At 40.7% G+C, this 139,971-nt stretch overlaps 12 protein-coding genes across 34 annotated transcripts; 6 read left to right on the top strand and 6 right to left on the bottom strand.

Moving 5' to 3' along the window:
- Window positions 1-1,967: 1,967 nt before the first annotated feature.
- On the top strand, window positions 1,968-9,868 carry synpo2b (synaptopodin 2b). The gene is made up of 3 exons (XM_035637992.2): window positions 1,968-2,673; window positions 3,493-5,549; window positions 8,190-9,868. The coding sequence occupies exons 1-3, from the start codon at window positions 1,983-1,985 to the stop codon at window positions 8,718-8,720; spliced, it is 3,279 nt and encodes a 1,092-aa protein (XP_035493885.2). The 5' UTR covers window positions 1,968-1,982; the 3' UTR covers window positions 8,721-9,868.
- A 742-nt stretch (window positions 9,869-10,610) lies between these two features.
- myoz2b (myozenin 2b) lies at window positions 10,611-15,103 on the top strand. Of its 2 annotated transcripts, XM_035638478.2 has the most exons (6): window positions 10,611-10,767; window positions 11,879-11,985; window positions 12,966-13,132; window positions 13,591-13,684; window positions 14,237-14,399; window positions 14,483-15,103. In XM_035638478.2, the coding sequence occupies exons 2-6, from the start codon at window positions 11,904-11,906 to the stop codon at window positions 14,706-14,708; spliced, it is 732 nt and encodes a 243-aa protein (XP_035494371.2). In that variant the 5' UTR covers window positions 10,611-10,767; window positions 11,879-11,903; the 3' UTR covers window positions 14,709-15,103. The 2 variants fall into 2 exon arrangements, with proteins under 2 accessions (XP_035494371.2, XP_035494372.2); XM_035638479.2 differs by lacking the exon at window positions 11,879-11,985 and having other exon boundaries at window positions 10,612-10,767.
- A 2,268-nt stretch (window positions 15,104-17,371) lies between these two features.
- On the top strand, window positions 17,372-32,226 carry usp53b (ubiquitin specific peptidase 53b). Of its 4 annotated transcripts, XM_035638101.2 has the most exons (18): window positions 17,372-17,567; window positions 17,693-17,812; window positions 18,989-19,205; window positions 19,489-19,649; window positions 20,527-20,619; window positions 20,749-20,883; window positions 21,424-21,537; window positions 21,924-22,006; window positions 22,330-22,435; window positions 23,646-23,792; window positions 24,145-24,294; window positions 24,400-24,568; window positions 27,004-27,126; window positions 27,232-27,961; window positions 28,180-28,241; window positions 29,838-29,916; window positions 30,047-30,873; window positions 31,240-32,226. In XM_035638101.2, exons 3-18 carry the CDS (start codon window positions 19,112-19,114, stop codon window positions 31,314-31,316), a joined length of 3,150 nt encoding a protein of 1,049 aa, XP_035493994.2. In that variant the 5' UTR covers window positions 17,372-17,567; window positions 17,693-17,812; window positions 18,989-19,111; the 3' UTR covers window positions 31,317-32,226. The 4 variants fall into 4 exon arrangements, with proteins under 4 accessions (XP_035493994.2, XP_035493996.2, XP_035493993.2 ...); XM_035638103.2 differs by having other exon boundaries at window positions 17,372-17,812; window positions 19,495-19,649; XM_035638100.2 differs by having other exon boundaries at window positions 17,372-17,812.
- A 2,661-nt stretch (window positions 32,227-34,887) lies between these two features.
- fabp2 (fatty acid binding protein 2, intestinal) lies at window positions 34,888-36,486 on the bottom strand. The gene is made up of 4 exons (XM_035638149.2): window positions 36,327-36,486; window positions 35,626-35,798; window positions 35,235-35,342; window positions 34,888-35,078 (listed from the first exon to the last, which is right to left on the bottom strand). The coding sequence occupies exons 1-4, from the start codon at window positions 36,391-36,393 to the stop codon at window positions 35,028-35,030; spliced, it is 399 nt and encodes a 132-aa protein (XP_035494042.1). The 5' UTR covers window positions 36,394-36,486; the 3' UTR covers window positions 34,888-35,027.
- A 1,993-nt stretch (window positions 36,487-38,479) lies between these two features.
- On the bottom strand, window positions 38,480-53,628 carry gucy1b1 (guanylate cyclase 1 soluble subunit beta 1). Of its 2 annotated transcripts, none has more exons than XM_035637579.1 (13): window positions 53,477-53,628; window positions 53,127-53,200; window positions 50,925-51,025; window positions 50,691-50,809; window positions 49,861-50,058; window positions 48,622-48,852; window positions 48,281-48,397; window positions 47,402-47,535; window positions 45,275-45,472; window positions 43,228-43,465; window positions 42,391-42,531; window positions 40,226-40,380; window positions 38,480-39,927 (listed from the first exon to the last, which is right to left on the bottom strand). In XM_035637579.1, exons 1-13 carry the CDS (start codon window positions 53,477-53,479, stop codon window positions 39,780-39,782), a joined length of 1,857 nt encoding a protein of 618 aa, XP_035493472.1. In that variant the 5' UTR covers window positions 53,480-53,628; the 3' UTR covers window positions 38,480-39,779. The 2 variants fall into 2 exon arrangements, with proteins under 2 accessions (XP_035493472.1, XP_035493473.1); XM_035637580.1 differs by having other exon boundaries at window positions 53,127-53,238; window positions 53,477-53,625.
- An 868-nt stretch (window positions 53,629-54,496) lies between these two features.
- On the bottom strand, window positions 54,497-64,149 carry gucy1a1 (guanylate cyclase 1 soluble subunit alpha 1). 2 transcript variants are annotated; one of them, XM_047333987.1, is made up of 9 exons: window positions 63,132-64,149; window positions 62,783-62,850; window positions 61,908-61,996; window positions 61,095-61,804; window positions 58,700-59,185; window positions 57,069-57,212; window positions 56,039-56,193; window positions 55,565-55,739; window positions 54,497-55,363 (listed from the first exon to the last, which is right to left on the bottom strand). In XM_047333987.1, the coding sequence occupies exons 1-8, from the start codon at window positions 63,369-63,371 to the stop codon at window positions 55,577-55,579; spliced, it is 2,055 nt and encodes a 684-aa protein (XP_047189943.1). In that variant the 5' UTR covers window positions 63,372-64,149; the 3' UTR covers window positions 54,497-55,363; window positions 55,565-55,576. The 2 variants fall into 2 exon arrangements, with proteins under 2 accessions (XP_047189943.1, XP_035493471.1); XM_035637578.2 differs by having other exon boundaries at window positions 54,497-55,739; window positions 63,132-64,145.
- Window positions 64,150-70,228: 6,079 nt separating this feature from the next.
- Window positions 70,229-74,702, top strand: ufsp2 (ufm1-specific peptidase 2). Its single transcript, XM_035636191.2, has 12 exons — window positions 70,229-70,341; window positions 70,539-70,623; window positions 71,153-71,336; window positions 71,457-71,523; window positions 71,743-71,897; window positions 72,041-72,233; window positions 72,499-72,645; window positions 72,764-72,928; window positions 73,002-73,126; window positions 73,225-73,301; window positions 73,882-74,006; window positions 74,110-74,702. The coding sequence occupies exons 1-12, from the start codon at window positions 70,339-70,341 to the stop codon at window positions 74,194-74,196; spliced, it is 1,413 nt and encodes a 470-aa protein (XP_035492084.2). The 5' UTR covers window positions 70,229-70,338; the 3' UTR covers window positions 74,197-74,702.
- Window positions 74,703-76,460: 1,758 nt separating this feature from the next.
- Window positions 76,461-102,916, top strand: cfap97 (cilia and flagella associated protein 97). 12 transcript variants are annotated; one of them, XR_007031337.1, is made up of 10 exons: window positions 76,463-76,662; window positions 77,509-78,449; window positions 79,206-79,489; window positions 82,040-82,193; window positions 82,710-82,895; window positions 87,511-87,669; window positions 92,006-92,265; window positions 93,222-93,346; window positions 98,758-98,853; window positions 101,062-101,166. XR_007031337.1 is itself a non-coding variant. In XM_047333951.1 (6 exons), exons 2-6 carry the CDS (start codon window positions 77,534-77,536, stop codon window positions 82,847-82,849), a joined length of 1,179 nt encoding a protein of 392 aa, XP_047189907.1. In that variant the 5' UTR covers window positions 76,462-76,662; window positions 77,509-77,533; the 3' UTR covers window positions 82,850-83,220. The 12 variants fall into 12 exon arrangements, 3 of the variants coding, with proteins under 3 accessions (XP_047189906.1, XP_047189907.1, XP_035492083.2); XR_007031338.1 differs by having other exon boundaries at window positions 93,219-93,346; XR_007031340.1 differs by lacking the exons at window positions 93,222-93,346; window positions 101,062-101,166 and adding an exon at window positions 102,219-102,916.
- On the bottom strand, window positions 83,665-86,029 carry slc25a4 (solute carrier family 25 member 4). The gene is made up of 4 exons (XM_035636192.2): window positions 85,817-86,029; window positions 84,610-85,096; window positions 84,373-84,513; window positions 83,665-84,251 (listed from the first exon to the last, which is right to left on the bottom strand). Exons 1-4 carry the CDS (start codon window positions 85,925-85,927, stop codon window positions 84,091-84,093), a joined length of 900 nt encoding a protein of 299 aa, XP_035492085.1. The 5' UTR covers window positions 85,928-86,029; the 3' UTR covers window positions 83,665-84,090.
- Window positions 102,917-105,964: 3,048 nt separating the features above from the next.
- helt (helt bHLH transcription factor) lies at window positions 105,965-113,185 on the bottom strand. Of its 2 annotated transcripts, none has more exons than XM_035636196.2 (4): window positions 113,064-113,185; window positions 107,043-107,147; window positions 106,779-106,875; window positions 105,965-106,525 (listed from the first exon to the last, which is right to left on the bottom strand). In XM_035636196.2, exons 2-4 carry the CDS (start codon window positions 107,058-107,060, stop codon window positions 106,050-106,052), a joined length of 591 nt encoding a protein of 196 aa, XP_035492089.2. In that variant the 5' UTR covers window positions 107,061-107,147; window positions 113,064-113,185; the 3' UTR covers window positions 105,965-106,049. The 2 variants fall into 2 exon arrangements, with proteins under 2 accessions (XP_035492089.2, XP_035492088.2); XM_035636195.2 differs by lacking the exon at window positions 113,064-113,185 and adding an exon at window positions 107,731-108,345.
- On the top strand, window positions 112,764-131,568 carry acsl1a (acyl-CoA synthetase long chain family member 1a). 4 transcript variants are annotated; one of them, XM_035636183.2, is made up of 21 exons: window positions 112,764-112,908; window positions 120,773-120,985; window positions 121,699-121,813; window positions 121,923-121,987; window positions 122,077-122,178; window positions 123,395-123,494; window positions 123,612-123,781; window positions 124,050-124,082; window positions 124,202-124,253; window positions 124,366-124,439; window positions 125,146-125,223; window positions 126,070-126,204; window positions 126,405-126,539; window positions 126,908-127,003; window positions 127,091-127,163; window positions 127,283-127,371; window positions 128,043-128,159; window positions 128,304-128,447; window positions 128,820-128,921; window positions 129,009-129,080; window positions 129,656-131,568. In XM_035636183.2, exons 2-21 carry the CDS (start codon window positions 120,791-120,793, stop codon window positions 129,794-129,796), a joined length of 2,088 nt encoding a protein of 695 aa, XP_035492076.1. In that variant the 5' UTR covers window positions 112,764-112,908; window positions 120,773-120,790; the 3' UTR covers window positions 129,797-131,568. The 4 variants fall into 4 exon arrangements, with proteins under 4 accessions (XP_035492076.1, XP_035492080.1, XP_035492079.1 ...); XM_035636187.2 differs by lacking the exon at window positions 125,146-125,223 and adding an exon at window positions 124,994-125,071; XM_035636186.2 differs by lacking the exon at window positions 112,764-112,908 and adding an exon at window positions 114,450-114,473.
- A 522-nt stretch (window positions 131,569-132,090) lies between these two features.
- primpol (primase and polymerase (DNA-directed)) lies at window positions 132,091-138,333 on the bottom strand. Of its 2 annotated transcripts, XM_035636189.2 has the most exons (14): window positions 138,195-138,333; window positions 135,975-136,276; window positions 135,759-135,853; window positions 135,494-135,632; window positions 134,803-134,950; window positions 134,602-134,704; window positions 134,356-134,504; window positions 134,033-134,195; window positions 133,840-133,937; window positions 133,643-133,729; window positions 133,027-133,135; window positions 132,863-132,939; window positions 132,695-132,741; window positions 132,091-132,586 (listed from the first exon to the last, which is right to left on the bottom strand). In XM_035636189.2, the coding sequence occupies exons 2-14, from the start codon at window positions 136,146-136,148 to the stop codon at window positions 132,362-132,364; spliced, it is 1,614 nt and encodes a 537-aa protein (XP_035492082.2). In that variant the 5' UTR covers window positions 136,149-136,276; window positions 138,195-138,333; the 3' UTR covers window positions 132,091-132,361. The 2 variants fall into 2 exon arrangements, with proteins under 2 accessions (XP_035492082.2, XP_035492081.2); XM_035636188.2 differs by having other exon boundaries at window positions 132,863-133,135.
- Between the last annotated feature and the right edge of the window lie 1,638 nt (window positions 138,334-139,971).

The following is a 139,971-nucleotide window of genomic DNA, read 5'->3' as shown; positions in this document are numbered from 1 at the left end:
CACCAGTTCTCCCTGGTGCACTTGCAAAGAGCTTTTCAAGGAACTTGGCAGGAATGTTGTTCCAAACACCTTGTAGAACTTGTCAAAGTTGCTGGATTTGGATTTAGTCTGTCTCAGTGTCTTCTGTCTCTTAATGTGATCCCAGACTGACTCCACGATGTTGAGATCATGGCTCTGTGTTGGACCACGCCATCTGTTTCAGGACTCTTTGTTCCACTTGTCACATCAAATTGTACGACTCATGCCTGTGAGTTTGTGTTTGTTCGTTCTCATGCTGCAGAATGAATTGAAGACCAATCAGATGCCTCCCACTAGGTCCTCCCACAGCTCACATCACTGTAAACAAAGTTGTTGGTGTTTTTTTAAAGTACACTTCAGCTGACCTCATACAGCTGATAATGTGTGCAATCAGCTGTAAAACCACAGAACAGACTTACTTTAATACTGCTGATCACATTCTATATTAGCAGCTGTCTTCACCAAATGTCATTTGACCTTTGCAATACAGTTTTTGGTATATTTCCTCAACAAATCTTTCAGGTCCTACAGAAATGTATTTTTTGTGTTTTGATTTCAACTGTATAAGAAAAGAGGAAAATAGTTATTTCAAGGACATTGGGTGCATTGTAGTGACACACTGTTGACCGGGATTATTCCCACATCAATTGAATGTTGTGTATGATGTATCTAAGTGGTTTTTAAAATGACATTTAGATGGCATTTGAAAATTGTCAATAGCCTATGTCTCTTATACTGCTAAACCTATACAGTGTGAAACTGCAAGATGTGAAGTTTTTGCAAATGTCCTTTTTTCTTTTAATCTGGTGAACAGGAGGAAGGTAGATTTGTTGTAATCCTGTAATTGTGTTGTGCCACAGTGTTGTAGCGCCATCTTCTGGTGGTCGGGAAGTATTGGGTCTGAGACTGAAGGACCTTAATATTCATAGGTGGGATTCCCTGCTATTTCCCAAAACTATAGACTTCCAAACTGTTCTTTGCTCAGTCCACTGCTGGTTTAGGATCATGTAGTTACTCATATGAACAATTTTAACAGACAGTCTGAAGTTTCACATTAGGTTATAAGACCTGTTTTGTGCACACGTTCACGTATTAACCTGGAAAAAGGTGTGAAGAGTGAAACTGTTTGAGTTTAATGTCAACGTTTGGCCAAAATCATTGATTTGATGGACTAACTGTGACAGCTTTTTTTGCCCAGGATAAGTTAATCGAATGAATCATTTTCCACCCTTCCACTTTGATAAAACAGTTGATTACCGAAATAACTCAATAGAACAAATTATTATATTTTGATCAACAACAACAAAAAACACTGTCTGGCTCTAAGTTCAGGAGAAGGGGAGTGGGGGGGGTTGGTATTTCTACTATGCACGAAATGAATAGTCTCTCAGATTTAGTTCTTAAATGGAAATGCTGACACCCATTGCAGTGCTGCTATTAGCTGCAGTGATAGATGTAGAACAGTGGAGGGAAAGAAAAGCCCGCTGTATAAACAAAAGTTCGGAAAACAGTCACCCAATTGTTTTGTTTATACTCTGGATGCGAATGCTGCTCACCCCTGGATGTTACATACCATTCCATTTAGAGCGATGGAAGCCCCGATGAAACTTCCAGCGCAAAGCTGCTTCACTTCCTATTGGGGACAGGAATGATCAAGAGAATCATAGCTAGACATGTTACAAAGTGCACTGATGCTGAAATCTCTTGATCTGAAAAAGTGAACACTTCATGGTCATAGTTGTTAAATTTTAATATTTCTGCAAGACGTCCATTCGTGTTTATACTTTGGCACTTTGGGCAATCATTGTCTTTAGACTTGTAGGATATAATTTTTATGGTTATTTTGTAAGATTATTTTATGATCCACCATTTGAGTGAGTGTCTCTATGGCCTAAAGTTTATTATCCTTGTTTTATTGAAGGTATCATCGGAAACACTGAGAACAACATGAAACAGCATTGAAAATGGAACCAGAGGCTGAAGACCCAGACAACAATCACAACTTGCCCCCTTGGTCGGGTTCAGATGGTTCCCAGGAACTTTGTGTCTCTGAGTCCCTGGCAGAGTCTTTTGATGAGGACGATATTAGTGATGAGGACCCTTTGGACCCACAACCTCCTGAGATCCCCACGTCTGACCCTCAGTCAGAATGCCTTCAGTCGCATGATTGGGAATCTGCAGGTGAGCAGCAGTCCCTGCCTGAACTAAGTGGAAGTGAATTAGAGGAGGATGTGTACCAAGAAGAGGATGATATCGTCCTTAGTGAATCAAGAGAGTCCATCATAGAGTCTCCTCACAACCAAACCTCACCAGAATCACTGTCCCCACACCAAGAGCGCCCCGAGTCCGAGCCGCACGCCGTCCAAATACCACGACTGCATTCCCCGTCATCTTCCTCCTCTCTTGGCTATGCCGCTGACATGACCCTGGCCTTGACCCTGACCACAGAGGAGCCACTGGGAGCCAGTAATAGGCAGGACCCAGGGACTGGGCACAGGAGGATTGAATCTTCAGAGGAAGGAGGGAGTAGTGAAGCACCTCCTGCTTCTGTCTTCTTTGAAATTTCAGACGAGGGTGCTGAGCACGCAGAGAAGTGGAACTCGGAGTCTGACACAGATCTGTGCAGACCGGACAGGCAGAGGGCAAGGTACACATGTGAGTATTTATCTTCTACCCTCCTTCAACATTTCATCTGATATATGAAGCTGGTAGTGCAAAGTGTGTAGCCTATAGGGATTTTTTAAAATTAATTTATATGATGTATGATTTTATTTATAGATTGTGTGTGGTTTAAAATGCAAATCCCAAGGAACAAATTTACTTAAGATAATGACCATGGATAATGTTTTCTACCTGTATTCATTACAGGTGTTATGCAAAAATACTTGATATAATCAATGAACAACTCGTGCAAAGCACTGTGGGTGCAGTTTATTTTCATGCTGGGTTCTATTTGAAGTGAACTTACAGGGAGAATTCCCATGGCTTTAAGCGTCAGAGCAGGACAAGAATAAAATATGACCATATGATGAGACTGACAGAAACTAATTTGACAGACACTAGCATGTGTCACCCTGGCCTGTCACCCGATCTCCTTCCAATCGTAAGGCTCGACTGCAATGGAAAGTGAGCTGCGCACTTTCCTTGCGTCATGGACCCCCCTTACCTAAGTTAGCTGTAAGTAAATATGATGCTTTTATTAGTGCACTTGCTTCAGCAGGGGGAACTTTAAAATTGGTCTTACAGTACTTGACCATAGTGTGCTTGCTTATATAAATAATAATAAAAGTGTATTGTATCTTAGTTATTTTACTATACTGGGCAAAGATAATTTACAAACAACACACTTAAATCTCTACTTACATCAACAAAATAAAATTATGTTTGCTTGTAGTTTATTTGGAGAAGTTTCCATAACTCTCTCTCCCCTGTCTCCTCTCTCTCGCTCTCTTTCCCTCTCTTCCATTGTCTCAGGGCTCAGTCACAGCGAGAGCGAATCAGAAAGGCATGTGAAGGAGACCAAGTCCAAATGTAAACGAATTGCTCGGCTTCTGACTGATGCGCCCAATCCCCAGAACAAGGGAGCTCTGCTGTTTAAGAAACGCCGCCAGAGGGTCAAAAAGTACACACTTGTGAGTTACGGGACTGGCGATAAGCTCCGCAGCGAAGACCAAATAGAGGAGGAAACCGAAGAAGTCAGATCAGCTGGGTATAACTTTGTGGCGACAAGTGATTCCGAGTTAGAGGAGGAGTATTCTGTTTATCACCAGCAGCATAATTTAAATCTGAATTGGGGAAGTGTTCAAGGAATGGAGGCACTCCCAGAGACAAAAGGGAAGGGAGTTCTGATGTTTGATCAACGTCGCAGAAGGATGGATGAAATTGTGTCTGAGCAAGAAGAAATGAGGAGTAAAGGATTACCTGTGGAGGCACTAACACAGCTTGAATGTATAGAAGCACAGAACATTTATGACACAAAGGAATTGTACTTGCATACTAATCAGGCCAACTACATGGATGCAAGTCACAAGCAGCATGAATATGAAGATAATATTCAACAGATGAATCACCTAGCCAATGTGCCAAGACCCTTGGTGCCAAACCGAACTGCAAAGCCCTTCTTTGGATTTCAAGATGGCACAACTGCTCCTGTCATGCCTGGTGGCGTTGCTCCAGTCACAAGGAAGAACGAACCGAGATTCAAAGTACCTGTACCTATAAACACTAACCCACTTGTTTGGTCCCCAACTGGAGACATCATAGCCTCAAGAGATGAGCGAATATCTGTCCCAGCAATCAAGACTGGCATCCTACCAGAGTCAAAAAGGAAAGGCACTATCAAACAGTCATCAGCACAGGCACAAGCATTACATCCCCATCTTCAAGGCAAAGGGGAAAGACGGTCGTATATCGAAACAGAGGAAGACTTTTTTAGTCTTGGAGCTGAAGCTTGTAACTTTATGCAACCAAGAACAATAAAACTTAAGAATCCCCCTCCAGTTGCCCCAAAACCAACTATCAATCCGACCTGTCCTCCTTGGATGAGGAGTCCTTCTGGTGAACCATATATTCAACCAAGAAGTCCGGTTTCACAGCCTTCCCACAGTTCCGGTGGGCCTCACAGTCAGCGTTACCTACAGCAGCAAGATTGGGCTCAGCCACAACAGATGGTCAACCGTTGGGCTCCAGATCAAACTCAGGCAGCACTTCCAACACCTGCCAATGCTTGGGCTCCAGTCAACTCCTCTTCTCAGCATCATCTTCAGCCAACCACAAATACCTGGAATCAACAGCTGCAACGATCCCCTGTGAGTATACAGGCCCACAGTCCCACTTACAGCCCACATCACCCAACTTCACCAGCAAGAAATAAGTCCAACAATGTTTCATACTCAGTTGCTTCTTGCCCACCACAAGCAGGAAAGTCATACGTCCATGCATCAAAAGCATCGCCGGCTTCTCCAAGGGGTCCAGTCTCAGGCAGAGGTATTGCTCGGTCTAGTGATGGTCCATCTATGGCGGGAAAAGGAGCAGAGTTGTTTGCCAAAAGACAGTCCCGTATGGAGAAGTTTGTTGTCGATGCGGAAACAGTTCATGCTAACAAAACGAGATCCCCCTCGCCGATCTCCTCCCTCCCCAACTCCTGGAGGTATTCTTCCAATGTTCGGGCACCTCCCCCTTTATCGTACAATCCCCTTCTTGCTCCTTTCTACCCTCCATCCGCAGCCAAGCAACCCCCTTCCACAAGCTCAAAATTCAAGCCTAAGACCAAAGAAAAACCTAAAGCCCCTCAAAAGCAACTAAATGCCTTAGATATTATGAAACATCAACCTTATCAGTTGGACTCATCACTGTTCAAGTATGGTGCAGTGCCTGAGGCCAAAAGCCCCAGCCCCAAACCAACTCCGGCGTCAAAGTTTGAGGCAAACAAAAGCCTCAAACTTAGATCTGCCTCTTCCCATTCTTCCCATAATGCCCCTGGGCTTGCTGTTCAGGCCAAGGCAGAAGCCCCTGCTAAGTCTCCCGGATCGGTAAGTTCCCAGAATTCTTCTGCCCGCCAAAGCACCAGATCAGCTGAGCCTCTCGCAACTGACAAGCACTCGGATGAAAAGCGCACTGTCACACCTGCCGCCCTTCACATAACCAACAAGCAAGCGCCACGCGCCCAGCCCGCGAGCACATCCCCCCGGCAGTCCTCTACCGCTGGCGGCGTAGCTTCAGCTTTTTCTCCTGCATCTCTCATTGCTCGAGGCGCACGTCAAATGGCTCCTCGCCCAAAGTTTTCTGCTAAGAAGCCAGTAGTGTCAAGCAAACAATGGAGGCCTGTTGCTATGATTCATTAGTCTCTAATACTGTATATGGCCATGGTATGGTGTAGTCAACACTTAGACGATCGAGCGCAATGCTAGAGTCTAATTAGTCCTACTTACCTGGTGGGAATGTATTGTCTTTTGCACTGTCTAAATATAAGATGATAGTTAGCTGGCAATGTAAGGTAAACATAAGAAGGCAGTTGAATGTACTAACAAAGATACTGTCAGAGTGTGTTGAATCATTTAAATACATACAACTAAACATAAAACTTTAATTAAAATAACTTCAGCACATTAGATCATCTTCTCATAACTTGGGAGGTTCATGTGTGCTTGAAAAGAGGAAATGCAAAACTAAATAATGTTGAGTGATTCTCAGGAAGTGCTGTTACATGTGCAATAATAAGTGTAGAGAGCCTTGTTCAACTGAGGTCTCTAGATTGTGTTTTTGATCTTTCTTTCTCTTTTTTATTTTAAGAAATTTGATTTCATGCATTATTTCGTAGCAGTAGTCACTACTGACCCAAAAAATAACTAGTAGCAATAACATTTATGAACACGTTTATTTATCAAATTTGAATTTAAGTCCAAACTTTTTTTATTTATAATTCTGTCATCTGGGATAAGAGTAACTTATTAAAAAAAATATTATTTACAGAATATTTTCGACTCATTCAGTGTGCTTGGGGAGAGACTGTCTATGCACTTCTTATCTTTTGGATGCGATCCCTTCAGTCTCATTCCAAACTTTGATGGTATCACAACAGCTCAAAGCATTATCATTTAGTCGTGAACATTAACCCTGATGACTTTGAACGTGTTTTTATGTGGATCGTCAGTTATGGCCAGTTATTTAAGTCTCTTCGTCCTTGAGCAGAATATCATTCTATCATATTGGATTTTTCATTTATAACAATTCAAAAAAAAAAAAGAATGAAACAACTGTCTTGCCTGTCTATATGTCTCTGTCAATGTGACACATCACTGTTTATGCACTTCTTGTACTCTGCGCAATCTTGCTATTAAATTTCTCTTTCCTTCCAACTGTGTACTTCCTGTGTCACGACCTTCTATTTTCTATTCCCCAACTGCTATGTCACTCATATTTCCTCCTGTATCTTCCTGACTACCTCACACTTGCACACAGAAGTTATTCATATTCATGGCACTTTCTGCAATATCCATTTCATAAGGCCCATCACATTATTTACTTTCTTTCAATGTTTGAGTGCCGAAGGTTACCACTATCTTTGACCTGCATGATTTATGTATGTTTGTTTTCACATTATGTATGTTTGTTTTCACATCCCGTCCATCAGTCCACCTTTATCTCTTAGTGTAAAAAGATTGGAACTATGATCTTAGCCTCCAAAAGACATCTGTAGGACGGTGCTGCGAGGAAATCCACACTGAAGCAGAGTTTACATTTTGAGTTTTGAGTGTATTGAATTGTTCTCACACACTGTGAACACCGCACCCCAACATGTAACACAACTAGCACAACAATCGTGGCTCTGAGTGACAAATATTCTAGCTGGCAACATTTGTGTGGCAGTATGGAAATACAGATGCTCTTTTATTGATCTATTAAAGAGGATTTCCCTTTATAGAGAGAAAACAAAGACAAGTTGGTAGAGAAATAGTTCCAAGCAAAAGTTTCATCATCTTTTAAATGTCTTACATGCAGTAACAGTGTCACTGTAAATATTTTTAGCTTCTTGGACCAACAGCAGGTAAGTTCTGAGACGTTTCTCATTTTATTTTCAATATTTGTTCATTATGTCAAATTATGCTACATGTGAGATCTTGTTTACACAATTTGTATCATCCAAACATTTTATGAGATTTAAAGGAAAACTCAGGCTTTTAATTACCCTTTGTTATTTTAGACAAAGACAGATCATGCTGCCTTTTTAAAAGATGGTATCAGGTGCACACACACAAAAAAGTAGAAGGACTTCTTAAGATGCAAAATCCATTCATTCAATGTACAAAAAGTGACATCATGAGATAAATTCTGACAAAATATTATATTTTTAGTCATTTGACCTGTTAAGCAAAACTTACAAAACATCCAACAAGAATTACCAATTGGGTAAAGTTACTACAAAAACTTTAACTTTGTCACATCGGTGTGTTATTTATCCCCCCAATGTGGAATGAACTGATTCTTTTGCATCACATCTCTTTCTACAAGTTATGAATTTGTTTGCACCCCTTTGTTTTCTAAAACCAGTCATTTTAACCTCAAGTGAACCATGAACAAAGCAGCCCTGGCTCCCTTGGAGCCAGAGGGTGGCAGCAAAGTCTGCAGCACTGCTTTCACACCAGACAACTAATATGTGCTCCTTCTTTCAGGGATTTGGTCGTAGCCGCTCCCTGAGCCTGCCCAGGCAACTGAATTCGATGCCCTCACCCAGACTTCTGTCCCCGATGAGCGCACCAGGAACCCGGGCCTCATTTCTACCTGCGCAGAGGCAAACATCCTTCCAAGAAAATGTCTACAAGCCACTGTCACCGTGGGAGGCAGCATCCAGGAACCTCCTAGGTTCAGTGGACGAGGCGTTTCGGAGCCTCCCGTCATCCGTTGCCTCTAATGTCAAAGTTGCAGGGCAACGCAGATCTCTGCCAGAGCCACCGGATGAATGGAAGCGCAGGGTGTCTCTTGATCCTGCAGCTGTCACTAAGAGTCATTATCATGCAGCTCCTGCTTTCCAGGCACCGTCTTTGAGCAGGACATTTTCACCTGAGAAACCAGCCTTGTATGGGCCTCCCTTCAGACCTGCCCAGCCTCTGTGGCCTGCCAGTAGGGCCAGTATTGGGTACATGGGTCAAGGCTCCAGTCCAACAAATTACTCTCCCCTCTATAGTGCTGTCCCAAGAAGTTAATACCACTCAGATAATGTCAGACACTCATCAGAGGAAGAGAAATATACAGGCACATGTATGTTAACGTAGAAGGTATACCGTGAAAAGAAGAACCTGATGGAAGATGGAATATGTTTGATCTATGAGATTGAAAAATTAGGTCGTGGTTGCAAAAACTTATTTTAGACCATTTAAGTTTTGTTTTTTTGTGACAAATATATATTTGATGGGAGTGGAAAAAGCAGTTGCTACCCTTGTGGTACGGATGATCACTTAATTGCTTTTGTATTGTGTCGCTGATGTGAAATAATCCTGCAAAGCTTTTTTGATCATTCAGACAGATTTAGGACAGAAGTGGACCACCGCAGTCATGATTTCAGACAAATGGTCACGAGGATGATGTTGAGCATGTGTCTTATATGAGGAACGTTGAACGTGTAGCAGTTGAAAGAAATCTGGTGTTACTTCTTTTTTTTCTTCTTTTTTTAAGTCGAGGGGCGTTTGCCCACTTAGATTGCTGGTAATTCAGATATTGTTGGTTATAGATATCTAGTGAGAAATAAGACACTTTAAGAAATATTTTGTGTGCATTTATCTTTAGATTTAAAACTCAATGGGAGTTTGTGATCACTTTTTCCAGGTTGATGTTATACCAATTATTTCACGTCTGAATATTTGATTGTGTGATCCTCATTACAGATGTTGCTCATCTGTTTTTAATCTGTTTTTGATTGCCTTAGTATTGCAGTGGCAATGGGTAATGTAGTAAAGGAGTGAACATCCTATTTAATCTGCAGCACTTTCTAGTGAATGCCAATTACAAATATGCTATTTCTGTATTTTTTTACATTGTCAGGAAAGAGCCGTGCAGTGCATCCTTTTCATTGACCTTAATCGAACTGACTCACAACTGCTTTATTCCCATTATTACATATCATTTTAGGTTAAGAAGAATTTAATGTTGCATGCATTCAAGTAATATCCCACATTTGATTCTACACAGTTGTCTTTGAGTGTCAGGGGTTTTAAAAATTTTGATTTTTTTTTTTAATCCATAAATTATGAATTGGGGGTTTGCCCCGTGTTTGACAGTAATCTTGCATAAAATGTTGTTGTTTTTTTCGCACCTTTTTACCACAAACTGAAACATTAAAAGACATGAAAATGTTTTACGTCTATAGAGTGTTGTTTTTTGGGGGGCTTCTATGCTATAATTCTATGCTATTAGAGTATATAAGAATACATTTTTAGTGCAGAGGAAAATGTTTTTCGATCCATTCTCTGATTATCTCATATTTATTTGTTTATTCTAGAGCATTGTATGCTCATATTTATAAGAAAACAAGAGTTAGAGGATGTCTGGAACGTATCTCACACTTTTTTTTTTAAATTAAAAAAAAATTAAATTGTATTTAATAAAAAATTGAAATATACAGTAAATCTGAGGTAGGACAAAACGTTTAGCTGCCAGAATAAATGATGTAGATTTTATGAAAATCTTTTCGGCTGACCACTTATCTCAGGCATGAGACGACGCTGCCCTTTAACCATCCCCAGTGATCTGTTTTTCATGATCCAAAGTCAGTAATCACACATGATGTCTGTAACACAACTCAGAATGAAGAGAGGAACACACAAGCAACAGCTGTGTCCAGTATAAAAGACCTCCTTGACTTGAGGACTTGAAGGCTACATCAACCCTCAGAGGAGAGTTGACCTTGAAGATTTAGCACAAGGAGAGGAATATGCCTCAGGAGGGGAGGCTTTGCCCCAAACAACATCCATCCTCCCCTCTCCTCTCCTCTCCTCTCCTCTCCTCCCCTCTCCCTGGTTGCTATCCCTGCCCCATGGTGTTTGAGAGTGGTTTTGAGTGTTTGGCAGGTTAAATTTAGCCTATTGATGTAAGCTGCATTCCATTCACAACAGACAGGGACACACTCACAGTTTGGCTTTAGTGTGCGGGACTGTGAAGATCAGGGAAGATCAAACTACCAACAGTAGGTTGACCCCTGAGTCTCCGTGTCTCCCCGTCAAGGATACAGGTCACACACCAGGGACACCATCACAGGTAGGGACAAGCCTCATCGGGGTGTATTTTGTGAATATGTGGTGTGTAAAAATTAAATTGGGGTTATGTTCGAATTTTGGAGAAAGTCACCGTATTGCCATTAAAGAGCTAACATTTAAATTTTCTGTAAATTTTCAAAAAAAAGAATTCTGTAAATTTTGGCATCAGTTTCTTATAGATATGTGACATTTGAGAGATTGACAGCAATTTAGACACTTTTTTAATCTTCAAAATTATATGGCTTTCATACATTTTGCATGGAAATTGTTTTTAAAATTCCAGAGAACATTTATAGAAGTATATTTATATTCTGACTCTCTGGTATCATGTCTTACATTTAGCAGGAAAGGAAACACTTTTGCACTGGCCACTGAAAATGTTACACTTTTCTATTGCAGGACATTTGTTGTATCCAGCTACGTACACAAACATATGCCACAATGTTCACTTTGACCTTTATACAGGGTCGTTTATTATGTGAAAACATTGACGGGCACAAACAGCAGCTCACATATTCAAAAAATTGTTGGTCCAGTGGCAAAGCCAGATTTAAGAATTACGTGTGCGCTACCAAAGCAAATACAATGGGGCTTCGGATTACGCAATAGACTGTAATCCTTTAAATGTAACATCTACGGAGATTATTACAACATGACAAACGCTGAAATGGCAGATTTATTTACCTTCCAAATCATTTTCGAATTCCAATACATGTGGAGAGGGAACCGAAGATAGACTTTAAAGACTAAAAGAAAAGAAAAATAATGTACAGCATTAGTGTGTTAAACAAGAGAGAAGAGTAGAGCAATAAATATGTCTAATCAAGAGTAGGTCTCTGTGTATCCTGAGAGTCTCGTTCTGTCCTTGTCAATTTTTCAACATTTCTTGTTGACAATAGCACAGGATTACAGATTCAAGTTTTTTTTTTTCTCCCCCTGACAGCTGGCGACAGGCGACCTAACACTTGCACTCACCAAACTGTGTTTAGCCGATCGCGGTCAACTGATGGGCACTGATGTTATGTGGGATCACAGTGTGTTGGGAGTAAGAGCTCCTTCTTTATGACTCGGGCAGAACAACTATACATCCTGTGTCCTGTATGTGTTTCCAGTTCTGCCAACCTTGCCAAAGCCACAATGTCACAATTCTGTACAATGCCAGCAGGAGAGAGGAAGAAGTGTGCAGCAGCTATTTGCCGAGAGGTCCATGGTGCCAATGGTATGATTTTAGAGTTGAGGCTCAGCGGGCAAAAACACACTGCTGCAAGGGAACATCCATTCTGATCTGGGTTCAAAATGTCAGGGCTACACTCTCCAGCACTTGCCATAAATAATCTAATGGGATGATTTATTATATGGTGAAAATCCCTTTGTCGCTGTCCTTTTCAGAAGTCTATTTCTGGGTGGGTGTGCGGGTGGGCGGGAGAGGGGAGGGGATCTGTTTGGATAATGTGAAGGTTCGTGACAGCTGGGGAGCATTCCGTCACTATTGGCGGACGAGGGAGCACCATGCAAAATAACCAAAACCAATTCTCGGCTACAACGATTGCTCGTTTTCCATGACAGCACTTATAAAATGCAAAATGTTACTTTTGTGAAACTTTGATGTAATTTGTGGACGCTCCCTTAAACCTGCTCAGCTCAACAACAAAAAATACCAGGGGATATTTCTGTGTGTTTATTTATATTGTTTATCCTGCACTTACCAACTCTAAAACCAGTGCAGGGTTTCACCACTACAGAGACCCTTCCCATGTTAGAATGTGACAATTTGATTTACACAAACAATTAGTTATTTTGATGGAGACTTATTTTTTTACCAACGTCTCAATAATATAAGCATATTATGAAAATATAAAATATTGAACTTTTTTTAAAAGTTTTTTTAGAGACGACCATTCGGTTAAAACATTATTCAAGGTTACCATGGGAACACCTGGGACTTTCAGGATCCCTGGGGCAGTTGCCCACTTTTACTTGTTACCATAAACATCAATAACATTAAAGCACATGGAAATATTAGTCTTTTCCTTGGTTATCCTTTTTTACAAACGTTACCTTAACTCAATCATACACATTGGCTCGAGTACATGTTGAAAGTTTTGAAAATGTTAGCTCAACACTGTATGACAATGCAGTGACCAGTATAGTGATGATCCTCAACATTATTATTTTTTTCTCACCTTTGTTGTCGGACAGCGGACATTATGGATCTCGGAAAGAAGCTCAGCACTCCTCAAGACATTATGTTGGAGGAGTTGTCGTTGCTTTCCAACAGAGGTTCTCGGCTTTTTAAGATGCGCCAGAGGAGATCCGACAAATACACATATGAAAGTATCCAAAATGAGGCAAATGCACAACTAAATGTAAGTAATTATGTGTTTCTGTATGTATATGTATGTTATTCAGTCATGTCATATGTTTAAAATGACTGGGCATAATGAAGTTTGATTTCTTTCCTGGTTGGAGTGCCATCTGCATGAAAAATTGTACAGTTTTTTCTGTGTTACTCATTCGTTACGCAAAATTTATCTGCAAATATGCTCTTGAAAAAAAAAAAGTGTCACAACACATGGATGATAAAAGAAACATGTGCCTCGTGCCGTCTCCATCCTCCGGCCAAATCTTCTGAGAGGCTGCTCAGGCACTTTGCTCCCACTTTATCGGCGCCTGGCTATGTGTGTGTGTGTGTGTGTGTGTGTGTGTGTCTGAGAACATGATAGTCGAGTGCAGCTATCGGTGTGCCAATTCTTGAGTTTTGTTGTTTGTTTTTTTTGTTTTATCCAAAACCCAAGACATGCGCTGCCTTTCCTCTGTTTTGCAGAATGACCTTTTAGCTGAGAATACACACACTGTGGAAATTAAAGTGGATGCACCCGGCCATGGAAATACCAGTACCGCAGAAAACTCAGTTTCAGGTAATAATGCTGCAGAATAGGTGTGATGCTGTTTATGTTGAATCCAATATTGAACAGTGGAATTTAAAACAGCTATTAGAAACTTTTTCAAAAGACTATTTGCTAAAATTAGCAGAGTGAATATTGTTGTTGGAAAAAAAAACTATAACTTCTTCTACATCTACAAATGATGCCGTCAACTGGTTTTGTTTTCTTAATTTTGAAAAGCCGACAGAGCACTGGGCTCTTTCTCAGGCGCTTCAGTCGGGTGTCGTCCCATATTGATACATTATATGATGAGTGCACACTTCAACTATGTGCTATTTTAAGGCCTCAGATCAAAATGATGGACAACTCAGTCTGCCTGTGTTCTCAAAGCACAGTCTCTGTTCTCTGTCCTATCCACTCTAAAGCCAAAACAGGCCGGAGAGAAAACGTCTCTGTGGTATCAACACCTAACGTCACATCAAACTGTCAGATTGTTCTGCTGCGATTTAAAAAAGAATCCTCCACAACAGGCTCGCATACTGACATTTCTCTTTTGCTTGTTGTTTTTTGTTCTCTCCTTCACAGATGTGACTGCAGAGAAGTTAAACGCCACAGCGACGCACAAGTGCTATCACTCTCCATGGGAGGAGGCAATCCTCAGTGACCCCGACCTCGCCGAGACTCTCAAGCTAAGAATGCCTGGACTGGACCCGAGGCCAGAGCTCGCCGACTTTAAGAGCTTCAACCGGTGAGAAAAACTGCACGCGGGCACATTTTCAGTGAAAATGAAGAAGAATTCAAGAAGAATTCACGCCTTGATCTGAATTGCAGGGTTGCCACTCCTTACGGAGGCTTCGACAAAGCCCCCAGAGCGATCACGTTCAAACTCCCAGAGGTCGACCTGAACCCGCTCAGATTCCCAGAGCTCCAGGAGCCAGGGATGAAGCGGCCCACCTTCAACAGGACAGCCCAGGGATGGATAACCGAGGGCACCCATCTGATCCTGCCCACTATCACCCTGGAGCCCATGGATGTCCCAGAGTCCGATGACCTGTAGATGGGAGGAACACAATGTCTGTGGCTGTGACATTGTGGCCTCGCCCTGTGATGACGACAAAACAGTCAATCAGTGGCGCAGTTGCAAAATCCTCCCCATGATTTTGGATTGAAATCCATGCAATGGACATAAAATGTTTCTAGCATTTGTGTTTTCATTTCAGTAGCATGTTTGACGTACACTAGGGAAAAAAACAGTTTTCAAAGATAATCATGTAAATAGCAAAATGAATGTGCTAAACATAATTCCAAAAATTCAGTTTCCACTCGGACTGAAATGCAAAACTGTAAATCTCATACATTTATGGAACAAAAGGAAAATTATGTAATGTAAATAAAGAACGCAACTTATTTATTGATGGCACACAATTAAAAACTGGAACATGCAGTAAGTTATATTTTGTTATTCTATTTCATTCATACTCTTTATTTATATGTCACTTTTATTTATATTTCACTATGTATGTATATATACACACATACATTCTGAGGGACAGCTGGGAAACAGAGAGGATCTACAGAGGAGTTCCGGCCCGGATTGAATTCAAGGCCAGTAGGAAAGGTCTCTCATAACTATCATTTCTGCAAAACCTTAGTACTCCAAAGTATTTGCATACCATCCGCACAGAGTGGTCACCGCAGACGGACACACTCAAGTCAGATGTGCAGGTTATTTTACTTTTTCAGTTGTTTTCAATACTGTTATGACCCAGAATTTCGATATAATAGTTAACTGATTTAGACAGTCAGCCGAGGGTAGACGTCGTCTCATCATCAGAGGGTTTTTTTGTTTTTTTCTGACCCACACTTCAAAACATGAGCTATTTGATGTATTGAGATATTACTGTAAGATAGTCTAGGGGTTTGGAAGTAGCAGTATCTGAAACTGACCTCAGTTCTGTTTGAGACAGAGAAAATAACAAGAAAACTTCTATATTTATCTGCCCTCACATCCACTGATTTTGGACTGGGAGAATCTAAATCAGCCTCCTTTTTTCAGGGAAGGACAAAGTGCTGTACTTCACACTGAAAACTGGATGAGAAGGAAAACGGATACAAGAGACAAACTCCAAAAATAACGTGAAGAGTTTGACAGCTCATATTCAGCAGGAGAAACACAGTTTGTTGAGCTGAGTTTTTATAAATACCAGCAAGAACTCTTCATGTGTCCCAAGGGAGGATTCAGTGCAACTGCTGTAGAGCCAAGACAGGATTACAGAAATGCCAAATGCAATTATACTTTAAATACACATGTCCATCTCATGGACTGCACATGGGCCACGCTTTTTTTTTGCAGTATCATATATAGAGCTGAATATAATAGATCATGTATGATAATAAGAGATTTGTCTGGTTTGAACTGCCAGTGACATGCTCAGAAAATGAAACAACACTGACCATGGTGTCATGTCTTACAGACAGGGTTACCTGTACAATAGGGCTGAAACCAATAATTATGTTCATCATCTATTTATGAGCTGGTTATTTATCTCAAAATTATCACAAATGAGTGAGAATAACTGAAATAATTACCCATAGAGAAAGGAGATGTCTACGTAGCTTTTTTGTATTAAATGCAAACCCAAAGATACTCAGTTTGGGAAAAATTGGAAAATTAATCTTAAAAACAGACATTGTCGAAGTAGTATTTCCTCCTCCGGTCGACTGTGATAGAAGAAGAAGTGTCTGTTATAGGAATCCAGTTTCATTCTTGGACTTAGAGCCTTGTTTTTTTGTTGGTGTAACAAGAGTGTTTCACACTGTTGTTCACAGGCTGGCTCACAGGCTGTGGACACACACACACACACACACACACACGACAGCTCTGTAAATAATCTACTAGGATCCATGGCACACACTGTATAATTTAAAGGAAGTGTGAATATGGCAGTAGCTGAAAAACATGAGACGTGATGACAGTAAACATTGTTGTTTTCTGTCATCGACAAAACACGTTTGAATCTTGAAATCTAACATTTGTAATGCATCGGTGAAAAAAACATCTCACCACTTCTTTTTGTCAGCATGGGACAGAGCCACTAAAAAACTGTCTGAGAAAGAGAGAGATTAGTAAGAGTAATTTTTGCTGACGCTGACTTTGCATATGCACCACCAGCCTCTTTTATTCGTCCCGTCTATACTCGTTAAAAAACCTGCAGGCTTTCCCCTGCCAGGCCCTCCATCTGCCTGGGTCTTTGTGATCACATGGCCTGTTGTCGCTCTGCAGCACCGGCTCCAGAGATGCCAATGGTAGATTTAGAATATCTGTGATTTCATGAGACGACATAATTGATACATTCATGCACAGGCTATTGTGCAAATAAGAAAGAATAACAGGCTCTCTTGCGCAGTGTGGCAGATGAGGGCACATTTACACATTTGGTATTTCCCTCCAAAAAAAAGGGCATCCAACACTTATCCTGTTCTATCGTTTGACATTTTCAAAAAAACAAAACAAAAGCAAAGCAGGCAGGGTGTAGTCCCCCCTCACCCACAGTGGATTATGAAACCAGTGCGGTCATGTGATGTCTTCTCTCATCACCATGACAAGTTGGAAGTCTGACCTTCCGCCGGCGTGCAGGGGCCTGCAGACTGCAGCACAGCAGCAGTTCACTCGAGGCGTCACTAGGGGCGGAGTTTGACCTCTCGAGTCTCAAAACATCACTAATCCGCGTCGGACATTGTGGCTCACAGGCCATCACCAGCAGACGCTTGCACACACACACACACACACACACACACTCACACACACACACACACACACACACACACACACACACACACAGAAGAAGAAAAAAATTTCCCCGACACAACATTGTGCCGACTGGGTCTGCGTGGCACCGGGGGGGCTGCAGCGCGTGTGCGTGTCGGAGGACGGGGAGCTCTGCACGACACTGGCAGATAGTGGCGTTCACATGCGCGCGGACACGTCTGCAGTCGTTTTCTAGACAGTTATTTTTTTAAAATTTTTTTTGTTATCCGCAGGTTTTCGGCGCGGAGTCGTTTGGATTTACGCGTTGACAGCTGGACCGGCGGCGGCGCCTTGCGCCGGGGGGGTTGAGGCGAGCGCGGCAGGGCAAGTCTCCTCGTCCCGTTTAAGAAGAGGTGAGTCTGCTGAACACTTGTTTTTTTTTTTCCTAGCATTGCAAGTTGCGGCATATGTGTGCATACTGTATCTGACCACCGTGGGGCTGCTGGCAGCGCGCCTGCCGCTGTGCGTGCGCGCGCGCGCCCGTCGAAGCTTTCTGTGGGTTGTTGTTGTTTTTTGGGGTGTTTTTTTTTTCCAGAACGGTCATAAAAAGGCCGTTCAATAAAGGATTTATGTCCCCTCCATGAACCCGACGGCAGAGATGGGTGTTTTTTTTATGCCAGACCGTCTATCAGGCCTGTATAGGAATCACATGGTGTCAGAGAGGTCGGTGCAGAAAACACATGGCACAAATGTTGGCATTTTAAAAATATGAAAATGATGATATGCAATGCTGTGATATAAAACCTTTACTAAGGCACATTAACATTTATGTTGGGTGGGGGGAAAAAAATCAAAATATTGTGTCTCTCTCATCTTATTATGAAGGAAAATACAGTTTTTCTGTCTGGACAGTAGAAATGTAAACAAACCGGAGCAGTGTGAGATGAAGAAAAACGTGGCTTGAGAGTTGGGTTGTTGTTCAGATGTTCTGGTGTTGAGCCTCTGTTGTTTCCACGTGGATTGAAGATTGTAGCTTAGAATTTGGATGCAGCAAAAGTCATTTCAAACAGGACAAGTACTGTTTGAGTATGAGCCCCCATCACTGTTTCTTATAGTGACACATTATAATATCTGTGAGAAAACTAGAGCAAAGACAAACTGTATACAAAAGGGGAATTAAGCAATTTAGCTTTTTTTATCAAAAATAAAATGTACACTTTTATATATTAAATCTAACAACTTTAGTATTTATTGTAACACTGCACTTTGTATTATTATTCAGTTCTGTGGTTTTTATTGTCTCAGTGTTGAAGCAGTGGCTTGGTCCCACATGGGAAGGTGTCTGAACTTCTACACGTTTTAAAAGTTACAAAGGGTGTGTCTTTGTTTGGCCTTGTGCAGGCTGCAGATTGTGGTGGTGGGTCAGGAGTCTTAAGCCGAGGTCTTAGATTTAGAATTTAGGGTGTTGAGAATGAGTGTGTTTGTGCTTCTTTTGTGTACGTTCGGATGCAGGAAATTACTTTTAAAGCAGGACTCTGCTCTTATGCTTCTGGCAGTATGATACCATTGTGTGGTTTACCTTTTTCCAGTCCTCCAAAACCACAGAATCCGGTCCAGTTGCCAGCCAATGCCCAGCAGCACATGGCTGAAGCTGCCCTGTGGCTGATCCCCCTGACGATGCTTTCCACCAACCACTCCGGAGGCGCGTGGGGATGAAATGGACGGAGCCCATGGCCAGACCAACACACCAGCTCCCACCTCCCAACATGTCCAGCTGCAGCAAGTCTCCCTCCAACTCTGGAGGAGGTAGGTGACACCGTTCATCCGTCATCTCACCGAATCAGTCGTTTGGATTGGTCATGTAATGGAAACAGGGTCCATCCCCTTTTTAAATCCAGGGCTGCTCATTATTAATAATACGTTTATTTTGTTATGTTTTCCTCCCTGTGACTTGGGACCAGGAAAACATCCACAACATTCGTTGTAGTTGAATGTTTTTAGCTCACACGTTGGATCGTATTTTCTAGTAGCCGCCTTCCGCGAAGAACTGAACATAAGACACAATAAGCTGAGGATTTTATTTCATCAGTTGCAGGCTCTAACTCCATGGCTTGGGTGAAGATGTTCAAAAAACCCGGAGGAGGCCTGAAGAAGTCCTACCAGCCCGGGAGCATGTTGTCTCTCGCGCTCACCAAAGGCCTGCTGAACGAGCCCGGGCAGAACAGCTGCTTCCTCAACAGCGCTGTTCAGGTAACAACCACTCACCACCATCTCTAAATCACTTTGCCACACTGAAACGATTACAAATTCACGGTACAAATAAGCAGCCCATATCAAAAAGGTTTGGGTGCCCACACATGCACAAACGGTTGTCCACGAAAAAAATAAGAGTTCAATTATTTAAACTGGTGTGAGCGAAGCGAATGATGTGAAATTCGCAACTCCGGGTTATTCGTGTCTAGTCACATCTTTGCTTTGGCTTGTGAAACCGTATGTATTCTACTTGCACAAATAATGTGCGTCGCGTATCTAGTGAACGCACAAATTGCGCCCTCTTGCCTTCCCTGCAACTTTAGTCTGAAAGACTTCACTGAGGAGCAGCACAAATCACCTCTAGAGGGCAGAAGTAGACGCCAATAAACAACAACTCATGACGCTTTGAAACTACCACACATAAACAAATATACCGTAAAACATATTAGAAATATAATCTTTAACTTTCTTTTTTAAGAAACAGCAATTTTGGAAGAATCCTATCAATGTTCGGTCGTGTGTTATTCATAATTCGGTCGGTCAACTCCGGATTAAAATGTCTCATGCTTGTTAGCTATAGTCATTCTATTGACACTGGCACTGTCTCAGTGACTTGTGTGAGCTGGGCTTAGTTTTGTATGTGTGGCTTATTTAAAAATAACAAAACAATGAGCTGAAAATGAACAAAAGCTGCTGAATCCAGTGTTAATTTTCCGTTGATTCGGAGCTACGAGCAGCCCCTTTTTAACTTACACGAGGTGTTTTAATTTCAACGTCAACATCAAAAATATTTTTCGTCCGTCTGCACTGTGCGAGCCTCTGAAACCGTCGACTCAAATTTGAATTCAGCCGCTGTCGACGATTTTATCCACAGGTGCTTTGGCAGCTAGACATCTTCAGGAGAAGTTTGAGGCAGCTCTCGGGCCACTTCTGTCTGGGCGACGCCTGCATTTTCTGCGCTTTAAAGGTTTGTAGCTAAATAAGTCATTGTATTGCTTCTGTTCGTATTTCAGTCAAATTCATGGTTGTCGGGGATAGTTTAAAAAGTGAGCATGAGCAGACTGAATCGTCGTTTTTCTTGTTTGTCTTTTCCCAGAGCATATTCAGCCAGTTCCAACAGAGCCGGGAGCGCGTGCTCCCCTCCGACAGCCTGCGCAACGCTCTGGCCGAAACCTTTAAGGATGAGCAGCGCTTTCAACTGGGCCTGATGGACGATGCTGCTGAGTGCTTTGTACGTTGACAATGAAAAGTAATAAGACCCCCACCGCAGTAACTGTGTGTTAAAATAATCCTGTGGTGCTTCCCCCTCTGTGACACTGAAGGTATGAGGAAGCAGAAGCCGCTGACAAAATGCCTCGGCTCTGTATGGAAAGGTGCATTTTGGCCTCTTGCTTTTTCTTTTTTTTTTGTTAGGATTTTCTTTATCGTGTTTGATCTCTTGTCTGCATTCGATCCTAGAGCGTACAAAAATTCCCTTATTAGTCTAGCTGTTTGCACTGTAGTGAAAAAAGGTGGAGACCTCGGTCGTAAGTCTGCCTCACATCGTATGTAGATATTTTTTTTATTGACTCAATTTGATCATTTACAATAGCTTTTGTTCGTTGTTATAGAATTAGACCATTAGATATTTGAGTGTTTTACAAGTGATGTCTGAGTGGGTGTGACTGAATTTTTAAGATGTACTTTATATTGAGACAACTCTTGTTTCACGTGTGATTGCGTGTTGGCAATTCTGCCACTGTGTCTGTTGTTCTTGCCTCTCATCTTTTAGGAGAACATCCTGGAGCGCATCCACTTACACATAGTGTCAGACACAGCGACTGACGCTTGTTCATCCAAATCCTGCATCACCCATCAGAAGTTCGCAATGATGCTTTATGAGCAGGTAACTGATATTTATTTTATTTATATATGTTTCTTATTTCATTAATAAGCAAAAATAGAAATACGAAACATATAGAATTTGAATTTAAACATAAATCCACATCTTTTATGCATTGTTTATTGTGTAAAATAAAAGTTTTTATATCGGCGCATATCGGCAAACATAAACGCCGATACCGGCTTCTAGTGCTAAGATAGTTATTAGTGTGAAGCACATGGAGATGATGATAACGTTTTTTCATAGTAGGATGACTAATAATGATAATAAAAATAATAATTTGTGATGACTCCCACAGCTTCTATAACAACAAACATTTAGAGTTGGTGTTCATGGTATTTGAAATATATTTTACTAACATGTAAATATGTTGTTGGTTTTTTTTGCAGTTTGTGTGTCGCTGCTGTGGTGCATCTTCAGATCCACACCCGTTCACAGAATTTGTACATTATGTCTCAACCACCTCTTTATGGTGAGTAAATGTATCTCTGATTTAAATGTCAAAAATATTAATTTAGGTAAATTAAGAATGATTTGATTGCAGTTTTAAGTATCATTAAAGATCAGTTACTTTCACTCACATAGCCACAGTTAGAGTCTCTTCATATTAAATGTTACCAACCTGAGATCTGTCTTTGATCAAAATGATCATTCAAATCTATTCCTAACTTTTAGATTAAACAAACAGATAAACCGAACCAATAACACAACCTCCTCGGTGGAGGTAATAAACTAAATATATTCAACTGTCTACTTTCCATCACCAGTCTCTGTTTTCACGCATTTGATGTGCAGCCAACAGGTCGATCGTATGTTGGGTAAGAACGAGCGGCTCAGGTCGGACATGTTTGGAGAGTTGCTGCAGGCGGCAAACAACACAGGGGACCTACGAAGCTGCCCGGTATGTGACCAACCATTGTTCATTTTAATATTGTCAAAGTGGTGCCTCGGAACCTTTCCCCGCTCTGCTGCTTCGTCAAAACATCCGTCTGAATCCGACCTGCAACTGCTGATTCAACACAGGCAGCTGTGAATGAACGAGATTCAGCCAGTCAGCTGGTCAGAGGGCATGTTAGCCTAAAAGGGACACACGCACGAATAAAATTACTCTTGCAACTGTGCAGAGTACACTCTGTGCTTTCTGCTGTGACTGTGACACTGCACTTGAAGCAGCCGGAAGGAGATGGTGCCAGACTAGTGTTGGGATAAAAATAGCAGTGAGGGCTTATCCACGTTTTTTCTCTCATCTGTATTTGCTGCCACTGTCTTCCTCTCTCGGCGTGCAGCAATGTGCCCGGTCTGAGTCGTCTGTTCACATGAGACAATCATCCCTCCAGAAATGTCCAGCTGCAGTGCTGACTTCATGATACGGATCTGCGGATAATAACTGGCCCCCTTTTCCGTCTTTGCAACAGTCGTGGTTTTGGAATTTCCAAGTGATGAGTCACATGAGGGCGAGAGAGGTGAAGTCGTAAATTAAAAGGACTACATGGGAATTTTTGCTCATTTATTTCTAACTAGGACTTAAGTAGGATTAAAACATTAATTCACTTTCATCTCGGTGTTTCCACTGGTGAGTTTGCTCAGCCTACAATACCTTCGGCACAGAAAACTGGAAGCAGGGGAACAGCCGAGCCGAACCCCAGCCAAACCAAAAGGGGGAAACAAAATAACAGTTGTATTCACATGCTGACATCCCATACCCTGCCGGGTTTTGTTCTGAGTTACCAACAAAAGCCCAAAATTTTGACTTGAACTTGGCGAGCAACAGATTTAAATACAGAAATACTGTTTACGCTTGTTGAAATGTCTAATTTTCTGACACTACGCATCTTAAATACACATGTAGGGTTTTGTAAATAAAACTGATTTTGAATTGTGGTAACACTGGTCAATTGTGTTTTCTCCTACTGTACATTGCAGTCTTTGTGCTAAGCTACATGTAGCCCAAGGAGCGTAATCTACCTTTTCTGCATCGTGAACACACGTTTAATTGGATCTTGGGTTATTCCATTTCAAAATATAGACCTGAAGGAATTAGATTAAATTAAATAATTATGCATGATGCTATTTTTATTATTCTTCCCATGTTTTCTCTTCACGTTGTGCAGAGTGACTGCGGTCAGAGTATCAAGATCCGCCGTGTACTCATGAACTGTCCAGAGATCGTGACTATAGGATTCGTGTGGGACGCTGAGCAGTCGGATCTTACGGACGATGTCATCCGGTCACTTGGCCCACGCTTGAACCTGTGTGGGGTAAGAGCTCAGTGACCTTTGGCCCTTACGTGCTGCTCTGTAAGCACCAGATGACAAACAGGAAAGTTTCTTGAAGGACACTTTGTACTGTACAGGACTCTTTGCTAGTTGTAGTTTTGAAAAGATTTGATCTATAAATCACATATCCACAAAATGACACTGATCACAGTTTTCAACTCTTTCACGACTCTTGGTCATGATAGATGAGAAATGAAGGTCAGTGTGCTGTAATCTTTTTTTCTTTCTTTTTTTATGCCTATCAAAACCACACACATAAATTGTATTCTCACAGGATTTAGCATCTGCCAGAGAGAAATATGCGGAGATCAAACTTCAGTTTGCTCTCTTTCAGCTTTTCAACCGCGTCACTGATGAAAATGCCAAACGGAGTGAGCTGCATCTGGTGGGGATGATCTGTTTTTCGAGCAAACATTACTCGGCTTTTGCCTATCACACCAAATCTTCAAAATGGATGTTTTTTGATGATGCTACTGTAAAGGAGGTTAGGAACTCTGCTATTAATCTGCTTTATCCCTGTTCAAACCGTCCACTACCTGTTACTGCTACTGTCACAGGCTCTTAAAAATCACTCTCTTCTACTCTGCAGATTGGATCCAAATGGAAGGACGTTGCCTCCAAATGCATCAAGGGACATTTCCAGCCGCTTCTCCTATTTTACACTAATCCCGAGGGAAGCCCAGTGTCCAGTGAAGATGCACCGAGACAAACCACAATGTGTCCCCGGTTCAAAGGCCAAGTGAATGGTGACGCGACAGGTGAAACAATCCTCCAGTTATCAGCACGTATAACCCTCCCGCTTCTCACAGACATTCGACATGATGGTCGGACGTCTTTGTTTATACATAGTGGCTTCTCAAACCCTTTCGGCTGATTTAAGCCTTTCACAGACATACTGGTATTGGCGTCTATGTTTGCCAATATAAGAGCTTTTATTTTGTACAGAATAAACAACGCAGGAAAGATGTGCATTTATATTCACATTTTACGTAATAAAAATGTCCTTTAATAACGACATCTTAGGAATCATTGCCAATTAAAAAAATATATATTTATATCAGCTAATAAATCAGTATCCTAAATCTTTTTTACTCCCTTGTTTCGGTATTGTCATCGGCCCCCAAAAGGTCCTTGACCCACTTGGAATAAATATTAACACACTTTGCTAAACGTTTGATGCACATTTCATGAATACTTTGACTTAAACTTCATTGTTATTCTATTTGAAGTGTCACCAGACTATCCTAGAATTGTATTTTTCTGGATTGTGCTTGAAGTAATTTCATAGCACTAATATTCATTATTCACAACATTTACTCAATGAAATAACGTGTGTGTGTCAATGCAACTTTTTCTCAATGTTGCACATTTGTGATGTGTTGACGAAATCCATATCTATTAGAAAATCTGATTGTTTATCTGAAAGTAGCATAAAGTGAAATTAAATGTGAAATAATGTCACAGATGACGTCTCACCACAATAAATTGTGGTCTGCGTTGAGATCGAGAGAGTGCGGTTAAACCGCGGGCAGAAAGATTGTCATGCCCTGTGTGCTGGCTTGATCTTGACATGGGGATGTTGCCTCTGTTGCACGCAGATTACCACCCACGCCTCCCTCCCTAATCCCTGCTCCTGGGGCCGAGCGCACTCATGCTCCTGCTCCACGGTTCTCACTCCTCCCCTAGACAGTTCCGACGTTTGCCTCCATTAATTTATCTGCTTGGGGTTTTTGGCAACGGTTGCCTTGGCCGTTTAGATGGATTGTTCTGCTTTAGTGTGGTGGCCAAACACTCTGACTGGCATGGGACAGGATTCTTGTTTTTATGAAAATAAGCGTAAGTAACTGATATTTTCTTGTTGTTCAGATTGAAGTATTATATATATATATATATATATATATATATATATATATATATATATATATATATATATATATATATATATATATATATATATATATAAACATTGCTTGCATTATTTACTATTATCTCAAATGTTAATTTATTCTAATTGAGGTTTAGGAAAAATACTGCTAATTCGTCCCACAGTACACAGTGGTAGGAGTTTTCATTTCTTACAGTTTCACATCCACATCTAACCAAGTCAACTTCCCTGCAGTATTACTACTCGCATTACTAAGCTTGAGAATCTCCGGTCGACTTCAGGCAGCGTCACGACGTGTGTACAAGTTAATTATGTGGTAGATGTGTGAAGTGTACTCCGGCGTACTCTAGTATCCTCTTTCAGCGGAACTACTTAAATGTCAGAGTTAGGCTCCGTAATCCATAATACTGCAGCTTACTCACTGCTGTTGTAACATCCAGCAGCCGTGTCCATGCTCACAGCATCGTGCCTCCTTTTTATATCTCAGGTTTCAGAAAGGCTTCACATTTTCCTTTAACTTCACTTGTTTTTTATTTGTTATATTGTATATTTTCCCTCTCTAGATCTTGACTAAAATACATTAGAAATTGCAAAAAAACAAGAAACAAAGGAGGTAACAATGTCGCACAAAGTGTTCTGACTAACGCGCAGAACGGAGGAGTTGAGATGTGAAACTGAAGGTGGCAGCTGCTTGGTAAACGGGCTGATTTGAAGGCAGATGTTCACAGTTCACTGTTTCTCACAGTGACTTGTCTGCTACAGAGGCAAGGACGCACACACACACACACACACACACACACTCACCCACACACACGCACACGTGAAAGCGGTAGTGTTTTCTTTAACACGCATGATGCACTTGCATCTGTTCTTTTGTCTCTTGCTGCATTTTGATACGAAGGTGTGAATTTTGCCAAAACATCTGTTAAAGCTGCTCTGGAATCTGTAACGAGGAAGCGTCGGTACTGATGAGCCCTGGTCCGAGAGTCAAACAAGTAATGAAGGTTTCTCAAGCTTCATGCTTGCAGTGCACCACACACTGGGAATTAGTTTGAACCCAGAATATAAGTTGCAAGGCAACACCTCAGGTAAACTTCATATGTGCAGAATTACATGTTATGATAAAATCATATCACACACTGACATGTTTATTTTTTTAAGTACTTTACACAGATTAAGGGAATTTTTGCCCTAAAACGTTACTACTTGGGACACTGATGTCAGCAGGTCTCCTCCCTGTGGTAACTTTTCTGACAGCTCCTCCTTAAAAGCCCAGAAGTCCATTTCATTCTTTTTTTCTATTCCTAGGGAAACATCCTGTTGGAAGTCCTAAAAAATTCCAGGAACCTTTCATGGAGAATTTGCAGAGGCCAGGTGAGACATCCAGGAAGGACAGAGGGCATCGGAGAACGGACCCGTCACAACACAAAGGTGAGAACAAAGACAAACAAGGCCAAGCCATTGTTGATAACTGCTTTTCGTCAGAACATGTTCGAAACTGTAACTCCACAAAATATCCGTGTTCACTTGGTTTAGAGATGGCACACGCAAGATCTTCGTCGCCTCCAGAGAACGGACTGAGGCCTTCTGCGGACCACAAGTTAAAAAGCTACCAACGCACCGAGAAGTCGTCCAACCATTCGAGCAGAGGATCTCAGGAGCCACGTGGACAATCCATGGGTACACAGGGTGGCGGGCATGGCCAGAGAAACAACACCTCCCCGAGTCGCTATGATCAGGAGAGCTGCCAGGAGCAATGGGAAAAAGGGGGAAGTGGAGGAGGCCGCAATAAATCCAAGTCCACCTGGAGACCCATTCGGGAGGTGTTAAACGTGGACACTGTACTGAGCGAACTGGAGCAGCGCCGTCAGCAGCAGCAGCAGCAGGACAGCCCGCGGCGCAGTAAGCCGTCCCAGGACAGGGTGCACGCCGAACAGAGTCGCGACCGCGACAGGGAATTTGTGCGAACGAGGGAAGATCGAAAGCAGAAGTGTTTAATGACGATCTACGAGGACGAGCAGAGGCACGAGACCGAGAGCCACAGCTCGGTGGAGTCCGAGAGCAGGGCCAGCCAACAGAGGGGCGGCAGGCTCAAAGGCGGCCCCAAGACGCTGCTGCGCAGTGACACCTGGACCATTCAGAGGACTGAGTCGGGCTACGAGAGCAGCGACCGACTCAGCAGCGGCTCCACCAACCCAGACTCACCTGGGGTGGATGGCTTTGCAGTGAAAGACCCGAGGTCAACACCAGAGGCACAGCTGCAAAGGTAAGAAACAACCGTGTAATTGTTCGAGGGGCATCTGTGCAAAGACGTTATACATTACTTTTACAAGTTTGAATACTCACCAGGTTATTAATATCAGTACTGGATTTCAATGCAGACTTCGTATACTTTCTTGTTGCTGTGCTGCCTGCTAATGAACTGATGATTTAAAATCAGCTTGAAGACATGCTTGGAGTCATTTCAGGTTTTTTTGTTTCCAGCCAGCTGCATCAAAAGGGAGGCGATGCAAAATCATGTGGAATGCCGTCGCCTTCACACAACGGTAAAGTTACAATATTGTGGAATAACCACAACCAGTTTTTTCAGCTTGCTTGAAAAATAAATGGTTTGTTTTTTTCATTGTACTAAGTTCAGTGATTTAGTAATATCATGTTGTAGCCTGACACTGTGTACTGGAATCTGTGATGTGAATAATTAACAGCTGGCAGCAAAGTTCACATCAAGTCAACAAAAAAAAAATACCACAAAAATAGATTTGGTCACAAGAGAAGTGGAAAGAAATACCGACGGCAAAAGTGTGATGCAATTGAAACAGGATTCAGAGCAATACGGAACACGTCACTGTTCATGGTCAGTTACGTCTCATCGTCTGATCTGCACAATCCCCGTACATCTACAAAGAAACATAATTTAGCTTTTGTAGATCCAGTATGGAATATTGGGTTGCACACAGTGTGTTGGGTATTGATGCATGACTCTCGTGTCCCACATAATTCAGTTTAATGTTGTTGTTGTTTTTGTTGTTGTTTCCCCCCATTTTTTTTTTCTGTTTTCCATATATTTCTGTTGGTATCTGTTGTTTGTTGGTCTTTCAAACCGAGCCGATGAAGCGTGATCTGCCTCCTCTACTGACAATGTGAGAGTAATTAAAGATTTGATTGTCGGGGTTCTGAGCTCGGACTGGCTTGTTCAACCTCTTCACCCGGCCGACGCCGTAATCCCACAGAAGCTCATGCGGATAGCACAGCTGGACGTGGCTGCCGGCATTGTCATAAATATCCTTTCTGTTTCACGCAGTACTCTAAAGTCTGCTGCACTTGATACTTAGTCGGGGCCGTGTGTGCGCACAGAGCCAGTGTTTCCAACCAGCAGCGAAGCGTTTTACCCTTGCATGGACCTCTCCGGGGCAACAGCAAAGAAAAAAATAACACATCTATTTTTAAAGGGAAGGAATTCAGCACCACACTGCCTCTCGCTGTGCCGGTGCACGGGGGTGAGCGCGTTGACTGGCTCATCCAGCTGTGACGAAGTCCAGCGAGATTAACTCTCTGCTGCTGCCACCTTGTGTCCTGAGAGGACCACGGCTTCTCAGTCCGACGTCCAGGCTCCTTTGTTCTGGTCTTAGGTTCTGCTTTTAATTAGAAGTGTGTGTGTGTGTGTGTGTGTGTGTGTGTGTGTGTGTCTGTGCGTGTAAGTGAAAGTGGGAAAAAAAAGAAGTGATATTAATCTCTGAATTCAGAGAAACATAAATCTGAATTATGAGATTAAAGGCTAAAATCAGTGATTCAGCAGAAATCTGATTCTCAGGATCCTGAATCAAATCACAAAATTGTAAGAAAAGATTTCGAGTTTAATCTCTGTTTTTCAATCTACTCCTGTTCCTCAATTTGTTTTTATGGCAGATGTCTGTCCCTTTGTTAACATTATTAGGAATTTGTATCTTCTGTCAGCATACGCTGCATAATTTCATTCTAAACAATTTAATAAAGGTTAGAAAAAATAACATATTAATGTCTCCAGTAATTACAGGAAGTAAAGGTACTTGCCGTGATAAAGCAGACCATTTCAAAAGGAGGACGGCTACAGTAATTTGATTTGTACATACTCTTTTTAAATATATATTCTATTATATTTTTAGGTAAACATCAACCCAAACCTCAGGGAAAGAGCCATGACCAAGTTTCACATCCTCATCTAAAGTCCAGTCCAAGTTCAAGGTACTGTCCTTTTTTTCAGAAATATAGAATTGTCCTAGTATGTACAGTAGAGTTAAGATTAAATCATAAACTGTACATTGTATTTTAGGTATTTAATTATTCTTGACTAATCACTTTACATTATTCGTAGACGGAAATCAAAGTACACTTCTAGCACCTCCAGGAAGGTGGTGTGTTCGGAGCGGGACTCCACCGGGTGTGAGAGCAGGCAGAGTGATCAGCAGGAGCTGACCAACTGCAGAGAAGGTTCGGCACCGAGGCACTTCACAAAAACCAGCAGCTCCGAGTGGAACAGCTCCGATGATCTCGCTCTCTCGGAGCCTGACGACAGGGAAAGCACTTACCGCTCCAGTAACAGCGAGGCCGTTGCCTCTGATCCCCCGTGTCCTCTCATAACCCTGCCATACCAGACCCCGTGCAGTGTGACCGCAGAGCCTCTTCAACTCAACCATCAGCGTCAGCTCAGCGCCACAGGGTCCCCGCACCTCCGGCCCGCCCAGCGAGCCCCTCCCCACCAGGGCGAAACGAGCCACACCGCGTTTCGCCCGAGGGTGCTTCAAGAGCCCCTTCCGTCGAGTCCTCGCCTTTCGCCCGCGGCCTACGTCAGTCCTCACAGGAAGCCCGACATGTCGGGCCTCCGGACCTTCTCGGACGCGAGCTCCAGGTCGGGCTCCGACCCGGAGAGGAGCACTCCGTCGTCTTGTGAGAGTGAGGAGAGACTAACTGCGTGCAGAGTGGAACAGGCGGCGTCGGCTCAGGAGGTTTCCCTGACAACATACTTCAACGTGGATAACTGCATGACGGAAACATACCGACTCAAGTACCACAACCAGAGGCCTCTGGTCCTCTCTGCCACGGTGCCCCGGACAGTGGCTGCGGCTGAGCGCAGAGATGCCGGCCACACGCTCCCTGCCGACACACACTCGCAAGATGTGCCAAAAATCAGACCTGAGACAAGTGAGCCTCCCTCTCTCTGCTCGCAAACCTAAATGTACAGTAGAGCTGGCCAGTGTGAATGTATATATATGTAAATACATATACATTAAAATCAGCCGTCAGTGATTGTGTTTTACTGTTTTCACTGTGGCAGCTATTCCTCTAATTTGGTTGTTCAAATTTAGAGTATGCGTTCTCTTTTGAATGCATTAACAGTTTTCCAATTCCAAGACTTAACTCTTTCACCATGTGCAGTGAAGTTTATATGAAATTGCACCGACCCTGATAGAAGGTTGAAAGATAACGACAAAAACAAAACGTCAGTATTCTTCTGTTGTGGTGTGAACGAGGGAATCTCCGTGAAACATCTTTCTTTTTTCTCTACAGGCCATAATAGCAATAAACCCACTGCAAAATGGAACCCAGTGACAGCCAAAGGACTGGATGAACGTGGTTTTTTATGAATGTCTGAACTCGGTAAGTGTTGTTTACAAGGACGGCCCGTGGTCAGTAGAGAACGAAGTGGATGCCAAAGAGTGAAGAGAGAATGGAAGGACCTTCTGAAGCCTGACATCTCTAAATTGAGTAGAATTGATTTATGCAAGCTTGTCCACTTGAGGAAAACCTATTTCTAAAAGCTGTTGAATATTTTTCTGATGGATTATTAACTATTACATATGATGTCTTCTGTCCTCCTGCAGTATTGCTGCGACAAGATTTAGTTTGAACCAAAATCTAGACTGTTTCCAGTTTGCACAGAGGCGTTTTGACTCTTTTTGGTCACCTTATCTCAAGTTTATTTATTTATTTTTATTAAGCGGTTCTGCACAAAGGCGCCGCAGACTACAAGGTATACCGATAAAGTATATATAAAGTCAGGCAAGTGAGATAACAAATCACGGCATGATGACATTAAAAAACGGTGTGCTCAAGTTACTTCATTAGAATACAATGTCATTCTACACAACACGTTAAAACCTACAGGCCGAGGTTTGGATCTTCAGCAGCAGGTTTGAGGTTTGAGACTGAAAATGTTTTCAATAACGTGTCAGCAGTTTGCTGACTTTATGCACATTTCTGGGCTTTGCAGTCCGTCAGTTTGTTTGAGCTGTTATCAATTATCAGTTCTTTCACAACATTCATGCGTTAATGAATGACTGAAGGCGGATCCGTAACAGTGTGTTGAGAAAGAGTGACCCAAGTGATTCTTCAGGTGATTTGTTCAATTTCCTGGACAATTGTCATATAGATTTCATTTCATTTCATCCATCACTCAGTGGGGCTGCACGGTGGTGTCTCACAGCAAGAAGGTTCTGGGTTCGAGTCCCGGTTCAAACCAACCAGGGCCTTTCTGTGTTGAGTTTCCATGTTCTCCCCGTGTATGCATGGGTTCTCTCCGGGTTCTCCGGCTTCCTCCCACAGTCCAAAGACATGCAGAATGGGGTTAGGTTCATTGGAGATTCTAAATTGACCATATGAGTGAATTGTTGTACGTCTCTGTATGTGGCCCTGCGATAGGCTGGCGACCTGTCCAGGATGTACCCCGCCTCTCGCCCAATGTTAGCTGGGATTGGCTCCAGCCCCCCCGCGACCCTTAAATCAATAAAGCGGTAGACGATGGATGGATGGATGGATGGATGGATGGATGGATGGATGGATGGATGCCATCACTCATAAACATGTAGAGATCTCTGAGAGACGTCTTTGACAGTTCCTCAGACTCGTGGCTTGACTCAGTTGGCACAGCCCTCAGGTTATTCGTCACTAGACACCATCGTGTAACCTTGTGCTGGTTCCTCTAATCCTTTTTTTGATGTCTTCCTTGTTCAAGTAGTGTAATTGCAGGTATTTTCATAAAGATGCCAATATGATTAACTTGCCTCCCCAATATTGTTATTATTATTGACCATACAACACAACACACAAATATTCCTGTGGGTAGGATTGATGTTCTGAAACCTGCATGTGGCCTTTACGAAAGTCTTAATAGCTTTGTGTACAGCATAAGCATGAGCATGAAAATACTGGACTGTGAGTCCAACAAACATAAATCCTATTCGATTTTACTCAATTGTTATAAAATCAATGCATTCAATGTCATTTTGTTGACTATGGTTGATTTGGAAACTTTTTAATGCTTGAATTCTGTTTATGCATCCCTTGTAAATATAAACATATGATGCAAGACTGTCCAAGAGAAACTATGCATCCACTAACAGTTTAAGGCAAATTTAAAAGCAGATTTTAGTATTTTTAAATCTTTATATTCTGTACATCAGACATTCCAGAGAACACGTAAATAATCAGTGTTGCTCTATTTAAAAAAATACTTTTCTTTTGTGCTCACTGAATTGCCAAGTCTTCTCCTGGACATCCTGCCATTAATACACACGTGTTTTATTTGCTCTGCATTGTTTTCTCTCCACAATAACCTTTGTCCAGGGATTTCTCGACTATCGTCACGGCACATAAATGAGTCACTGCAGTTGCTGTTTGTGTCTGACGCTAAAGGACGGTGGTCAGAGACTCATGTCGGTGTGTTGTCACACCTGAACTTGTAATGTGAGCATCTTCTTGCATTTTTCATGGTGAAATTGTTGAGACTGTTATAAAATGTAACTGAGCCATTCATTTTTTTTTTTATAAATTATAATCTTTCACCTTTACCCAGTGACACATGCCTTTGAATAATTTGATTGTGCTGTGGTCATTATAATTCTATTTCTACTGTTATCTGTTATCAATTATTGGATAAGATGCTGATTTTAATATATTAACCCGGTTTTCTCAATGTTGTCTCACCTGAAAAGTGTTAGTTTTTTTTGTAATTTGTTATGTGACTAATAGTTTTATCATTTATTTACAGTATGTTTCCTGTTATTAAATTATTTTGTGTATTATTATTGGAGATAAAAAAGAAAGAGGATTTCTATTGTTTTCACTAACGTTTTATTTTAAATTCTGAACTTTGTGTCTTCCGTTTTATCAAGAGTGCCTTGACATTTATGTTGGGTTATTATTATTGTTTCTCTTTTTTTGTGCGTGTGTGAATGAAAATACACACTCATGTTACGAAGGAGGCGACTCAGAGTGATTGGAGGATGCCATGCAAAACTTTTTGAATATGCAATTCTAATGGTGACATATTTTGATGACACTCCTGTGTGCACTGTTGTACTGTATCTGTGTGCGAAGGATTGCCAGAGGGGAAGGACTTGTGCCAGGTTTAATATTTCTAAAAACCCCTTTCAGGCGTGGAAGCAGGAAGCAGCAAACTCAGCGGTCTGCTGCTTCATCCATCTTCAACTGGCAAGGTCGACATTTTCATTTTGTCATTAAGTGTGTCCCAGCTCCTGGGTGGCAAAGCTTGGTGCTTCTACGTTTGAAGGAGCCTTAATGTATGAAAACAATATTTTTTTCCCCCAGTGCTTATCTTGCCAAGCACTTGTTATTTGATGTACAGTGTTGTGTGTGCGTCTGTACACTTGGAAAAGCAAGTTGTTTATCAGTTTTCCTCTTACAACAGGTCTTTTTGTCCCATGTCACACAACGTCACGGTTGGCGTTGCATCGATCCATATCTTTTAAACTTTGTGCTAAATATACAGGGACAGAAGCTAATTACACTGTACTCCATCGACGCTCAAGGACAAAAGAGAACTTTCGAATTTATGTCATTGATTTTATCTGATAAGTTTCTGGCCTGATGTGAATCCTCTTGCCATGCCTCTGTGTGTGCGCGGAGAATTGGGCCCTGGCGTTACTGCTGAATGAAGTCGTCGGTGCTTCGGTGAATGACTTGGTGACTTGCGGGAGTGAAGAGGCCGACTTAAGGAAACAAATCTGTCTACACTTTATATATTTTTGTAGATAATACATATTTATTTTTATTCATTGTTGAATAAAGTTTAAATTATTGTACCACTCTAAAATGAGTCATTCTCATGTGTCTTTTTTAAAATCCGCACAAACCTCCTGTGAAACTCGGAGAAAATTATCATTTTGACAAACGGCAAAAAAAGAAAAGAAAACAGACTGATTCAGTATGGCTTTATTAGTGCAAGTATCAAAATCCGGTGCAATTCAAAACAATTTCATATACTGTAGAGGTAATTGGAGCAGTGCACCTTTTACAGGTTATGTTGGAAAAAATGTCAGCACAATACTGTCTGTGGTCTAAACCCTCTTGAAAATCCTCTTTGCGTCCACGCCTTCGTAGTTGTAGCTCTGTTGGAGAAAGATGATGTCACATAAAGTTAATTATTGATTGTGTCCGGTGCATGTGTATTTTTAGAGCATATCACAGTATCTTGGGTGACTCAGTTACAGAAAGCATCTTGACAGTTGGAGTATCTAATTTGAATAGATGTAAATCCATCCTACCTGTATGAGTTCGTCTCCCTGGACAATTCTGGTTGTTGTCAGCTGTTTTCCATTGTCCTTCCTCATGAAAATCCCCTTCAGCATGTCTCCCTCCATGGTCCACGAGCCCTGCAGGGTGGAACATGAAACTTGACATGAATACTGGGTGGTGGTGGGCTGAAATCAACAAGGTGCAAGGGGGCTACGCATATCAAGGTCAACCCTTGATGTGTATGAACTGATTTCTCAACTGACAAATGAACTTGTTCTCTAAGCTCAAAGATAAAGTGAGTGAAATATGCAGCGTATAACGAGGTGAGAGAATGATCACACAAGATAACAACAAAAGTGTGACGACTGGGGACAGATTTGAATCTGAAGGTGCCCCCACTTCAAAACTGCTCTTGCTTACTGAAAGTTCGGTTCCATCTGCAAGGCTGTACTCAAAAGTGACCCCCAGGGTGAAGTCCAACTCCAGGGTGCGGAAATTGCTGCCCTCCTTCACGTGGAACTTGTCTCCGGTCTGCTCGATGACCACCTTGAGGTTGTCGTGAGCAGCCAGCTTCCTCTTCATCACGTTAATCCCTGTCCAGAGAGAATTGCAATATTTGTTCAATAGGCATTGGAAACAATCACAGGAAGTTTGTCAGGATTTAATCACTTCTCAAGCACATGCTTGACAAAGGCATTTCCTTGGTTTGTGTATTCGTCGAGGTTAAGTAGGTACAAAAGCCAAATCACAAACATGTGCAGTAGGTCATGGAGTGGTGTTTTTCGGTGTAGACCTTAGCTCCAGTATTTCCCGCAGTTGTCTATTTAAGTGTTGAAATATCAATTTATTTGCACAGATTAAAACAATAAACCCACATTTAAACAAATAAAAAAATGCACGATCATCATTTTGCTGCATAGATGATAGTCTGACTTAAAAACCGTTGTCTTTAGAACAGTTGTCTAGCTGCACTTGTGCACAGTGCTCTATCAGCTGCCTTATCAGGTCTTGATAACACCATAGTCACCTTTTCACACAAGGAGTAAACATAGTGATCCAACACTGTCACACTCGAGCGCCAAAAACATATTGCAGATTGTCAGCGGTTAGACACCACTCACCCATTTGCTCCATGAATTTCTCATAGTTGTCGTTGCGGTCAATTTTCCAGGTGCCGTTGAAGGTCATGGTGGCTGGACTCTGTAGCAAAGGAGTGTCTCGCTGAAAGGACTCCTCGCGCTGCTTATAAACCACACACACACACGAAGCTCTTATCCTGTCATCTCTCCGAATGCTGATGTGGCCGTTTAAAGCTCAGTTTTTTTTTTTTTCTCTCAAGGCAACCATCCAGAGCTGCAGGCGATTGGGCAACGCCATGGATCTGAACAGAAAAGGCCGGTGCCATACCCAATAAACCAATGAATGCTTGTTGAATAGCACAATGCTAAACATCCTGTTATACCTGTATGTCAGTTTGCCGAGGGCGGTGGTCCCCGCTCACACAGATTAACAGTATTCAGTGCAGAACTTGCAGCAGCAGCATTTGGGCCAAAATGAGAAATATAACTAGAACATGTTCTTAAATTCAACTTAAAACATGATCAGTTTTATTAGGTTAAATCAGTTTTTTGAGTTTTCCCCTGTATTGTACCCTGAGCAGAAACAAAAACAAAATCAATTAAACAGAACTGATGAAACATATGTATGTTTTTGCACCTCTTGCACCATCTGACTGTCACTCAGACAAGTCACCACTGCACTTGACGTAATTGCTTTGTACGAATACAGTGTTGATCATTTTAGTTGATAATGTGTTACCAGTGAAACCTTTGACCTTTATCTGGCAATTGACCTTTGATATTTACAAGTTAATAATAAACCAATATCATTCGCCATCAATGAAACAGAATATGATGTCTCTAATAGTCTCTCGGGGTTAACTAATAGCTAATGCAAGGTTTTTTGTTTGAGTTTGGCTGTTGGGTATTTCAGGTCTATTTGGGACAGAATGATGAAAACTTTGATTTAATAACACCAAAGTAAGTGAAGCGAAACAAAATCATTAAATATCCCTGCCAAGTCTGACAAAGGGATGAATCAAACATGCACAACGTGTTAATCCTCTCTTATCTGAGTGTCTTCTCATTTTACCATGTGGCACGAGCGACCTTTGCCTGACCTTCATTTCTTATTACATTTATTACTTCTCTTATTACACAACCAGACGTTTCTACTATGACTGCAGTGATTAAATCTGCAGGTGAGCTTTACACTTCCTTGACTATTTAATCTTTCAAACACTTTATATCACACAATCATCCAGGTTGTAGCATCAGCTGCAACACTACAGGCGAAATGATACCATGGTGCATAAAAGCAGAGGCTTGTTGTCGCTGCAGCGATCAAACTCTGTTGTAAGTCGTACAACTGTCGTACTCAAATGGGGATTTCAACATAAGAATGTTAGACGTTAGAATTAAGTGAGACACAAATAATGCCATGAATATATCAGTTATCAGTTATAAACTTCAAACAAAATGCAGTAGATCAGATCATGGTGTGCCCCCCCCCCCTTGCAGCACCAGGTTTCCTTGGCAGACTAGTGCAGTTTTTTTTTTTATAGCACTTGGCAGGTACAGTACAGCAGGTTGTTCCAAAACATGTTGGAGCAACACTTCCTCTCTGGATTTAGTCTGTCTCAGTGTCTTCTGTCTCTCCATGTGATCCCACAGCGACTCCATGATTCAGAGATCAGGGCTCTGTGGGACAGACCAGACTTTTCCGTGCTCATATTGCGAAGGATAAGAATCTAAAAAATAATAAACGCCCAAACTTAAACTCACTCACATTCATCCACTTGTATAAAAGCAGTATGAAATCTAAAATAAACTGTTGCAGGGCCTCATAAGGGTTCAAAGCCTGACTTTTTAAATAAATGAATTATTGCATGTATACTGTAATATTTGAAGCAAGTTTTCAAACACTTTGTAGTGAGCCTACAATATATTTTGTGTACTTTATTAACTACAACATCAGCAGATACTGTATGTCAGACATGCTTGGTGCCATGGTGGTAGTCCTCTGATTGGCCACTAGAGAGAGCCCTTTACAAAATGATCTACATTCTAATCTACGTTATTGCTGCTCTGTATCTAATAAATGACTTGTAATGGTAATGATCATGGATTTTTCTTTTCTTCATGTTCATCTATTTTTGTTAGAGCCACAATATGCTGGCCACAAATGTAATAATCAAAGGAAAATATTAACCAACACTTGTCAAGACTATTTTTATTAGTTAACCTCCAAAACAGAAACAATAATAAAACAATCGTGTTTTACAACCACACAAAATGCACTTGTACAGTACATGAGGCACCGGTTTGATTCTTGCACAAAAAGCTGGATTTCTAGGAGAGGACATTATGTGCAGTGTACTTAAAATGAATTATCAAAAATTTCGGAAAAGTACAGCACATACGCACATGAAATTAATCAAACACAGAAAGCACAAAGTTTTACTTATACAGTAGTGTCATCCCTACTGTGATAAAATGTACTACGTTTTGTTTTCTAAAGGTGATCAGTACATTAAAACTAGTTCTTAAGTAAATAAAAGAATAAATACAAAGTAACATGATGTTAAAAATAAATAAGTCAATCACTGAGTATAGTATTTCAACAACAGAAGAGTTGAATGGAAAAAATACTCAATATTATTTCATAGAATCAGACAAAAAGTGAATGTGCAATAAGTAGAGAGGTCCAATAAATATATTATATAAACTAGTGTATACTGCACATTTTTATTTATGGGACTACATTATGATTCAGTGATGATACATGATGATAGTGGTTCAATAACGGCTCCACACTGCATCAGGTTTTTTTTTAAGAACTAAACTAAATGAAATCTTTGAATTTCAACATATGAATCAAATTAGAACATGAAATCTATATAAAAACAATAGTTATAATATTGTGTTTATCTTAATGGTTTTGATGCCTCTGTAATATATTTAGTGTAAAACCTTATATATCTTAAATAGCAGCAGTAATGTAATGGCACTGTCATTTTATTATTCATTGTTATTTATTCTTTTTACTGAAAAGCAGTAAAAAGTGTTTTATTATGATTGTTAGCATCTGTATTAAACTTCTTAAATAAAGATTTTCTCATTGTCATTGAATTATGAATTTAAATGCATTTAGTTATTGTGAATGACTTTTTTTGGCACACTTCAGACTTCAGAACAAACAAAATTAATTACTAAAAATATTTAAGATAATTGAAAACTGTTTGCTAATCAAAACCTTAATGGTATGTATCAAACTTGAATGTACCATGTTACTGTATGAATAACCTTTACTATTAATGAAAATGTACCGCAAAAACATATCATCATTTCACGTCCACTTCAAAAAAATAAAAACTGTGGCTCATTTTCCTAAAAATATCTGTGGATACATTATCACTCTTCATCAATCTCATCCCGGCCTCATCATTTCCCTGGACGGTACCTCGACTGAAGTCTTCATCAGACGACACTCACGATGTTTTAAGAGTTGAACCGTTAAGCCCTCACTGTGGTGGACTCTGTGTCAGTGGACTTCCTGGACAGAAACCACACCTTCATCGGCTCCTTCTTTCCTTTCATGGTGATGGGTCCTCGATACTCCAAGTGAAACTGAGGGTCGGCGTTCTCGGCAGACTGCAAACACCTGGAATACGAACGTCAACACCGTCGCAAATCAATCGCGCTGTGCGGGCCCCGGGAGATTTCTCATCTCTGGTACTACATTAAATATTATTCTGTCAAACAAAGGTCGTCAAATATAAAATATGGCTGGCCGTGTATAAACCTGGTGGTGTGGTTAAAAAATGGTTTTCAGCTTCTTCATGTTTATAACTGGCACTGAATGAATTTGTAAAGCTCAGTTCTATACAAACATAAGTTCACGTGAATGAAGCAGGTAACAATGTGCCACTGGTGTGAAACAAGCAGAATCCTTGACTTACCGATAAGTATATTCTGAGACATTTATTTTTCCCTTTTCACCAGTAGTTTCGGTACGACTCGTGAGGTTGACCGTATTTCCAAAAAGGCAATATCTGGGCATCCTCTGGCCGATCACCCCCGTCACCACCTCTCCGGTGTGGATTCCGATAGTAATCTGGGAAGACAGAAAAATTAAAAAAGGAGAATCTTCCTGAAAACCCATTGTTATTGTTCTGTGTGTTGGTTATAATTCAACCTAAGCAAAAAAATATGTCAAAGATATTCATGCGTCTGATCAAATACTGTCAAAATCAGGCTTAAATATTTACTTAAACATATCTTCAATATTATCATTAGTGGTAAATTCATTCCTGAAAGCAGCATATTACTCTGATTTATCTATTTCAAAAAGGACACCGAAAAAAAATGCACAGTTTGAGTTTGACCATAACCATCACAGCATTCAAATATACCTTTGGAAATGTTGAACTGAAACTTGAAATGTGGTGGGCGGATATAAGGTTAACTCTGCCAGAAATCTCTCCGTGCACAAAATAAGATTTTTTGTGTGAGTTGCTTTTAAGGTTTTGGGTTGGCAATAAACTACCTATACCGAAAGTAGCTCAGGCAATGTACAGACTAGTATTTACACTTGAGCCTTTAGGCACTTCAGCGCTTATTGTCTTCAGACCATGAAGACGCTGTAAGTGTCTGGGACAAATGAGTTTCTATTTTTAGCCACAGGATCGTGAGATGATTTGAGTCTGTTTTCGCTTCCAAACCGGACTCCTCTTCAGCCAGTGCCATGTCCCAAAATAAACAACCTTTTGTTAAGCAGACACGATTTTCCAAAGATAGGTCTCAACAGTCATTGATACAATAACAATCTCGAACAGTCCGTTAAACAAATGTCTGCTGTTTTTTCTCCAACTTTTCACTGCTTATGACTTCACTGTGGAAATATGTCCAGATGCACAGATGCAGTTATTCTAAAATCAATCAGCAAGATTTTGGTCAAATTAAGTCGAAGCGGTAATGTCAGCTCCAGAAGACATCTGAAAAACTCATCAAGTTGTTATGTTAGATAACAGATGCATTGCTTAAAAAAAACAGCAAAATAATTAAAATACGTGATAGAAAGCAGACTGAAAATAATGATAACGTGCCAAACGCAGCAAAGCACCATAGAGAAACTGTCCACTATGGAGACTTAAAGCATAAACATGCACTATGTACTAGCTAGACCAATTTATCGGGTTGGCTATGAAATATGAGCTTTTCGCAGATATACCAGTATCAGCGTTTATGTTTGCCGATATGCACCGATATGAAAACATTTTTTTTACAATCTGCATTTATGTTTACATTTTACATGAAAAAAGTATGCTTATTTTCTTGATTCAATTTATTTACAGTTATTTAAAATAAAGTTAATGGTTGAATTGTAAAATATCATAATGCCCAAATTACATTTCCTTGTCATAAGGGTTCAATAATGACATCTTGAAATCTGAATCATTGCCATTTTTTTTCAATAAACACATATCGGCTGATATTTCGGTATGAGAAATTTTGATACTCCCTAGTGTCGGCATCGACCGCCAAAGATCCAAATCGGTTGAGTTTTTTAAGGGTAAAATTACGAAATCTTATGATACTAAATAGAAAGTTAATAAAATTACTTTTTATTTATTTTTTCTTATCTAAATGTATCTTTTTTGTGTGAATTTTCTTGTTTTTATCCTTTTTTTTTTTCTATTTCTTCCCAGTTTGCCAAACCGTCCAGCTCCCTGCCTGATGTGCCATCTCCTATATGAGCTTCACCTGGAGGAGCTGGTGCAATGGACGCCTTCCAACACCATCAGCGCCTTCTTTAAAACCGAGACATAAAACATTAACATTGATTCACTGCATAAATTTAATAAACGGGAAAAGGTCTGTTTCTGCACTTTTCACCATGATAACTTTTTTCCTGGCAGCTACACTCATTCCAGAGCCTGAAGCGCTCACGTGTACAGCCAAAATATATTAAAAACCATATTATATACAAAACTAATTTAGTGTGTGCTCAGGGTAGCTTAGTTGGTGTAAAATATGCCTAACCTACAAATGGCACCGTGTTTGATTTATAGACATATTTTAAGTTTTCTGAATAATTTTTTCAAGCCAGAGGCTCATATCACACCTGTACTGGTACATCATCCACTTTGACTTGTCCAGCAATCTCCATCATATCGAGAGCGAGGTGGCAGATCGACTTGGCGTGGTGTGTGCACGGCTCTGGCAGGCCGCTCACTGTCATGTACTTATCACCCACTGTTTCCACCTGTAGGGAAGAAAAGCATTTTGCCATTCGTCACGAGTGATGCCATAACCTGTTTTATTTTACCGTACTATCATGTCATGTCAAAAATCATCTGTTCCCACTGCGCTGCTGCAACGGGGAGTTTTCTTGAATGCACCCGTGCTGCTAAAAATAAACTGAAACACCCTGAGATATACACCTAAACACTTACATCAGCTTTAAGACATCCAGGGCCTCTGTGAGCCCCGCTAAAACCCCAGGACCACCAAGCCATTCAGCTCGAAGAGTAAATATTACTTCTTTTGGTGACCCAGTGCCTGTAGCCGATCCCTTGGAAGTGCCGAGGTCTGTTTGACTTCTTAAAGTGCATTCTTGTCTGAAAGCCTGGAGTGTAAATCTGCTGCACGAGGCCCATAAAACGCTGCAGTCCCTCTGTAAAACTACAGCGTGTTTGGGAGTTGGTGCTACTCTTCTTATGGGGAAAAACTCAAGTCAGTTGATATAAATCCTCTCTGACTTTGTGTGTGCATTATTGCATAACATTATTCACCAGAGAGTCAGGGAGCTTCTCTTTATGCAGCAAAGCTGGAGAACCTGCTTAGAACAGGGTAGTTAAAAGTACTTGAAAATGAATTTCTGATAATAGATTTCTAGTCTCCACTTTGATCGTTATCACTTTATATTTACAACTATCATGGTACAGTTCTTTCCTCCAACCTTGTATACGTAGGGGTTCTTGCGAGAGTCCGTCAAGATGTCAAAACGTGTGTAAACATCGTTGAGCAGGTTGACTATCTTGATGGCTCCCTCGGCCGAGGCGTGCTTGCTGCAGAAGGCGTTAAATCCCACAATGCCACTGAAGAGGACTGTCAGGTTGTCGTAGCGTTTCGCCGGGACGGGCCGCTTGTGTCGCAGCTCGTTGGCAACAGATGGCGGCAGGACGGAGTAGAGCAATCTAAAAAGGGTTGGGAGAGAAATAAACACGTTTTGAGTCAAAGCGTAGTTGTGGTTAACTCGAGCAGCAGAGCTAACGGGACCGGGGTCGCCAGACTGAAGTCCATCCATTGGACCGGCATTTTAAAAGCTCACCCACCACCTTTTGGTCATTTTGCTATGTAAGCTTCTCTCAGATGGGAGGGTGGTGGTGTTTCTATGGTAACAGGTTAGATCATGGCTGCCTGTTAAAAGCAAAAATTCCTTCCATGATGCATCATAATTTGAAGACACACGAAACATACAGAAATCTATATATGTTTATATAGAGTATGTTGTTTACCCAGGAGAAAGGGCTAAACGTGTTCATCTGTCACGTCTTTAACAACTCATACATAAAGAGTAATTCCTCTTGTGAGGTAAACAGCGGCAATAACAGCATAAATATACGTTTTCATGATCAGGCAACATATTGTCATGAAGCTCTGAAAAGGCAACGACAGACCAGCAACAGTTCTCTTAAATATTTAGAGAGAAACCCTGAATTCTATTCAACGTTCGGTGCCCGAAGCACTCGGAGACCAGAGGTGAGAGTGATAATAATATAGGGATCTATTAAGAGAGTGGAAGATAGGGCTGCTACTGTACAGCAGTCTTCATAAAAACCACGGTCTACCTCCGTGCTCCTCTCCAGCTGTTACCCACTGCTCTGCCAAATTACTATGACAGGACGTTTTTTTAGTCAAAGCTAACTGAGCGTCTTCTCCGTAACAGGGACTGAAGAGTCGTTTGACTAATAAACGGATAATTAAAGTCATAATTAGTTATACGTAATTATGTCACTTATTAAAATACGGCAAAATTAGAATGTAAAAAATCTAGATTACAGAGAGTCATGTTTCCTAATCGGGGGATCAGGAACAGAAATCACAACAGAAATCTAAGGGGTCACAGGTTAATTACAACTTAAGCACAAAAAAAAGAAAACATACATATTTTTTGCTACATAGCAGTTTGCCATTTCTCTCATCTACATCTTTTACCTCTTAAACCTTAGATGCTTTTTCCTCTTCCGGTCTCTTCAAAATGTAAAACCATCTGAGAAGCCAACTAGAATTACCGCCTAACGGTTGTATGTCTCATCCGCAAGGCTTCAACATTCTTATCAAATTTTTATGGCTCTCATTTGTGGTTCTAAACTTTGTGCTCCGGACGATGTTTGATTATAAGATTTACTGCTCAGGAAGATGTGTTTGTTTGAATTAAATCCACAATACAAAGCATCACTTCCTCTCTAGTGGCAGAAGTTCCCTTGGGATTCTTCTGGCAGCTCTGGTGACATCTTTAATGTTGACTTTCAATTCAATCTCTCAGGACATTATGAAGTCACCGTGAATATGACCTTTGACAAATTCCTATTAGAAATATTTGTCTGAAAGTTAGTCTGAATTATTGTGCATTCATGGGTGAGGGCCAAAAGTGTGTTTTGTGAGGTCACAGTGACCTTGACTTTTGACCACCAAAATTCAATCAGTTCATCCTCGACTCCAAGTGATGCCAGTGTTTGTGCCTAATGTACGAAAATTCGTTTCTGGGCGTTCCTGAGATATCACATTCACCCGAATACATTAAAAACATTCTTCCTCACAGGTCACAAATATGAAATGCCACAGTTTGAGTGGGTCAAAAAAAATGTTCCTTAATGTTTGTTTACAGCTTACATTTCTAAGATTGGGTCAAATAAATATCTTGCAGGTTTCAGGGTAATTTCTTGAGGCCAAGTTAAAAACCAAAAAGAAAGCATACTGTATCTATAAAAAAACAGTCAAACCTGTCTGTCTTCTTCTTCTCGTCCTCCAGGGCCCGGAGTGTGTGCTGCAGACGATCCGTCAAGATTTCCAGCTCTTGGGTCAGTTTGTACTCCTCGCGAAACTGCTCGCCCAGCAGCACCAGGTCCCGCGTGGCGTCGTGCAACGGGATGTCGCTCAGGTACAGACCCCTTCGTGTAAGATCATCCAGGTTCATGACACTAACCACAAGGATAAGAGGACAGATGAACAAAGAGTGGGACAAAAAAAGTGAAATGCCCTTATAATTTTCAAATGTCTTATTTGTGTCTGTGGAAGCAGGAAAAAACTGCAGACGTGTTTCTTTTTCTTGCTCATTTTAAAAGGGAGCAGTAATTAAACAGAGCATATTGTATGAACCACTGGCAGTGAGATCATCGTCTTGCTCTCAGGGTTGATCTGACTGGCTCTAGATAAATGTTCCTCTTGTGGGGTGAGGTCAGACACTGTCCTGTACGAGACCTGTCTTGCTTCTCTGTTTCAGCGGCAACCTTTTTTGAAAACACTGATCTTCTCCTCAGTGAAGTGTTTTCGATCTACGAGGACGAGATCTCTTAAACCCTGCTCTCCTGCATCCGATGTTTCACTAGAAATCTCTGTTTGGTTACATTCAGGCCACAGAGGCTAATGGGGGTCAGCGCAGAAGAACCAATGTTATTACCAGCTCACAGGTCTCTCTGTTTCTAGGTCAGGTTGTATTCTCTCGCCATGTACACACACATATGTTTGTTTATTAAAGCAAAATTTAAAAAAAGAACACGGGAGCTTAATTGCTTACATGAATCAAATAAATAACCTCCTTGCCCTACAGTTTATCAATAATTTTCTTTTCTGTACATGAGCAGAATACGGTGAACAATTTATTTTGAAAGACACTTTCATTACAAAAAGTATTATAAATAACTATAAATAAAAGAAAAAACACAAATACAACTTATTGTATAGAACTTGAATAAATAAAATATTTTTTAGTTGGTTTTTTTTTACGTAAAATGTGGAGATTTCGTTTATGCATTGTACATATTTTGTTTTTATCGGTGCATATTTGCAAACATGAACAGGCTCAAATATTTATTATCTTATTCCTCTGTCCAATAGACCTTTATTTCTGTCAAAATACTTTTAATGGGACATGCCACCAATTTTTTAACACAGCTCAGTTCACTCTGTCACTACAACACCTTATTCCGTGACAACAGTTGGATAATTTGTTCCGCTGCTCAGTGATTCGTTTCTTCACTACAATGAACATGAGCACTACTGTTCACTTTGAGTCAATCCCACCTAAAACCACCCTGCTGCTGTAAACGTGTGTGTGTGTGTGTGTGTCTGTGTGTGTGTGTGTGATATTAGTTTTTAATTTCTAATTAGGTTTTCATAGTGTTAAGCGGTGGAAAACATTTGACACTGTGTTAAAGGGAGTAGTCTGAATAATTAGATGTAAAAATTGAGAAAATAAATTGCTCTTATATTAATGGGTTGAGATGGAAAAAAAAGTGTGTTGGAGAAGATTGAAATGTTAATGTTATGTGTCTATGGGATAGATTAGATTTCTTGTTATTTTTGTACAAATTAAGGGCAAAAATATATTGTGAATAGTATTTAAAAAAAATAACATACTATGTGATGTTATGGTGACATATGAGTCACATTTATTTTGAAGGACTTTATAGCTCGCACTGTTCTGTACCTCAAATGTGTAAACATGTTCAAGAAATTGAGTAATTTTCCCCCAAAAAAAGAAAACTACAGTGTCCAGATAAATACCTGACTTTTTTTAAAAATGCAAGTACATATTTGTGACCCTTTTTTAAAGACTGTCGTCTTCAGTAGTGCTGAGATAAAGACTTCAGTGGTAATGACATAAAATTGGACAAAAGCAAACTGTTGAGGCATTTGAGCAGGTGTAGAAAAGTGGTCTATAACTATACTATCACTAGAGTCTTGGTCTCCTAAACATAGAAGAGCAATGGCTTTACTCAACAATTTAAGTAAAGCCATTGGATTTTACAACTTTTATCTTTATCATACATTTTGATTTTCCTCTTTCAGTTCTGGTTTGTGTGTTCACTTCTTTGCTTCTGTCAGGACACGGGGCACCGTGGGTTTACCTGGGTGAGCAAAGGAAAAGGATGTTCTCTGCCTCTGGCAAGTAAATCATCTGTCCTTTCAATCTCAGACAGCTGATCTCCACCCCCGTCAGCTCGTCCTCGTTCTCTACTGTCTCCACGTTCAGCAGGCCCTCCTGCCGGGATTAGATCACAGTTATGAATAATTCATTAAAAGTTCTCCTCTAAATCTGGGCACCAGTTCAGCTCACCCTTTATTTTTTGTACTTTTTTTTTTTTAATGCTTTAAGAGTTATATGCATCAGTCACCACAAGGGAGCATTGGTTCAGAATTTATGTGTAACTTTTTGTGGTAGTGCTCGGAGACAAATCTCCTTTACGAGTACGAGCTACATTTTCACAGCATTGCAGTCAATATGTTAAAACAGACACATTCGCGGTCCCATGAGCACACACAAGTACACAAGTTCAACTGTTTTCTATTCTTCATGTATTTCTCCCAGCAGAGTTTCTGTCTAATTTCTCCCTGAGCTCTGTGAGCCACATGACTAAAATTCGGATCCTGGCACTCTTTGTTCCGTGCAGAAATGTCAACATGAAATTGTACTTTGTTAATTAATTTCTTTGATTAATTTTTCACATGCTCAGCAATCTCCTCATGCAAACAATTTCATCCTCGTTAACAGCATTGATGAAAGCCACAGAATCAAAATATTATGCTGCTTCTAAAAATATCAGTGAGCTCATCAATATTAATAAATAAGAATATAAAAACATTCTGTCATATGCAATGAGGCCATGTTTTTGATCATTTTTGACTTGGGATTGTTTTAGGGATTTTTGCCTCCTAGCAAACTATTGAAAACATAACTTAAAGACTGATGTGATGTGATCGACACTATAGGACATGTCACACTGTACCTTGCTTCGCAGAACGAACACAGTGTTGATGTGGGAAAGGATGCCATGAAAACTGAAGTCGATGTGAGGACGGACCAAAGAGAAGACTGAAGGAAGGATACACGATCCCGGGTGAAGCTGGGAAATGCAATAAAAACATGCAAATTATATTAGAATTAATCTTAATGTTTGTTTTCTGTGTAATTATTTCTTGCAACACTGCGCAGGTAAAATGTGCAGTCGATTCCTCAGTTTGAGACAAACGCAGGTCTTACAGAGACATAATCAAGAGCTGACTTTATCAATTAATATTTGCTGCATGTAGAACAGACTTCATGTGTGACTGAATTGGGAATGTGCACCTGTGGTAGGACTCGATAAATGGCATTCCCGCACTGCGTGAGCATCAGGTCCTTGTCGAACATGAGGTGGAACGGGAAGGCTTTGCAGAACGTGTACGGACTGATCCGAGTCTCCTGCGTGCCGTTCTCCTCGAAGCCGTCCAGATCCTCGTAGAACGCCTCCTCCTCGGAATCCTTCTCCTCAATGAGGAATTTGATGTGGTCGCACTCCTCACTTTTCGGTTGGATCATCTGCGTAACACAAAGTTAAATCATTGATTGAATTGTGATGTCGCAATAATTAAGTTCAAATTAAGTGAAACTTGCCTGCAGTATATTATTGTGGCAGTATATATTTCACCTTTGCAAAATTGGTGTCATTGGTATTATCATATAAATATTATTATGAATCTGTAGTCTCTGATACTTAAATTTGGAGGGTAAAAAAAAAATTATTCTGTGGGTTTATGGGCATAAGGCATGCTGACGTCAAGCTGCTGTCTCTGCACCCTGTTGCCACAGCAACAGTGGCTAATACTGCCAGAAATTGGGTGTCACATTTGGAGCGTCTGCCATTTTCTGTTCTTTCATTACACAAACAATTGCTGAAAAATATTAGCCTGTCTGCACAATATGATTAGGTTTGGGAGAGAAAACCCCAAAGTACAATACACGTCTGAGGAGAATAACAAACCGCAGTTATTAGAGTCGATTAGACCGTTTTTGGGGGGCTGAATGTGAACATACAAATAATAATACCAGTGACAGGTCATGGTCTTGCTGTTACAATATTTTTTAGTTTAGATAAAAATAAGATTAGTGTGGTCAGGTAGTAAACAAAATGAAAAAATGGCCTTATCTCATAAACATGTTGTTTATGACCAATGAAAATTGAGTTTAAATAAAACCACAAAATAAAAATACTCCCCGACATCTTAAAGCTAGAGAGTCTATAACTTAGATCTAAAAATATCCTCTGACTCATGGAGGATATGCCAAAAACTCGCTGCCGACCTGCAGCGCTGCTCTGTTCCCGATTTAGATATTTTGAAACTTTCTGTTGTTTAATCTGCACATTATAACCATTTCAATCATATTCCGAGACACAGATTTACACACACAGGCCTCATTGGATGTTGAAACACAAGTTGAAGAGGAACTTGACGGGAAGTCATCTTCATTCATCACCCGCAGCAGAAGGAGCAATTAGAGCTGTGAGCTCACTGTGCACAAAAAGGGAATGAAAACAGCAAAGCGGACCTTCATCTCTATCTCTGTTCCGTGGATTTGTTGAGCGACGGTTTTAATGATGCCAATCACAATGTCTTGCAGGCCCTCTCTCTCCGAGTAGTAGTGCAGAATCAGATTGGTTCCCTTCTCGGCGTCGGTGCAGCGAAACGAGGGAGCTCTCATGCCGGGATAAATGGTACCCAGGTGGTCATGTAGAGCATCCAAATTCTGAAAATTCAGTTTGAAGATTAAAAAATGCAACATTTTTAAATTGCAGCACATTCAATTAATGTTTTTTTATGTTCAAAATGGAAGCAGTAGAGGGTGAAATATCCGGACTTTTAGTTCCTTGTATAAAACCCTGAAACCTACAATTCCCATAAACCAACACCTTTAATTTGACCCTCCTGGCCAGTTAATTCTTACTTGTTTGAAACACCACACCTCTAGTTTAATAACACAGGCTTCTGTCACATTTCGATGACCCTGATGACATCACTATGACATCATCACAGGTCATTTTGCTCCTCCAGAGCCAAATTACACAACAACAAAAAATCTGGTGTATGGAGTTATAAAAGATCTCAGTAGCCCACTCATGGCAACTGAAGCATAACACAACGCAGATCTCCAACCCAATTATCATCCCTTGCATTGTGGGTAGTGTACTCTCCAGGTTTCGTCAGAGGTATTATGATGCATAAAATAAAAAGGGACAATATCTCTGCTTCTGCTGCATCCATTTTGATCTTTTTCTAAAATGTCCATTGTGAGTCTGAGTGGTGAAAAGTGCAGTTTACAAATGATTACAGTTATTTTTACCATCCTGCTCTCCTACAGGCAAAGATGAGAGAGCCTACCTGCAGGAATTCACGAACATTTGATCCTAACACTCGCAAGATGGTGTCATATCCCGACTCTTGGCAAAATTCAAAAAACATCTTCCCAAACATCTGCAGGATGTCTCCCGCATCGATCTCTGAAACAAAACAGAGCTTGTTAATATCTCAGCCTGTAATCGTGTCTTCACCTTTCGTAGCATTATATCATACACAGTACAATGTTGTCCATTTAAAGTAGTTGAAATCACTTACTGAGAACTTTACTCGCAGCGGCTACGAGATCGTACGTTTTGGCATCTTCATATATAATCCTAACAAGGAACTGCCCCTCGATATCGAGCTGAGCCTCCCTCCTGAAAACAAAGTGAACCTGTTACTCAACTACGGCAAATGTTACAGCACAAGTAAACAGTGACTGTCATTGTGATGGCAAATCGTTCTGGCAAACCAACTCCTGACTTGGTGCATAATTTACAGAGGCACTGTCAGTAACAATTGTTGAGTATGTGTGGCCAGTCAGATATGTTGTTTCAAAACTACACTGTAAAACAGGTATAGACAATCAGGTTTAGATCTCCCACAGATCCGCTGGTGAGCGCTGCGAGCACAGAGCAAACTGTGCTATTTATACATTTGACAATCCAATAAAAAGGGGAAGAAAGAAATGTCAGAAATCTTAATGAGGGTCTGATTACTACTGTTTAACTGAGAAAACAGAAATGATTTACAGGCCTGACCGGCATGCGCCGTTTTATAAGAAAACCTGTAACAGCTGGAAAAACATGCCAGGCCTTGAAAGGTTTTGGAAAGAAAATAAGAATTCATGTTCAAATCACTCGGGCCATAAAGTCTGAAAAAGACCAAACATGATCAATTGCGCGTTAAATAACAACGAGTTACATTTGGAGATGCTGCACAGCAGTGTAGTTTTTTGTGGTGGTGGCCGGAGAATGACCACATTGAAAACATTTACACAAGGCAGCTGCTGCTGTGTTTTCCTCCTTTCTTTTCTGGGCAGGGTCGAGTTGGGGGCAGTTGTAAGACTACAGATGAAAAATAAACTTACACAGAGCCAAATGTTTTAACATTTTAACTGTAGATGCTCCATCAGGGTAATTTCTTTTAAATATTTGACCTTATAATTAGCTGAAAACCACAAAAATATCTCCAAAAGTAAACTTTTCATGAGCTAAGAAAAGCTTTGTGACAAATGCATTGCTATATAACAATATGATGCTAATTTAACCTTTTAAACTAATGTATCAACCCATGAGGGAACACATAGAGTAGTCTGAGAGTTTATAAGAACAAACATGGTTTTCACTGAACAGCTGCACAGTGGTAGAAAGCAATTTAGTGAATTTACTCAAGTACTCCTACAACTTTGAAGTACTTTACTTGAGTAATTTTATTCATGTTATTTTGTACCTGTGCTATATTTCAAAAGGAAATATTCAACTTTTTCATTCCACTACATTTATTTGACAACAGTCTAAAAACACTGGTTGATACTCTTTTTTTTTTACATACAATGCAAGTATATCATATGTTGTATAATATGATATACTGTTATTCATGAAACCAGACATGATATAAAGCCATGGAAGTTATTTCCAACACGGCCAGCTAAACTCTTAATGCATGAGTAACAATAATCAAATAATGAAAATACACACAGGGCCCTGTTTCCTATACGAGGACTTATACTAAAAATATTCTAAAGCATATTTCACTGATCATTAGGGCTGCAACTAACGATTATTTTAATTATGGATTAATCTGGAGATTATTTTCTCTATGAATTGATTAGTTGTTTGGTCCATAAAGTGTCATAAAATGGTGAACAATGTCCATTGTGTTCTTCAGACCCCCAAGATGATGTTTTGTTTTGTCCACACACCAAAGATATTCAGGTTTACTGTCACAGAGGAGCAAAGAAACCAGAAAATATTAATATTTAAGAAGCTGAAATCAGAGAATTTTGACTTTTTTTCCTTGAACCGGTGAATCTATTATCAAAATAGCTGCCGATTAATTTAGTTATAGTCGATTACCTGTTGCAGCTCTACTGATCCTAATTGCATATTATTCATTTGAATACAGGAGGACTTCTCTTTTCAAATTGTTACACCTCAAGGGATCTGAATGTGTCTGTTACCAATGCAGCCTCATGATCAGCATCAGATAAATGTATCTTTCTACAACCGTTGGGAGGGATTGACTCAAAGTGATGTCATTTGACATGTCCTTTGTCAATCTGGGTGTCAGTGTGAGCCTGCAGAGAAGGAAGGTGAATCAGTACAGTGAGTTGACAGTGAGCTACAGTAGCTGTACAGTAGGCCTGTCTCACATCCCGGTTGTGGTCTGGTTTGTTGTGGCCACAGTCTCTTTAACCTCTCATACCAACCGACGGCACCGGGCCGTTCAAAGAAACACATTGATGCACAAACTCACTTGATGTCTTCCCACACTTCCGGCCCATAATTCCTCAGGACGAGCAGCTCCAAGGCGTGATTCACAAACCCATACTGTGAACAAACACGAGCAAGCGTGGATGTGTTTAATGCTGACGCACACACACACACACACACACACACACACATTCGGTATTTACAAATGCTTATAATAAATCCGCCTGCAGATGTATTTCACCTGTTAATACGCAGCACGCTGACAGTATACAAAATATTGTGTAACACCAACATAGTGGTCCACTAACAGGAAATGTCAGATGCATCGCGTCGCGCATCAAACAGGCAGGATACAAATTACAAATATATACAGTACACAAACTAGTTACGCACCATGACGACAGCTGCTCCGCTTGTCTCCTTATTTTCAAGCAAACACCGTTGGATCTGACACAACCTTCATCGTTTGGTACAGATGCTGTGAGTGTTTCTTCTGCGTCCACTCCTCCTGCTGCTGCTGCTGCTGCCGCTGCTTCCTCAGCTGGTGACCGACAGCGAGTCTGGCCAATGGGAGATCAGGGAAGGTGTTACGTAAGTCCCCCTTCACCAATGAGGACGGAGTTGCCGTTGTCAAACTCACGCTGGTGAACCTGAGATTTCTGCAGGCACATAACTGTGACTATGAGAAGAAGAAGCAGATCCAACACCGTTGGATCTGCTTCTTCTCATTTTTAAAAAATGTTGCAGTCATTTTTTTTTTTAAAGTGACTGGAGAGTAGACTTTTTTTTAAAAGGCACAATTATATGTTCCCATCATTTGAGGGATTAAATCAATAAAACAATGTAAAACTACCCCCCCCCCCTATTTTTAAATAAATAAAACTCCCGCTTGCAATTTTTAAATTTTATTTATTTATTTATATTTATATTTTTACAAAGTGAAATTATCTGATAAAAGTGAAAGTATGTACTTAAAGTATCAAAAGTTCAAAAGACAATTATATTATAATAAAATATAAATGCCTACTTTATTTTTGTATTATTATTGTTATTGATGCTATATGGTCTAGCAATTTGGTGTCATAGTGAATAAAGGGAGCTAATCCAATTTTATATTTAACTAATTTATACGCTTGATGTTTAGTTCAATCATTAACTTTGCTTCGTAGCCCATTTGTTTTATTTTTAACGTAAACACTCTAGTCACCAGTAACTACTGTAAAAATAATGAATAGAATTTTTTACTCTGTAAAAGTATAAATTGTAAATTCATGGGTATGCACATAACTTGGTAGCATACTTGGTTACTTTCCACCATTGCATATTTTATCATAACATGTGTAAATAGCATTTACACAATATCATTTTTTTTGTAGAATATTCTAATCTATTCACTGTAGAGCCAGTCACTTATGTCTGTTAATGTCAATATTTATTGCGCTTTGATTACATGACACAGTATTGATTAAAGCACATCATTATGAGTGATAGAACATTCATTGTATTTTTCTTGTGTCGTATTTCCTCTATATGGGAAAGGAGTGATTTGAAGCTCACGTAATAAATAGTATAAATATGTGTACAGTGGAAAAAAAGTAAAAATACCTTACTAAAATTGGATCGTGGAATGCTTCACTGTATGTCTAACAAATGGAAGATTAAAAATATATACTGAGTTATACCTCTGGAAGAAGTTATTGTCACGTAAATTCATAGTGAACCATATCACATAAAAAGAAAGCTGGTAAAATGAACCCCAAAAAAGACAGCTTGACACTGTTAAAATCTCTGATCCTGCCCATATAGTTCCCATAAGGCACCTCAATTTACTCTGCATTACTTCATTTGATACTAAATCTTTAAATAATGGTAATATTTGCTTCAGCTCTTCCAATCTTTTCTACTGAAGCACACAAAGCCAGTTTAGTTTTAATCGTGATTTCTCCTGCCGTCCCAGCAGGCCACGGAGCCTTTCGCTGGACAGAAGTGAATGGACTAGTCAGATACTGACAGACAACAATCTTGAAAAAAATAAACACTCTGTTTAACATCACATTGAGAATCAACATCCAGAAAGTATTTCTGAATCATAACTACATTATGCAAGATGATATATTCACATTTCTTCACAGATCTCCAAATCAAAGAAAGCCGACTCAATCTAAATGTAGTATGCCATTTTATACCACTAAAACTGTTTTTGTTTTTCTTATCATCTCATAAACTTTTATTGATCGTCTGTGGTAGGTGCCTTGGAAACAATTGGAGAGATGACTCATTCTGGAAGAAAAATTGAGGAAGTGAGCGATTCTCTCCACTACTTCACAGACAGGTAATTTTACACAGACAAGACTCAGGTTTGAAGGCAAACTGATATCTCTGTAATCAAGCAGCTGTATGGGTTTGACTAATAGACAATATCATTAATATCTAAACAACCAAAAACATGGTGTTTGCACTGTGTTCACAAAACGCGCTTACATATAGCGATATCTAATATTTCTGGGCTGTGCTGCAGCTTGACGTCACTTCAGAGTCAGTTTCGAAGGAGGCCTCCAAAAAGTAACAAACACCAGGGATGTCCTCTGGGAAGTCGTCCGGAAGCTCCTGTCGGCTCCTTGGAACAAAGACAAACTCTGGACGATCCTTCAGCAATCTGGGACAAAGAGCACACAAAAGAAACATGAATTTTAAAAAAAAACGAGGCAAATCATTTCAAACAAGAAGAAACGAAGTCGTATTATCATTATTACTATTATTCTCTCACCCATCATCACCTTTGGAACCAAATGAAAATCAGTCATCTGTTTATATCATGTGGTTGACATTGACTTGTCTTTGAGTCTGACAGTCAGACCATGTGTTTTGAGAGAGCAATGTAGAAGCATTCCAACTTTGATGATGATAATAATTATAAAACTGCAACAATAACTTGTATTTGCAGAGTAAATTCACCTGTGGGTTGTAGGGCTGATATTGATTTTTCTAGGTTGGCTGCAGGATTCAAACTTGTTGGCCAACGTAACATTGTTGCCAAAAAGGCAGTAGCGTGGCATCCTCACCCCAACTACACCAGCCAGAATTGAACCGGTGTGAAGACCAATACGCATCTGGAAAAAAAAACATTCATCACTAATCTGGCTTCTGCTTGTCCTTTAATAATCAACAGAAATGGATCAAAGTCTCTTGTGGTGTATGTGTGTTCCGTTGGTATTGGTGTCAATTATCCTGTTTTACATATTTTTTAAAAATGAATTTAAATGATGGCCATGTCCCATATTGTTCTCAGTGCCAACCAATCTCGTAAATAGTCAAAATTCAACAATGAATTGATCCTTCAAACAAGACAAACACATAAACACTGCCTTGCTGCGGAAAATACTCACCAGCATGCCAAATCTGCAGTTGAAAATAGTCCTCCACTAATACATAATTTACTCCTGGTTAAAGGTATCCTGCAGAGCTTTTGACCGCTAGTAGCAGGGCTTTTATGACTGGGTCCCCATTTTATTTGTATTGTGCATGTGGACACACTCACACTTTGGTTTTTTTTTACAATTTATGACAGTGCCTCGTAAATACATTCATTTCTATAGTATATGCCATAACATTTAGCCAGACACTGCATCGAATGGAACATTCCAGGTCTCTTCTGCACAATTCTGTATATATTTCAGATTTCTAAATAATTCACACTGGACACTGGAAATTGTAAAACAAATCAACCAATGCTTCAAAATAAGAAATACCATCCATCAAAAACATAACTACTTCATAAGGAAGGATCTGGGGATGTCTTTAAACTTTAAAAACACTTAATTGACTTGCATTCATACAAATTAGTATAAAAAATATTGTCATTTCAGATGAGACATTTCTTTTTTGAATAAAAGGTCTAAATATCAAACTCTATTTGATCGTTGAGGTTAGACAGGCTTGTTGAATGAGGAGTATTAGTGTATGTACTGCAGTACTTGACCCTCACCTGTATTGGGTCTCCTGTTGGTGTCATAACCTCATCTGAAAGCTCCATCATCATTAAGGCCATGAGTGCAATTTGGACAGCGTGAGTCTCACTCTCCCTGTGTAAGCCACCGGCCACACAATACGCATCACCAATGGTCTCCACCTAAACACAGTGGATGAATAATTAAAATAACCTTTAACCTTGCAACTGAGACAGAATAAAGAAGCTATTTTTGCCACCCTCCACCCAAAGTCACATTAATCTGAGATCATATTGAGCTAATCTTATTTACACAAGGAGTTAAAACTGTTTAAAATATGTACCATACCATGAAGACAGTGAAACTTTAACAGAATAATAAATCGGAGGTGTATAATCATCAAATTCTCTTTGGCTAAGAACCTGACTTGCTCTTCATTTTGCAGATAAGACAGGGGGCAAGAAGAAAAGGAATAATAAAACTTCATATTCTAATTCTAATAGTACTTGATCCCTGGCCTTATTAAAAAGTCCAGAAACGTATTGTGTTCCTCTTCTTCGTCTTTGCACATGTAAATCTGGACTGCGGAGCACTCTGGAGCTATGTGGCAGAGACAGCTACGAGACAAAGTGAAACTATTTTTAGGTTCGTACACGTGGAGTGGAAACAGGGTCCTGAAGGAACCCCTGACTTCCTAGTGTTTTACGAGATATTTGTCAAACATGTTGCTCTGTCTGTTATGCCTCTGTGACACTTTGATTACATTATCCAACCTCCCTGTAGATTAACAACCTCTGGCAGACACTATGGAAGGTGACTGATTTAGAGTCGGCCCTTTCAGCTCTTTCAAATTTCTATTGTTTGCTTGAAAGAAATTGCTTAAAAAATTCTACTCTGTGAAAGCTATTTGACCTAACCTTATGCTAGTCCCTGACATTGTAAATACTCTTTCAGTCAAAAGAAAGAATCTGTCACTCTAGTTTAAAGGTTTTATGCCAGGCGGCAATTGGCACCTAACTGGACACAACACACAAACACTGTACACACACCCTCAAAAATGCCCTGATTTGTTAAATGAAGTGAAACCGTCTGCTGCCCACAGTGGAGCTGTCAAACCCGAAACTTAATTTTTCTATAGACTATGGGCCACACACAGCACAATACATCATGGCTATGTTAACAATACTAGACGTGCTAACTCACCGAGCATACAGTAGCACACTCTTTGAAGGCCTGCAGGTGGCTATAGCGGAGGCTCAAGAGTAAGTGCGGCCCTGAAATAAGTTTTAAAATCACACAGAGGCTCTAACGGTTGACCAGTCTGCATACCAGCTAAATTCATTTCTCGGTTCAATCCCCTGTACACAGGTTAACTTTACAGAGCCATAGCTACCATTGAGGATACTGAGGTCATGTAATCTGTAAGAGTTTGGCTAATATATTTTACCTAAATATCTCAAAATGGGACTTCCTTAGGCAAAATGTAGGGAGATAAATTGTGCATAACACACAATGGAACCAATAAAATAATGTATAAAATGTGAAATGTTGCCTTTTTAAATACATTGTTCTTCAAGATCTTAAGAACTGACTGTCAAAGAACTCTGCATTTTTCAACCTAAATTGTTAAAAATCCAATATGCACTTAGAGTATGTTCCATTAACCTACCTTATAAACATCAAGCTCTCCACACTGGTGGTCAAACCTGGTGTACAACTCATTAAGCATGGTGATCACTTGCATCGGGGTACAACGAGAGCAAACAGCTGTGAAGCCCACAATGTCAGAGAAGAGCATGGTAACCCTGTCAAACTTCTTGGCCTGGACCGTTTGTCCCTGCCACAGCTGCTGCGCCACAGTGCCGGGGAAGATGGAGAAGAGGAGGTCCACTGTCTTCCGCTTCTCCTCTTCCAGTGCTTGGTGAGCATACTCCAAGGCCGCCTTGGCTTTCCCCAGACGCTTCTTCAGACCGTCCTGGGCTTTGGCCTGTTCGCCCACCAGAACTACATCACGCAGTGCGTTATGGATGGGGATGTCTGACAGGTACAGGCCGCGGCCTGTTAGCTCCTCCAGCTTGTCCACACATGGTGAGCCCAGGAACAAGATGACATTGGACTCTGAAACGTAGATCATCTGACCTTTAAGGTCCATGAGCTGAAAGGAAAAGATCATATGATGAGAAAAGTCCATTCACTGGAATAAGGGCCTCACTGTCTGACTTTGTTTTGTTTTTTTAAAGAAGATAGATTAGGATTACTGCAGTTTATAACCACGTTCTGCAGCCTTGTTATTTTAACTAGACATTTCCCATATAACTAATGTTTTTTCTTTCTGTGGCATCTGTGCATTTCAAAATAAGCAATGTATACATACATAAACTCCCTCGAGACTTACAGAATAGAAATCTAAACAGAGAAAAGTAAAGCAAACGTTCCATTTTCATGTAATTTGTGAAGCAGCAGCTGTATGCAGCTGTGTGTCATCCACAGTAAACATAACCAATGGTTTATTTGTGTTCCAGTGAACACAAATTCAAAAAACAAATCAAAACAGAAAAGTCCCATCCAACTCAAGATTAGTATTAGTCACAGTAATAGTGTGGCTCTCTAGCAATGTTGGTTGGTCAGGGTCACAATTTTCAATAGTTATTGGATGGATTGCCAGGACATTTAAAACTGATATTCATGGTTCTCAGAGGATGTATCCTGGTGACATTTTTTTCTGATCAGCTGACAGTTCATCTAGCAGCATCTGCAGATCAAGCATTTTTTACCTTCTGAGATATATGCCATTGTTTGATATTTTAGTCCATTTCTCAGGAAATGATTTATGAATCTTTTTGTAAGAAACAGACTGTATACAAAAATGGACATAGTCACTGGGTTTAAAATTATGCCAATCACCAGCAGAGGGCCAATCCCTGGTGGCAAAAAGAAGTCAGTTTCTACAGAAGTTAATGAGAAAATGACTCTACTATACAATTGATGTATAGCGTCAGTAAACATTTTCCTGAGTTCATAGTCTCAATCACAAGTTTCACTAGTCTTCTTCAATACAGAATTATGTTCATTTTTGGAAATTGTGGTCTCATTTAGAGTAAAATACACAACAAAGCACCATAGTGTGGATACAAATTGATTGACAGCTGGTTCATCTAATCGGTACATGGTTGCAGGTGTAGGTGGGCGCGCAGTGGATGAGCTCTCAGTCAGACCCATCCCCAATCCAACATCCAGTTTCAAAAGAACCAGCATGGAAATTGTTAAAAATTAGAAACTCAGCTTCAAAATGGCAAACCAACGTGTGATGTCTCGGTGCAAAAGCATTTAAAGTTATTTTGTTTGTTTGTTTTTTACTCTCACTGCCATTATTATATCCACTTGATCAATATGTTTAAGAGTTTGTTCATATCGACGCCTGACAAAGCCGAAACCAGACCCTTACTTTTTAACAGTAGGTACAGTACATGGGGAAAAAATACATATACATCTACAGACGCAGTTTTCAAATTCTAACATAAATAATGTGGAATGTACCACGTTGCCATTTAACTCATGTTTGTGCATAGTGGACTTGCTAACAGAATAATGCATCATCAAGCGCAGATGGAAGAGACACTTGCTTTCGCCTCACCCACTTCCTGATTTGTACCTGTTTTAACTGGACTCTGTAAAGGTACTCCAGGTACTGTGTTATAACAAGTGGCAGCATCTCTGACTGAATGTCATTGGTCATTACTCCACTTTCATGTTTACTCACTAGTACGTTTTTTTCTTTTCTTGTCATGGTGACCAATTGCAGTGCACCCTTATATAAATAGCACAAGCTTGGCTGTGCCTTTGATGAGTAAAATGGTTTGACATTTGCTTCTGATCTCTGCTGGGGGTATAATGTTGATCTCTACCTCAGGCCAAGTACACCCCTAATAAGCCAGACTCCTTATAATCAGACTGATCCCCCCGTCTTATTTGATTTAATATTAAGACATTGACTGAAGACCTTTTGTGCCTCATTATTCAGGGACGTCACTTTTGAATCTCACAGATACTGTATGTCGACATACCTTCCCTGTGTTATCTGTGGTTCCATGCTTGATCCGAATGATAAACTGGGTGTTTAGCATGGTCAGAATACCCTGGAAGGTACATTTGATCTGGGGAGAGACAATACAGAAATGTTCCTGGAAAGTAGCAGACCGCCTCAGTCCATCCTTTCTGCTCAGTCTCTTCCTGAGCCCGTGTCCTATTTGAACCAGGACCAAGTCCTGGTCCAGGATCAGATGGAACGGGAAAATGGTGGAGAACAGCGTGGTAGGAAGAGTCCCAGCTGAGGTAGCCCGCAGCGGACTGGGGCTCAGATTTTTAGCATCCTTGACAACAACTGTGTACAGAAGGCTGGGCTGCGGGCTGGACTGCAAGATGCTGTCTTTAGCACTGGGGGGGTCCATCAACACATCCACAGTGGTGTGATACAGCAGGCGGGCAGCAGCTTTGATGACTCCAGGGAAAAAAAGGCGAGTGGTTGGGCGGGGGTTGAAGAAATAGACAGTAAGCAGACCCGGATCCTTGTCTAAGCACAGCACTGAAGGTTCGTTTACACAATCCTCTCTGTCCGGGTTGGGCAACGTGCTGCTCTGTTTCAACAGGACATTGAAGCTGTTGAGGAAGTCATGGAGAGCTCCCCCCACCACCCTCAAAATGTGTCCGTCTTCCTCATAACACATGTTGAAGAGCTCCTCTCCAAGAGAGACTTTCAGTGCTTCCACCGGGATTGCTGTCAGATAAGAGAAGGGGAAACAGGTGAAGATGGGAAGCCCACAAAATGAATTAAGTATTAATTAAGTATTTTGTGCAATGACCTCCAAATTTGACATTACCTGTTTTAGTTGAGTGAATGTTTATCATCTCCTCTAAATGCTCTGGTTCATCACTGCAACTCTGATTGCCTGTGCAGCAAATTGTTGGACTGGAGAGACAATAAATATCAAAATCAGACAAAAAAAAAACAGTGCTTGCTGGACCGTATATAATCACTGTTCAGTTACTGGAAAACATCAGACTACAGAGCTGCAGCTACCTATTATTTTCACGATCTATTAATCTGCAATATGTTTACCCAATTAATCATTCAAGTTGTTTTCTCAGGAGAAAAGAAGGACTAAATACAATTTTAGAATTTTAAATCCCATCTGGCCAAAACCTATATGCAGTTTGTTTCATAAACCCCCCAATTAAACTGTCACATTAGAAGCTGCAACCGACACATATTTTTCGTTTTAGCTTACAAATTAAGATGAAACATTTATCAATAATTAAAATAATTGCTAATTACTTTTTCAGTTCATTGACTAAGCTCTATGTCAGACTGGGACGACCTTGATAAAATTATAGGGAGTGCTTCTAATGTCTGCTTGCTGTTTCCTATCTTAATGTGTTTTTTCAGCAGATTTGTAAGGGATTGCTCTATCTCCAGGTATCCATGACAGCCCAAGTCTGCAGCACAACCTGTTGTTGTTGTTGTCCTCAATCTAGTAGTGTGAGCGGCAGGAGAAATGTGTAAGGAATCTTGAGCTGTCGCTAAACAGAGGGTCACGTGAAGCCGTAACATCTCAGCATCATTACTGATGTTATGGGAGATACATTTGGTACAAGCCTATAATTTACAGTAGCAATTGTGGTAACGCTGGCAGTCTGGGAGGAGGAGTGCGGCTGTTATTGATGTCTCAGTGTCATGTATATTTAAAAAACCTACCTTTCACTGTCCCTGGTGTGATCTGACAGTCTCATCAATCGATGGAGGGCAGTGTGCAGCCTTTGAAACTGTATGGCAAAGTGTTCACCAAGTTTAAGGTCATCATTTGGCAAGATTTTCATCACGGCAGCTTTAATCACAGCAGCATCATTATAATAAAGAAATTGCCTCATCTTTATATCGAGTGTATATACAGGCATGGTGGTGTCTATGCGCTAAGGGAGACATGCGACAAACCCAAATTGCTGAGTCAAATTAATGTAATTCATGTTCCGCAATAAACATAGAGGCATATTTGCATTAACTTAATATATAGTGTATATATATATATCTGTCTTGTTTTAGTCACCTCGGGTCCTATCAATTTTCGGATGCTCTCTCCAAGTGTGTGCAGGTTAACTTTGGCTCTGGCCGTCTTCTGTCGAGGCACGTCCTCGCCCGGTTTTCCATGCACGTCCTTAGAAATAGGCAATAAATCCGCCGCGTCAGTTGCGCGCTCCTCGAAGTCTCCGAGCTCATTCTGTTTGGCGCTGCTGGAGAACGGGCACTCTCCGGATATCTTCAGTTCTTTCAGCTTCGCGCAGAACATCTTCCCCCCGCTGCTGTAAGCCCCTTGGGTGTCGTCTCTTATCTAATTTCGGAGGGAGACTGTGCGGATCTCGCGGCTGCGGTCTCGGGGAGAAATGCCATCATCTGGTGCGTGCGCTCATCCAGGACACCTCGCCTCCTCGCATGCAGCCCGCGGATTCAAACGATTTGCATCAAAGCCGGAGACCACATACAATATTCATTGGAAACTGCATGGGCAAATGACTGCCGAGAAGTATCATTACCAAAAGCCAATGAGAAACTGGAGGGGGGGGGGGAGCACCAGGCCAATCCATGCGCAAGTGGGGCTGGTGTAGCTGAGCAACCTATCAGCAGTGAGAAATTATTTCCAGGCGACTCCTCGCGTGCAGCGGACTTTTTATTATTTAGACCAGCCTTTGGACTGGGTCCCATCATATGGAGCTGGTGGGCGAATAGACTTCGTTTTTATACGTGCCTGTAGTGCACAATGGTGTGGGTAGTCTTTACATGGTGTTAGGGACTCTCACATATTCCCTACACAATTCTAACGATGCGTTCAAAACGGAAGCGACGCGAAGTTTTTTGCATCGCGTTACTCGCGCAAGTTTACATTTGTGCCTATGTGTGTCATTCGCGCGAAAGTTTTCCCGTCCAATACTTCCACTTTCTCCGACAAACCTCATCTGAACACATACACAGGTAAACATGAACTGTTGAAGGAAAAAAAGTCAGACGTCGCTGGGGAAGCTACACTAAGTGGTCGTGCTAACTGGGGCTAACTAGCTAGTGTCCAACTTCCTCGTTCACTTCCTGTCGAGCCTTCTCCTTCACCCGCTCATTGGCTGTCGCGTCAATCCGTCGCGCGAATATATCGCCCGAGTTCAAATATTTCAACTCGAGCGATGGACGCGACGCCGATTTCGCCTGAAAAATTCGGGTCGCGTCCGGTATGAACGCACTATAATGGTTAATGTTTTTTTTGAATTATCATTATTCAATTGGCTGTTTCATTTCAATTTCATCCACACACACACACACACACACACACAAAGATAATGACAGAAGGAGACTAAAATCCCCCATGCATCAGCTCCATCTTGCTTTTCTGCTCAAGAGCTTCTCAAACAAAAACAGTTTTCACCTGGCTTCCGAGAAGTCTTAAAAAATATTGACACTCCTAAGCCTCCATTTGCCATTCATTTTTTTTATATTTCATCTATACTCGATTAAATGTTTGATAAGTAAAATATCATGAACCTTTGAAAAATGACAATCCCAAGTTACCAGAGCCCAAGGTGATTTCTTGATGTGACGAAGTGGGTGAGATCTCTTTACTCACCACTCGTCCCTTTCTACAAGTCATCTTGCACATCATCATATTATTTTCTACGTGTTCATTTCTGCTATAATTTAGCATTGCTAAGGTAACATTGCTTCGATCGCTATCCTGCATTTGTTTGTGTTAGCATTATGTTACAGTTCACATCAAAGCATATGTAAGTTAAAGCAAACACAGACATAAGTTACTTTCAGTTATCTTTATTAAGTTGTAGGTTTGGAAATTGATTAATCAAATTGACTTACTATTGTTTGCTCCTTTGTTCAGAGCTACCATGCAGGTCTGTTGTTTCCTGGTTTTTATGGTGTTGGTGATGTCATGGGTTAAACCAACTAGTGGGGGTTTCTTTGTATTCGAAATGCTAAGTTTGATAGCTTATTGTTTGTTAGTAAAATGTGTTGAGATGCAAACCTTTCAGATGGTCATTTTGAAATGTAATGAGCTTGGGAAGGGAACTAAATGATCATTTATATTTCCTGGTGTTACAGTCACTGCAGGAGTGGAGGTGTGGATTGAACACCCCATTTATTCGTTTGCATTTATTTTTTTTCGCTTCTTGAGGAGGAAAAAACAAGGTGAGGCCGTGCTGCCGTGAACATGTGTGAGTTCATTTCAGATTTTTTTTTCTTTGATTTTGACAAGTTACATGTGTAATGGAGAGCACTGTTAATAAGAGTCAACATGTCTGCTGAGTCTGCCTACCAACCACCTTCCTTTGACATTTGAGCCAAACTATCTTACAGACTATACTTATATAAAGAAAAGTAGAAAATGAATTATCATCATTTTCCTTTGAAAACAAATCGGGAATTCCACAGTGAAGTGTCTACTGACCCAGAGGACTGAAAAGGTTGTGTGAAGACGGTTGTGTGAAGCTTTTGCTGGCTCCAGAGGGAGCTGATAAATTGCCTTTCATCAGGTGTTTATTGTGTCATACTACCATTTTCTTGACTTCCAAACTACTTCCACTAGTTCTTTACTCAGTTAAATGTTTACTATATAGCTTTATACTTATGGCTAATGTGTAAAATGTGGTTGTTAAAAGTTTTGCTTAATTGTGCTGTTGCTTTTTATCTCTTTGCATTGTTGCTAATTCTAAATATTGAATATTTCATCATATTATTGCATCAATGTTTTACTTCCAGAGCTTATGCACAAGCATAAAAATGTGGATTCAGATTTGTTTAATTAAAGACTGTTCAGGAAATGGTTCAGCATGTTGGTTGATCATTTATAACAATTGTGTCAAAAACAGCTTTTATTGGCCACGATTAGGCTACAGTGCTGCCTGTTGGCCTTGTTTGGGCTGAAAAGAACATTTTCATTGTTTGACATAATAAATCTATTTCAGAGCTTAAATAATGAACAGCTTTGTCGCTTGAGAGTTGGAGTCATTTCTTGCAGGATAACTCTGGGCCAGAACGATGCTTACGTTGGCTGTCCTTTAACAACAAGGTCCAGGATGCTGCTGCCACTTAGAAAACAAAGTGTTTATGGGATAGAGATTCAAGCGAGGATTCAATTATTTCATTTGGCAACATGTGCGTCATTAAACTGTTGTTCTCCGTAAGTTAATTTATCTGACACTTTTATGGTGCATTCAGTCTTGTCTGTGTTTAAAAGCTGAATTAGAAAGGTTTGGGTTATTAGATTCATTCAAGAAATTAAATAATATATGTTCTGACCTGAGCCCTCTGGATACTAACTACAATTCAGAGCAAGGAGTAATGATATTGGGTCATATAGCTTTTTTTGTGTGCATATAAATGGTCTTCTAAATTAGAAAATCACAAATGAGTGGGCCAGCAGACCAATCAGAGCAGACTAGGCCCTTGGGCCAAGAGCTAAAACAGACCATTGAAAAAGACGCGCTGCCACAATATATGGTATGAGATAAGTGATGTATATTTTGAGCCTTACGGCATGAAAAAAATATTCTAGTAGACATTAACATTTCGAAAATATGTGCACTTTAATGTCCATGTTTTATCAGAGGGTGGATTATTCCTCTGATTCCTTCAGGACAAACCAAAATAATAGAATTACTATACTGAACATCAGCAACTTCCAGGTGCCACCAGACAGTTAAGACCAGAGCCACATGACTTTTTTGTCGTTGTTGAGAAATGTACCTGAAACAAGATCAGTAATGATGAGGTTGAATTCAATGTAGAAATTGATCACAAACATGTTTCCATTTGACAAGAAGCAATTACAGACTATTTTGGAGATATTGCACGCCATCCTCAGGTCTTAGCTAGCGACCCATCTTTAACTACAGATGTTACAGCTGTTTTTGTTGCCTCTCACCAGGACCCAGAGGAGATGGCACCAGCTGCACTGGCATGAACAAGCCTCTTGGTCAAGATTATTTACGACATGGAACAAAATGCTCGCAGGGAATCAATGCTCCCCGCCATCTTTCTGCTACTGTTTACTTCTGTTGTACATCCTCCCATTGTGTCCCCCTGTGGGGAACCTGTCCTCCAACTTGTATACGACTGTCATTTTTGAAACAGCGCTTTAACGACATATGTGGTCGACCATCTATCGGCAATTACTGTATGTATGCGGCCACTACATGTCAGCTTTGGTGACACACAACATTATAATGGTTCTGCTCATAACTGGTGGAAAAGCAGGCCAGTTCACAAGATGACAACAAAGTTTAAATAACTCTGAACAGAACCAGTTCCCTGTATGTGGGGAAGGTGAAGGGCGCTCTCACACAATCAAAAATAGATCCTATACTTGGTTTCAATCCACCAGTGGAAAGAAAGATAAGCCTGTTTATTTCTGTTTCCTTCATCTGCTGTATTTGTCTCTCAGAAGTTGTCCCCTGGGGTGAGTCTATTATCAGCTGGAAACACTGAGGACCAAGATCCAGAGCTCATGCCTCAGTAGGAGACCAGTAATGACGCGAAGGTCATTTCATGTCCAGAGGCAAAACATGTTGATGTTACATCATGGACAAGGCCAACATACAGAGAGAAACTCACATTCACACTTACTGTCAAATGAGAGACACCAACTAACCTAATCTCAACTGTGGGAGGAACCCGGAGAGAACCCATGCATAACAGTGAGAACACGCAAACTCCACACAGAAACGCCGTGGTCAGTTTGAACTGGGATTTGAACCCAGAACCTTCTTGCTGTGAGGCAGCAGCGCCAACCACCACAGCCCCGTGCAGCCCCACTGTGAGACAGAGATGAAGTGAGTTATCTCTTAAAATAGTCTGCTTCAACATTGCCATCACACTAATTCAATCTACTCTCATTTGCATCCTTACATCCTGCCATCGATCATACTGTCACATATGAATTACACAACCAAATGAATCCAAGGATAAACTTTGTGTATGTGCTTATGATGAATGTGCATTTCTAATGTGAGTTTCCATACAGTCTGCCATATATTCAGTCCCTGCACACACACTCCCCCAAAGACCCTCACACTCTGTTGATGATACGCAGGGAGATAGCAAACCTCATCACAAATCAAGCCCAGCACACTAAGTCTACATGAACTTAACAGCCATGACCTCAGACAGTTAAAATGTACACAGTTTAACTAGAAGAAACGTTTTTTTTTGGGGGGGGGGGGGGGGCAGATTTCCACATTCAGGCTCATGCACTCTTGTAAAAAGTTGCCCAAAAAGCTACTTGGCGCATCAGATAAACTTTTTCAAATCTCAACCGAACGCTACGTTTACATTCGACCTACTAAGTGTAACAATTTTACAATCTTCACAAAATTGATTTTGAATTCTTAAATGACACAAACCACCTCATCTCTTTTCCCCAAAAATCTGGGAAAACCCTTTGTGATTTTGTGTCATGAAAGAATGTTAGAATGATCTAAAACGGAAATCATTTTTAAATTTGCTTCCTGACATTTGCCTTATTTGGCCAGTCAATATGTTTTAACTCATTAAGGTGTAAAAGTACTTCAATGTCAATATGTTTCACATGTCCTTCCATTTACAGATGTTTGTCTTCTACTCTTAACTGATGTATTTTTTTTTTTTTTTTACGACTGCATCTTTTGATGATCATTTCCATTTTTCTGAGGTTACTGAGTTCAAAGCGTTTTTTTGGTGATGTTTGCTAGAAGCAACAATGGTTCGAAAGCGTCCTCCTCTATGTGCATGAAAACCACATAGAGTACAGTGTTTGTAACTGTGCATCCACTCATCCTGCCTGGCCTGGCATGCATGGCTGCCATGTAATAGCCTGAGGCAAATACAAATTGCACCAAGAAACTGCTTTCAGTGTGTTGTTCCTATGTATTAATTGTGACTATTTGAACTCCCCTTGAATTATTTATCCCTGTACAAAAGGGAATAAATATTTATCAAAAATAAATAGCTTGACAAAAAAAAAAAAAAAAAAGAATACTAATGCTTCTTTCCAAATGTTGCATAAGACGTGAGACTTGGGCACTGATGCTGGAATAATTAGATAAAGTATGCTTCACTAAAGCTGAGCACACTACTGTACAGACAGCACCACCACAGGAAATATGCGCTACGCTCACTAGCACTGAGCAGTAAGACAGGAGAATTTAATTTATACAGCCTATAGTTGTTTATTATTATTATTATTTTGCCCCAAACGTACGCCAAACATTTTCCTCTTTCAATTGCATAACATTTTGGCATATTTTATTTCTGAGTCTGAGTCTTCAAAATCTAATTATAGTAGCAAACAATCACAGAAGAAGAGCAATTCCTATGTAGGAGTTTGTGCTGAAATTCACAGACTGACAGTTTGAGGATAAACCATAGATTATTTTTTTAACATGTATTTAGTTATTTAATGACTCAGTTATGTGAACAGCACACATTTGGTTCCTAAGGTAAAGAAGTGAAACCAATGAGAACTCTCACCTCCTCAGACCATTCTACTGACACAGGAAGGAAAAAAATACTCATATTTCTTGTCGCACCATGACCATAACTTGTTTTTGGGGTCCATGGAGTGGTAATGGGGGGGGGGGCAAATCATGAAATTGTCAATGTAAAATTATTTTCGTGTGTTTTATTCTTGTATAAATATTTCATAAAACTTGAATCCAGTAAAATCAAATTATGTCGTCAGTAACACAATACAAAGTGTAGGGTCACCTTTGCTTCATGCTCTACACTGAAGACCTAAAGAAAAACTCTTATATTCTATAATGTTATGAAACCTGCTTCACACACTTCGCCACTGGTTAGTAACCTTTATAACCTCAACAGATGCATGTGTTTACTGTACTTGTTGATTACGTTATTGGTACAGGCTGGATTATGGATGTTTGTTTCAAAAAGGAAGCAGACATTTTGATGATTGTGATTTTTAAATTGGATGTTCCTGAAAACATGAACGATGAGCCCCAGCAATGTTTTTAATTATTCACAACTGTGCTTTTCCTTCTGTGACATGTCACTTAGTCCTCAGTGAAAAGAGAACAGTTGTGGAAATGTATGTTATCCAACAAAAATAATTTTTTAAAATTACGAGTTACCGTAAACGCAACATCAGTGGGTGGGGTCAGTGTTGTCCAATAGGATGAAGCGGACAGAGACACGTCGGTCGTTTCCGGAAACAGACATGTCCGCCTCCGATTCGTAGACATTAGATTTTTTACAAGAACTCCACGATGGTAAGTTAACTGATGAATGAGCTCGTTTGAATAAATATTACTTAGTGTAATGTTCAGCCTGATGTTGACTGGGTTGCATGAACAGAGTTGCTAAAGTTCTTCTTGAGCACGTGACAACAGTAATACTGTCGGTGCATGTTGTTAGCTCTGTCAGCTGGTTCTCTCCCAGGATGCTAACTTGTGCTGTGGTACCTCAGGTGTTACTTCTTCCCTCCTACACCGGGACCATCCTCCGTGTCAGGGGGCAGCTGGAGCTCAAATGTCCGCTGCACAGCACAGACGGTACTGTATTTATTTATGGACTTTAATTTTTATCAGTGGTGGAAGAAGAACTACCACCAAAACACAGCAATCTAAATATACTACATCTAAGTTTTCTACGTGAAAACTTGTATATAGGTACAGAAATATTACCAGAAAGTATACTTAAAGTGTCATGGTGAAAGTATTAAATTTGTCCATGTAACTGATATCTGGTTCTACCTGACATGCACATACAGCTATTAATAAGCAACATTTTACTGTTGAAGTGGCTAATTTTAAAAACTTACAATATAGTCGGGTAGTTTGTTTCTGTGGCTCAAATTTAGGTAAATTTTTTCATACTTTCCTTAAGTCTTTGCTTTTTCATGACATGTAGATTGGACCTCCTAATACATTTATTTAAATGAAACCATGAGGACTGTTGTTAATTTGTTATGTTAGCAGCTGTTATTGTTCACCGGCTCATTTAAAAGCCATACAAGTTAATGCCTAATCAGCCTTTAAATAGTAAAATGACTCATACCGTCTGTTTCTCTTTCCCTCTCAGTGTTGCCGATGCACAAGGCGATCTCAGAAACATTTGAGATCCTTCGCACCCAGGTCAAATCTGAATCCTGTGTTCTGGCAGTCTGTGACAGTCCTGTTGTCATTTGGCCAAACAAAGGCGCTAATGCAACACCTCAAGAAATAACACCAGACACACTGTGTGAAGATATACATCAGTGGATACAGTAAGTTGGCCAAATCTTTTGTTGATTTTGTGGACTAGTCTGTAGTTTTTTTTGTAGATTGTTTTTTTTTTTTTTCTCTTAAATCGCAGGGAAATAATAAATGTTTTTTATGTTCTTCAGGTCAGATGAACAGGAGAGCTTCGGCAAGAAATCTGGAAAAAAGAAAAATAAAAAAAGTTTAGCATCGGTAAGCTTCTAATAGTTACATGGATGTGGGCATTCAGAGACAGAAATATGCATATTTGCAAAGTCTAACCCAGGAGATCAGAAATGCTTCTGTAACACTGCAAATACTACTATCCATAACAATTTACTAGTTTTCCACACTGCAGATACAGGATAATTTAGGATATTTGGAATTTTAATTTTCTGTGTTTATGCCACTGTATTTGTATCTGTCATTTAGAGTGTCATAAGCCTTCACCTGATGATGGAGGTGACAAATATTGGCCCACTCTCAGCTCCCATCCTTAGCAGAACAGTTCAGAAATCCCACTTCATTTCTACGACTCTTCCCATGGACTGTGCTGTCCGTACAAGCGGCAACGACACAATCAAAGAGTACGTCTTATCTTGAAAGAAAGGAAAAATCTGTATTCCTGCAACTGATAAATCTCTGTAAAGTCTTAGTAAACTTTCCTTGACTCACCGCCAAACATAGTACTTGTTTCTCACTTTGAATGTGTTCTGTTCTGGTGTTGCAGTGCCTGCGAACGCCTAGTGGAAGCACTAACTCGTCAGCTCTGTGAGATGGAGAAAGTGACCTTGCAACACATGAAAGGGACGACACTGCTGGTCCCTGAACCGCTCCACTTTCTTCTTCCAGAGCCTAAAGGACTAGTGACTGTGGTTTACCCAGCAGGGCTGCCTGACGACCAACTGGAGACGCAGCGTAAGGTTAGAACCACACACTGAGCTTCTTTAAAATCCAAAATAAACTGGCAAGAAACATGTTAATTCTCCTGATATTAAAGTTTGAACTGTGGTAGAATCTTGGTAGAGAAAATTCAACACTTTTATCCTACCGTTTTATCCAGCAGGCACTGGATCCAGCTTAAGCTCCAGCATGCATTTACATTTACACTGCCTTTCTTAACACTTGATGCACATTCTTTCTTACATTTTTCTCAAAATTAATTTTGCTCAAAATCTCTGTCTGTAGGAACTGCATCAACAGTTTGAGCTACCAGAGGACAGGCCTTATTTTAGAAGAGCCAATGTGTTCCACTTTCCCAGTGAGCCCTACAGAGACGGTTACCTCCGAAACCCTCACCTGGTCCTCACACACCCCACCATGAATGATGGAAAGGTACGGCTATTTACCATCGTACACTCTGTCTCCTCTTTCAAAGATGGATACTTAAGGACTGTGCAAGGCATATTAACCTTAATACATCTGTTTTTTCTGTTTTGTTTGTTTTTTGAAGCCCTACTTGGTCCAGGGGATCTACAGTTATCACCACTACATGCAGGATCGTGTGGACGACAATGGCTGGGGCTGCGCTTATCGCTCCCTGCAGACCATCTGCTCCTGGTTCCAGCAGCAGGGCTATGTCGAGCAGGCTGTCCCCACTCACAAAGAGATCCAACAGGTAGGATTTCTGTTAGTATGATTGCAACACAATAGAAAATGTGCCTGTATTAGCGTTTGTCACTGTTATCCAGGCTTTGGTGGACGCTGGAGACAAGCAGGCCTCCTTTGTGGGATCCCGCCAGTGGATCGGATCCATAGAGGTTCAGGTTGTTCTGAACCAGCTGCTTGGGGTCACTTCAAAGATCATGTTTGTGAGGTGTGATTAAATGCCTGATAGCAACGTGTGTATGATCATGTTTATGTGAACAACATAACATTATCATTTATCCGACTGTTATTTCATGTACTTTTCAGTCAGGGGTCTGAGTTGGCATCCAAAGGCAGAGAACTGGCCAACCACTTCCTTACAGAAGGAACTCCTATCATGATTGGTGAGCTGAATGTCTCATAATAACTATTACTATTTTTATTATTATTATTATTTGTATTTTGTCTTCTCATTAACCTTTAAAAACTGTAACAGTTGGTGTGTATATCTTTTTTTAAGATTATAAAAATGTTTTACTGAAAACTATAATCACAGCTTAGGTTTACAGCAGCACTTTAACAGATATTAGACACATAATCTATGATCCAGATGTTGAGTGAAGGGCCAGGCCAGCTTGAGAATTCAAAACACAAAACTGCACCTCACTGTGCGCAATGTTAAGAATTTTGTCTGATGCTACATTTTTTTTGTAAACACAGGGCTAATCATCCTCATATTCACAATTATCGTATGAGAAACAGTAATGCTTCCTTTATCAATTTTATTTATATACTTATTGTATTAATAGAATGTAAACTCCTAAAAAAATTACCAATTGCCTCTTAAATGCAACACTATATTGCTGATTTAGTGAAAAAGTTCAGTATTTTCAAAAGCAGACATTAATTGTGGTTAACAAGGTCAAAATAGAATGATTGCCAATCAGAGTTACAGTTTTGTTAAAACCTAGTCCTGTGTTGCAGGAGGGGGAGTTTTAGCTCACACAATTCTTGGTGTGGCCTGGAGTGAGACCACCGGGCAGATCCGATATCTCATCCTGGATCCACATTACACAGGAGCAGAAGACTTACAGGTCATCACAGACAAGGTACATGTTGTACACGATCCATATATGGGCTGTATTTCTTTTTGTAAAGCAGAAGACATTTCATGCACAGTACTGACTGTTGTGTGAATCTTGTCTCTCCCAGGGCTGGTGTGGATGGAAAGGACCAGATTTTTGGGATCAAACTGCGTATTATAATCTCTGTCTGCCTCTGAGGCCAAAGATCGTCTGAGCTCTCACAGTCTGTCAGATGGACATTGTTCGGCATTGGTAAAGCATATGGAAAACTTATGGAGCGTCATTTCTGTAACAGTGTTAAATTCTTTTAAATAATTCACCTTTATGTTTTTGGCAACTAAGGCACAAGGCACTATCTATCTATCTATATATATATATATATATATATGTATATATATATTTATATATATATTAATTTTTTTTATCAAAAAATAAATTAATCATCAGTGTTCTTGAATTACTTTCTATTATTTAATATAAAAAAGGCTTATGAATTGCTTAAACTAAACAGGCTCATTTTATTTTGACAGGAAGTACAATACATCAAGTTTTGCTGTTGCTTTATGTTAATGGTAAACAATCTAAAAGTCAATGGTTTTGACTCCCGTAAGCGAACTCCCCTCTGTGTCTGCTTGATGGGAACACCAGCTGATCAGAAGGTATATTCTACTGTACTAAATGGTTGATTATACAAATTATTAAACCGTACTGTGTATTTTATTATGTCCGCAATTTCCTTTTCTTATTTCTTTAAATGATTGGTCAGCTCATTAGATAATTAATCTGAAATTACTAATTGTAAGAGTGTCAAGATTTTATAATTTTTTGTGACATGTTAGCCTGGGACCCAGACGAATTCTGGGAGCTACGCCAGGCTAGTGCCATGTATGATGGTGGATTGAATGTCTTTGGATTTTCCACTGTTGATCGGAGGAAATAATCCGAACAAACCACTTCGTGTTGCGGGAAATTAAAGTAGGCTTATTTTCACTATTTTCTGACTTAACAAAGGTAAATTTATTGTTAGATATAGTCATATCACAGAAAACTTGTGTCACAAAGAATCCGCTTCTCAAACTTTCTGAGCCTTATCTGAGCTGATCCCTCTGATAGTCCATGATTGGAAAACAAACACTCAGTAATTGAGTTTTCACAACCAGTCAGTTGTTGAAGTCAGATGGGTTATTTTCTCTCTTCACCAGCAGAGATAAAGAAATGTGAATTTTTTAGATTTTTTAAATCTTTAAATCTTAAACATTTATCGTTCTTTGTGATTTCTTATCCATGTGTTGATTGTGTTAGAGACTCACAGTAATATCCCCATTCAAACTCCATCTCTCCCCATCCTGCATTGGCATGTAAATTCGATGACACTGACCAGACACAGGTTTATACGATAGATTCCCCCTCGGACTATTGTCCTAGGACATCGGCATTTCATTAGTGTGTCACTTTTAGGTCTAACTATGTTATTAAAAGAAAACCATGACAAATTGAGATTTCAGGGGACGCGCCTCCAGATAATCCCCTTTCTTGTTAATGGAGATGCACTAGGGGGAGCAGTTACTTTGGCATAATAGATCCCCATGGAAAAAATAAATGACCTCCCCTCTGTTCCTCTACTGCTTCTGTCCCTTTATATATTTAAATAGTTTTATATTGGTACTTTTGACTGCAGGGGCAAATCAGATTTCATTTTGTTTCTCTTTTAAATAGCTTCTTAGAACCCAGTTTGTGTTAATATGTTGATACGTGTCATTTGAGAATTCTCGTAATATCAAAATACATAAACACAAAAAGAAATTCACAGGATGAAAATAAATACACATAATTGTTCAGCCGATTCACCAAATGGATCCACTGATATTGTCATGTATGTTGGCTCTTTTTTACTTATTGTGAATTTCAACCAAGAAACCATTCAGAACATTTTTTTATGGTTTACAATGAAAGATCAAGGATTATTTGTCCAATAAAAATTTGTTTCAATTCATAAATTAATTTAATGTTAACCCCATCTTTTGAAGACATATATCTCCAAATAGTGCTAAAGTGAACATTTTATTTAGGCTCAATATTAAAAAATATGGATACAACATATAAATGTTTTTCTTTTTGAGATTTAAATCTGAAATAGGTTACAATCAACCTTGGCATTTTATTTTTTGCCTTGGAAATAGTAATTTGACAAAAAAACCCAAAAAACTTTGCAGCTCCAGCTCGCTCCAGCTTGATTTTGAAAATGACGGGAAACATGGAATGAATATATATAGTATATATATATATATATACTATTCTCTTTCAATCGCATTTTTTGTTTTATCCTCGTGAGATTTGGTAAATTATTATGAAACGATATAATTAAATAACTAACACGTAACCATGGATGTTTTATAATAAGTGATCCTACTTGAAATTACATTTCTTAAATCCCGTCTGCACTTTTACGGCATAGCGCTGCCGCACAACAACCGTTGCCAGGAAGTGACGTCGCGGTTGTAACTAGGCGCCATGTCACACGCCCCGCGTCCACACCGGCTGCAGTAGCCGTCAACGAGGATGGTTTTGATGCAGGTTCGCGGTTCGTTTGTTTGTCGGTTCGTCTTCTCAGCGGAACACAGCGACTGTAAAGAGGCGAGTGCAACTGTAACGTGAAACACCGTCTGTCCTCCGACGTCAGGTAGGAAGTCGCTGTCATACCTTTGAAGTTAGCTAACGCAGTGCAGTGAGCTAGTTAAGCTAGGTTGCTATCGACCTCGGTGGTAGGTTTAAAAGCCTGTTGTTTTTCTCCATGGTGTTTTTTTTTAAAGAATTAACAGCTGTGTCTTTATTGACCTTACTTTATCACTGTCATGCCTGGTCTGTCTCAGAATCTATTGCTAAATACGTTTGTTATACTTTATCTATATATTTGCATGGCATAGTATATGACTAGTATGGATTTATCTGTTTGTTATTTTGTTCATAATTCTAATTAGATGCACCTCGAATGACTGATACCAGTTTTGGCGATTTTTAGCTCCTCAATTACAAATCAATGATAGTATTGCTCAGTTTCCTAGAGCTCAAGGTGACGTCTCCATGTCTTCATTTTGTTTAATCTATGGTCCCAGACCTAGAGATATTCAATTTACAACTATGTTAAAACAGATGAAATGAAATGAGCAAATCTTCATATTTATTGAGCTGGAATCGGTAAATGCTTGGTTCTTCTGCCTGTAAAGTAAATAAAAAGATTGTTTGTCTCAAACCATTGAATAAAAGTGGACTTTTGTATTGTTGATAAGCTACAAAACTAAAGTAAGTTTAATGAGTTTGCTATCTGATTTTAATGTTGTATGGAAGTGATGAAACCTCCAATGAATACAGTGGAGTGGTAGAAAAAGAAATGCTTTCAATCTCTTAAACAGAGCAGCATGGTTAGCTGTTATAAGAAGTATGTGTATTTTTTTAGCAAATGGGCCAAAGCATGGGAAACTATTGTTGTTTAACCTTTGAATTTTCTCATCTTTACACCACCCGACAGGTTCAGTGGACTAGAGCAGACTGCCATGTTCAACTCCAGTGAACTAGAGGGTGAAGTGGATCATTCGTTTTTCGATAGTGATGGTGATGATGTTAACGTCAGCCGAGGTAGAGGGGAAAAGATGGACAGCCCACCAGCAGACGAGAGGCTTCGAGGGAAACGGACTGAAAAAAAAAAAGAGGATTTGTCCCCGAGGATGGATGGGACAAAAAAACACCTGGAGCAAGTGAACAACAGAAGCAGGGAGGAGAGGAAAGAGAGATGCTATCATTCAAAGCAAGAAGAGAGGAGAAGGGCATCCAACAGAACTTCTATCTCCTCTACGTCAGATAAAGGCATCAGTAGCAGCAGTGATAGTGAGGAAGATTATCATTTGCGCTCTAAAAGGCCGGATAAGACATTCATGGCTTTGTTGGTGGAGACCAGGGACGTACATGAGGAAGATGAGTACAGCCTGAGTCCTAATGAGACTGAAGAAGAAGCATTGCCGTCCACTGCCAAACACACGAAAATGAGAAATAAACAATCTCCTAAAAAACTGACAAGAAATTGGCGCACCCGAAGTCCTTCCCCCACTTCAACAGAGGCAGACTCGGATAAATGTTCCAGCAGTGGCGGTTTGGTGTCCCCCACCCTTCCCAAACCCACAAAGTCCTCTTTATTCCCCACAGAGAGACGGGCCAGACTGGGCTCAGCGGGATCGAGGGATTCGCCTACCAGCCGGACAGAGGAGTCAGACGATACAGTGACAGATGTGAGCCCCCTCTCCTCTCCTGACATCAGCCCTCTGCAGTCATTGGACCTGAACCACACACAGGCTGATGAGGGAAGCTTTAAAGAGCAGCAGCAGCAGCAGGAGCAGCAGGAGCAGGAGAGTGTGCCCTCCAGTGGCCTCAGCTATATACATCCAGATGAGAACTCAGATCAGGAAGTGGATGAGTGTGAGTTAAGAAAACTAAGCCGTGTCATTTTTTTTGAGAATCCTTTGTTTATATTTCTTTATGCATTTTGCTTACAGGTATATTTAACAGGGATAATGTACAACAATAAACATAAAAGAAAATGTATCAGTCTTGACAAATGTCCCTGGACAAATGTTAAGAAATAAAAGTAAATTAATAAATGTATAAAATATAATATGATAGTACAATTCAACATACGGTTTTCAAACTATTACATTTACGAAAAAGTGCAATGGGACATAACTCAACACAACATGGAATATACAAGTCTTAGAGAAGGGCAAAATAATTGACAGCAAGGTATACCTTCAGTTCTTTAACTTAAAGTGGCAGTAAGCGATTCTAAAGCAATACGCGTTTTGTATAAAAATCTGCAAATATTTCCTCAACCTCCTTTAGCTGTCAGTTTTGTGTGCGCGGGTTTTCGGCTCAGCTCTGGCTCTGTAAATCGAAAACAGAGAAATGGTGCTAACCGCACCCCACAACACTGCAGGTGCATTTTGTAAACATCACTCATAGACACCTTAAGAGACATCCTGGCGGGTTCCACGGTTTTGACCTAGTGGTTTGCGCATCCGTCTCTCAGCACAGCCTGAGCAGTAAAACCAGAGACAAGCTCTCTCCAAAATCGCCTACTGCCCCTTTAATGTTGACAAAGCTGACTACTGATGAAAAAATCCTCAAGTTGACTTTAATTGAAGTGTTTTTTATTTTTGTGTCCTTATCACCGATCAGCTTCTCTCGGTTCAGAGAGTCAGTTTGGATTCAAACAGGTTGTCAACTTTCCCGGACGGAAGAACCGGAAGAACTTCTCATTCAGCAACAACGAGGTCCGACGGATAGACCTCGAGAACCAGCGGCTGCTTCGGTCGCTGTCACGCCTTTCTGCAGAGTCCATACCGGAAAGTGCAGTGAAAAAGAAAAACAACAAGGAAACCGGAAACTCGTCTGCCATTCGCCTCACTCACAGCGCAGTCAACAGGCAGCGGGAACAGAAACGCATCGAGAGGGAGAATCTGGTGAGTTCTGCTGCTTGGATGATACTTCACATCACCATGACCGTATTAACATTCATGGCAACATTTGTTGGAAAAAAAATCACTGTTTGATTCGATTTGTGGTTTAGTAGGAACTGCTAGGCATTATTTTTTATTTATTACCTATTTTTTAGAATTAGGTTACCTGGGATCATCTGCACCATCAAAGTTAAGTCCAGGTCAAATTTTCAGAATGGCCCTTTGAACCTTTGTCTCTCTCTAATACAACCTATTGTGAACTCATCCCTGTCTGCTGTATGAAAAAAATTGGGCTGGTCCTCATTCGCAACAAGAAGAAAAGTAAATTCCATCGTTCTTATTCATGAAAGTCTCCTGTAAACACAAAGGAAGACTTTGCACCTTGTAAATTGCAGAGGGTTTTTAATGTTTCATGTTTGCCCAGTTTTAAAGTTTTCCCTTCACATCTGCAGCAGTTAGTAATGACTTGTGATTGTCTCTACGCTCTCTATTACTTTCTCGATAAATCGATTAGTTATTTGGTCCATAAAATGGTGAAAAATGTGGATCACTTTTCCCAAAACCCCAAGATGATGTTTTTGATTTGTCCATACACCAAAGATATTTAGTTTACAGTCATAGAGGAGCAAAGAAACCATAACACAGTCACATTGAAGGAGCTGAAATCAGAGAATTTTGACTTTTTTTTTTTTCATAAAAACTACTTGAACCGATTAATCGATTATCAAAATAGTTGTTGATTAATTAAGTAGTCGATTCAAAATCAATTAACTGTGCAGGTCTAACTGCAGCCATCTACAGAAGAATCATCTTGTCACTCATTTTCATAAATTAGTCAAAGATGCATTTAGTTGACTTGATCCACTACACTATCAAAATCAGAAATACTTGATTGATCCAAGGGGGAAATTTGGTCACGATGTTACTGCATCAGTAATTTTCCTGTCTGCCTGACAATGTATCACCAACTGGTGCAGTTTTAATGAAATGTCCTCGTAATTGGTTTAAATTAACCTAGAGAATCTGTAGTTTAGGCACCTTAAGTGATTACTGTCATACTTTTCATATAATAAATACAGATTTTTGTAGCTCTAGTCTGTGTGCAAACACTAAATGATTTTGTGCCCTTATATAAACTTTTATTTTGAATGTTATAAACTGTATGTTTGAGAATACTAGTCAGACAGCTACTGGTGGTTTGGGTTGAGTTAGTGTCAGTCCGAGAGCGTCAGCCCCTGAAAGCAGACACGGATGGACTTGGACAGATGGCAGCAGGTGGCAGGCGAGCAGCGTTGCCACAGAGTGACATTAAAAAGCCAGTTCAGCTGTAGCCTCTCGCCTCATATATTCACTCTGCTTGACCAAATAGTTATAAAAAAAAAAAACACAGGTTCAGACGAGCAGCAGTGTTTAAATATGATTCTTGAAGTTAACGATGAACCACTTGCAGCCGACAGTGAGAAAAACTGTTACTGATCAGACAATTGTTACTGATCAGACAACTGTCATTCATTAATCATTATTGCTGTCATTATTATTACTATTATTACTACGAGGGAATACGTTTCAGTCATTTTCAGGACAAACTGTTCTCCCTCTTGATTCCATCTTTCTGCTCCTTGCCTTCTCTATTCTTGGAGGGGAGTAACTGAATCTGCTGTGTGATCAGTGCATCCACCCCACTCCCCATGTGAGACACCTCGTGTGTCAGGCACAAGTAGAAATTGTTTTACCATCAGTACTTTCAATATTGGTCAGTTAAATGTTATACTTGATTTTCCACTGTGGAGGGGAGATGTTTTAGATTATTCACACTGGAAACAGCACTAGGTGACCAGTCTGTCTGCAGTTGATGTAGGAATCATGGGTGCCTTTTTTATGATCTCTGGAGAAATTGTGTGAACTCCAGTAGTTCAGTGTCTGGAATGTTGAGATTGTTTCGGTTGGCATTACTGTTTGCTTACTGGTGGATTTCTGCACAGCATGCAGGTGGGAGTGTGACTGCATGTATGACATTCAGCCACTTGCCTACACTGTTTTGCTTCATGCTGTTTTGTTGTGTGTGCTGTGAAACACCAGATATATTTAATTAAAAAAAAATAATAATAATTTTTACATGGGGCAATTTTGTGCTTCATTTCTCTCAACTGCTTCTTTGTTTTATAAATGATTCAAACACTTTTTTTATTTTATTATGTGTTCTGTATTGTGGGTCAGTAAAAACATAAACAGTACTTTGCTAGAAAACTTCCATCATTCGTATAATACTCCTGCTTGTGAGCCTCACTGCATATTTAGGCTTTACGGCAGATGTCAGGCATAACACACAGTCACAAAACTGTGCAAATGTTTCGGCCTCAAACTGACAAGAGTCCTTTAAGTTTGTGGACGACATAATGGCTTCAACAGTTTGTCAAAAGTCACAATTTCTGGACATTTGTTTTGGTTGTTAAACTCCAAATTTACAAATTGAATGTTTTTTCTTGAGGGGGGGGGGGGGCGTTGAGAAATTGTGAATTAGAAACATGTGAGATGTGTGCGTGTTCCTTACAGGCTTTCCTGAAGAGACTGGAGTCTGTCAAACCTTCAAATGGGATGAGGCGCTCAGAGCAACTGGCGGACTACCACCGCCGAGCAACACATTTTGGAGCTCCTATATACCCTGTCAGTCAGTCGACCTCAAAGAAAGTCAGATGGACGGACTCAAGTAAGTCATTTTTTCTTTCTTTTTTATAATGCATATATGGTATACATGATAATCAAATACCTGCTCATACAAGTTTTTCAGCCGGACGTATGAGACAATATGAGACTAAACCATGGGGAACAGGAATTGATTGATGTGGATTATCAGTTAGACAAACCCACTGAATTTTTTTATTTTTTTCATCATTCATCATCCATCTATTATCTATATGGCTTTATCCATTAAGCGCCATGGGGGGGCTGGAGCCAATCCCAGCTGACATTGGGTAAGAGGCGGGTTTCACCCTGGACAGTTCGCCAACACACATCTCACATTCACACACATCAATTTAGAGTCTTTGGACTGCTGGAGGAAGCAGGAGTACCCGACGAGAACCCACGCATACACAGGGAGAAGATGCCAACTGGCTTCCAATCGCTTACCACTACACCCCTGGCAGCCTCATTCCTCATATTTTGAACATGTGATGATGAGTGACTGTGTAATCGGAAAACGAATCTCTGTTGTCCACACCAGCAGGCTCCAGGTCCGTCAGTTCCACCCACCACAGCTCCAGAGCAGCGTCCACCACCACCACAGAGTCCAGCAGTTCACCTGGACCCAGGTCAAAACAACTGGGTGCAGCTGCTAAGAAGCACGTTGCTGGTTACCTGTAGTTGTATCTATCGGTATCCATTCATCAGAGCAGATCAGGAATGAAAGGTACAATGTTCAAAGGACTTTTTTTTTCCCCACCCAGCATACCTTTAATTAAATGTGTCAACTATTCAGTGATTCAGTGTTGTCATGTTTGTCCATTGTAATGAAGATGGACTTTTTTTTATCTGCTCCTTGCTGCTGAAATATAGAAAAGGATGCTCTGGGCTCAAAGTCACTGTTATACTCTTGAATAGATCAATGGTGTCTTCTCAATACTTCACGTTAACAGCTGCTAAACATTTATTCAAAATGAAAACATTATTTGAAAGATAATATCTGCTGTTCTGTCTATATTGTTTCTTCTAAAATAAAGCTGCTACTTCCAATAGTTAGCAGTGTGCTATTTATATCCAGGGGAATGGTGGACAGGGAAATATATCTTAATTCGTTTCTACTAAAAGATGCTTGTGACCAACTGGCCGAAAAATAATCTTTGCATTTCTGTGGACACAATTATTTAGAGGAGGATCTTTAGGAAAACCTGAAGTGCTCCCATTTTCAACGGCGCAGGTGTCGGAGCAAAACAGGTAAAATATCATGTATGGACAAATTTTTTTTTGCCAACAATCTACTACAGGTGAAAATCGGGGAGCAGAAGTCGTCTTTTAGTTTAAAGATTGTGGATATTTTCATGAATGAAATTATGGATTAATTCTATTTAGCTGCTTCAGTGTCATGGTCCTGGTACTGTCTGCTGTGAAAAATACCTGTCCAACTACAGTTGGCAGGTTGCCGTGACAACAGAAAGATGCGTCAGAAAAAGGGACTGGACTATTAGACTAATAAATCTTTATTGTTAATAAAATAATGTATGAGGTGGGATACATGGGTCAGAGTGGTCAAAACATAACAACAAATGGCCTCAGCAACTGCTTCACAAACTGACTCTAACGTGACCAGCGTGTGGCGCGTAGTGACGTTCTCCTTTTGTTGTCACGTCTCCAACTGAACCACCCGGCTTGACTTTGTGTCACACAGGAGTTTATTTGTGCCCTTTGGCGCGTGGTAGCTGGGATATATACAGATGTCTGATGAGGCACGTTAACCCAGGTCAGGTATACCTTTCTTCTCCGGGCGGCTGCAGGGGAGCACATGCCCACATTGTAATTCACCACAAGCTGTTCCTCACTCTATCACATGAATTAAGACTTAAAACACAGCAGAGGGTTTCCTTTGGGACTGGGAGATTAGAAACGTTTTAGACTGTGTATTTCTTGATCTCGTCGTACAGCACCAGCACAAAGGCACCGCCCATGCCTCTGATTACGTTGGACCAGGCTCCCTTGAAGAAGGCCTTTGATCCCTCGTCCTTGAGGATCTTCTTCCAGCAGTCCATTGTGCCCTTGTACATGATGTCAGCTGTTGAAATAGAGACATAAGACACGTGGGGCGGGATTCCAGTGGAGTCGTGCGTAAAAAATGTGCCAATTGCGCCAAACTAATACAAATTCATCACTTCAAGGACATGGCTGACGCTCACCTCCTTTGCGCCCGGACTGCATCATCATACGACGTCTGACGGTGTCGAAGGGGTACGAAATGATACCGGCCGCAGCAGTGACAGTCTGTGCAATCATCCAGGTGATGACGATGTGCGTGTTCTTGGGATCTGGCAACATGCCTGCATGAGGAAGGAAGAGGAATCAAGTCAGTCGCATGTCACGAGAAAAATACAAATACACAGATGTGCAAGGTCGGGTCGAACTGGTGTGCGCACCTTTAGCTGTGTCGAAGCATCCGAAGTAGGCCGCTCTGTAGATGATGATGCCCTGAACGGACACGTTGAACCCGAGGTAGAGACCCTTGAGCCCATCGGTTTTGTAGATCTTGCTGATGCAGTTACCAAGGCCGGTGAACTCCCTCTCGGCTGTGCCCTTACCAATGTCGGCGGCGAGTCGTGTTCTGGCGAAGTCGAGCGGGTAGACGAAGCAGAGCGAGGTCGCGCCGGCGGCACCGCCGGATGCCAGGTTGCCGGCGAAGTAGCGCCAGAACTGTGTCTTTTGATCCACTCCACCGAGGAAGACCTTCTTGTACTTGTCTTTGAAGGCGAAGTTCAGGGCTTGGGTGGGGAAGTAGCGGATCACGTTGGCCAGGTTGCCTCTCCAGAAGGAAATGAAGCCCTGCTCCTTCGGGATCCTGACCACGCAGTCCATGATGCCTTTGTACTGCATCTCCACGGTGATCTGTCTGCTGGCATGCTGGACCTGCAAGCAGAGACAATTAGGTAATTAAGTGTATTTAGAAATCAAAAGGGGCGTATATAGCCCATAGTGTGACGAGTTCTCAAGTAAAACTAGATGCAAATAAACTGTCACGCCTTTATTTCATATTAACAACACAATATATTGTTTTGTATTTCACTTTTGATAATTAATTGTAGTTTTATTTACATGAGTAAAGTTGGTGAATAAGTTGGTGTTACATAGTCTCCGCTCAGGCATCATGCACTGTAGTTAGCAGCAGCCCACATGCTCTCCTGTCACTTGAGAATCGGCTGTGTATTAGATTACATTCTCCGAGATAAATTTAGCAATTCACTTTCACGGAATATTACTGCAGTTATCTGATGAAGCGGGGTGACAATTAACTTAATAAACGCACGGATATAGCATCACAAAACTTTATTATAGGTATTTTATTGAAACATATTGTGGACTCATCCCCATCATAGCAGCAACGTTGCAAAGTCCAGTGCGTAAAACCATCTCCACACTGACGCAGACCTCTCACGTTAACATTGACATTACGCACCGGACCAAATTAACCTAAAAGGCAGCAAAATTAGACTTTCCTTCCATTCAAACAAATTCCCAGTTTTGCATTTTGTTGTTCGCCGGTTCGCCAACATTTACGCACACTTTACGCGCAAAAAAAAATCAACGCCAGGCCATGCTGTGCGCAACAGTTGGTTCAATTAATATTACCTGCAGCAACAACTTGACTCTCTCAATAGGAGCAACGGCTGTTTTGGAGATGGCTGCGGCGATGCCACCGGCCAAAAAGTCCTTCATGAAACTGACCACCGCGTCCGACATGGTTGGATGTGTCTTGTGCAAATTTGAGACCCTTGACTGTTCCAAACCTCACCAAGGTCCTCTAGGAAACCCAACGCCGCTCCAAGTGGACGAGGCTCCTCCATCGGTCCTATTATACCGGCGCCATTTATCGCGAGAATTTTGAGTGACTGATTTGCGTCTTGTCGAACAGATAAACGAGGTTGGATAAATATCCGAGGTTGAAGGTGAAGACGTGCGCCATGTTTACGCTCCTTGCCGTGTTCCAAGCCGGGGACGTTTAAAGGACAAGTGATTAGTGTAAAAGAAAATATTTATTTTTAACCTAATCTTCCTGGAAGTTATACATTATATAGTATTATTACAGTATATCCTGCTGGTGAACAGCCTCGTCCTCCACATTCCAAATAAACACTTTGGGACAATTGGGTTTGCAAAATCCTTACAATCAAATAAGGAATAATGGAAGTGAATCTGAAAAAGAGAACCAGACGAGGCTTTTACATCTTTGCTGTCGTAGTAAGGACCATTTTAAAATGTCACGTTAAAAGTGTAATATGACCCACAAATACACAGACTCACGCGGTGTGATTTCATTCATATGATTATTTCTTACTTGATTTTATTCTCATCTATTTTATTTTAGGCTGGCCCTTTTCCTCTTCGTAAAAAAAACTATTTTTCTGCACAGTCACTTTCTGCACCTGTAGAAAAAACCTGCGTCGAACCAGCAGGAGACCAGAGAGAGGGAAAACGGAAAAGAGTATTTTTGTCTTTCCAAGTACGCATGCCACCCGAGAGCGAAAATGATGCGCATCGCCATGACCCAAACCTGTCAATCCTTAGCGTGTTGCAGCTTAAATGCAACATATATACATTAAAAAGAAAAAAACCAGTTAAACAATATTTAAAAGACCGAATGAATGAAACTATTATGGAAATGCTATCAAAGTTATGTTGTCATGGTTTCGAGATTTCATCCTCTCGGTCGTCTCCTCTGCACTTGAACCACCACCTCATGACCGCTAGGTGACACTCTTTGACTGCGAGGATTCGTGTTCAAATATACAGAGTTCTTTACAGGATTCTATCAAACTATTTATTGGATAGATATCCACACTAATAGTATTAGTTATAATACTACTAACTAATATTATGTTTGCTGCCATACACAAACTAGTATTTGAAGGCACCAAATCTAAATTACAGAGTGGTCCTCTGATGTTTATTCAACTGATGCTGCTTAATTTGAGTTTTTTAGAGATTCATTTCACTCCCTTTACATATTATACTGAGGGAATTATAAAACAAACAACTTTGAGATAATCCATCTTAATCCTATGTGGACTGAATTGGGGGTAATTGAGTCGAGTATTTGCTGTAGTTCTAGTTTTGCTATCTTGAAATCTCCTCACAGCTGTGTTGTGCTGTCTGCACCGCTCAGTGGGTGGCACTAGAGAGCTGGGTTGCATTCAAGATCATCACTAACCTCCCGGAAGAGCAAAATGTGGTACTCTGTGAAACAGGTGCTTTTTCATCCCCCCTGGTTTACTCCACACACAATAGAAAATAGCCTGATGCATCACTTTACTTGTTCCCTACAGGGAAACACTCCTAAGTATTCCTCGCCACCAGCCAGGTCAGAGGTCAGGCTCAGCTGCAGGGCTACAACTGGTTGGGGGGATTCAGCATCTTGTTCATGTTGTTGCCTTCAGTAAAGCAGGTGTTAGCTGGCGCATGGGCTTGCACCTGCTTTTTGACAAGTAAGTAAAACTTTTAATGTAAAGTAATACATTTACCCAATAATAATTACCCAATTGTTTGCCAAGTGAGCGTCCTCTAATTCACAGAGCGTCTTCATTCTGAGCCGTCTTTAAAACCATTGTGTTAACTCGTGGTTCAAAACAGGCAATTCTTTTTTTTCTAATAATATGATCAATCCTGTTTCGTCAATGTGACGTTGAACTTCTCAAATTCTCTGGTCTGATCGCAAAGTTACAGTAATTATGATTGTCATATGTCAACTGACTCAGCATTTTGTTGTTAAGCCCATCTAGAATGAGGACGTGTTGTTTCTGCAAATTTACTATTATTTCAAAGGAGAAGTTATTATTTATTTATTCTGTTTATTTTATTTTAACAGTTGCTCATGTATAAGTATTACATTTACAGAGTCTGTTGGTCAACAAATTATCGGGATCAGAAAATAAGCTTTCCCGATTATTTCCAGAAATAGTTTAATTCCGTGTTTGGTGCCGTTGAAGCTCTTTTTCTACTGTTATTTAAATTTGATCTAGATTTACGAAAGTCGTTGCTCAGTAACCTTGGATCTTGGAGGTTGAGGGAGGGGTCATGGAGGGGGTGTGGGCTCGGATTTGCATTTTGAGTATGAAGAGCTGCAGGTGTCAGACAGTTAGACCCCCCCCCCCCCCCCCCACTACCACCACACACATAAACACGCACACAAGCATACACAAAGCCGTTACGCACAGCTCCTAACGCCAATACAGTCACTGATTTCGTATGTTAAGAAGCAACTGTGAAAACCGTCTTGTTTGTCCTCTGATCCCCTACTGTCTATCTCAGCGCAGCAGCAGAGACTCGAAGATAATAGAGATTATGAATGTCAGACAGGGTTAAAACCACAGATATTAGGGTCAAAACTCACCAGCATGGAGCCACTGGTGGCTTCTGACTCCTGACTGGTGGCTTCTGACTGGTTGGGATATTATGTTTTACTTAAATCAAATGAAAGAAATGATAACGGAGTTGAAACACTGAGATTAACTTTAGATTTAGTTTGTATTGATTGCATCATATGTCTATAGTATATATATATAGAAATATGATGAGAACTATTTTTTTCTGCATGTAGATTGCTATACATTTGTTTTTTCTTAACACCATGGCTCATTGAAAATATATATTTTTTTTTACTACAATTGGATTAATCAGTTGCTGCTTTTGGTCTTCATGAGATTTGCTGACTATAAGGAAAATGTAGAATTATACTAAGTCATGGGTTTCGGATATAAATCATAGTACGAGCAGTATTATCCCACAGGTTTTACACAATTATACACATCAAGAAAAGGCTCAGCTCCTTCCTAAGAGAAGATCATGTTGGCTGTTTATTTCCCTCACTTTGCTCGATCCCACGAGTGTCCTGCTTAAAGTCACAATCCTCTCGCATCAAATCCAAGAGGCCAGGATGCACACTGAGTCGTCCTGAGCTGACGGAGAGACTGAGCTCAGGGGAAAGGAGATTATTTTAGTGTTTCTCCTCTCTTCTCTTTGGTGTCATTATTGGCTGTTGGCCTGTTTTCATTAACGCTGGCTGAGGACAATGTGAGTCAGAGGCACATGTGTGCCTGTGTGGGTCTAAAAAAAAGAGAGAGAGAGACAGCATCATGCAGCTGACATTTCTCACCCGCAGTCAGGGCAGTGCCCATTGCAGAGCTGCCAAGGTGGACAAACGCACACACACATGAACACACACACACGCACACACACTGCTGTGGAGAAGGAGGAGAAATCCCCATGACCAATCAGGAAGACCTGGAGACACACAGTCAGTGGGGGACGGAGGGATGGACATGGTGGGAGTGGGGGGTGGAGGGTGAGAGACACTGGGGCCAAGGGAGAGAGACAGAGGGGGAAAAAAGAGGTTCATGGGAAACAGGGGTGGGGTGACATCTAAAAATGGCAAAGAGGGAAATATGTGAGGAGAACTGGGAGAGAGAGGATGAACGTTGAGATTAGAAAGTCTTAAAGCTTATTGTGTTTTGCTGTTTGTCTGTGATAATGTCTGAGTGACAGTCGTCCATGTGTAGTTATCATCCACAAGAATCTAAGCAGAGACTTGGCAGAATATTGGTCTCAAAATCATCTCATATAATGTAAATATACATTTCAGTACATCCCAAAAAAATGCTTGTTTCCCATCATAAATCACTCGTCCTTGACTTAATTTACCAGTCAACACAGTGTTACAACTTGACTTAAGACCTAAAACGGAAAATCATACGTATTGTACACAATTACATAGGCTTAGACATTTGCTGCTTTTATGGTTAAGATTTGGGGAGTGTCCACGGGTTTATGGTCCATGGTCGTACTGTTCACAGTTCAGCTCTGACGCCGGGACTTGGAGACGGCAGAGCAGCCAGGAGCTTCGCAGATTAAGTTCCCTAAATTGGATGAATTAGACAAAGTAAACTTTGCTCCCAGTTCATTTCCAGGGTTTAGAGAGGCTGTAAGAGGAGAATAATTCGGACCAGTCCAAATAGAGGAGAAGACCTTTTGTGTGCATGTTCACTCACTTAAATTTGTGTTTTTGTTCGGCTTTTAGGCTCCCCTGTTAGTTGAATAAATAAAAAAGTCCACTGAGGTTAGATTAATCTTAAACCTGAACCTAAAGAAGTATCACTGTTCCATAAAACATCTTTGCTTTGCCATCTTTCTTTAACTTGTATTCAGAAGTCCCTGTTCACACACCTTGTTTTGTAAATATAGATAAAAATCATTGATACTGATTGTGTCAATCCATGCAATGTACGTTATATGGATAAAGTTAAGGTTTCAAAGAGAAAGGACATCAAAATATCATTCAGTTCCATGAATACATTATGTCCCCCACCAGATGCACATATGTAAATGCAGCAGGGGATTTTTGCCACGACACAATATAAAGCCACTACAATTCCAATGGGCGGATTTCTTGACACCAAAGTGTAGACATTTTTTGAAAAGCAGCACTCATCTCTCACTCATGATAAAAGAATTCCACTTGGACTTCCGTTCGCTGAAAAAAAACAAAAAACCTAATCAATCCAGAGGAGTAATATACCTGTAGCACCATCGAGCTGATGGTTCGTCACACACGAGTGTGTGAACTTCATTCAGCCATTGTTCCGTCTTCTCGGAGAGATAACAGCCTCTTCAAACCTCAAGACCATTTAAGACGGATCCTGAGCCCCTCGTCACGGCCCTCAGGCCCAAATTGTGTGTCGTCGTTTTTAGCCGTGAAATAATCTCGTCCGAAATTAGAGTTTGTAATGAAGAACACTCATTCACTCGGTTTGTCAAGAGTTTGACCAGTGGCACTATTGTGCGATAGTGCATAATGTTGTCGAGAGGTTCTGCACCATTCTCCTCGTGGAGAGAACATCTTTTATGTCCATCTTGTATTCAGAGAGAAAACCTTTGAACAGTAAAGAGGGATGACTTCACCCAGTTATAAACAGTGGGACTAGAAAACGAAGACGTCTTGCCACAGCTTTTTCTTTTCTTAATCACAAACATATTACTCTGAGAATATCAGTCACGTACGTCATCACTTTTGGATTGATTTACAATAGGCATGAAGTGCAGAAACACCAGCACCTGCATGGCTTCTACAAGTATATGAGGGACATATAGTATCAATTAATCTATTGACCTTTTTTTTTTTAAATTAATTGATTCATATTTTTGCCTGTAGAAAGTTATGAAATATATGACGCAAAGACATTCAGTTTACTTACACAAAGAAAAAAAGCACATCTTCACATTTCAGAAGATGCAAACAACTGACTTACTGAAAACAAACATCAATTACCGAAAATGTTTTGCCAGAAACTAAATGTAATTAATATTAAAATAAGTTTCATTTAGTTTTTATTTTTATCATACATTTTATCGTGGATAAAAAACTTCAGTTGGCTTATACATTTGTGTTTTGATCCATTCTTCACCCTTCTCCATTATGTTTCATTTCAATTGAAAAACACCCACTGAACATCACAAAAGTTCAGCCAGACGTAAACGTCTTCATGCTTTTCTGCTCTTTATTGAAAGATTGAAAGAGCCTAACCCTAAAAGTTGTTTCTTTTTAAAAGTCTTAACACCTTTGATAAATCAATTTGTGTGTGTGTGTGTGTGTGTGTGTGTGTGTGTGTGTGTGTGTGTGTGTGTGTGTGTGTGTGTGTGTGTGTGTGTGTGTGTGTGTGTGTGTGTGTGTGTGTGTGTGTGTGTGTGTGTGTGTGTGTGTGTGTGTGTGTGTGTGTGTGTGTGTGTGTGTGTGTGTGTGTTTCACTGACCCTTTGATTGGGGGATAAGTCGCTGCTTGTGCGTCCATTTCGATTCGATGGCCAGAGAGAGGGCTGATTGACCCCGTGACCCTTCCTGTGTGAGGCGACGCTCGTCGGTGTCCGGAGCTCCTGTCAGCGGGTTAATGAGCGACGGCTGCTCGGGGCACGCTGGGCCTTGGCTAAGTGACCGGGCCGGATGACCACCCTCTGCTCTGAGCCTTTCGGCCATCAGTTAAACAGCCCCTCCACCACCACCACCTCCATCCGACACCCGTCACTTAAGCTCAGGTTTGTACAGCTGCTCTGCGCAAGCTTTCACTCAGTGACAACAAGTTTTCACGACTGCCCATTTGTAAGGGCAGTTTAGAATTACAGCGATACTTTAATTTAATCAAAAAATAACATTGACAGCAGACATCTATTCATACACTTTTAAAAAGCTACTGAATAATCACAAGTACGATCTGTGGTTTTTTTTAACTACAAGAAATGAATGACTTCTGGTCATAACCCTTAATGTTGAACCATTGATTTATGCCTTTAATATAAACTGCATATAATCGCCTGATTAATGAATTATAACCAAATACAATGTAGTTATATGCATATATTAAAGCACCCTTAACTTTTGTACAAACTATTCATGAATACTTGAGCTGCAATCTAATAGATTGATGATGGATCCCTACAGTTTGTTATGAAGCATTTATGAAGTGTTTAAAGCACATCAATATATTGTAATGTCTGTGTGTTGAGAATGTATGAAGACATAATATATCATGAATATCTAATATTGTGGTATCAAGCTTTCATTTTCTGTTTATGCATGAGTTATGCTTCATATGGTGAGTTACAGTTGGCGACTGATACATTAAGAGCTTGAACATCTGCTGGCAACTTTATTTTCAAGAGTTTTAAAAGCATCTATTCATTGTTTATATATTTAAGATCTAAATAGGATGAAGGTGAAGTTGCTGCTGTTGATAACGTTAGATCAAATAACAGCAATAAATGTACCATAACATGGAGGATAAAAGAAGATAAATGGAAATAGTCAAAAAGCTATTAATGAACCAGGCACTCTAAGCCTTATGAAAACACAAAGTATTTAATGTATTGTTAGGATTGTTGGGTCAACAGGAAGTTCAGTTCGTCGTTTGCACCTCAAGTCCCGACTTTGCTTTTTCCTCTTTAATTTTTACGCTTCAAACTTTTCTCGTTCATTTCTCCCGTGAGGTCAGCAGATTTGGCCCACGATGCAACGGCGCTCCTTCTCTGTGCACGTGAAGTCTCGGGCCTCGCCACGGCCAAGCAAAAGCGCAGCTGAAAGCAGCCTGTCCCAGTGTGGACGTTTGTTAAAGTGAACAGGGTAATGAATTTTAAACTGCTATAGTAACAGCTCTCAGACATGTGGTTTTAGTGTGTGAGCATGGGTGAGCATGGGTGAGTGGGTGGGCGTGTGTGTGTGTGCGGTTGGGATTTGCAGTTGTGTCTATGTATCTGTATGAATGTAGGGGGATATGTGCATAAATGGGGTGGGGTGGGGGCTGGGAGTCAGCCTCTGTGTATGTGTGAGTGTATGTGCTGAGGATAAAGACCTAGCAAAACCAGCCTGGCTTAGTTGACAGGTGACAAGGGTTGTTTTCAATGGGGATTTTGTAATACCAACAGTGAGGAAAAAGCTGGGGTACCGAGGGACCTCTGAAAAGAGAGAAAGAGGACTTTTCTTCTGGGAGTGAAGGAAGAGAGAAAAGGCCACGGAGGCTTCGGGGGACTTAGGGATCCCACTAATCAAACTGCTCCACCGTCTAGCGCTCTCATTTTTATTCAAAACGTAGAAATGCTAAATCATTCCAATCGGATTGATCCCTGTGTCAGTGCCTGTGTGGCATTTTCATTCTCGCCTTTCCGCCGCGTCCTCAACTTTGACATATCAGTCAAGCAAGGACAGAGCTGTTACAAAGAGGACGGATCCAGAGGCAACCTAATGGTTAAGAAGTGGCATTCTAAGTGTTGTTTGTAAATTTGCATAGTTTAACTGGGCCCTCTTGAAACCGACCGCTCCAAAATGCTTTGTCTTCGGAATGGGTCAAATTCAAATGATGATTTATTGGAAACATAGTAGTATCTTTCTGTCTGTCTGTCTGTCGTCCAACTTGTGTGTGTGTGTGTGTGTGTTTGTGTGGGTGGTAGGTAGTTGGCACAATATCTGCATGATTAATCTCAGTGGACGGCACTCAGATTGCCACGACCTCGGCTCTGCGTCTGCGTCTAAATGTCTTCGTCAGAGACACTTTTCCAAAATTTGAATTTGACTGATCTTACAAGTCCTCTTTCCTCAGTATGTGTGAGAGTATCGAACAGTGGACATCATATTGAAGTTGAAGTTTGATTAGTTTTGAACACATGCATGTATGTCAGTGCCACTTAGCCTCTGGAAACAGTTACACGTCTTCTGGCATCTCTGGAGCAGCTTTAAGTTTGGGAAATCCGAGGCTTGAAAATGGAACAGAAGGGCTTGAATATTCTTATTTATTTATTTTTGAATTACCATAACAGAGGGTGTAACAAAAATATGCTATGCGTTGAGGGATGTATGACGGTGGATCAACTTTATTTGATGTGTAATATTAAACTGCTGGACAATGGCTGTTCATTTTCCAACCCTCTGTAGAGTCCATTTCTCAGTTACTCAACATTTTGCACTTCATCTACTATGTAGGCGTGGATTTAACTTTTAACTATTATTAATACTCTTGTAATACTAACCAAACATTCCCGTACTTACAATTGACTGAATTAACAATTGGTTGCTTTAGGTCAGAGTTTACCTTTACTTCCTTCAATACATGTTCTGCCCCTCCCCTTTACGTTACTAGGGACATTCAGGCAAAGACAGCAAATAAAAGATGAATGGACAGATGAGATGATGACAGCCGAGGTCTCTCAGACCCCAGACTTTGTCATATTTGTGTCAAATGTAAAAATCCCATCATCATTTAAAAATCACATTTATAATCAGTTCTCATTTAGTTGGGAAAAGTCATAAATTAATAATCTAATGTGTTGCATGTGATGTGTGAATGACAGGTATGTTTTTGGGGGGAGAGGCTGTTAAAGACGCTCTCCGAGAACGCAAAACGATTTGCGGGATAAACAATCAGAGCCATGGATTTTTAGATATTCATTGTATGAGTTTCTACATATACATATACTGCATTCTGTATGGGTAGATATTACATGTATACAGAAATGAATCTTATCGAATCCAGGTATCTGTTAATTCGATGCACCACATCATTGGTTTACTTTTGTTATTATATTGCACACACGTTCGACATTATGCCCAGTAGTTACGCCCTGTGTGTGTTCACCTCAGCAACATCTGATTGGATTAGTGGCAGGAGAAATTGGTAATTGTGTTTAAAAGAGATAAGTTTTGAAGGGTTAAAGCCCCCTGCTGTGACCCAGCCTGTCCAGCAGAGAACATTTACCCAGGCAAACAGGCCCCCCCACCGCCACCACACCCACTGCCGTGTCTCGTACCACCCCAGGACTAAAAAAAGGAGGAGCACTGACTCAACTCTCATCCTCTCCACCAGCATCCAAGATTAAATCGTGAAATCATTTAGTGTTTGTGTGGTCTTCGCTGGCTGCGAGGAGAAAGGATGGACCGGGTAGCGAGAGAGAGAGAGAGAGAGATCGAGTCAGTGTGTGGGAACCACATCGGGAGAAATCCCCGGCTGATCCTGGCCAAGACACTTTGTTTTTCCTCCCCTCCTCTCCCACCCCTTCCCTCCCTCTCTTTCTCTCCATCCATTTTTGGGTTTTCATTTTTATTCATAGGGTGATCGGGGTGGAGGGAAGGGTGTCAAAAAAGCAGGGGGCAGTTTATGTGTGTGTTTTCGCGTGTGTGTGCTTTCGCGTGTGTGTGTGGCAGGAAGGGATTGTTAGTCGGCTGATGCCAGTGGATGTAGGTGCAGGCCTGCCAACAATAGCCACAGTGTTGTTTGGGTAGTTGCGTCCAGGACTCTTGGACATTCTTCCCATGTCAGTATAATCACTACTGGGAGGTAGCTCCATTACGGATTACCATATCATTAATAGTATCCATGACTTTTGTTCAAAGGCTACTTGTGTAATGTTGCCTTGTGGATGACGGCTAATCCGCTGAGCTGCAGCTGTAGGAAAGAAGAGGGGTAGATCCCACCATCAGTTTCTCTCTCTCGCTCTCTCTCTCTCTGCCTCTCTCTCTCTCTCACACACACACACACACACACACACACACACACACACACACACACACACACACACACACTACTCCGCACATGCAAACACATATAGAAGCATCTCTCTGTCCAGGCCCACGGGGATCAGGCCACTGAAAGACAGATACAAACAACAGTCAAATACAAAGTTCCCCCCATAGAGAAAAAGAAACATCCATTCTACACTTCCCAACTGATCCCCTCCTTAAAGCCAAAGACCAACCCCCTGCCCCCCGCCCTCTCTCTCCTCCCCTATCCCTGAGTTGGCTCTCGTCCTCCCATTAAAGCCCCTTGCTCTTTAGCGCAGCCCTCCTCTCAGATGGTGGGCCAGATTAGGAGGGGAACAATAACAGTTTTCACATGTAAAATGTGCATCTTGTTAGTCCTTTTTTTCTCTCCTCTCCTCTCGTATGATGGGGAGAGAAAAGGAGAAGCGTAAGCGGCCATTCAGAACGTTATCTGTGGGTGTCTTCTCCCCACAAACACTGGCTTGTTCTGGGGCAGTTTTTAATCCCCCCGTGTTTCTATATCTGCCGCTGGATTTGAGCAGAGAATACTCGGCCGAAAAATAAAATCGAAAACCTTTATTTTTCTTCTTTTTTTCTTTTTCTCAACAGATAGGCATTGACCTGAGAAAGTTTGGGATATCTTCATGCATTTCTCCGTCAACACTACTTTACTTAGACGCTTTTGCATTCTCATGATTTGAGTGCGTCAATTTGTGATGACTTTAGGTTCAAACACGGAAGAAAACAAAAATTTAATAGAAGCATTTTAATTCCCGTCCCAAACCACTATTCATCATATGCATTTCTTCTTATTTTTAAAGTTGAGTTTATTGACTTCTTGTCTACTCTAATAAGAGCAAGTGTGTATCATTATCTCCTATATCGTTTGAAATATTTTCCAAATAAATGAGGAATCCATTGGAAGCAGAGAGAAATCTCTGTACTCAGACGTGGTGTATTGTCCAAAATAATGTCAAAGGGCTGTGTATATTTATTCTGAATGGAGAATATGATGTGGGATTGAAGACTCACTATGTAATGTCTGATACCGAACAAGGTCAAATTGAATCATGGCTGTTGAGAGAACCAGTTTAGTCATTGCTCTGAATGGATCCCAGCCTCGGGGAGCCGGAGAGTCACCCCCAGTGTTGGCATGTTGGCAGGGAAAGCTGCCAAGTCTGAGCGATGCACACTCTCAAGCCCTTGTTTGTTTTCCTAATGGGCTTTACTGTTGTGCATAGAAAAGAAAACACTCCTTCGTGTGCGTGCGTGCGTGCGTGTGTTGCAGGAGTTAAGCGGGGGCATCTGGACCGATATTTTGCCATAAAGTCAGATCAACTCATAGAAACAATAACAAAGAATGTTTAACAAATATACCACATTCAAAATATTGTTTTTAATTTATTTAGAACTTTCAACTGCATCTCATGGTCTTCACCAACAAACACAGTTTCATTTTCTAAAATTCCACTTGCCAAGGCTGTGTGATGCTGGGGGAAAAGTTTTTGTTTTGTTTTGTTCGAATGGTCAAGAATGAACCTTCCCGCTCATATATGAAGAAATAAATTAGTTAATCAATTTACCTTCGTTATCATTGTATAATTACAGACACCTCTAGATCACTGAGAACGACATGTACAGTAATTATGACTAACTCTATGTGCCAGGCTATGTGTAAAATAATCAAGTTCAATTTATGAGAATTGATTGATAAATTGATCTTGGTTTTCCCAGTGGTTTATGGGATGTTGAGCTGTTGTCACATTCCTGTCGTGTCATTATGAACTTTAACATCAGCTTTTGCTAAATTTAGTTTTATTCCGTGTTTTAGCTGGGAAACAGCAACATTACAATTGTATTTGAATCAGTGTTGAAAAACAACATAATTTAACTTCGGGTGTTGATAACAAAAACAACAAAAACCCCTCTTGCATCCGAGTTGTTTGCCTAGTAAAATTAAAAACTACTGAATTTAAAAATCCACTTTGACAAAACAAACACTGCAGTACATGAAGTTATTTTATGTTCTTTCTTTCAGTCTAACAGGTGCAGATATTCGTAATGTTTCATTTCTACTTACGGGAATCTAAAGACGGCTTAAGGTTAAAGGCAACTTGTTTAACTTGGTAAACAGCACCTAGACACTTACTGCGAACAGGGTTTAAACAAACAGCAGTGTGTGTGTGTCTGAGTGCGTGTGTGTGTGTGTCTCAGGATGAATGAAGTCTATTTTCAACACTATCAAAGTGTAGAATCATGAGTGCACCCTGGTGGCCAAATGTCCCGTCTCTCTCCCTCTCTGACTCTATCGTCAAGAAACTGACAATTAGAGCCTTGAACAAACACGTTGAAACGTGCAAACTTCTAGCGATTTGGTCAAATACGTTCTTGTGCTGTTGTAGTTGAAGGAGCTACATTTAAAACTCTTTAATAAAACCATGACACTATCAATGCGGCTCAGTCTGTCTCACTAGGTTGAATGACATTTTTTTCATTTCTGACAGATTTCCTGATGTGGCCGTCGTTTCCACAGTCTGTGTTGTGTCGCTGCATGTTCTTGCTGTCGGACATGGGTGTCCTGCTGTGAAGGTCACGGTGAGGTCAGTGAGGGTATGACCACTTTGCCCCCGCCCCGATGACCACAACCAATATGACCGAATCTGACGTTGTAAAAGTGTTGGAAACATTCTTTGAATTTTTGATATTGTTTAGGTATTTTTGGAGTTATTGAACATGGCTTTCTATTCTCTCCGTGCCTCTCCTCTTAGTGGGTGAATTTCCTTCTTCGGTTCAGCGTCATCCCCTTTTGTACTAAAGCTGCTTCTCCCCCAAAAAGCTCTTTCAGTTAAAATTTTTTTAAAAAGCGTTCAGTCACACTATCAACATTCAGGAGAGAACGTTTATTGGCAGGATCTCTTTCCGTCTGACCACACGCGGTCGCTTAAGATGAAGTCTTCCACCCTCCCTGGCTGCCAATCTCATTTCTGCTTTACTTATTTCTCTGGATTGGTTACTCAGATCGCGACCTCAGAGGGTGACCCGTGGAGCCCCGGGGGCCCCACCTCAGTGGCCCTACGCTGGCCCCCGGACACGGCTAAACAGAGAGCAGCGGCCGTCATCTCGCCGGACAAAAGGCCCGAACATACCATGCTCGCCCCTCATGAGTCCAGCCAAGCGCACAGGGAGCACATTAGGACCTCTGGGTCTTATTTACCCTTTCTTTTTGGCCCTGCAAAGTCGACCGGGGCGTCAAGTTTGTCAGGTGCCTCAGCTGTGACCGTCTGACCACATCTCTCACACACACACACACACACACACACACACACACACACACACACAGTCTTTCAGGTTCCGAAAAAAGGCTTCATGTTGCATTCTCCCAATTCACCATGTCAGTTTTCATATTCTCCATTCGCCACTGAAGCGTTATGTTTGAGAGAGATTTCTGGCAGGAATAAACCATCCTTGATCACAACCTAAAGCGTTCTCACACATGAGTGCAGGCTCACGAGCACAAGAGTGACCCAGACTTCGTTGAATAGCGAGATGGACATTCCAGTCCTGTTGGAGAGCTTCTGCTCTATAACAGCGAAGAAAGAAATGAGTAACCCTGGAGCAGGAAGATAAAAAAGTCAGAGCTGGTTACAGGGAAACAAACTGACTGAATTGCTCAGCCGTCAAGAGGAAAATGTCATTTGCAAACGGGGATAGGTTAGATTATGTTTGTGGAGTCCACTGGATCCTATTTGTTCTCACATAACAACAAACAATAGATCATTTATTAGTTCGTATCTACTGCAGATATTAAAGGGCTTCTGAATTGTTTAGTTTTATTAACAAACATTCAGAAAACATTATAATATACCATGTTTTAATAAATCAGGTTGTAAACAACTCGGCTGTGAGTAGAAGTGATATAGTATGTTTTGTGTTAACGGATATTTTTTATTTCTCATTTGAATGATATTCTCTTCATTTTTAGACGATCAATGTAATGTTACTCTTAGTATCTGTTGTGATCTATGAGTCACGTGACTTCGAGAGACGCCACCCTGAGTTGTGCAATTTAGAACTAGATTATTATTTTTTTCATTTCACCTTCTCAAAGTTGGAAATTAAACTGAATTGAAAAAATCTAAATGAGATCAAAGTTTAGTAAAGATATAAACCATCAGAAACCCGACATTCCTGCACAAGCAGAAATGGCATGTCTGCCCTTAATTGTTCTAAAAGAGTGAAGAATTATGCAAATATCTTTATGAGGTGGTTCTCTAATTTAATATATTCTTTCAAATATGCATAATTTATTGATGTTGTCAAACCTAATGCCATTAGTCTTGAACAAAAAGGCCTTGAAACGTAGATTATGCCTCTCCATTGGAGACGTCTTGTGAAATTACTCACACGGTGGTGTTATATTTGCCTCCTCTTTTACTCATACGCCCCTTGTGTAAACACACGCAGGAACCGGAATGTATGGCGCCCTTTGTCTTACCACCATGCAAAATTACCTGATTTATCTCGAGCACTTTCCGATGTCACACTGTCTGTGCTCTTGACAAAAGTGCCCCTTGTTGTGGCACGCCAGAGCACCAGACCCACCCTCGTGGAACTCGCGGCGCCGATCTAAGAACACACGTTCTCAACCCTTTTGTCCCGCCAAAAACAAAGAGCTGCACTTTCTCTTGGCAAATGACGCCTTAATTGTGCAAGTTAACAAGCTTGCTCTCTTTTTCTCATGAATAACAAAGAGTTGGGTCCAATTTCGGTTTCTTTTTGTTTGTTGTTTTTTTTGCTCTCCTCCATAGGGTGTTGTTGCACGCTTGTTGGGCCGTTCCCATGCTGCTCTGCCTCCGTATTCCTCAGATCGTCTGAGGCGGCGCTGCGCACGAGACGAACTTGACAAAACGGCGGAAAAAAAGACAAAAGAAAGCAAGAAAAGTGAGGGCGTGACTGAAATGACGGTCCACAGTGGGATATTTTGTACAGTGTTCATTAGGTTTTCATTTATATCGGAGATGTCTTTGACCCTTCCCTGCTCTCCCTCCTTCAAAACACTGCCTCTTTTATCACTCTATTCATTTTTGGCTCCAATATCTCGGCTCTAAATGGAGGTAGGGATGAATGGGACATCTCCATGGATTTGCATAATCTGATGGCATTGCTGGTGAGCGCATGGAGGGTCGTGCCAAGTGTAACAAGGTGAAGCCCTCATCCCTTGGCAGGGGGCACAGACGACTGTGGAAAGTCCTCCGACAGCAAATGTCAGATTTTACAGCATAATGTTCCGATTAATGTCACTTTCTCTTAGTCCTGGGTGAAGAAAAAACAAAAAAAGGCCGACTAGAAAAATACAATTAATCTTTCTTGATTATGCACCTATATTTTCTAGACATTCATTTCTGAGACGTTCATCATCAGATCTAATGTTCTCACTTTTCACACTTTCAACACACGTCGGCTCAGAGATGTGCTCCCACCAGAATCCCTCGCAGACAATCAGAAGGCATTGATATGTGTTGGTTGGTTGTTTTTTTGTCTTGTTTTCTTCCCCTAACAGACTCCATTCATGTCTGCTCTCCTCTTACAGTGGCCGTCATTCTTCAGATGTCGCCGGTGCCAAGGCACTAGGATGGCTGCCTCTCTCTCTGATGGGAAACTGTTGCTCATGTGCTGAGTTGGCTGCCAAGTTTTGGCATTATTAGCGAGGGCAAGAGGGGGGAGGAGGGAGGAGGGGAGGGGAGGGGTGGGGGTTGGTGGGGTTGTACAGAAAGGGGGCCCTTTAAACCCTGTGAGATAGTAGTATCTGTTGTGGGAATGATCTCCATCCCCTTTTCCCCCCTTTTCTTAGCACTCTCACACTGTTTCTGCTTCTCTCACTTCTGCTTTCCCTCTTGTCTCACTCCCCCCCCCCCCCCCCCCCCCCCCCCCCCCCCCCCCCGCTCTCTGTCTTTTCATGCTGCAGATCAGACAACCATCCTGAGGTGAACCGGCGGAGATCAGATGCCACTGGAGCACTGTGATTACCCACCAGACTGACTGACTGTTGGATTTCCCGCAGCTTGTGTACATCTTTGGCTTCGCTCCCAAAGCACGGCAGTAAACCTTCTTCACACACACACACACACACACACACACACACGCACTGAGGCAACACAAGCACACTACACTGCTGAGAGGAAAGAAGATTTGCTGTTGTACACCCAGAAGCTTAGCCGGCTGCCTTAAGTGACCGTGCAGGTGGAAAGATCAGATCAACACTTGGATCCCTCTCTAGGCTAAAGCAGTGGTCTCCAGTGTTTATTTGTTTTTATTTATTTATTTTTTTGGACCGGGGGGGGGGGACTTGTTACCCCTAAAGGAATAGTACAACATTTTGGAGATATGCTTGTTTACATTCTTGCACACAGATAGATTAGAAGATCGATGCAACACCATTAAAGACAAAGCATCACAGCCAGCGTAATTTGCCACAAAAATATGAAACAGGCAGAAAAAGCTGTCCAGCACCTTGATAGCTCACAAATTAACACATTATATTCTTGCATATTAAAACTGAGGGCAGGGCAAGTTTATTTGTATGGCACATTTCCACAACAAGGCAATTCAAAGTGCTTTACATAAAACAATAAAAGACATTAAAATGTAAAAACAATACTGTTCTTTTTTCCATGGGGTGCGTGCCAGACGAGTCCATCAAGAATATGGCGTGCCAACACCAACTATTCCTTTAAAATTACACAACCACAGATTGTTTTTGCTATAGTGTGGACACTAGATATAGGAACAGGTTTTTTTATAAGCCCAATGAAATTTAGGGAGAATAAAAAAAGCAACAACTATTATTTTCTTTCATATCTCATTGATCATCACTGTTAAATATCTCCATCAACCATTTATCTCTGAGTCCCTGCATCACTTATAATATAAAAACACTTTATTGTGGGTCCAGTGTGCATCATACAACACATTGTATTACTGAATAAGATTATTCCTTTCTCTGTGCAGTTAGAGAGGAGGTGCAGTTGTGCAAAGAAATCGCCACTCTGCTGTAATTGAGTTCTAAACACTTGTTTTATTAAAAGCCATTTAAAGTCAAGTACAGAAAACAGTAAACAGAAATATTCTTACAGCACTGGCAGATTCATTTGTTTTTGGAACAAAAACTTGATGGACTCAAGTTATGACCGAAAATGACCTAATAAGAAGAATATGACTACAGTGATCATGTGACCCCCTGAGATTCATCATAGTAGTCAGATTGAACTTGATAGATGAAATTGGATGGCAGGTAAAGTGTGTCAGCAGCTTTAACACACAGTTATTGCACTTGTAGCAGCGAAGATGAAGTGTGTAAAATAGTAAAAGAAACAACAAAACTTCCATAAGGTTGCATGGATGGTTTTGGTTTATTAGCAAAAAAAAATGATACTACAGTCATATCAGAATTTATTTTGGGATGAAATGTTGAACTGTTTAATTCGTTCCCATCTTCATGCCTGATTTGACGGGATGAGGAGATTCATTTTCTCCTCATAAACTTGCCCGGCTTCATTCTCATCAAAGCAAAAGATCTAAGTGCGACTATTTTTTCTTTGAGCAATGAATACATTTTTCAAAAGAGCAGATTGTTAATGTTCAGCATGTGCTATTAATGCGATAGATAAACAAACCATGTGGAGCTTTACCACTGTGGCTCAGTTTACATCACAATAACTGGTGTGGAGGCCTTTCTTCTTCTTCTTCTTTTTATCCTTGCTCAAATTATTATTATTCATGTGATGTACTGTGGCTAAATCTTTCTCATCTGGCTGCACATTAGCCTTTTTTTCTCCTATTTAGAGTCAGGATTTAAACCAATATTGGGGCTGTAGGGATCCAAGTGTTCCCTCAAAGCCTTTTCTCTTTCACCGTATTGTCACTTTTCCATCTGCATTTCATTTCTTTCATTCATTTGCCCTCTTGTTGCTCGTCTTTTCGGTCCACGGCTGGTCAATGTGGGTTTATCCAACCATCCAGGCGATAAATGTGGGCTTATCCATGCATCCGTTATCTACCCGGTCATCCAGAAATTATTCATGCAACCATCCTATCTGTCCGCACATGTAAGGTACACATATGGGGACACCTGCGTCACACCTTTCTTTTCTGTCTTTGAGTGCCATGTCCAGGTACAGGAGCCTAAAGTGTCACTAGAGAGAGAGAGAGAGAGAGAGAGAGAGAGAGAGAGATGTTCAATGATTTCAACCCCGCTTCCTTGCCTCATCTGTGCTTCTAAGTGTTTTCTTGCACTCCTGTCAGAGAGAAACTTTGATTTCATGGTGTTGATTATTTTTCTTCGCAATCACTCAAGGATGAAGCACAAGGACGCAGAGATTGTTCCCCTTTCAGATACACCACAATGGGGCTCCTTGGTTTGAAAAAACAACAAGGAGTTTCCCCCCTTCTCTCTTTCTCTTTTTTTTTTTTTTTTTGAAATTCAACTCTATACAACTTACTTAAAGAAAGACAGAAGGGGTCTGGGAGCAGTTTAATGCATTTATTGAGATGCTGTGGTTACATATAGCAGACACACGCTTGCCAAAGCAGTTCTCTTTTCATCGGGGTAATTCCTTCTGTGGGATCCAAATAGTCTAACTGGTCTCAATATGGCTTTCCTTCACCAAGTGAGGGGAAAAGTTTCAAAAGCTCAAGAGCAGGTTCTTTTTTTTTTTTTTACCAGCTGTGGCAATGTAATGTTGCTCTCTTAGCGTCTCTGTTAGTCGGAAGAAAAATCTTATTTTACTCGTCAGTGAATGCCAACTTTTAACCAGGGAGCCTCTCTTTCATGCATGAACAGCTGCATTTGCCTAAATATATGGAAATAGTCAAACTTGGCTTAAGTTTAGAGGGAGACAATTTTTATGCTGTTGTGACGCATTCTTCTGAAACTCTTTGAGATCCTGGAAATTCAGATTTTCATTCAAAAACATATCGTTCAGTTGCTTTGATTCATATTAACTCTCCTATATGGCCTGTTTGAAAGTATTAATTCAATTATATATCTCTATCAGGAACAAAAAAAACATTTTTTTGATTGAAATCTCAGATTTAAATTCTAAGGGAGGTGGGGAATGATGGATGAATCAATGGTTTTGTTAAGTGTGGGGTTTGTTTAAGTCAGGGGGCCTGTGGCCCAGTGGCCCTCAGGCTCATGTCTGCCCCCTGGAACCTTCTGGTCACCCATTAAACCCACAAGTCAGCCAGACTGAGGAAAAATACTTTTTTGAGTTTTAAGGCATTTTTAAGCGTAGTATAGGTGGAAGTATATGCCACAAATACTGAAATTGGAGCTGATGGAACAACGTGGAGCTTTTGATAAAGTTTGAGTTCAGTTTTTTCTTCTCCAAATTATTCACTTTCTTCTTGTAAAGTCACTTTAAAAAGACATGATTTCATTTTATGTCCTAAAATGATAAGGCTATTTGTATGGCTTTCTACTCACCAGGACACATTTACGTATAATTCACTGAAGACTGAAAATTGAGTTGCACTTGGAAATGTTTTCCCTCTCCTCTGATTTTTAAAAAAATGTATTTTCCATGCCCCGTATTCATACAGGAAGACGACGGGGTTGTAATTATTGTTAATGTGATCTTTACACACTGAAAGTGTCATTTATACCACCTCAAGATTAACGGTGACAAAATAAGCTGATGAATTTTAGTCAGAGTCGTTTATTCACAATATATACAGAAACAGTTCACACAATTCACAGTTATAAATAAGAATAATAACAAAACAAATATAGCTATATTTACATGGCGTGCTGCGCACTGTGCAAACTAAACGTGTTCGCGTGCGTGTGACCGATGAAGTTGAAATAGTGGTGATCGAGTCCCTGCACCGGTGACAAGTATCCGCCGTGCTGCTGTGTGTGCGCAGAGAGCGGCACTGTTGGATACGAGATGCCCGGGCTGCGCGCCGAGCCGTGCCAGGAGAAGTGTCCCGGTGGACTCTGCTGGTACGCGGAGTCAGACGGACTTTGGCTCTGGTGCTCCGGAGAGGAGTGCAACTGGCCCAGGTAGTCGGATGGTTCTGGCATCGCGCCGACGGAGCCGAACACGGGCTCGGTGACCACACGGGACTTTGACTGTAGGAAGGCGAGGATCCGCGCGTACTTGATGTCTTTGGTTTCGGCTCTGTCCTCTGTGGTCAGGTAGTGCACCAGGTTCTTCATACACTCGTGGTATCCGTAGTGGAAGTAGTTGGCAAACTCGGCGAGAAGTTCACCTGGAATGAATCAAAGTAAGCAGGGGTTACAACCCTGCCGGTAAACCATCGTGGTCTGAACTCCGGTGCGTAAAACTGGAATAACTAAAGTTACTTAACTAAAAGACAACGTGAAATCAAAAGTTAAACTCATTTACCAATAACTCTGATTCATCTGCAGCCAACGTGGACAAAATGCATTTTATTTTGTCGACAGAATTGTTGGTGATCTGATGCGTAAAGTAAAAAGAGCTGCGTAAAAATGTTTACTGACCTTTTTCTCTTCCCCGGGGAAAATCCGCCGAGTGCAGCGCTCGGAGATACTGAACTGTCATTTCTAAGATCTCAGCCTTCTCCAGTTTTCCAGAGCTCTAAACATAAAAAAAGAAACAGTTCAACATCAAAAGATCTGCATATATCAACCATGTGTAGATTTTACATACATTTTTAACATACACTGATAATTTGTTGAAAATCTATCAATATTGTATAGTAAATAAAAAATCACGTTAAGAGATACTACACATGTTTACAATACCTGTTTTGCCAGTGCCATCGGTACCGTCTTTCCCAGCTCGTTGAGGCAGCGGTTGATTCTGTCCCGCCTTCGTTTCTCGATGACTTTGTGAGAGATGGGAGTTCGCTGCAAAACAGGGAGAGATACAACATGAGCACACGGAATCAGTGCATCGACGCTCGGATATTTCATCAGCTAAAACACACGACAGTTAAATTAGAATTAGAGAACGACGAAATCGTTTGGGGACGCACTGCTGAGGTCTCCACACTAAATCCTGGCGACTATTGCGCGCCATGCGCTGTGCTGTTGCTCCAGAGCGCGCAGCGGACACTGTGCGCTCCGGACAGTTTGTGTAACTCTGAGGCCCCACTGGACATGGTTTAACATATCATTTAGTATATTCGAAATATTTTACGTTTTTTGTGACGTAAATAATAACATTACTGCCACCAAATATTGCGTAAATGTCAGATAGGCTCTTTTACACCAACACTGCTCCCTTATCATCCTGTACCGCGCGCCACAAGCCGGTGCACAGTAGAGTTATGGACCACCGGCGTAAAAATAACTCCAAATAGTTGTTCGGCAATATTTCTTGTAAACGGCGAAGTACAAAATTCCAAATTGCAACTCAAAAGTGCTAAAAGTGTCACGTTGCACAAATATTTCAGGCCACAAAATGCAGAGCGCACGTGGAAGCGCATACCTTCCTGTCCTTCATCTTCGATGCCATCGACGATTTCTGACAGAAGTCTCAAAAGTGAGTTTAGCTGCGAGTTGGAGAGATGTGGTACTCTGGCAGGAGATGAAGCAGACTGAGGTCTGAGGAGAAAACTGGCCCTTATAAGGGGATCATCCAAGGGACTCTGGCATTCATGGTGTAAATTATTCCATGGGATTAGAGCCGTGCATGCTTTGGGTAAATGTGTGCATTTCGGATCAGTTAAAGAAATAGTAAAAATCTAAAGCCATGGGCTAGCAGGGGGGCAAACCTGCTTTGTTAACCCACGTGGCTGTTCAAAAGACACGTGATTACTTTTGGAATATTATTTGCATAGTAAGAACCCAGGCGGGAAACAAGAACTGAGCGCTGGGATCGGCTGATCCGGCGGGGCGCACTGTGCGCACCGAAAACAAAGCCGGCGAAAAAAGAAACCCTCTTTCTTCCAACTCGCGTTTCTCACACGATCGCCTGTTTACAAATCCCAGCAAGCGATCTTAACTCTCGTCCAAGCCCGGTCCGAGTTTTAAGGCCTGTCCAGTGTCATTAGAGTAATTAAGTAAGCCTTTAATAGGCTGTTCCGCCAAGTTCAGGGGAGATCTTTTGGAGACCGAGTCCCCCCGTTTGTTCTCGGCGTTTCTCACACGACTTGGTGACACGTCCATCTTTTATGAGAGATGGCAAGCTTTTTGTTTACATTCTTTATTTCGTTGGACTCCCAGGCAGGTGTGTGATTAGCCCTGGCACACGAGCGTCGTCTGCGTCAGGGCCAGCGTCTCCAACAGCCTCTGGCACACGAGGGTTACCCACCACTGGAGACTCTTTGGAGAGGCTCAATTTGTATCCTATTATCCTATAAGAAAATGTCTATTCAGTCGAATGAATAGTTTCATTGGCCTAAATTTTAATAATGCTGTGAAAGAAAGGGAGAAATAAAGAAGAATGCAGCTGGTGTGAACGCGCATTATGCCCCGTCACCTGCAAGATGGGTAGCCTGGAGACCCCTATTCATTTGCCTAATTTCGGTCAACTTAACAAACTTTGGGAGAAATTATACTGCCATTGTTATGAAGGGTGAAGCTTTCTGATCGAATTAACAGCATGTTTTGATCCGGTAAATGTCATTAGAAAGAAAGAAACAATCGCGTTTAAAGGGGCCTGGGTAATGCGCCAAGTGGAGACGCCAAAGCGCAAACTGCACAAAGGGTGCTAGTAAATGCCACAGGGGACTTTTGTACCCTCACATTGCTCAAGTTTTTCCCCCCAAACAAAGGGCATTATTTTATACTTGAATACATTTCATACAACAATTGGCTGTTTTCTTCAAACATATTTTCACAGCAAGGTTAACAACAGGTTTATTGTGTGCGCTCCTTCTCACAGATTCGAACTGCTCCCATGCGCCAAAACAGTTTGCTCCGACTCTTTCTTTCTTTCTTTTTTAAACCGAGGACGTTTTAATCTCGAAACTTTCACCGTGCTTGGATATATTTGATCCTGTGGGCGACGTCGAAGGATAAAAAAGCAGCGGAGATTGATAAAGAATAGCTCACAAGACCTCTGAAGCGTTTGGAGAGTGTTTAGAGCACCATGGAGAGAAAAGCGCGAGCGAGCGGGACGGGGGCATTAAATCCAATTACTTGACTGTGCAGTTTTAAACACTTTTTATGTGTTTGTCCTTTGAAATATGCAGGGATTTGTGTGTGTGCCGTTGCTTCTTTTTTTTTTAGAATGAGTGAATTAAACACTGGAAGTTTCTGCTGGCAGATTTTGTAACGCAGAGTGTTGCGTCAGAATGAAACCAAATGGTGCGTCAGGATATTTCTTTATTTCAGTTATTGCGCTACTGTCATGTGACATTTTTAGTTCCGTGTTAGTTAAAATGGTCTGACAACTATCCGGTTCGGTGAATAAACATTGAATTTTGTACTATGTAAAATATTAGTCAAATTGCTGCATTTTCACCTTTTTACCACAGTTAGGCTTTTTACCACAGTTAGGTAACCTATAAGTTTTGCTCTAAAAAAGAATGCTTTAAGGGAAACATTATTCCTTAACTGAAAAAATATATATATTAACTTCTCAAATTTGTCTGGATTAGTCAGAATGGCTGCAATCTCGTATAGGACGAAAAGCACATACACGCTGAACTAATTTATAATGTTTGGCAACATTTTGAATTATATTTATCATATTGGCTCCTCTGGACACTGATGTGCAGGGCAAGGGAAGATCTAATTTCAAGATGAGTCAGGAATTAACGGGGGGGGGGGGGGGGGGTATTTTGGATGGAATATAAAGAAATCACGTTATAACAACAACAACAAAAATCCCTTCGTATAGTGGAGGCTTCACTGATACTTGAGCGTAATGTCACTATGGTTACCAGATACAGCAGCAGACATGATGATGCCCAATCTATGTTTATTTTTTCTCCCACACAAAACTAGAATAAAACAATGTCCATGTATAAAATCATTGAATAGAAATCCATCTGGTGGTAGCAATGACATTCTTTTCAACATGAAGCCATGCACTTCTATTATACACGACAGACCTTTAGATGGCGATGTATTTGGCACATATTTATATACCAGTTTTAGTCCACTGTCTCATATAAACAACCTTGTTAGAATATGTCAGTAAAGTGACTGACTGACTGACGCGTCTGCTGGATGAATTCGTGCAGGGGAATCTGTGTTTTGATCTCCAGTGTTATTATCAGTTTAACTGTACGTCAGCAAGTTACAGGTTATTAACGTCCAAACATGAACAAGCCTCCAGCCATGAAGTCTGATTATAGACTGATCCGTGTTGTGCAGCAGCAGCAGCAGTTTGAGCGGACCCCGTGTTGTCAGGCGCTGCGCTCTGACCCGTGGTGACCTCTGAGGGTCCCCGACACAATCCTTTGGCTTGGTGCGCCACCCTCAGCCTGAACTGCGGCGGTTCACACGGTCCCCATTGATTGAGCTGCATGGAAACGGTTTAAGCTGAGTTCAGACTATATGGTTCAGCAGCCACAGGCCCCATGAGAGACAAACGGCAGCCACTCGAACGGAGGTTTCACAGAATAAAAGCATGTAAAACACGCGAGGACATGGAATTTATATTCAGCTCATGAGATTTGCAGTCAAATCAGAGGTAGATAATAATAATAAAGCCCTTAAATCTTTACAGGATTATGATACGATTTGGTAAGTCAAATAAAGTCAAAATTCAAAGTCACTATTTTACCACTGACTCCTGATAAACTTTAATATAAATCTCACTACACTCATTTTTCATACTGCTCATTTTTTTCATTATAAGCGCAAAACTGCTCCCTCTTGTGGTATATAATGGCAACTGCAGTATCCTGAATGCTCACTGGAAGAGATGAGAGAGAGAGAGAGGAGGAAAAAAAAAATCGAAATTATTTTATTTTTTCAGTTATATTTCTCTTAGAAACACCACATAAAAAAACTATTCTTTAGATTACAGAGGATATTCGTGGAGATATCGTGGAGCATAGTTCTGAAGAGAAAGATAACTGAATGTATCTTCTATCAGTGGTATTTTGTGATATTATGTCATAGACTGAAAATAATAAGTATCAGGAGCCCTCCTGAAATTGTAATTATTCCATGGAAATGTCTAAAAAACTTAACTTAAATCTGAAATATATGTTTCCCCGAGAATTAAAATAAAAGAGGCACATTCATTATGTATTGAAGTCCGCTTTGCATGATGCTGCTGTAACCCTGTGTTTACTTACTTTAGAGTAGTATTACTAGGATTAAGTTACAAGTCTCGTTTTCAAATTGTACTTTAGAAAGAGTGCATCACTAATAAAATATACTAAAAGTATTAAAATGAATATTATAAGTCAGACAGTTGTATTTCATACTGTATGCATTACATTACATAATATTACAATCATTTCAGCAGGATTTTAATGTAGTCGCTTGACAACAAACTGAACTCTGACTAAAGTATTTGTAAGTTTTCCAAACAACTGGAAATGTTTTTAAATTCATCTTACCAACATGAAAACCAAATCAAAGTTCTCACCATGCTTCCAGGGAATAACATTCAGGTGGAGAAATATTGAAATGTTGTTATTTTTTGACTATCTAAAGAAAAACACCTCTGAAGAACATTAATATATGGCCCTGCTGAAAGATGACCGCACTGAAAAAAGTACTTGTATTACAATGTCAGAGTAAAAAATGAAAAATGAATTACCTTAGGATGGTCCACAACACATTGTTTTATAAAGGTGGGGTATTGGATGATTGGTACGAGTATATTAAAAAAGATACGTCTAAACAGCAGTTTACTGTTGCAAGTGGTGGAGGTGCAGCTCACTGTTGGGCAGTCCAGTCTGTAACAGTGAGAACGCCCTACTATTTTTAACTAAGGTCGAAACTGTGGTGAAAGTTACTAAGTTACTAAAGTACTGGGATTAAGTACAATTTTGAGGCACCTGTACTTTACTTCGCTTTAACAATGCTGTTTGTACAACAACATACTGTCCACTTTTCTGCAGATTGAGTGCTATTATGTTTATTACTAGGTAATTTTTTAAAATCCTGATGAACCTTTACTTTACTTTTAACACTGTTATAATGTTAAAGTAAACGATCTGAACACTTCTTCCACCAGTGGTTCCCAGAAGTTTTATTTTTGTGAACTGAAAACATCCACTGTTTTGTTAGTTCAACCAGTTTAATTTCACTCTAACCTGTATTTATAAAAGTACTGTGGGTTTAAACAGTGCCAGAGCACTAGAATTATGAAAAACACAAATCATGTGAATTGGAAACAGACTCTATGTATTTATTAGAGTAACAACTAACTTAAGCTTGGAATTAAGTTAGAGTAAGAAGTAACGTGAGTAGAAATACTTTAACTCAAGTACAGTAGTTAAGTTACTCGTACTCAGTTACTTCTGTTTTTATAGGATGTGGCTGCGAGTGCCTGGTACGTGCACAAACGCCCTTTGTAGCGACAGCGTCGACCAATGACGGCAGGCCTCGTAAACGTCGAGGCAGAGCAACGCGACCTCTGATTGGCCGAGCGGCTGAACGGGGGCGCAGACGGACCACACCACCGCCGCCGCTGCTGCCGCCGCTGCTCCTTCAAGAACCAGGTTAAAGTCTCCGGATCTGTTGCTGCGCACTGGTCAGTGGAAACATTTATGACTTGAAAAACGCGGAAATGTCGCCGTCGACGAGTCACCGACCGTCTACAGGTGTTTATCTGAGGACGGAGTCGAGTCCTCTCCTCACCACTACTATATGCGTCGTGTTATTTATGCGCCGTGCCTCAGAATATACCTGATACCCGATCCACGTTTTCAGTCCGTTCTCCTCCACAGCGTAACTTTACTTGAGGTGTCCCACGTCATGCGCACCAACCGTTGGCTTAAATCGGAACAGTGTGTGTGTGTGCGTGTGTGTTCATCGTCATCATCATCATCATCATCATCATCATCATTCTTCATCCGTCGCTGACAGAAACCCGCGTGTGTATGAATCTGTCGCGTCAAGTCACAGCAGACAGGGACACGTAGCGCAGGGCTGATGACGAGACTCTGCTTCCAACGATCCTTTGTCTATAAGTCTTATTATCCAACATGTGTACACACACACACACACATATATATATATATATATATATATATATATATATATATATAACCTGCCCTGCCACACGGACGCCATCGTTTGTCTATGCAAGATTGTGACGAGTGGGAAAAAGAGGAACAATGTTGCCATTTTCCCCAAGAGCATGGTCGTGGCCATATATCAGTTATATTCTCTCTGTCACGTCGTGTGACCTGCTCACCTCCAGGAGGAGGAGGTCACAGTTGCACACTGTGGCTGTTTGACAAAATTTAATTTTTTTTTTGTTGCTACATGCAGATCTGAGGCACTCTTGACACTTGTTGGAATGGCATGAGGTCTGGATTCATTTCTTTAATTGTATCATGAGGTATTAGTGTTTAACACCTTTCAAATTCATCTGCATTGTCTGACCAGTGCTGGATTCAAAAAGAAAGACGATGCAGTTGTTGTTGTTCATCATTCTTATGTAGTTCCGTGTTCGATTCATGAAATATTATAAGAAAAATCTGTTCTGGACTATTTCTGTCATTTCCTCTCATCAGAGCAGAGACAGGAAGCAGAAACTCTCCGACTGTAAGTGATGATCAAGTTCGGGAGCAGCTTCCTGCTCCAAAAAAAAAAAAAGTTCATGTCACAATAAGGACGTGAAAGCTGATCGTCACTAAACACTTAAGTCAGTCGGCTAAAATCTAGAAGCCCCTCACTTTGCAGGCTGCGTGTTCAGTTTGGCTCCTGGGGGACAGAGGGGTGTATGTGTGTGTGTTGGTGGTGAATATTGTCTTTGTGACGGTGGGTGGGGGCAGTTCAGGCACGTGCTTGGTACTGAAGACGATTTCTGGCAAACGTCCTCCGACAGGAATCTGCGGAATGTAGCTCGAGTGTTTTTCGTCGTTTTCCTCCCCTTCTGAACATTAAGAGAAAAAAAAAAAGCTACTTTGGAGTCACATGAGTGAGTTACATGACGGAAATGAGATGGCAGCAGAGTGACTGGGCAGACTCCGTCATGTGTCTTATGCCTTTTGAGTACAGGAGTAAGCTTTCATCGGAGCACAAACAGAGGGACACTCTGTGGTCTTGTGATTCGGAAGCAGACCACCACCCTGTCATCACTCTGCTCTGGTCAGTGGCGGAGAAACAAACGGAGGATTTAGCTCGACAAACCCAAATAATTGTACCAAATAATTTTTCTAACGTGGCATTTTCGGAAAAATCATCCTTCTGTTTCAATAGCTGTTCAAACCGGAGTACAGTGGTGGAAAGCTGGCCCCTCTTGACAGTCTCTGTGTGTAATCTGCTCGCGAATAATTCACGTAGGGTTCGGTGTGAACGCACCCCACTTTTAACGAGTGTATGGTCTGTTAAGGAGTTGATGGTTTCACCTTTGACACAATTAGGGACGTTAATCGAAAACATGCGAAGCTTTGGAGCCTTTCTTTGCCCTATATGTGAACTGAATATTCAGTCTGTTGGTTGACGAAAAGAAAGTATGAAGATGACCATGTCGGGCTTTAGGGTGCTGTGATGGTCATTTTGTTTTTTTTAATATTTTCTGACAATTTAGAGACTAAAACTCAAATTATTAATCGTGAAAATAACTTCAACAACAACTTATCAGTGATGAATGTCATGTTTTTAAAGAGCTAATTGCTTCGGCTGTAGCGTAAAGACAGAAAGAGTCTTGAGTCTCGCTTTTAATTATAACGAAGAAAGCAAATCTGTATATTTCCAAGTTTCCAACAGTGAGTTGAGGCAGTGCCGGAGTTTCTCCACTTATATATTTAAAGTATAATGTGGCTTAAAATCACCACAGAGGATGAAGCTGAATCTCATTTTGATTTTTGCTCCCCAGAGTTTCAGATTCATGACAGTATTTTCTTCATTGGCCCGCTGCGTAGCCACCGTGTGCCCTGCTGATGCCGTGTCGGTAGCAGTTGACGAGTGCGTAACCTTTGTTCCACTTCCCCTCCTCCCACCCTCCCTCCCCTCCCCTATACATTTCTCCACTGTTTGACCATGTGACTGGGAGTGTGCAGTTTCACCAGGGGGGTCAGGACCTTCAGTCTTGAGCGCGGTCGTCTTGTGCAAGGTCATCCTCTGTGTATTAAACCCAGGGTTGAATGTGACCTGCGGGGGCTGTGGACACGAGTCGTGGCAGACTAATGACCAAAACCACAAGCGCTTCAACGCGCATCCTGCAGCCGGGCAGTGATGATCAACCCCCATAACCCATTCCTGAATGTCTTGTTGCTGCATGTCAGCTCATGTCTCTACCTGTTCACCTTTTTCACAACTTGCCTTTAGTCTCATCCAACATCCTTACGGAGCATTCTTACACTATCCCCCCGGGGGAATGCTCTATTTGTAAAAACAGATGCATTATCAATGAGGTCCTGGCAGCTGGATCGAATAAGTCAATAACATGGATTTCACATGTCAACATTTTACATTTTTAGAATTGAATCGATAGCGAGCCGCTGTATTTGCTTCTACTTGTCTACAACTGAGGAAGTCGTAGGCAAGTTTGAAGAATTCAATAGTTTAGACTGCAACAGCATGGTTGTGTTGCAATATGTCTGGTGCAAACACTGTCTGAACACTTTTGGTTTCAGGTTTACAAGTGTCCTTCCTCTGCAGCGAGCAGTATGATGCAGAGATGTACGTGAGATTAGGGCTGTGACAGAGTTTTATTCATCATTCATCAATCTGCTCCAGTAGTGTATTGCTGCCACCATGACAAATAAGCTGGGCTCATTAAAAAAATGACAATCTTGTAAAGTTGGTGGTGTTGTCAAAAGATCTTAAGGTTAAAGCGGAAGGTCCCAGGCAAAATGTAAGCATCCTCACCAGATGCTGAGACATGATGCCAATGCTAAAGAAGTGAAATGCTTATGATGACAAAACATCCTTCGTCCTTGTATTTCAGTGTAGCGTTAGTCCCAGGAACATGAGGGTGGTAATGCTAGACTGTGATGTCAGTCTAAAATGATGCTCTCCTTTGGAAGTAACATTTGGTGAGCCGACGATTGCATCTTACATTCCACCAGGTAGATGCATCTATAAATCGATTCTTTACATATCTGCACTTGTGATTTGGAGTATTGGAAAAGCGAGAAGAAAAAACAGCACCCTTTCAAACTCTTCAATTACCACTTGACACTTGACGGGCCGGCTGTGCCAAGTCAATCTGTGGTTCGAGGGAGAGTTCATTGAGACTATGGGGACATACATTTGTGAGATAAATGACTGCAACAATAATTTGATTATCAAAATAGTTGCGTATATGTTTTTGTTCACGTCGATTCACGTAGCAGCTGAGAGATTAAATACCTCTGACATTTGAAAGCATCCGTCTTGTCAAAATGGGATTACAGTTGTGTTTGTTTGAAGGCCCCGTGTGCTAATGCGGTGGTAATCCCGTGGTGCGGCTGGAATAATGAGCTTAAATCATCTGACCCAACTCAACACCCTAACCGATTATCAGCTCATCTCTTGGTTTTTTCTTCAGAGGAAGAGGAACATGAACATGTCCGAGGAATTCAAGTGCGACTGACTGACCATCTTTGTTTTTTTGTAACTTCCTGGTTGGGGCTTGGGGTGCCACTTTTTTTTCCAAATCTACCATCTGTAGTCCGCTCTCAAGCTGCAGGCTGCTGCCAACTAAACATGATGTTCTGTTATGTGTCAAATGAACCGGCTGCCCTCTCCCCCCCTTTTTTTTTTCCCCCGATGTCCTGTGTGTGCTGGGGTGTGGGGTGACTGGAGAGCTGGCTCTGCCATTGGTTTGTCATCCTCCCAGGCCAAGTATGGAGAGTGGACGTGGTGGTGGAGCGGTTGTTGGAGCACCTTTAGCCTCAAACAACTCTCAGCTGGAGCATGACACCAGTGGCATGTGCCCGCTCTTGGCCATCTGACGGATAGTACAGTTGCGACTTATATATTTCCAGTATCAACTAATCTGTCAATTTCTTTCTGTTGATTGTTTAGTCTGTTTAGTATCTAAAAAAAAAGCTTAACCCTAAGCTCTAAGTTAGTAGTTTGTAATTAGATAAATGACTTAAATGATTGATCAAAAAAAAGTGTAATTGGTTTAATTTCTATCGGTCGATTGATTAATGATTTCATTAGGGGTCAGCCAATGACGATTTACTGTGTACCACAAGATGATATAAATTGATCATCCGTCAGAGATTTTGCTATGCAGGTAACATCATGGAATCTGTTCCTATAATATTTGTCCATTGAGGGTCAAAGCACCTTAATTTGTCTCATATTTAATTTACTGTTTTGTCCAGAAGCTGACTACCTGTGTCGTTATTGTATCAATACCAGATAAAATCCAGAAAATTGACTTTATTGCTATAAATACATTGATATCATGATCTAATTACAAATACCATGGTGGCATTTAGAAAAAAATAATTCTGTACCACCCACCGCCGTGTCTCAGCAACATAACACAAGGTGTCTGTTGCACTCCGCGGAGATCCATCTGTATTTTTCTGACTATAGTCACAGCTGGTTAAACTTAGTTCAGTTTCCAAGGCTTGTTACTTTTTACTGTCTCTGTTGGAGCAGACGGCGTCGGCAGGAAATGTGTAAATCCACATGTAGTGTGCGTCCACGTCTCCCCCCCCCCCCATTTATCGCTTGTGTCACCAGTTGAAAATGAGATGTAGCTAAGACAATTAACTGGAAATTACAACTTCTCAATCCATCTTAGATTCAAAGGAATCTGCACATATTCTCGTTTTTTTCTTTTCTTTCTATCACGGTCAAGTCAATGTTGGCGCCCACACACATCCGTGATGTCAGTATGAAAACAGGGGGATTTGTCAACTTATCTATCGTGTAGAATACACAGACCTTCTTGTTATTAGTGTCATTCTTTGTTCGGCTAGTTTCAGAAGTTCAGATGCTTAGTAACAGGAGAACTGTGCACACCGTGTCCAGGTAATGTCTGATGAGGTATTGTTCTCTCACTCTTGAATAAACATCACCTTGAAATGCTTGAATCACTCAGATCAGCTCTCTGGTTTCTTCAGAACCGGTCCGTCTGAATCGCATTTCCAGCCATCATTGTTTGCGAACTCCTCAGGCTCATGTGTATATATGTTAAATTGTCCTTTGGACGGCAATGCTCATTCGAGTAGAAGTGTTTAGAAGGAAGAAAGAAAGAAAAGAAAAATGAGTTTCACTCTGAGTGGCCGGCGGCGTCTCATGCGTCTGTGTTTCTGTTTGAGAGGGGCGTGTTCCTGCTATTCATAGTTGTGAGAACCTCTGAGGTCTATTAGAGGTCAGTGCGAGTCCTTCTAATAGCAACTATCGCAGCAAACAGGCCATTCAGATAAACTACAACTCTACACCTCTGGTGACACTTTCTGCCTTTTCCTAAAACAAACACTGCGGAGCTGTGAGTATAGAGATTTATTTGACCTTAGTTTAGTGGTAATTATTGACAAATTTCCATTTTAACTTATTTGAAGAGGACTTGGAAGTGGTTTGATCATTTCTTGTCTTTCATGGAGGATAATAGATAAGGTTTAATGTGGAATTTTTTAATTAAACATAAATGTATAACTTTTTTTTCCATAGAAGACAAAAAGAAACCAAACAACCTTGATTACATCTGCTGCAACTTTTTCCTCTTTGTGTGAATTTCAAAGCTGAGGGGGATTTACAATGATCTCTCATTAACACAATTAGCGGAATTGAAGTTGTAATCATAAGCCAATGAAATGATATTTAGCTTGTTCGGCTGCTTTTCTAATACTGTACACTCTGACCCAGTTGGCACCAGTCACAAGTGTCATGGGCGCGGCATTAATAATAGAAGTAGGTGAGAAGTCAATTATTGCCCCTGTGGCGGTTGTTCACCTGTTCATTCACCGACAGGGCTGTTACCTTACGATCCAGAGGTCAAATGAGTTGAGCATGCACATGAAGCCAGCCCGTCTGATAACAAGTGAGAATTGAGAGAAGAGATAAAGAAACATAAAATTTGATTTGAAATGAAATAGTGAGTTATCAATTCATGTATTAACTGAAACAGTTGTATATATTAGTGTGATTTTTAAGTCCAGCTACAGGCTCCCGTGATTTGCTCTTTACATTAACATGTAATTAAAAATTGCAGTTCAATTCTGGCACATTTTATTAGGACAGAGTTATTCATTCAGCACTTTGAAGAAAGGAGTTTCAACCCTGTGAGCTCATCGCTTAAACATTCCGACCACAGAGCTCCAGTCCCCTTCAGGAACGAGTTGCCGTGTTCAGTGTTTAGTCAAGTGTCTGTTGTCATGTCCTTCTTTCCCCTTGGAGGCTTGCGATGTGAAAATATGTGTGGAGTCATATTTCCTTCCTGCGCCTTTTGTTTCTGAGGGCACGGCTGTGGAATAGGAGAGAGCGCGTCTTCCTTTTGTGCACAACATGTGGAAGTGGTGAATAGAAATGACAGCAAAACACACACACAGTCTTTCTGCAGCTTGTTCTTCAACCGTTATTTTTGAAAAACTTCTTTTGGTTTTATGGATTTATTTTAAACATAAAGACGGCTCAGAGAAAGCACATTAGAAATCTATTCAAATGAGAGTAAGCAGTGAGAATGTTCCTTCACTCATTCAAGGACATGAATAACAAGACGTTACTGCTCTATACTTTAATTAATGTTTTTACTGTGTATTCAGAGAGTATTAAGATATCACGTTGACAGGTATTCAGGCTGTTTGCTATGAAATTGAACTGTGGCTCCGGTGCCTCCCATCTCTCTCGATCGTCGTCGAGACGTTTCTACACCTGCAGGATTGTGTGGAGGCGTAGATGTTGAGAAAGCTGTTCTGTGGAACTGAAGGTTTCACAAGAGCACAGTGTATAATAGTACAATTCTTAAACGGAAGATGTTAGGAACAGCCGAGAAGCCACACACACATTTACTTGTGCACATGGCAGCAGGACTTACACAGACGTCTCTAGCGAGCAAAACTGAGGGCGGTGGTCATCTTAATTGAGGCGTCAGCTGTTTGGCCCCCGCTGCGGTCACTTCCCACAGGTTCTCATGTGTGAAAAGAGACAAGATCATCTGAATGGGATCACTGTGCCTCGTCTTCGGTCTGAGTGGGATCTCATGTTGGCATGTAATGGACGAAAACAAACGAACCCATTAATAAACAAGATCAAATCCTACTGTACATCCTGCTGCATCGCCACATCCTTATTAGTAACAATATTAACCAGGAACACCCCCCCCCCCCCCCCCCCCCCCCTCATGATTGGAGACATCTATAAGTCCAAAAAGTCTGAATTATCGAAATAAAAAGTGCTGTTTTTGATTGGGACAGAGATAATCACGCAGGAGAAGAAGTGCTGCAGCATTATGACTAAAAGTTTCCATACTGAACGTTCCCCTCTCTGCCTCCCTGCAGGGTCAGTGCAGAACAGCCATGCAGGCTCAGGAGGTCCTGAGACAGCTGCGCTTTCCCGACCTGGATGACGTCCGGCAGTACGTGCGTGGTTTGCCTACCAACGCGCTCATGGGTATGGGCGCTTTCGCCGCCATCACCACCTACTGGTTTGCCAGTCGGCCGAAAGCCCTCAAACCACCCTGTGATCTCGGCCTGCAGTCGGTGGAGATACCGGTATGTGGAAGTTTTGGTTTTTTTGCTATATCAAATGTCCTTAACACAACACAGGAGAACAAGCTATCCTTTCCATCCGCTGTCTTGCAACGCTGTGTGTTAGAGGAAAAATGTAGTCATGATCCAGCTGCTAAAGAAAAAAAAAGCAGCAGGCCTCATTCAATAGGAATGTGAGTGGGTTCCTCTCCAGGAACGTAATCACAGCTGATGCTGGTGTAGTTTTTCAAATTACATGTTAGGGTTTTCAAGTCTTTATCTCACTGACCTAAAGCAGGCTGTGCTGGTAAAGTTTTGTAATTATGGAGCCACTACCTAATAAGGCAGCCATTGTTAGTGTTTATAAGTTGCATGATGATTCAAGGTTTAGCTAATAAGTGATTTGCCAAAACTTCATTCAAGCCATTAATAAGAAGTGGTCGATATTCTTCTGTTGATTGACTCATTATTTCAGTCTTATTTGAGCCTGTGAAGACGCAAACATGTCAATCGACAACATCATGATAAATCAGTTGACATGAAATCCGAGGTATGAACTCTGCAAAGACAGTAAGCGGATGAAGGAGAAAACTTAGGTGCACTGTACAGGATCCATGTTTGTTTGGTCAAAAAATCAGAGAAGCACATGCTCCGGAGTGCAGATCTACCACAGAATAAACCTGTGTTGTCCATAATGAACCTTGTCGTACTGGTCATAACTTTTTTTTTTTTTGCAGGGCGAAGAACGTGCCAGAAGATCTGTACTGAACGACAGTGACGAAAACATGACGCACTATTACGACGACGCACGCACAATGTACGAGGTGTTCCAGCGAGGGCTCAGAGTGTCGAGTGAGTGCTGCACACAGTTTTTAGATAAATACGAAAAGTCCCCAGAGATATGAGATCAACCGCTTTCCTCTGATTGTAGATAAACGTGAGCTTTTATCTACCCTCACAGATAACGGACCTTGTCTAGGATCAAGAAAACCAAACCAGCCGTACGAGTGGCTGTCTTATAAAGAGGTGAGATGCAGAACTCAGGTGTATGAATCTACCATCGGTCCTCTTCACAGGGCACGACTAGAGAACACTGTGTGTTTTGTTTTGCACAGGTGTCGGACAGAGCCGAGCACATCGGTTCTGCTCTCCTGCACAGAGGACACTCTCAGACGGGAGACAGGTTCATCGGTATTTTTTCCCAGAACAGGCCTGAGGTAAAACATCATACTTGACTTTTAAAAAAAAAAAGAAGAAAAAAAAAGCCTTTTCACTTCCATTTTGCCTAAATTCATTCACTGCTCACTACAGTCCACTGTGAAATTTGCTCGGCCAGAATACGGTCCAGATCCGCTCCATTGGGAAGTGATTTCCCTTCCGCAGAAAACTTGCCGGTCCAATCACAACTGTTTATCTGATAATGGGCGGGGTTTATACCACCACGCGACTGTTGTGAACGACCAAGGCCGCCGCTAATGAACGAGCGTTTGACTAAAAGTACCCGATATTTTCAAATTTTACCGACAAAAAACGGCAACACTCTTTCAGACAGTGCGGAATCATCATCACAGACATCTCCTCTCTGTGCACTCTCGCCTGTTGGTAACGCCTCTTGGAAATCGAAAATGAAACCGAGATGTACCAGACTAATACGTATTTGCGTATCGATCTGGCTTTTTTCTTACGGTTGCAGGTTGAAGGTAACTAAATAAATAAATAGTTTTTTGATTTTTGGTAGTTTTACAACCAATGTGAAAGGTCTTTAAAGCTACAGTGTGTAATATTTAGAAGAACTTATTCATAGAATAATATTGTCCATAACATATATATATATATATATATATATATGTGTATAATCACCTGCAACAAAGAACCAAGGTTTTTTCGTCAACTTTGAATGAGATAATATAGTTACATTAGGTGGACCCGACTTTCGTGTAAGTTGCCGTGTTTGCTACGTCGTGTTGAATACGGTTGCACAATAGGGTCCGGAATACGTCGCATTCGACTTAAGTTTCCAGGGCTGTCGGAAACCGTCGGAAAATGCCAATTTGAACAAATGGCCTCTGCGTGGTTGATTTGTTTTGGTTGGCTGTTCCACCGTCTGCCATTTCCATCACGGGGTCGAGACACCAGGAGAGTCGCTATTTTTCTGCAAAAAAATGCAGCCAAGAGAATAACATTCTTTCACCATCACACTGTGCAACTTGTCAATTTCCTCTTTAAGATGAATTATGTCATTAATAAGTGGTTAATTTCAAATCCATCCCAACAGCATTTTCTTGGGATGGTAAAGAAATCTGTGGTTTACACACAAAGGCACTTGAAACCACATTATCAACTGTCATTTTTTGGGTATTGAGTCATAAGCTATTGAAATTTAAATTTCTAGTTAGTAATGTTTTGTTTTGTTTTTTGTCTCTTGTCTCTCAGTGGACCATTTCAGAGCTGGCCTGTCACACATACTCCATGGTAGTGGTCCCACTGTACGACACACTCGGCACAGAGGCCATCGCCTACATTATCGACAGAGGTAAAAGCACCGCCACGCGTTAACCCACGCATCACCTGCGGCGCTTTAACAGAGCCTTAGATCCAGGGCGCTGCTGATGCAAGGTAATTGGTTAATTTGGTGGCGTATGTTTCGCAGCTGCTATCTCAACTGTGATCTGCGATGTAGCCGAAAAGGCTCAGCTGATTCTGGACAGCGGGAAGGGGCAAACTGTGAAGACGATTGTGCTCATGGAGGCGTTTGACGGCGACCTGGTGACCCGTGGACGGGAGTGTGGCATCGAGATCCTGAGTTTGAAAGACTTTGAGGTGAGAATGACGACTAAATCTTCCCTCTTTTTTTTTTTTCAAGCTTATCATCTGAATGATCTTTTCTTTGCTTTATTAAAACGTGTATCTACTGAACAGCGTCAACAGACGTGTTGGAAGAGCTGATCCTATTGTCGTTGTCATTCACAGATGTTCTGGTTAGAGCCTAATATTGGGCCCTCGGGTGCTGTGTGGTTAAAGCAAGATTATTATCAGCACTTCCTGCAGATGCACTCTAATCACTCTTATTGTCTTGTGTATTCTCCAGGCCTTGGGTAAAGCCAACCACCAGAAACCAGTGGTGAGTAGGAACAGTACATTTTGTTCGTTTTTGCACATTACAAAATATTTCCATCATGTCTTCTAATGCAACAGCACTTAAGGCTCCATTGTGCATCAGTGTATGTGTTTTGATTACAGCCCCCGAAACCCGAGGACCTCGCACTTATCTGCTTTACATCTGGAACAACAGGTGATTACACAACCCGCTGCAACTTCAGACTTTTTTGTTTTACATATCTCTAACCTGTTTTTATTTTATTTTTTTACATTGTGTATAATCTTGAGCTTTAAATGCTTTCCAGGAAACCCAAAAGGTGGAATGCTTACTCACGGAAATGTGATCTCCAACACTGCAGCGTTCCTTAGAGTAACAGAGGTAAACACACGGTTGGCTACTTAACCCTCAAGCTTGATGCTTTCGCGTCTCTTCCTTCAGAACACGTCTTTCACATTTTTGTATTCATTCATCCAAGGGTGTGATTTCCATTGGTGACACCCACCCCCTCACGTCTCCCTGCCTAACTTCTCTAAACAGTGTTGCTATAATTCAGTTGAATTTAGTTAAAATATTCATTGATGTCTGACTCACTTTCAGTTATTATTACTGCATGGTTATACACAAAACACTTTACAAGCATCAGAGAGGAATTTACAGATTATTTAGCCCTAAATAAATTAAATTAAATGTGATTTTAAGTAGGGTTAGTGTATTAATAAGGCAGCTATTTACACATTGGCACATTTTTTCTATTATTACAGAAAGCAGTCGTCTTTATTAGAATTATTATGAATGCATCCAGGAGATCCGGATCTAATACAATATATGCATTGGTTATCTTTCTAATCTAGCTTCAATTCTAAAATCCTGCCTGACCCTCTCTGACCCCGTTATATAATTCCTGTCCTCTTCATGTGTATGTTGTCATCCAGGGCTCACTGAGGCCGAGCTCTAAAGATGTGCTCATCTCCTTCCTCCCTTTGGCCCATATGTTTGAGAGGGTGGTGGAGGTACAGTATGCCAGGCTTGACCTGCATACGTGCATGTGTTTTCTTTTGTGTGTGTGTGTGTGTGTCCTCCGCAGGTGCACTGCATGCTGAACCTCCATGACATTCACGTATCCTATCTGCCCCTAGCTCACATGTTTGAGAGGGTTGTACAGGTATGTTCTGTTCTCATTTACCTGACATTTGTTGCATAGTGAAATAGGTGGAGATTAAAGTATCAGAATTATTGTGAAACAAGTAGCATTGGTTCTCTGGAGGCCGTTTTTTAATTTAGAGTCTGTTGCCCTTTAAAATGTTAGGGTTTTTTGAAAGCATTTGTATTTTACAAGAAGTTGATTTTATCTGTAAATGAGAGAGATGATATGTCGGAGGTCTGGGAATATTAATAGCACCAGTAATCTGCAATTTGGTTTTAATCTAAAGCTTTATGTTTGGTGGCATGTTGTTTTGATGATGATTTTCCTTGAACCTAACATCAGCAGCTTTTATTGTATCCCAATACTTTTTGTGTACTGCACTTTTTAGTATCAAAAAGTGGGAATCAAAAACTTGGCCAAATTGTTAGCCTTGTCTATTTCATCTTTTAACAGATTTTTTAATCTTTGAAAAATAATTCAGCAAATCTTTTGACTGTGTTTTACATTCTGCTTTGTTTTGAGACAAAATTTAACACTCAACTTTTTAACACTCATTTGATAACTTCACAAACTTCATATAATTATGGTTTGGTATTGGTAGGGGAAATAAAATGGGCTTCCAGCTGTTTTAATCCTTTTTGATGAATGTTTTGAAGTGTTTCATAAATGTCCAAGGAGCCATTGGCTAGTAAGTTAACAAACAGGAAGAGCTTCTGAATGTGAAGAAGCCAGCAGTTTAGTTTGAATAAGAAACAATGGAAGTGTAGTGTCTCCGGAGTGCAACAAGAGCGCCCTCTTGTGGCGTAAAAACATCACACCGGTTCAACTTGCACAAGCAAGATTAAGCAGCTCTGTCTTCATCAGGGCGTCGTCCTCATCCACGGGGCTCGAATCGGCTACTTCCAAGGAGACATTCGACTGTTGATGGACGATTTAAAAACGCTGCAACCGACGGTGTTCCCTGTGGTCCCGCGTCTCCTCAACCGTATGTTTGATAAGGTCAGCCAAGACTCAGATGATTCACGGTTTTCATGTCACATTTTTCTCTATCTATAATTCACTCTATATTTAGTTTTTTTTTACCAAACATATTTTATTTTTCTGGTTTGCCGCTTGGTTTAAATGTTTTTATCTGAAATGTGTCAACTCTATGTGGCAGGACTCTCGGAAAAATAAAGCTTTTCTTCGCTTCTACACAGGTATTCTGTCAGGCCAACACGCCGCTGAAGAAATGGCTGCTCGACTTTGCCTTCAGCAGGAAGGAGGCAGAGATGAAAAATGGTGTGATCAGAAGGGACAGCATGTGGGACAAACTCATCTTCAAAAAAGTACAGGTACATGTGACATCTATTTAATCATCAAAAGTCTTTTATTCGCTTTAAAACGAATTCGCTTTGGTTCCGTTAGCAGGTACATAAATATTATAAATACCTGTTTTTATGCATTTGATATATTCTAAATTCTATAGTTGAGCATCTTAAATAAAGTTATTTCTTTCCCTTTCAATGTTTGTCAATTCTATATGATGCATAATAAATAATGGCAAGTTTTTGTATGACTCAGGAGACTCGATCCCGACTCCTTCAGTCTGTAGACTGAAGGTGGAAAAACTGAAAACTCAAGTGTGAATGAATGAAGGTGACAGTCCAATTTTTCAGTGTGACACTTCAGTTTTACCGCTCAGTTTCACACTTCTTTGCAGGCGAGTCTTGGTGGTCGCGTGAGACTCATGATCACGGGAGCAGCACCGGTGTCACCAACCATCCTGACGTTCCTGCGAGCCGCTCTGGGTTGCCAGGTGAAGCCCCATCCACCTGCCCGTCTCACTTAATGTTTGGCAATTGTTTTTATGAATGTGACCCATAACTGTTTCTCGTTGTTGTAGTTTTATGAAGGCTACGGTCAAACTGAATGTACCGCTGGATGCTCCATGTCAATGCCAGGAGACTGGACAGCAGGTAGATCTTCTTCGAGCCGTCGCTTTTGTCCAATCTGGTGTCAAATTTAAAAAAAAAGAAGATTTTTCCTAATTTATTCCGATGATGAAACTGACCGGTTGCCTCCTCTGCGTCCTCAGGTCACGTCGGGCCTCCTCTGCCCTGCAACGCTATCAAACTGGTGGATGTGGCAGAAATGAATTACCTGGCAGTCAACGGAGAAGGAGAGGTGAGGAGTTCTGATCAGAAATCTGACACATGCAGTGGGATGGGGCGAAAATATTTATTTAGTTTTTGACATTTTACACAACGAACAGAACTTTTGATTTACAGGAATTGAGGTGTTGACAGTGAAATAAACCATAAAAACTTCCAAAAAAAAGTATGCATGCATATAAATGAGTCACAGTTTTCATGTTTGAATGATATATACCTTCATTTTGGCCGGCATTTTTTATTGTGAAACTACCCCATGTCTTCATTTTCTATGTCTGAATAGCAGCAGACAGATTTAGTGCTCACTCACATTTTCTCACAGCACCTCAGCAAACATACAATATGATAAGTGCAAAAAAGGATTCAGGGTTTGAACTCGCCTGTCTTTATTCTGCACACAATTAATGAATCACATGTCATCTGTACAAACAAGCGCTAAACCAGGAAGGCCTTTTAGATGAAACTGTTCAAATGTGCGGCGTGTAATCACGATTTTAAAAAATGCCCAAAGAGACAGGAATGGAACAGGAGCAAGCAAGTATTTTGAAGGAAATCCCGTTTGGCATTGCAGTGAAAATGCCATGGTAAATTATGACTTCCAGCACTTTATGAAATAAGAATAAATAAAATATGAACATTTCTTTGCGATCAATGATTAAAACCACTTACCTCTGTCGCTCTTAGGTGTGTGTCAAAGGACCAAATGTATTCCAGGGATACCTGAAGGACCCCGAGAAAACAGCCGAGGCGATCGACAAGGACGGATGGCTGCACACAGGAGACATTGGGAAATGGCTTCCTGTAAGCGAAACAGGCCGAAATGCAACACTGAGCTAAAAATATATAATATATATATATATATATATGATTTCCATTGGGTGAATTTGAAATAGCATCAGGTGCCATTTCAATGTCAAGTTGAGTTTCTCTTGTGGTTTGTGGCAGAATGGCAGCCTTAAGATCGTTGACAGAAAAAAGCACATTTTCAAGCTGGCACAAGGGGAATACATCGCCCCCGAGAAAATAGAAACCATCTATAATCGCAGTGATCCGGTGGCCCAGATATTCGTCCATGGGGACAGCTTACAGGTGAGTGATCTTACTCCAACTTGTGTTGAAGAATCTAAACCACTGTTTCCTTTTTGTATCTACTATAGCCGTTTTCAGACATGGACTCCGGAAAATTGGGAGCCTGGCGTTAGCATATGGCAAATGCAGCATGAGATCGTCCGAAGAGAATTGTTTTTGTCTACAGTCGTCAACTGGCTCAGTGTGAATCTTCAGGATATGTTCCTTCTGTATTCCCAGCTTGGGGTCTGACTTTTTCCGGAAATTTTTACTAAAGGGGGGTTGGCGGCAGGAATAGTTGTGGAAAATGTCTGGAGCTTCAGTACGTCAGAAAGCAGCTCAATACTCGTCTGGTAGTTTGTAACATTTTGCTCTTCGTGTTGTGTTTTAAAGGCGTGCCTCGTGGGGATAGTGGTGCCCGATCCAGACTTTTTACCTATTTGGGTGAAGAAAAAAGGGATTGAAGGATCCTATACCGAACTGTGCAGTAAAAAGGTCAGATTTGTTACCGTCTGCAGTCCAACCTTACTGCTGTTATTTTCTTTTCGGACTGACAATATTAATTCCTCTGACTGTCTGTAGGAGGTGAAGGACGGCATTCTGGAGGACATCCTGAGGTTGGGCAAAGAAGCAGGACTCAAGTCTTTTGAACAGGTGACCGCGTTTGACTTGACAAAATTGTTCTTTCTGGAAAACGGCAACAACATAGTTTGACCTCCCCTTGGAGCTCCTTTGCAGATTCCTGTACACATTCGCAAATCTCAGTACACATTTCCAGATTCTTTTACACAACTCCGATCATGCACACGGATTGAGATAGTTACGCGACTCTCCACACAGACACAAATAATATTGCTACAATATTTGGCCCAATAGTTGACAGTTCAAATGATTATGAATAATCGTCCTGCTCTTCTGTGTCATCCTGCTCACAGGTGATACACGTGATACACGCCTTTAGAAAAAAATCTCACTCCGTCCTTGATATTTAGCCTGCAAAAAAACATATCGGTGAGCCTATGGAGTCACTTCTTTGAAGAGTTCACACACAGCGATTAAAGACGGACGATTAAATTTGGCTCCAAGTTGGCATCCGTTCATCACTTTGTTCTTTGGACAGTTTGTAATCCAAAGGATTAATTGATAACATTTGTACAAATAATTTATTATCGTGAATAATTATCAACATTTGTGTTTAATTCTTCTTTTGGACTTTGTCTCCTCTGCAGGTGAGGGACATAGCTTTACATCCCGAGATGTTTTCCATCCAGAACGGCCTCTTGACGCCCACGCTGAAGGCCAAGAGGACCGAGCTCCGGAGCCACTTCAGAGAGCAGATTGACAAACTTTACGCCAAAATTAAGATATAAACTGGGACCGGGGAGCAATGTAGGGAGGTGACAATCATTTTGAGTGCACAGCCAACAAAAAATAGTCTTGTGATGGGGCTTTGACCCGCTTTTCCTGCCAGTGACAGTCTTTGCAATTTTTGTGGGAACTAATTTCAGTTAAAAGTGCATATTGTTCTCACTTCAGTTAGTGAGTGTACAGCTAAATGTTCTCTGCTATTACTGGCTCATTAGTCCAGATTATCCCAGAGTATATCATCGTGTTACTGGTATAATTTATACAATTTAATTTAATTTGTATCGCGCCAAATCACAACATACATTATCTCGCGGCACTGTACAAGGATAAGAGTTAAATAACACAAAATGGGGGGAAAGTGAGACATGCTCATGCCTTAACTAAGTCTGACTACTTCATGGTCAGAAAAGTTCAACCTCTGCAAACATTTCTCTCATGTTTTCTTGAGTGTCAGTCAGAAGAAGAAGAAAAAAATACTGTAAATGTGCTTTTTAAAACAGGTTTGCTGTGTCTCAAATCAGATACTGCAGTTAGTAAACCGACACCCACACGACCCACACACGTGTTCAATCGGCAGTCATTTTCACAAGTTTGAAAAGATGTTGGTGGGCCCCCCCTCCACTTCTGCTAAGTCACCTTTGCTGCCTTAAAATGGAGCTTGTGAGCTAATGGTTATGACAAAGAGGAAGTCGTACATGCAGGTTCAAGGCACGAGAAGAGGGCTGCTTTACAAGGGCAACATGTAGGCCAATGTTAACGTTACTGTCTGTAACTCCAGAAGCCACAAAATGCAAACGATTTTGCAAAAGAGCAGATGGGTGACGTCACACAGGAAACACAAAAGGAAAAGGACAGGATGAAAAGATGAGGCTGATAAGGGAATTTAAATAGTATTCAAAAATGATAGAATAACTAAAATGACAATATATTGATTTAGCATCCAACCAAAAGTGTCCATGTCCAAACCGTGCTCTTATAGTTCACTGCATGTTGTCACACTTTTATTGAGACACAGCACGACAAACATTGACTATTTATATACCAGGCTATTTAATGTTGTGGTTATCTACTGAAGCTGATAACCTGTAAATAGTGTATCGTGCCTGTTACTCCCTGTGTTGTGAATTCCCTGCATTCCCACGTTCCTCAGAGCTGAAGGCTGAAGGGCCTGAAATCCGCTCTAGTGCACAATGTATTTAAAAAGGCTGACTGGGAATCGTGTTGCCAGACAGATGTTTTGTTCTTCTTGGCCTTGTTTTTTCTTTTAAGACTGCGTGAAAAATATTGAATGTTACTTTATTCTACATGATGCTCCTTCCTTTCAAATTTCAAAGTGCCACAAGCTGCAAGATAAAAAGCTGCATTCTATCATTTGTATGATACACAATTATTCAGGGGAAATATTTGGAAACAACGGTTTCACATTTCATGTTCATCATCACTTCATTTTGTTGACATTTCATTTTTTTTTTAAATCTAAATTAATTCCAGGCCCTTGTCAACATTTCATATTAACTTTCACGGACGATCCATGATACTATCAGTGCTGTGAGCGACGGAACGGCATTTCAGCCGTTTAACAAAAAGGCTTTGTTGTGAATGTGTTTTTTTTTTTTATTATAATACACATCAAGTTGTGTCCAGGACTGTCAGATCAAGCCATATTGTTTTTATTTTTTGTTCCAGACTGTTCTGATATTGAAAAGGGCAACAGTGCAGTTTTGTGTTGAAGTACAGTCTCCATAACTGTACCAAATAAATACTTCCTTCCAAACCGGGGTGTTCAGCTTCTGTCTTTTAATCATCTGAAATATGAGAGAAATCTGTATTTTTTAATGTAATTGTTAAAGTGCAACTTGTATGGCCTCTGCATTATAATATATATTGCTTTAATTTAAGTCCCCTTATTTATCTTTAGTTAACAGTATGCACGTTTAATAAATGACACTAATGTTGTTTTAAGCAGCAATAAGGATATTTTAAATGTTTTTATTAATGTGCGGTATGTTTCACCAATTATAAAGCCTTTTTTCTTTTTTTTATGATTGTGTTATACATTTGAGCCCGACCGATATGGATATTTGGGGCCCGATGCCGATATCGATATTTGGGAGTACAAGATTCCCGATATGATACATCGGTCGAAATGAATATATATATATAAAAAAAATTGTTGAAAATATCATTATCAAACCTTTGTGACAAAGACATGTAATTGAGGCATGATATTTTACTTTAACCATGAACTCTATCATAAATACATATAAATTGAAAATACAAAAACAATCAAAATACATAGAAGTTATTACAAACATTTATTTTACATAAACTGGAAACATAAATACACATTTAAAGGCGAATATCGCCCCATATAACGGTCGGGCTCTACTATACGGTATGATCATTCTCTACCTATTAATACAGGAGGAGTTACAGTTGTTGGAGGACACATTTACGGTAAACATCATACAAATATGTTGGTAAAAAAGTGAAACTGCTTAAAAGAAGGAATTAAAGTAAAGGAGTATATTAGATGCTGTACAGCCAGTGCAAGATAACGTTACCTTTTACTGGGAGTCAAACTCTGCCATGCAATGAAGCAGAAGCTGATCAGAGATCTCCCGGCTGGTTTGCTCAAAGTCGTCCAGACTCGCTAAGTAGTCCTGATCGTTCTGTCCATCTTCCCAGGCATCCGCAGGTTGTTCCTCTGTGCTCTGCGGGGCCCGGTGTGCTGTCTGGCTGGGTTCGATGTTGCCAGCGTCGTCCATTAAGTAAGCCTGGTCCTCCTCATCCTGCCATTTGACACAAGACATGGTCACAAGTTGCTGCTAAAAGAGATGACAGGCAGGCAAATGTGGCTCTGTCGGTGAGGATGCCAGTGAACATAAAAGCAAACAAACCAGTGTCATGATGTAGCCGACGCAGATCTCCTGTGGCAGTGGGTAACCTGTAACAGCAGAAATGATCAGGTTGAGCAACCACCACAATTCTGCATCTTATCACATGTGCTCTTGAGTGATTTTAAATATAAAAAGTCAGAGGAGCAGCTCTTTAGCTCCATAACATACTTGAGGATCTGAAGTTCCTGCAGTCAGGATCGTGACACTTCTGGTACCACACTTCCTCTTTGAGATCCACAACAATCCTGCGGAGGAGAATAATGAGACCAAATGAGACGAGTGGAGCAAACTCAAAGACAGATGAGAGGACACACAAAACATACTGTACGTACATTATGTTGTTGCTTTTATGAAACGCTCCAACATTTTCACACCAGCGGTATTTGAGGATGTCGTAGACGAGGAGGTGCTCCGCGACAAAGTAATTCCATCGCCGGATGCCTGTTGAGACACGACAGACAAGTGTGTACGCCGGTGAAGTCAGTCGTTGGAATGTCCGCACACTGCAACTCATCAAACCTCATTAGAAACAAGAGGCTGCCGCTGGGTAATATATATATATACGGGAAAAGAGAAATATCACAGTATTTTTTACCATATACAGCATTTTTATAGTGTGTGCTATTTTACATATGACGACAATCCCAAGGAAGAAAATCTATAACATATATAGGATGATCAAAGACGTGAGAGCATCAATTTGTTCACTCTCAGCTACAAAAATACAACCTCTGAATTTTATTTCATTAAACTTTAAAGCAGCTTTTAAAAACAAATAAAACATGAGGACTCATGACAAAGACAAAGAACAAGACAATTAATTGAGTTTAGTTATTTTGTCCAAGAAAAATATCAAACATTGCTCCAGTTTATCAGGTATATGAGGGCCTTAGGATTATTATGAAAGGTTTTGCAAAAAGCACATCCTGTTTCAGGACCAACACTTACTTCCTTGTATCCCATCCTTTCTTACAACGGTTAGCACAAAGTTGTCTACTTCCTGGTGAGGGGACGTCAGGCAGCCAGCGAGTGAGCCTGCGATGGATGGGAGAAAAAGTTACACAAATAAAAACGATTCATGTTGAAAAACATGAAGTCATGTAATATGATGAAAAATAATCATTTGTTTTCAGTTCTGCGTTAACCTGGATTTGTGGCTGATCCCTGCTGACATTGACGTCTCGGGGCCGACAATTCCTTTGTTTCTGGGACGTCCCACGTCAAAATCCTCTGTCCTGTGAAACTGATGATATTCAGAAATAAGATCTAACCCTGCGGGTTTAATGACAGTTATATCTCCATCGGACAAAAATAATCTGTCAGAGTTCCTCACAGTACCTGACATTACAGACCAGGGACGCCAAGAAGACACTTTCCTCAGGAGACATCCCCTTCTCAGGTTTGGTGATAAACTGGTTGCTGTCTGCCACAGTGAAGGCAGCATTCTTTCCCACTTTTGACGACTTGTAAAGACGGAAATTTCTGTTCTTAGTGTAGACACCTACATTGTAGACATTGCAAATAAAAAGCATATGTACAAACCGGCAAGGTTCACAAAGCTTGATACGTATAGTGGGTGCAAAAAATATATGAAGGTAAGATCTTAACCCAGGTAAGTGCATGAGAGTAAAAGTAAAACTGACGCTTGTTTCTTCTCTTACCGAGATCAACAAAGAGACAGTCTTGACCATCCTTGTTTTTCACCCTGAGGAACTCAAGGTCCGTCTCTTCCTGCTTATGCCTCTTGGTCTGTGGACTTCCAGCAACCTCATCCGTTTCTTCTACCTTCCCCTCAGGAACAACACGTGTTCTGATGTCAGAATATCATTAGAGTTAGTAATGATGGCATATAAGAAATGTGAAAAAATGTGTTTTTCACGGTTCTAGAAAAAACAACTAAAACAAACCGTGTTTCATTGTTTTCTGGCACCGAATTCATCCCGGCATCCAGGCAACTTCCATTTTTGGTTTTGCTCAGGACTGGTAGAAGAACCGCGTGGATAAACCTACCTTTAAAAAATATGTATATGTATACATCAGACAGAATATATAAGTTACATAAGCACATAAAACACGTTGTTGTTGCCTCCACTCAACACCGAACATACCAACGTGTATGTTGTCTTTGAAAACTGCATTTTGGAGGTTGAAGATGAGATGTTGACTGAACTTCTCCTCGGTGCTGGAGTCGAGACTGAGGACGTTCTTTGCAGAGCATTCGATCCCGTAAACTTCCATTAGCTTGTCGCAGACATACTGTCGATACACAAAACACAGACAGGTAAATAAATATATACACACACTGCATCTCTACAGTCTAATAAACAACACCCAATCTAACAGGATGTTTCTCCTACTGATGGATTCAAGTCGACAGAAGCTATTTTAAGCCTTTTTTTAAACCTTTTTTTCAGTAAAAACATGTTGCTGTTTGCAGACGCTCACATAAAAACTTGTTCTGCTTTTCTCCATTTAATATCATTGTAACTTCAATAAATCCGTGTGTTTTAGAGTTCGTGAGACAAAACAAGGCCAAAAGATTAATCTTAGGCTCCGAGAAACTGAGTAATTGTTCACAATTTTTTGACATTTTATAGGCTTAACAATTAATCAATTCAATAATCAACAGATCAACCGATAAGTCTGTTGCAGCCAAAAAGCCAAATACTTTTACAAATAACTATGTGACATCATAACTCATAAACCGCACAACTGAATCATTATCTGCACGTAAAGGAAGCTGCGCGTTGAAAACAGAGAGCAACAACATGAATGTTTAAATAAACAAAAACAAATTACCTGGATGAGGGAAGACACCATAGTTTTCCCATCAGCCCCTTTGTTTGAAGGCCTGTGGAACTCCAGGTCAAAGTAAAGCTTACAAACGGCGCCCTCTGGAATCACCTCGTAGCAGTGCATCAAGGTCTGAGTGTAAGTCCTTAAAAAAAATATATATATATATTTTTTTTTTTACAGGACTTACACTGTGATAAGTTATCACCCTCAATACACATTGGAGCAATAGAAGATCCGCCTCACTTTGCAGTGTAAAGCCAATATTTACCTGTAATAATGCCACAGCTCACTGTAACTGGTAACCAGGTAGATCCTTTGACCTTGAGTTGTCTTTTCATTTTCAAGTGCAAAAACATGCACAGCCTGGGGGGTGAAAAAGCAGTGTACAAATGTAAGCAGTTTTTTTCCCTGATAAGACAGAAAATGACTTCATCTGCAGTACAAACTGGCGAGACAGCGCAGCATCATCAGAGTCTCGCGTCACCTCTCTGCAGCTCTGAGCGAAGCTGACAGCCGGACTTTGGCGAGGGAAGAGCTTCCACACGGAGGAAGGCTGGCACGGCCACAGTCGAGGTTTGTAGCGCGTGGCCAGGGGATTGAGCTGGAATGACTGAGCGAGCCACTCAACCTTCTTCATCCGGTCTCCCCATTTACTCATCCTAGAGGTCAGAGGTCAGCTACAAGCAACCCGAAGGAGGTAGGAATTCAGAGAGTTGGTCGAAGGCAGTTGAGGAACTCTCTGAGTGAATAGATGGATGATCTGTGGTCCTCCTGTCATTCTTCCAGCTGGAAAAAAAAAGAACGGATTATACAAAAAGGTGTTTCTGTTTTAAAGTCTCCCCTCACTGAATGTGGAAGTGGTCTCATTTGGTTCCTACTGCAGATGAACTATTTAACTCATCTACCTCCGCCTGGACTTTGTGATCAACGAACTGGACTCAATGTAATCATATTTTTCAGCACCTTGAACACTTGACTTACACTACAAACTCTATCAATCTACATTATAAATCCATCTATCCTTCATTTTAATTTTTTCAATGCATAACATTTACTTGTAACAGAATGTATAGTGTGGTATTAGTACTTTAGCTTGTAACAGAACGTAAACACTGTGGTATTAGTACCTTAGCTTGTAACAGAACGTATACACTGTGGTATTAGTACTTTAGCTTGTAACAGAACGTATACACTGTGGTATTAGTACTTTAGCTTGTAACAGAACGTATACACTGTGGTAGTAGTACTTTAGCTTGTAACAGAACGTAAACACTGTGGTATTAGTACCTTAGCTTGTAACAGAACGTATACACTGGGGTATTAGTACTTTAGCTTGTTACAGAACATATACACTGTGGTATTAGTACTTTAGCTTGTTACAGAACATATACACTGTGGTATTAGTACTTTAGCTTGTAACAGAACGTATACACTGTGGTATTAGTACTTTAGCTTGTAACAGAACGTATACACTGTGGTATTAGTACTTCAGCTCGTAACAGAACGTATACACTGTGGTATTAGTACTTTAGCTCGTAACAGAACATATACACTGTGGTATTAGTACTTTAGCTTGTAACAGAACGTATACACTGTGGTATTAGTACTTTAGCTTGTAACAGAACGTAAACACTGTGGTATTAGTACCTTAGCGTGTAACAGAACGTATGCACTGTGGTAGTAGTACTTTAGCTTGTAACAGAACGTAAGCACTGTGGTATTAGTACTTTAGCTTGAAACAGAACGTATAAACTGTGATATTAGTACTTTAGCTTGAAACAGAACGTAAACACTGTGATATTAGTACTTTAGCTTGAAACAGAACGTAAACACTGTGATATTAGTACTTTAGCTTGAAACAGAACGTAAACACTGTGATATTAGTACTTTAGCTTGAAACAGAACGTAAACACTGTGATATTAGTACTTTAGCTTGAAACAGAACGTACCGGTATACACTGTGATATTAGTACTTTAGCTTGAAACAGAACGTATACACTGTGATATTAGTACTTTAGCTTGAAACAGAACGTACCAGTATACACTGTGATATTAGTACTTTAGCTTGAAACAGAACGTATACACTGTGGTATTAGTACTTTAGCTTGAAACAGAACGTAAACACTGTGATATTAGTACTTTAGCTTGAAACAGAACGTAAACACTGTGATATTAGTACTTTAGCTTGAAACAGAACGTAAACACTGTGATATTAGTACTTTAGCTTGAAACAGAACGTAAACACTGTGATATTAGTACTTTAGCTTGAAACAGAACGTAAACACTGTGATATTAGTACTTTAGCTTGAAACAGAACGTAAACACTGTGATATTAGTACTTTAGCTTGAAACAGTACGTAAACACTGTGATATTAGTACTTTAGCTTGAAACAGAACGTACCAGTATACACTGTGATATTAGTACTTTAGCTTGAAACAGTACGTATACACTGTGGTATTAGTACTTTAGCTTGTTGCACTGTAATAGTATACTTTGGTAATAGTAACTTTACTTGTGACAGAGTACACGCAGTGATATTAGTAATTCTACTGAGTGAAGTACTTGGATCTAAACGGACTTCCTCGTCCTCTCTGTCGCCGACACTCGACTCTAGCGTCAGCTAGATTAGCAGCATTAACATTAACGTTAACATTAACGTTAACGCGGTTGTTGTCAGCAGGAGACAGTTGGTGATAAACTCACCATTAGTTGAGGTTCAGTGATGAAACAGTCCAGTTCGTCGTGTTACCGTGGAGTTCTATGTCAAACAGTTGCAACAACAAACACGAGCTTCCGCGTCTGTTTTCTTTTTTGGCGCGCTTGGAACCGGAAGTAGAAGCGTTTCCGGTCACAACACTAAGTGGGGAAACAAAAATCACATGGATATGCTAGATTCAAATGTACCGACTTTTATTACAACATGAACATTTTATTACATATAACAAAGTTCAACCAAACTACTTTAAAATGCACAATCCGCGTATCGTGCCGGGTTATTATCGACCGCACAAAACTAACACTTCTTTTGTTTTGTTTTTTCAAAATAAAAGGAAATATATAAATATATGACACACTGTAACAACAAGCTACAACAAAGCATAAAGACCAACTGTGTTTGGTGCTGGAAGAGTTGGTTGTATGGTAGATCCTAAATCTTAGTGTTGTAGACATTTTTTTCTATTTCTCATCATTTCATTACAAGCATTGAAGTTTGCTTAGTATTAATAGGATAAGTCAATAAAATATTATCTCTAAACAACTTTATTGAAGTAGGTTCCCTTCAATGTCCACACTACCTCTGGGGGAATTTCAGATTGGCTTATTGAATGATAATGATGATCACTTTAAAACATTTTCTCTTTTACAATTGTCGACACAAGCTGATGGCAGACAGCGTTTCACATTGGTACTGTTTCCTGTGTGCTGCAGGTTACATTTGAAAGACTTGAATGTCGTCATCTCACAAACAGAATAGCTATCTCCATGGTAACACTCTGTATTTACCACTTTCTGTCTTGCACAAATTCCGCGACTATGACACACCCGAGACAGCCTTCAGCTACCCACCAACTGCCCTGGCTTGCCATAGATTAGATGGCCTCACATAGTGCCTGAGACACTCATCATTGCACTTTCTCAGGAGAGGACCAAAATTCCTCAACACATACCTACCACCTGCATGATGGAAGTACAGTATCATAAAATGAATGTCTACATTATACTGTGGAATTTAACTTGAACAAGAAGCATGTCAGAGCCTCACACCCCTCCCTGATAGGTAAATATCATTGTAAATATATGTACTCACATTAAACTTTATTACTATATTTAATCCAACTAAAACTAATCAACAAAATACATTTTCTAATGGTGTTCCAGACTTCATACAGTGAAACATTTACTCCCGCCTGACAGTATTTGGTCTATATTTGTAGACAATCCAGCACCACTCCTGTTCCTTCCATGCTATGAAGAAAATTGCCATTGAGTCAGTTCTCTGGAAATTTGAGCTCTAGCAGGCGAAGACTGTACAAGTAAGGGAGGGAGGAAGGAAGGAAGTGAGAGGTCTGGAGGTGGAACCTTGCAGGATGGGAGGTAGCTGTTGACAAGCCAGAAAACACCACTCACAGTCATTAGATCAGCATTTGTGCAGTGAGGAATGTTCTACTTTATTCAACTTTATAAGCTGTATAATATAGAGCGGGCATCAAATACATTTTCTGTTCTGTTTTTTTTATTGCTTTTTAAGATTTGAGGATTTAAGATAATATTTAAAAGGCCTGTAGTATTTTGACATTAGGGGTGGAGTATTGGTTTTCCTTACTGTAATCAAAGCAGAATACATCTACAGCTTGATGTGTCTCATAAAATGCCCAGTATGACCTGTATACTGATGAAACATTTATTATCTATGTTTTATTAATGTTGAAATTTAAATGAGTCCGTATCGAAGCCATGCCCATATATTTCATATTTCATG

This window comes from Scophthalmus maximus, chromosome 8 (assembly GCF_022379125.1).
Source record: "Scophthalmus maximus strain ysfricsl-2021 chromosome 8, ASM2237912v1, whole genome shotgun sequence".
NCBI lineage: Eukaryota > Metazoa > Chordata > Actinopteri > Pleuronectiformes > Scophthalmidae > Scophthalmus > Scophthalmus maximus.
This window is presented reverse-complemented; position numbering and strand designations above follow the sequence as displayed.

Bases quoted from the DNA above. Each gene is read 5' to 3' on its own strand.
- cfap97 (XM_035636190.2), top strand. From the start codon at position 77,534: ATGTTCAACTCCAGTGAACTAGAGGGTGAAGTGGATCATTCGTTTTTC. The intron at 78,450-79,205 runs GTGAGTTAAGAA...ATCACCGATCAG, and splicing joins AGATCAGGAAGTGGATGAGT to CTTCTCTCGGTTCAGAGAGT. The intron at 79,490-82,039 runs GTGAGTTCTGCT...TGTTCCTTACAG, and splicing joins GCATCGAGAGGGAGAATCTG to GCTTTCCTGAAGAGACTGGA.
- slc25a4 (XM_035636192.2), bottom strand. From the start codon at position 85,927: ATGTCGGACGCGGTGGTCAGTTTCATGAAGGACTTTTTGGCCGGTGGC. The intron at 84,514-84,609 runs GTGCGCACACCA...TTCCTCATGCAG, and splicing joins ATGCTTCGACACAGCTAAAG to GCATGTTGCCAGATCCCAAG. The intron at 84,252-84,372 runs GTGAGCGTCAGC...CTATTTCAACAG, and splicing joins GCAGTCCGGGCGCAAAGGAG to CTGACATCATGTACAAGGGC.
- synpo2b (XM_035637992.2), top strand. From the start codon at position 1,983: ATGGAACCAGAGGCTGAAGACCCAGACAACAATCACAACTTGCCCCCT. The intron at 2,674-3,492 runs GTGAGTATTTAT...CCATTGTCTCAG, and splicing joins GCAGAGGGCAAGGTACACAT to GGCTCAGTCACAGCGAGAGC. The intron at 5,550-8,189 runs GTAAGTTCCCAG...TCCTTCTTTCAG, and splicing joins CTGCTAAGTCTCCCGGATCG to GGATTTGGTCGTAGCCGCTC.
- primpol (XM_035636188.2), bottom strand. From the start codon at position 136,148: ATGAGTAAATGGGGAGACCGGATGAAGAAGGTTGAGTGGCTCGCTCAG. The intron at 135,854-135,974 runs GTGACGCGAGAC...TTCACCCCCCAG, and splicing joins TCGCTCAGAGCTGCAGAGAG to GCTGTGCATGTTTTTGCACT. The intron at 133,730-133,839 runs GTTAACGCAGAA...CATCCATCGCAG, and splicing joins GGGATCAGCCACAAATCCAG to GCTCACTCGCTGGCTGCCTG.
- myoz2b (XM_035638478.2), top strand. From the start codon at position 11,904: ATGTCACAATTCTGTACAATGCCAGCAGGAGAGAGGAAGAAGTGTGCA. The intron at 13,133-13,590 runs GTAAGTAATTAT...TCTGTTTTGCAG, and splicing joins AGGCAAATGCACAACTAAAT to AATGACCTTTTAGCTGAGAA. The intron at 14,400-14,482 runs GTGAGAAAAACT...TCTGAATTGCAG, and splicing joins GACTTTAAGAGCTTCAACCG to GGTTGCCACTCCTTACGGAG.
- gucy1a1 (XM_047333987.1), bottom strand. From the start codon at position 63,371: ATGTTCTGCGCGAAGCTGAAAGAACTGAAGATATCCGGAGAGTGCCCG. The intron at 61,997-62,782 runs GTAGGTTTTTTA...TTGTCTCTCCAG, and splicing joins CACACCAGGGACAGTGAAAG to TCCAACAATTTGCTGCACAG. The intron at 55,740-56,038 runs GTGAATTTACTC...TCTTTGTCCCAG, and splicing joins ATCAGCCCTACAACCCACAG to ATTGCTGAAGGATCGTCCAG.
- acsl1a (XM_035636183.2), top strand. From the start codon at position 120,791: ATGCAGGCTCAGGAGGTCCTGAGACAGCTGCGCTTTCCCGACCTGGAT. The intron at 121,988-122,076 runs GTGAGATGCAGA...TGTTTTGCACAG, and splicing joins AGTGGCTGTCTTATAAAGAG to GTGTCGGACAGAGCCGAGCA. The intron at 128,160-128,303 runs GTAAGCGAAACA...GGTTTGTGGCAG, and splicing joins ACATTGGGAAATGGCTTCCT to AATGGCAGCCTTAAGATCGT.
- helt (XM_035636195.2), bottom strand. From the start codon at position 107,757: ATGGCATCGAAGATGAAGGACAGGAAG. The intron at 107,148-107,730 runs GTATGCGCTTCC...CCTGTTTTGCAG, and splicing joins CGAAGATGAAGGACAGGAAG to CGAACTCCCATCTCTCACAA. The intron at 106,876-107,042 runs GTATTGTAAACA...TTTTATGTTTAG, and splicing joins CGATGGCACTGGCAAAACAG to AGCTCTGGAAAACTGGAGAA.
- fabp2 (XM_035638149.2), bottom strand. From the start codon at position 36,393: ATGACCTTCAACGGCACCTGGAAAATTGACCGCAACGACAACTATGAG. The intron at 35,343-35,625 runs GTAAGCAAGAGC...TCCACCCTGCAG, and splicing joins CAGATGGAACCGAACTTTCA to GGCTCGTGGACCATGGAGGG. The intron at 35,079-35,234 runs GTAGGATGGATT...TTTCTCCAACAG, and splicing joins AGGGAGACGAACTCATACAG to AGCTACAACTACGAAGGCGT.
- usp53b (XM_035638101.2), top strand. From the start codon at position 19,112: ATGAAATGGACGGAGCCCATGGCCAGACCAACACACCAGCTCCCACCT. The intron at 19,650-20,526 runs GTAACAACCACT...TTTTATCCACAG, and splicing joins TCCTCAACAGCGCTGTTCAG to GTGCTTTGGCAGCTAGACAT. The intron at 23,793-24,144 runs GTAAGAGCTCAG...GCTCTCTTTCAG, and splicing joins CACGCTTGAACCTGTGTGGG to CTTTTCAACCGCGTCACTGA.
- ufsp2 (XM_035636191.2), top strand. The intron at 72,646-72,763 runs GTACGGCTATTT...TGTTTTTTGAAG, and splicing joins CCACCATGAATGATGGAAAG to CCCTACTTGGTCCAGGGGAT. The intron at 73,302-73,881 runs GTGAGCTGAATG...CCTGTGTTGCAG, and splicing joins AGGAACTCCTATCATGATTG to GAGGGGGAGTTTTAGCTCAC.
- gucy1b1 (XM_035637579.1), bottom strand. The intron at 50,810-50,924 runs GTAAGTGATTTC...GTTTTGTTTCAG, and splicing joins CGCTGCGAGTAAAGTTCTCA to AGATCGATGCGGGAGACATC. The intron at 45,473-47,401 runs GTAAACCCACGG...CCTTGTGGTTAG, and splicing joins CTTTTCCTTTGCTCACCCAG to TGTCATGAACCTGGATGATC.